The following is a 144,179-nucleotide window of genomic DNA, read 5'->3' as shown; positions in this document are numbered from 1 at the left end:
TCATAACACTAATGTATTAAAAAAAAAAATGATGTTAAAAACTTGTCTTGCCTAGAAAACTTCCCAAACAAATCCCAAGATTTCACAGTCAGTTCAACCAGAATATTCCCCATAAGCGCACCACCCCAACCATGACCCATGGGTATAAATTTGTCTAAACTCGCTTTTAAAGATACATTCTATCACTCAGCACTCATCAAAATCCCAATGGCTGGATCTACACTGTATCTATAATTCCCTATTCATTTCAAAGTACAGTTGATTTTCGACACAGAATCTAGCTTGGCTGCACCGTGGCTGTTCAGGCTGCTTGTTTTTTTGCGCTGTCTGCTTGAATCATTCCGCCTTTACACTGTGGTCATGCCACCTCGTCTCCTCGGAGGGAAGGCCGAGTGTCAGGGGGGAATCCTCTTGTGTCCTCGCCCGATGCTCGTGTACTGAGGCTGAGTGTTGGCGGCTGCTTTCAGGAGACATGCACTCAATTGAAATGGCCTCTCCTCCTCGACTGTCAGCTCCCAGGATAAGCATAGGGGACCAGGGGGGGTGTGGGGGGATGCAGGAGTTTTTTGTGATTCAATCCTATTAGTTTAAGCCAGTCAAGGATTAAAGTAGGTACTTTTAACAACTGGCGGTTAGATGGTGTTGTTCTAAAAAAATAAAAATAAAAAAAATAAAATAATCCTATCGACTTCCTTTAGTTACTGTTTGAAAGCATGATTCATTCTTTGCGTTGTTGTACTCATCCAAAGGAAAATACATACCTTTGACCTCAAATTCATCTGGGACTGAGAGTAGTGACATTTTTTGTTCTTGTCGAATGAGTCAGGCAAACTGCCTGGGGCAGTGTAAAAGGGGTGCCACTCTTTGGGAAGACTTTAGCGAACACTTAAGTGCTGGGAGAACCAAACACCCAGAAGGTGTCTGAGCCTTTTGACAAAAAGAAAATGATGATGTGTTAACACCACTAATATTATATTATACTGTGTTTTAATTAACAGTGGCCATGAGGTTTATTTACTCAAATGGGGACTGGGGGGAGTGGAAGGGTTAGAGGGGATAAAATTTTTTATACATCCATCGTTTCTTTTATCAATATTAAAGCATATTAGCGGGATTTTATGTTTATAGTAAAGTTCAAATAGAATTCAAAACCAATGAATAATATGGAGAAACTACGGCAAACTGGGCAGAATGGACAAATTGCGTAGCGTAAATATGCCTACACAAAATTGTTATGCAATCAAACATCTGCATGTACTGGACGCTCGTTGTTAATCAGGATTAGGGTGGCCACTTCCATAAGGTCAAAAAGGAGGACATATTTCAAAAAATGAATAAGTGTTCCCTTGCTATAAAGCAGTTCACTTTACACGGTCTCGCTGTTTCGCTGATTTTTTAGTGCAATTTTGCATGCTTTTTTTTTTTTTTTTTTTTTTTACAGTAATGTGCCTATTTTATACAATTTATGAAGGTTTGAACATTGAGAATGTTTAAAGAGAGAAATGTGAGAAAATGCCTCAATGAGAAAAGTGTATAAACTGTGTGGTGAGAGGTTTTAAAGACTTAAAACATTTATAATAAATGTAAAACAAAGCTATAACTACTTGGCGGATTTCATTTATTGCGAGAAAAGTAAAGTGAAAGTAGGACTGTCCGGCTTAAATCAGGACGTCTAGCCCCCATATTTAGGATACCGTCTCCACATAAATATCTTCTTTGCTAAAATGTTTGGCCGCTATGCCGTAGTCTCTATAGTGAATCAGCAAGCTGTTTGGGGGCATCACTTAATCTTTGGTGTTTGGTATTGATAGATATTAAAACATTTTTAATTCTTCATTTCATATATTAACCATTGTTACACATTATTAACATTTTAATTCTTTATATTAACCTTGTTGAAATGTTTTGTGTCCTGTGCAGAGCAGATGGTGTTGATTTCGGTATAATCTGACCTTAAGCTGGGACATACTATTTAGTCTAAAAAAGTTCCTTCTCAGCGCTTTGTGCGAAAACACATTTGGTCCTTGAGAACAGAATCTGTTTCGAACACGCACTCCTGACTCTGTTTTCGCCATCGCTCATGGAAAAGTACCCAGAGAGTATGTTTTGTCTACAAATGAAAGAGAGGCGGTCGGTTTTAACTATAAGAAGCCATTGTACACGCGGAAGAGACACATTTCGACGCTCTGAATCCCACCTGTTTAAGTGATGAATTAGAGGCTGTTTGAGTGTCCAGAGATCTCTGTTAGATAAAATCATTTTTGCAAAGGTGTTTTTTCTTGCATTAAATCTGTCTTCAAGTTTTGGAACACGCAAAGAGGACAGATTTATTTTCATTCCTCAACAGTATTCGCTCAGTTATGTTGACTTGCAAACAGGGTTGGGCAATCCAGGTCCATAAAGTACAGTAAAAACCCTGCCACAGATTAGCTTTAGCCACGTGCTTCTCCTCAACTTGCAGGTAAACAAGCGCATCTCCACCTGTTGAATAGAAGCACCTGTAGTTAAAGCCAAACTCTTTCAAGGTTTTTAATTTCTGGACGCTGCTGGTGAATAGCGAAGGGTTTGCTGTGGATACTTTTTGGAAAAGGGCAGAACAAATCATGGTAAACTTTTCAGCTGCCTCAACAGCAGCATTCATGTTAATCTTTTCGGTGTCCTGACAATATTTGGAATCCATTATCTTTTACGTGATGATATAAGTAGTTTGCAAGCCAGCACGAGTGTGTGACTTTCACCTAACAGATGTGCCCAAAGTGCCTTGATTAACGCACCGCGATGCGGCCCTTTATTTTTAGCCCGAGCAGGGGCGGACAATGTGGAAACGCTTTTATTACCCTTCTGCTCAGAGATGAATGGGCGTCAGCAAAGAAGAGATGTGGCGCCTTTCGGCTTCATTTGTCTTTGCCACGTCGAGGCGTGTACGGAGGACAGAGGAGCCGCTCGGTTAGCTCGATCATCATTTGCACAACGGCTCACGAGGCGACGCTAACAAGTTGCTAAGAAGAAAGCAACTCTTTTGTGGATTCAACTCGAATGAAGCATCGAGGATCAAGCAAGTAGCGTGATTCACTTTAGCGAACAATAGCCATCCATTTTTTATAGCTCCTGTCCTCATTAAGGTTGCGGGCAAGCTGGAAACTATCCCAGGTGACTTTGAGCGCACACACTGGACTGGTCGCCAAATAATCGCAGTAGGAATAAGAGTTGCATTTCACACGAATCTGGATTAGTGTTATATAATGAACATTGCAAATGACGTACTTCCTCTTCACGACAAGTAGACATCCATTTCACTGGTGTTTTTTTTTGCTGTACTGTACATCAGGTATGTACTGTATAATGCAGAGAGGCAGATGACCTCAGTTAAAGGCAAAAAAAACCAAAATCATAAAATATGTCCCCGCGTGGGTGACATGATCGTCTCTTGTTATTACGGAAAAATGTAACTTTCATGCGGGTGCTTGTTTGTGTGTGCATGTCTTTGCAGGAGCTGTTCACAGCAGAGTGCAAATTCAAAGAGTCCGTGTTCGAAAACTACTACGTCATCTACTCATCCATGTTGTACCGACAGCAGGAGTCAGGTCGGGCCTGGTTCCTCGGTCTCAATAAAGAGGGTCAAGCCATGAAGGGGAACCGAGTGAAGAAAACCAAACCAGCCGCTCACTTCCTGCCCAAACCATTAGAAGGTACAGGTTGTGTTTAAAGCTACAACATTAGGTCCATCTGAGATCCAAAACTAGGGTGACTAGATTATCTAAATTACACTACAATTTCACTGATGATCAAATATATAAATTCTCGCTAGGAATTATTTATAACAAATTTAATCGCCAGTCAATCTGATGACTAGTGGTTGTGTTATTGTTTTAGCTAATGCTAAATTCTATCAGTTAAACAGTGCTAAACAAACAATGCACTCAACATCATCCAACCTTGTTTACGTGGTCCCGAAACTTTTGGAAGCTGGCTGTTCCTGCCATATAACATTTAAAATATGCTGCCAAAAAAGCTCAATTTCGGTTGTGTCTGACCGGCGACCGCAGCATTTAGGCTAATAGGACTACATTTCAGACGCGGAGGCTGGAAGTAGTTCTAGTCCGGTATGACGAAAACACCTCTGTTAGCGATTAGCTGCGAATGAGAACAACCTCAACTTGAATGTGAAAATAAATAGGAAGGAATGTAACAGTTAGATTCCTTTTTAATTGCTTTGTCATATGAAACGCTATGATGCAAAATCGGGACACCGGGTCGGGGCAAAACAATGGTCCTGGCTAAATCCGCCGGAATTCAGGACACAAGGCTCAAACCCCGGGACTGTCCTGGCTAAACTGTGACGTCTCGTCACTATCCAAAACTAAGTATCTGCTTTTTTGGAAAAATAAATAGATTAGTATCTCGGCTGAGAAAGGATGAACTGTTAACAGAAATTGAGACACAAATTAACAAGCCAAGAAATGATGAATGAAACAATAACCTTTTGTGCTGTTATCAACCTTGGCAGTCATAATGCTCAATTTTAGTTCCCATTGTGGCCGATGAATGGAACAGTCCGCCCATCGGTCAAAATGGTGTCTTCCATCCAGACATTAGGTCGTCCTCCGCATGAGTCAGGAAGTAGACTTGCAACTATTCTCATGTTCTCAATCACATTTAACGCATAAAGGTTGTGGCTAATTGGAGCCTATCCCACTTGACTTTAAGCGTGAGGTGGGGTACAGACTGGACTGGATATCAGACAATCCTAGGGCACATACAGACAAACCACACTCACTGTCACACCAATGGACAATTCAGTTTGTGGGCGCAAAGCAGAGCACTCGGCAAAAAAACATGCAACACTGGGAGAAAATGCATACTCACAGCACAGCGGTTCCAAATGAAATTTGAAGCCAGATCTACTGACTTTGAAACTGACTATTTATCTGTGCTAACCTTAATGGTACCCAATATATTTTGAAGTCTCACAAGATTTGCTGTCGTCTTGTGGGACAGATGACAGTTAAACCTGTATGACTTTCAAAGCATATTTCTCTTATGACAAAAGGTGTCACAACAAGTCATCCAGCCTCTTGATTCTTGTACAACTTCTCTTACGACTATTTTGCCCCTTCAATTTTGTTTGTGTCTAATGTTAGAAGACTATCTTTGTCTTCCGCGTGTTCGTTGTTGTTCGGGTAGAGAGAATGTTGATTTTCTGAATACAGACTGGAGATCGGTGAACAGGTCCTTCGAAGGATTTATTTTACAGAATATTCCGGGCACAAGCAAGTTTACAGACAAATGGCTGCAGTCCTCTCACAAGTGTGTAGTTACAGCGGACTCACAGCATTCTTATACTATCTTGAAAAGCAGTATTCCAAACCCCCAAGTCCCCAGGAAACAGCCTTCAATACACATGACAACAGCCGGAAGTAGATAAGACTTTTTACACTTTTACAGCATATCATCCAATACACATTGACTTCAACCCCAGACATGATGACATGAGCAGAAATTGAGACAGCACTTACAAAGACACATCCACAGATAAAAGTTATAGTGAGGAAATAAGTAAATTAAAAGAGTTATGACAAAATCTATGCAGAAGACCCTCTTCACTTACAACAAACTAACTAACCGAATGCCATCTCTCCTTGCGTCCGCAGTCGCCATGTACCGAGAGCCATCCCTGCACGACGTTGGAGAGACAGTGCCCAAAGTGGAGGTCCCAGCCAGTAAAAGCACAAGTGAGCCTGTGGTGATGAACGGAGGTAAACCTGTAAGCAAGCCTGACAAACCCGCCACATAACCACGCCCCACTTCCCCCCCTTGACTGTTTGCTGTGTGCCGGGGCGATGGCGGAAGGCCTTTTCCCCCTCGCTGGATCCGGGAGAACCTTTCCTCCCTTTCTTCTCTGGCTCCCCCACCTTTGTCTCTGCCTTGTCCTCACCCTTTATTCCAGCTGTCTGGTGGACGGATTCTTCGGTTGAGGCTGGGGAAGGGTACTGGGAGGGTAGTGGGGAATTTCCCTAGTACCGGAGGACAATAACGGACCTCTCTGATCCTGGAATGCCTTTAAAAATTCCTCTGGAACTGTGAGGTTGTGGTGTGAACGTGTGTTTTACAGCCACTTTGCTTGCTGAGGGTTCATACAAAAACAAAAAAACAAAACAAAAAACTTGTTCCTTTCTTTGACGCCCTATTGCAGAGGAAGTCTGTGCACCCGCAGATCTATTTTCTATACCACAGTTCACCAGCTATGTTCTGGGAAAGCGGCTGTATAGATAGAGTAAATATCTGGACAACTGTCCTCTATTTTTTAATGAGTATGTTCCCCTTCCTCTCTTCTCTTTTCTAGAACCAGTCTCACACTTTACACTTTGGCCCTAGAAACACACACAAACGGCCGCGTACTGACACCCAAAAATGTTGTATGTATGTATGTTTTAGTTTAACAGCACCTGCAATTGGTGATGGAGTGCTAGTTACCACCACGGCAACGATCAGTGCAATGGGACTCTCCGTGAACACATTTGCAAAAATGTATGTGGGCGGGAAAAGCGCTGTATGGGAATGGTGTCTACATATCACACAAGTCCCACCAAGCTTCAGTTCAGCAGTCCGCCTTCTCTGCTAAATCTATTTTTCTTGAAGTTTATTTCCAAGCGTGGTCTGTAAGAATATCTCTCGACCTTTTGGGCCACCGTTGCCGACTTCTTGAATTTCTTAGGCTTGAGAATTTTGGCCGAGATAATCTGTATGACAGTGGCAGACAGCCTTTCAGTGGCAGCGTCCACATTTTCAACATTTACCGGCTGCATTTACAAACTAAAGCATGGTTGATCTTGTGTTCTGTCTCTTTTGCAGCAACAATGTAATATGTATTGTAACATTTTCATTGTATAATAAAAAGGTAAGGGGGGAATTACTCAAAAGTTTTTAAACAAGTAGGTTATTATTCAAGAGGAACCGTGTCCTAGCTCAGCATGCAGAGTCCAGTACTGATCATTCTGGCCTATCACGTGCCTGTTTTCAACCTTGATTTTTCCCGGCATGCAAAAACAGGTTCCCAGTCCCCACTGGGCCAAAGGTGCCTCGCCCACCCGGCCACCCAACCATCCATTTACAGGACACGTAGCATCGTTAGCATTGCGAGAATCACCCTGCTCACTCTGAAATGACCAAAGGCTTCCCCCACCAACCAGGAAGATTCTTGGAAAATCCTCTCAAGTAATCACTGCTTTCACTGTGATAGCTTTTTGTTTCCAAACCCTTCTGAGATCGTTGCGTGACCGCCGCCCTGCTCTCTTACTCCTTCGAAAGGTCTTAACTTGATGTCATTTTTGCAAAGGTTTGTCTACCTTCAATTAGTCACGTGCATGTATTTTCAGAGGTGTCGGGATTTACGTAGTGTAGGACTTGACATGGGCATGTTGCAGGCTACGGCACCCTCACAAGCTATTCTGCACTTTCACAATTGTTACTCTGGTCATGACTGTTAGCAGATGATGACCAATCCTTGACATTTGTCTTGCTTGGATCGGGCTTTTCCAACTACTTCTATTTCTTTTAGGTTGAGAAAATCTTTACATTTATCAGAATAAGATACGACCAACCTAGGATATGAGGTATGAATTGCGAGTATGATGTAAGAGCTGGAAATCACTGTAGATGCATTTGGGACTGGATTTGTGTAAATTCTCAGTCATTCAGGTCATGGCAATCCGCCATTAGTGGAAGAAAAGGTAATTGGACCTCTAGAAGAATTCTAGTTGTCTTCTACTACACTTTAAAGACAGCTAGACAAATTTCTTGTGGAACTGGACTCTAATTTAGCGTTGAAAGACGACTAGACAAAGTATTGGTTGTTTAACAACCAATAGGACCTTCAGTTCCCTTGTATTCAACTTGAAGTGGAATGGAATTTCACAACTGTACCAGTTGCCTATCTTTCTATCAGGAATCTAGACTTCTTCTCAGTTGAAGTCAACCCCATTGCCATTTATTCAACTAAAAAAAACTAGACTGCTTCTCGAATTTGACAACTTTGAAACAACCAAGAAGTTACTTGCCTTCTATCCAACTTCTAAGGCAATTTGATTTCTTCTTGATTGATAAAGGTCCAGTTGCCTTCAATTCAACTTCAAAGGCAAACCCGAGGCCAACTTCAATTTTGTAAATGGCTGCAATGTTAAAATGTTTTTGGACCCACTTAGCCACTTTCATTTCTCCAATTTTCCCGATACGGGTCATGTGTGACGTCAACTCCCTTCATCCTGTATGGCGTACTGTACTTGCACGTACTTGTTTATTAGGATCATTCTGTCCCATTTTTTTGCATGGTGGAGAGAAAGGTGTCGACAAACTGCATGTAATGTAGGATGTCTATCACCAACTGTTGGTATGTATCGCTACATATTTTTTTTAAACGACATATATGCAAAGGGTTTGTCGACACTGTACAGTTAGTTTGATGTACATGCATACACACATTGAATATTTATGTGAGAGAGTGCTGTAAATTTACTACGTAATGTGCAATAGAGTGTATTTTTTAACCTGGGAGAGATAACAAACAAAGTATGTTACTGGGAATATGGAGAAGTATTAGGAACACACTGAAAAGAATGGAAAAATAGCAGTACCAAAGTGTAACTTGGACTATTCCCCCACATTATGACTTTATTTTTTCATCTGATATTTTTTCTCTGTGAGAGTTATAGCTGCGCTGTTGTGGGAGTGGTCACAGCTAACTTCAATCATTGCCAGTCCCGCCCAGTGGAATGGTAAAAAAGAAAGAAAGAGTGATTTACTGCATTTAGTGTTCACTGTTCACATATTTATGAATTAACCGTGTCAGACCAGCTGCCTCCTCTGCATTGGCCTCTTAGATTTTATTTTTTCTTTATTTTTTTATCATATAAATTAAAAGTTTGATCTTACTCTCAGGAGTACGACTTATTTTTTTTTTAAACTACGACTATTCCTGTAACATACCTTTTTCTCATAAGGTTTTTTTTTCTCATAAAATTCCAACTCTATTCTCTGTAAATTTACAATTTTATGCTCATTGTAGAATTATTTTGGTTCTTTTCAGTGTGACCTAATACTCATTTGTATTTAAAAAAATAAATAAAAAAACTATGGGGCAAAAAAGTTTTGTGATTGGTCCCCGTTTTCAAGTGCGGCACTTTACGGACAAAAGGGTTGGAAAACATGCTTAAACAATTAGGTAATCACCTTGCCTCTAAGGGCCCTGATCTAAACCCCATCAACTCATAAATGCTTCTCTGAGTGGATGAGGATTCCCACCTGAGTGGACGCTGTTGGGCATGCAAACAGAATATCAGCTATATTTACTTCCATTTCCGGTTTAACATGTCACAATACTTTAGTGCATATAGCGCATGTATGTCCTATCAATTTCCCCCTCTTAAGTCTGAGGAATATCCAGACCTGGAAGTCTGAGTCTCGTTCTTTTAGGGAAGGTTAAAGAAAGAGTCACTGTTGAAATGATTTATTTTTTAAAAACAAATATATAATACTATATACCATTGCAAGTATGCCCATTTGGAGTTATGTCATGTTATAAACCAAATTTGTAACCATGTATGTATGTTTAAGGTCTTATTCGCATTGTTTTCCATGCAAAATCTTGTGTCATGCGGCACATTTAATGTTTTATTATTTGAAAAATAAAAACGCTCAAACAACGCTAACTGTCTGCCTCCAATGCTTCATTTGTGTTCATTTGTCAACCGGCATCATTTTGCATATCAGCCGTATATATGTGTTTTATGTATGTCATTTAAAAACACACACAAACAGATGTGTATGCATCAAAAGATTTGCAGAAAAACAATTTTACACAAAAAAGAAGCTTGTAGCCAGTACAATACAAGAAATAAAACCAAGTCCATGTTTTGCTTCTCCAAGCTTTGGTTCTTCGTTGTCAACGTTCAGGTCTCAGTACTCGGCCCCCACCCAGATTTCGCAAGCGTTCCCGGTCCAGCCGTCCCAGCACTCGCAGGTGCCGCAGTTGCACAGTCCGTTCCCTGCAATGACGTAGAAAGGAAAAGCTGTGAATGACAAGGACTTTTTTAACAAGGTACATCTTTTCACACCAGGACCCTCTCTGGGAGCATCACTTGGACTGTCACAAGTTACATGGGGAAAGAAACCAAATAGGAGTCTCCTTTAGCTACACTTAAAAACAAATTCCATTGTCATTTTTAAAAGTCACCAAAGTCAAATCTTACTAGAAAAATACCTAAAAAGGTACTAGTAGTGCCTAAGGAAAATTATAAATCGAGCTATGTTAAGCTCAGTATAAAATCTTATGAAATTTTGGTTCAGCCGGTGTACCTGTGCAGACAAGGTCGTCATGTTTGTCACACTCTCTGTCATCACACTCGCAGTACTCTCCAGACACCCACCAGTCCTTGGTGGAACAGATGCACTGGCCGCAGTGACAGGACCCTGCAACATGAAACAACATTTGACAGTGAATTCAATTCCATCTTTATTTTGCTCTTGCTAATGCAATCGTCTGATTGCGCTGTTGTTGACGCTTACTCCTCGTTTTGCGATTGCTGACCCTCCCTCCTTGTTTTGTAATTGACTCTTTGACTGCCAAAAACGTTAAATAACGTTTAGTAAAATCCTATGGAGGAGTGCCAAAGACGTTAAAAGACGTTTTTTTCAAAACAGAGGCGACATTAACCATTTTCTATTGTTGATTACTGAAAAACGGAATAAGGTAGAAACAAACTTTTTTTTCTGATGAAAGATTAGAGTCCAATCTTTCATTTGGTAGTATGTGTGTTTCCATAGTCCAAACACATAATTTTCTGTGGACCTTGAAAGATCAGTCAAAAATGCTTAAATCGGCTAGCACCCACGGCATCCCTTTTCTGAAAACGTCTGGTAGTCAAAGAGTTAATATTCGATCACTTAATTTTGAATTTTGCTCTACTTTATGCTCCTTGGGTAGTTTATTAATTGTTGATGTAAAAATGTATGCTAAATTTATCACAACACAAAAAGGTGTGTTGGTAACAAGCCGGTCATATTGCTAGTTATAGAAAATTTTCTTTTTCTTTTCCCTGCAATTTGGCGCCGCCTCCACTAAAATGGCGCTCTAGGCGACCACCTAGTTTGCCTATGCCCTGGGCCGGCCCTAGGCTAGGCTGAGCCGTCCCCCATGTGGGTGGGCAGCCAAGAGCCAAGAGAGCATAAGAGTAGAAACCATTTTGGACAGATTCTTCCGCATTCAGTGTACTCGATCTTTCTGGCATAAATAGTTCAACTGAGAATATGCAGTCTCCTGGTTGTTATTATTAGTATAGCTAGCATTAAAGATAAAATAATCAGAAGTTGAACTTTACTGAAACATGGCTTGCACATGCACTATAATTACAGTGTTACGATTGCTGAATTATAATAAATGATATAACATATTTTAAATGATTGCTAATATTCATATAAGTTACCTTTGCCACTGCAGAGGACTCCATCGGTGGTCTCGCACAGCTCCTTGCTCTGGGTGTCACTTATGTCACATGACCTGGGGAAGCGGCACTGCTTGCCAAACCAGCCCTCTTCACAGATACAGCGTCCGCATGAGCAGTAACCATGACCTGGTAGTAGAGGGAAAACGGACCTTTGATATACAGAAGACATAAAATGAGGCCTGGACAGGAGACAATATTGTTGGTAACCTTTGATTATTATTACATACGGTGAGTAGAATACCGGGTTCACAAAGATATTTCTGAAATCTCAGTATATTAGACCTAAGCTCAATCCGCATACTAAGTTGTTTATGGTCCCATCACAGAGTGTACAACAAAAAAAAAAGTGTGATGACCATAGAACATTAAGTGGTGCTAATATGACTTAAGTGATTTATACATGTGTGTCTGTCCTGACTATAAAAGTTAAGCTGATAAGTCGACTAGTCGAGGAGTCGCCTATTCTACTCGTACGTATTGGTGTTTAAAGCTTGAAAATCGACTCACCATGAATCACTTGTTTTTGGCATCTTGTTCTCGTCTCCAATCGACTAATTTACTAGAGAACTTTCCTTTCCCATCTGCTGCTGTTCTGTCGCTGCTCCACAGCAATAAAATATTTAGCTAACAAGGTGACAGTCATATGTCTGTGCGGGTCTAAGAGGATGAGAATCGTGGCTAGCCGTGCTGGGTTTGGCTATTCCGATCGCTAATACTTTACAGTTGTTAGCTCGTTTAGGTGAGAATGTTAAAATTTCACTTAAGACATGATCCTACAATAATAAAATTAATAAAGCTTTGACACCAGAAATAGTATTTTTTTATTTCTATTATTGTCTGTGGGTAAGGTGAATCGAAATACAAGCTAACAAAACAAGTAACAAAGACGCACATGAAAAACAACATCTTTACATCTGCAGTCAAATGAGACACTCTTTTATTTCAGTCTTGTCGGACATTTTCGTGGCTGACGCCGTGTGCGAGCACCACGTGATGTTCTGAAATTAAAAGCAGCGACCTGTCTCACTTTGTAGCAATGTGCGTCCACGCATGGCTGCCTTAATCAGACAAGGCACAGAGAAAGAGTCATTGACTTGGAGTGATGGAAGAAGCATCTTAGTTCAATTAGCTTCCGCCTTGACTTGCACAGAGTACACATTGTACCACATATACTTAATGCCAACTAGACATCTTATAGGTTTGCTTGAATTTTTATGTCCGTGTTGCTTAATTCCTGGCAAAGAAGCCATAGTTAGTCACCTAAACTTGATTGCAAAATGGCCGTACCAATATTAAAACTATGTGATCTTTGCCAGCCAATCAATATAATATGATAAAAATAACAATTCCAACTACTGCAGTATTTGAGAGCTCAGTCTATAAGGGCTTATGCTTTAGCGTTGGAGTAGCATGGGTTTGAGTCCTACTGCCGACAAAAATGTAAAAATGGCAATTACAGTAGTTGTTGGAGGGATCAGAGTCTGCTTCCTAGCCCCTGTCTAGGTGAGCAAGGCATCATGCCTGTATGTGAGTGATTGAATTTCCCCCTGAAAGACTCTGAGTTGATTCTATAATTGCTCTCTTTTTTTTTAAAACAGCTTATTAGTGACTCAAATATACACAGTTTTTTTTTCAACTTGGGACTATATACTGTACATCTTTATTAGATGTTGAGCCCCAATTAGTCAACACTATTAAACGCCTCCCTTAAATAAACCGTTTCACCATGACGCCATACTTACTATAGAGCAGAAAAAGCCCAATAATTCTGTAATGAAACCACTAGTAAACCAACCCTTACATGCCATTTGGGATCAATAGCTTGAATGATGACTTTAGCCTCCTTCAAATGTGTGAAGGTTCATTCGAAAATATGTTCTATGATTGAAATAGTTTGAAAGTGAGAAAGAACACTGGATCTAAAATTTAGATTTCAACAATTAAGTTGATTTAAAATAGAAACCTGTCAAACCTGAAAATGGACGTTTGGTTCCCAGTCTGTCTCTTTAGATGTTTTTTTCCGGAACAAAGTCACTCACTCGTGATGTGGTCACTCCACAATATTGTGTTTGTCTTTATGTTCCAGGAAGCTGCACTAAGTCTCCCTCATCTCTTGTATTTTTTTATGTAATAACTGGATAATAGTTTTTTCTCTAAATTTTGTGTGCGTGTGCACTCACCCCCGCACACCTCCCCAGAGAGGTCCTCACACTGTCGGTCGTCACACTCGCAATTCTTGCCATGAACTCGACTGTCCCCAGGTGGGTGACAAGTACATTGTCCACACTGGCACTGACCTACAAAAAACACAGACAGAAGATGGTGTATTTACATCTTGGGCTCTTTTGTGTCTAAAGTGTGGGTAGCATGTGTTAAAAAAAAAAAGCATATGTGTTTGCACGTAACACTTGTGTAGCTAAGTTGCAAAGAACAAGTAAAGATGATAGAAATGTTTTGCAAGGATGAAAAGTGTGGTGTACTGAAGATGACCAACACAACACAACACATACGGTTTGTTTTACTTGCGTTCAAAGATAGTTTATGTCAAACCAATTTTTGAATGTTATTATTTTCTGGTTGACTGCTTCTATAAAATGTTTGTGTCATTTGCAAAAACAATAAACTTCAGTGTGTCAGATACTTTACATGAAATAAAAAGCTTAGGGCCCCAGCATTGACCCTTGTGGGACACCGCATAGCCTGACCTGTGTTGCCCAAGTAGCTTTCCAGCCAGCTAGTGTGTTCAATAAATAGATAAAATTAAAAAGTAAACCACACTGCAATTATACGGCCACAAGTCCAGGGAGAAGGAATTTTTAACATCATGGTCACACGTGTCAAAATAATTCAACCAGTGTTAAACATTGAACAAATAAATCACCCTTCCTTCATTTTTATAAAGATAAAAAGACAACCAGTAGCCATTGTTGTGTGTAGCCTACCTCAATATTATGTGCTGCATATATTTTTCTTGTTATGAAATGCCACTAAAATCAACAGGTGGCCCTAAAAATGATGCACGCGGCAGCATAAAAGACAATTCAGTTGTGCTGTGATGCATTTTCATTCGAAGGTCATTCTCAAATCGCTATAGTCGATAATGCCGCGTGATTGGTTGACTTGACATTCAGTAGTTTAGCAGTTGACCAAGTGTACCCAATAAAGGAGCAATAAAGCGTGCAATAGAAGACAGCACATCGTACATATTTAGATTTATGGGTGCACCAGATTTAGCACGCTAGCATCTTTTGTCAAATAGAAATAACTCTACATACCATACATTTTACTCACATTTCTGAAGCTTTATTTGTTGTTTAAAGGCTCCGTCATGTAACTCAGTAAACATTATTGAGTTTTGTAGCGTAAGTAACCATGCACACACAGACCCATAGAGCATGGCATCATCTGTGCAAGGGAGTCAGTTACCCTGGCAACCACTGATGTCATAACACCCTTCCCTTATCGATTATATCCGCCTGTCAAACTATTCACACCTGGAGAGAGAGAGAGAGAGAGAGAGAGAGAGAGAGAGAGAGAGAGAGAGAGAAAGTGTGTGTGTGTGTGTGTGTGTGTGTGTGTGTGTGTGTGTGTGTGTGGTTATGCTTGTCACACTTTCTGATGAAGTCACGTAAGCGTTTTCATGGATAACCCTGCTACTAACCTGCTACTAACTGAGGGTGGTTTAGGGCGCATCAAATTAAATTTAGCAATTTTGAGAGTGTGGCGGCACAAGCTCATTCACTGGCAGCATTGTGCACCTTGCAAGAAACCGAGGTAAGGAAAAAGTGCAGCATTTCAAGGATTCTGATCATGACCTTAATGATGCATTAGTCACAATGCATAGTGCCAATGAACAGAAGAGGAAGTCCACATAGTGAACAACAATGAAGGAAATGCAACATTTGCTACTCTTCTTTACAAGTATCTCTATCTAAAAAAAAAAATGCAGTTTGCTCCCATTGTTGCATAAAAGGGATACTTCTCTACAGACAGATCACACAACTGCTCCACTCACTGTGTCTGAAACAATTGAAGGCTAGCAAAAGCCCTCCAACCTTCCACAATATGACAATGGAAAGAACTGTGTTCTAAATTGTAAAGTGGCAAGCTGAACAAAATTGTACCACCCAATGAAAGTATCATTCAAAGTATAATTACACTGTCAATTATTCATTCTGATACTGTGATTGAGCGTGCAGGCTCAATACTCAAGAGTCTGTTTCTTTGGTGTCTGGTACAGAAGTTTCAGAAGTGGAATGCCATCTGTGAAAGACCCTTGGAACAGTCAATTCCCTGTGACTTGAATGACTAGAATAGGGGATTTAAGTGGAATATGTTTTTTTTAAGCCCAATGGATGCAGGATTGAATTAATGTTGATGATATATACTGTACTGTGAACATTGAATCGATCGCAACTGGACTGCTCTGGTCGTCTTGGAAGACGTTTTCGCCTCTCATCTGAGCAGGTGTCATCAGTCCATGCACCAACACTTGGTCAGGACTGGACTGCACCATCCTCAGTAGCAAAACCAATTATTTTTGCTCCAAGTTGGAGGCACATCCCAGACCACGAATGGTATCATTCTTTTGGAGTACAATACACCAGTACAACAGTTGTTAAGATGCCTGGTAGAGTGGTCTGTGTGTGTCGATAAATCATTGGGTGGAAACGCCCTCATTGATATTCCATTCAGTTGTAGTGGATTTGCTTCTACAGTCACTGGGAACTGTGTTTTAGTTGTGTTTTTTTGGGCGAAATCATTGAGTCTTTTTGAGATAGACAAAAGGACAGCATTGAATGTTGGTTGTAGTTGGGGTCATATGACACCAACTCTGTTTAGAGATTGGTTTTTCCACCTTGGATGGCCTCTCTGTGGGATATCTAGTTGTGGGGGGCATCCATGGTATATGCGGTTAGAGAAAGCCTTCAGACATTTGTCTTCTATGCAGTGGACTCTGGAGATGGGAGGTAGTATGACAGGACATATATCAGGCCAGAGCTTAGCACTTTGTTTTTTTTTGTTTTTTTTTTCCAGTTTTTAAACCCAACAGGCCTGGGTTCACTGTACTGCACCTCAGTGTTCTGCAAATTTCCCACCCAAAAGATCTGGGATCAAATATGGGTTGACGGTTGTATTCCTCAAAGTTCTTTGGTGAATGTTTTTTGTGGAATGTTTAGCCGTGAGATCATCTGAGCCTGGCTGTTGGTGGCTTGGTCAGAATTCAGGTTTTCCACACAACAAACCTCTGTTCAGATACAGGTGACAGCCCTACTGCTCACTTCTACGACATATGTCTTCTGGCCCTTCGATGCCATGGTCAGGGTGCAGAATTTTGGAATACTACTACTCAACTACAAAAAAAAAAAAGTCAAAATAGGATGCTTTGCCCTGAAGCCATATAATAATAATGCATTGGATTTATATAGCACTTTTCTATCTAAGCAGATACTCAAAGACGCTCCACAGTGGTGCCATTATTCATGCGCTCACACATTCACACTGTGGTGGCAGTAAGCTACTTAAGTAGCCACAGCTGCCCTTGGGCATGCTGACGGAAGCATGGCTGCCAGTGTGCGCCTATGGACCCGCCGACCACCACCAAACATTGGCACCTTCCATACACCAGTGTGAGTAGCACTGGAGGCAATGTGTGTGAAGTGCCTTGCCCAAGGACACAACGACACATGACTTGGGGAGCGCGGGATCGAACAGCCGACCGTCTGTTTGCTGAACGACCGTCCGTCTCTACACCGTGAGCCACGGCCGCCACATATCAGCCTAGCTCCTTGGTATGATAGTCACAAAACCGGTTCAAAGACAGGTTGAGGATAGTAATCCTCAGAACTGTGTTAATTGTTTAAACAATAAGTTAGCCAATGACCTTCAGCATTGTTTCAAAGTGAGTGTAGTAGTACCAGCTGGAGACCAGTGAAGTGAGAAGTCATCGGGATGACACATACTGTCAGAGGCGAGGTGTGGAGGGAAATCACATCGAAAATGTCACTCAGAGTCTGCCTCACAGTTATTTCGCATCGCCTCACAAAATAAACTGCAATGACCCCCTTTAACTCTGACCTTTTTCTGCACATCAAATGCCAGACATGAGACTATACGACCGTTCATCACACTTGGCAAGGAATCCCAATGATGAAAGCAGGTGTTTCCTTGAGGAAATACCACATAGTGGAAAGAATGCGCTCGTCTTTTGTGTCTCAAGGAGAAGAATAAAAAAAGCTTTCAGACTGCTGGTTCACATTTCAGGGTTTTTCTCCGCTCAATCTGCCATCTGCACCCGCTTTTCAACAACTCCCATTCTCTGCTGCCTGACTTCCTTTCACTGAATTTCTTGCTTTTTTTTGTAGCTGAAGCCAATGTGATTGCAGTAAAGTCAGTTTTTCCAGCATCCAGGATCCGCTTTTAAACAGCACATTAAAAACACTGAGTGTTATTGTTTTAAATTTTGATTTCCCCCCGACCCCCGCTTAGTATAAACACTGATGAATCTCAACAACACGGGATACAGGTAATTAAATATTTAAAAGATGTCAGCAGCCAATAGAATGAACAGTAATGTCAATTTTAACCAGGAAGCGTTTGGCTTTATTGTTCTAGTTTAAAGCTCCATTTTATTGCAGTTCGTGGAGATAATGGCACTGCTGGAGGTGTTGGAGTTAATTAACTCTGCTGTCAATTGTTCATCTCTTCTGTTTCATTATGTTATAGTGGAGGATTGACTGGGCACATCAAACCAATGTCTGGAACCAATAGAAGCCACATGGCATATAGTAAACGTCCACCAAGGGCAAGCAATCCTGGTTTGGATCAGCACCAAATTATACACCTTTATAGATCACCATCCCTCCATTTTATATAACACTTTTGCTTATTCATGTTGTGGGTAACTGTAACCGTCTGCCACTACTGTATGTGGCTTTAATCAGTACTGACAAAAATTATTGTAATACACAACTTTAAATTGTTGAAGACTTGGACACAAATCTCTTAGCACATATGCTAGCCAAACACAATATGAGTGACATCCAGGAGGGTGTCCACTAAAATATTTGAGTATACCACTAAAGTTCACAAATCCACTTGGCAACATCAGAGACGCTATTACCCATGTTACAAACCATTAGTGGGATTTTGATGCTGTCATAATAACATGCCAGGGTCACCATGGTAACAACTTGGATCTTATTCCCTCTATTAAAAGCCATGAGCAGGATTTTGAAGCTCTCATGTATGTTTATTAAATATTTTGATTTTAGTTGGTATCAAACAAATGCTTTTTTACCGAGCAGTAATAAAGCTAAAATGTGCTAAAAGGCTATAAACAACTTCAACTTGTACTGCTTCCTTGGCACGTTTTTCCTGCCACTTGTTAAACCCCCTGCCATCAATCAACAGGCCACGAAGGTCCACCGAGAAGGACCAAACTGTACATCTGCTGCACTAGCGTGACTTGCCAGTGCCGCACGTCGGCCTTTAGCGGTTTTAGGGGCTGCAAGAAAACGGGCTTCTGCTGTCCAGCAGGGCTGCTAATGAATCATACAGTGTCATAAATCACACATAAATCAACCCACCGCCAGTTCACTGTAACTTTGCCGTTGCTATAGCAAATGCCCCCACTTTTTTTTAGATACTATAAAGGAGGGGGTGTTGAATTTTTTTTGAAAATGAGAACTTAATGTGAAGAGCTACCAGTTTGGTACACAATTCTGAAAAAAATAAATAAATAAATACTTCATTTGTGTTAAGACTTAAGACACTGGTCATGCAAACGATTTCTCACAATGTTTATCAATATTGATAAGATTGACTTTAATTCTAAAGGGAAAATCAACGCCCCCAATTTTTATTTTTATTTTTACAATAATATGTTCTGTGCAGCCCCACTAGTCTAAATATGGCATTCTGGGTAATAATAAATAATAATAATAATGATAATAAATCTTATAAATGTTGCCACTTGCTGTCGACTGAAGATGACATCACAGTTGCTCAGGTCTGAGGTAACAACCAATCACAGTGCAGCTTGAGAAAACAGGTGAGCTGTGATTGGTCGTTGCCTGAGCCCTGAGCAACTGTGGGGTCATCTTCAGTCGACAGTAAGTGGCAAAATGGCCGCCCACTAAGATGGATAATAAAGACTGCATTTTGCTTCATAATTTATAGTCCACAAATGTAATATTAATCAGAGTTTCATGTTTAGACTAGAAAGGTTGCATATAACATATTATTGTGAAGAAATATTTAAGGTTGATTTCCACTTTAAATTGCTGTCCCATCACTGATGATTTTTTTCTTTCTTTTTTTTATAAATAGCCCACAAGGCTACTCGTGTGGTCCTTGGGGTCTACCTGGTGACCCTTGACATTAAGAGACCCAACAGAAAGTGATATAAAAAGTTCTGCTTGTAATGCCCTTTTTTGATTGACAGCTATTTGTTTAATATGCTTTGTTGTGCTTGGATCTATTAAAAAAAAGGCACTAGAAATGACCCACTTTTACGGCGAGAGATGAGAACTCACTGCAGGGGTTACCATGGCAACAGGAGCGCAAGAGGGAAGGAAGCGAGTGTACCTCGGCCAAAGCAGGGCAGTCTGGATGTTCCCCGACACTTCTTCAGACTGCTCTCCAGAGAAATGGAGCAGGAGAGCGGATGCTCACACTTCTTTCCGGACCAGCCATCCTTGCAATCACACCTGCCACAGTGACACTGACCGTGACCTGGAGGAAGGGAGGGGAACTGTATCAAATGTGGCAGAAAAGCCTGGGAAAGTCCTTTAGACTCCAATTCCAGGGGGATTACTTTGAAGGGGGAAACTATTTTGTAGCTTTGATTTCAAAATACACCTTTGTGTCCCACCTAGTTGGCACTGACTGGGTTGATTTGGAAAAAATTGTCACTTGTGCCTCTAGTCTAGCACTTTAGCCTTTTTTTGTGTGTCTTGATTCACCCTTGATTCTCATTTTCAGAAAGGTATTGCAGTACAACTGGACTGAATCCCACTCCAAGCTTATTTTACCTTATTTGCATACAGTCAAGGGGCAAAATTGAGTCCAACGATTGTGCATGTGTAATAACAATGTAATATATCATTATCGTCAGCCCAATGATGTAGCATGTTCACCTGAGCAGAAGTCGTCAGTGTATCGGTCGTAGGTGGCGTGGCAGTTCCGCTCATCGCACTCGCAGGTGTTGCCGTGAATATCCCCCCAGTCGCCAGAGGGATCCACGTCATAACAGCTACACTCTCCGCATACACAGGTGCCTAACGCACACACGCATGCAAACAAACACAGACACGTACACAAAGAAAACTTTTTTTTTTTTTCTAATTGCAGTTCCGCTGAGGTTTCTTTCATTCATCAAATCAATTGGTTGCTCAACCCGGATCCTGAGGCTAGGGCCTTTCTGTCATCAGTTGTGGGAAGTAATGAAGTACAAATACTTTTCTACTGTACTTATATGTCTTTTAACTATCTGTACACTGTAAAAATTATTACATGCAGTTGTTCATTGAAAGTAATAATTTCCATTCAAAACAAGTTATTGCTTTGATTATGAAAAACATTTATTTTGCATTGACAGACATCAAGTTTGATTTCTACGAAACTAAATATACGTCCAAAGGGCCCAAAATATTCCAGTAAAAAATTACCGAATGAACAATACTGAGTTCTCTCAGAAAACAAAATAAAAAACAAAAAACAAATTGCCCAAAATAAAGTTTCCATTTTCAAATTATTATTTTTTATAGGTAAAATACAGGTAATATATTTAGTATGCTATATTGTTGGGTTTTGAGTGAGTGTTTTGAATTTGGTAGTTTGAGGCTCACTGCTTTCAGAAAGCAGTCTTTCATTTCGAATTGTTTTGATATTGATATTGTGCAGCTCAGATCGTGTAGGCCTGTTACCACGTGTGTTTGTCCGGGCTCATTTGCTTGTTAGACAATCTGTGTTTTTGTTGTTGTTGTCTGATGTCTTTCAAAAGACTGCCCATGTGATATTATAATTGGAATCTTCTGCCTTCTCCATCATCTTCTTTCTCCTCTTCTTTCTCCATCCTCACCTCATCTCTAGTTCAAATGTTACATATGGCTCATGTTTTAAGATTAATATTTTGAGCATACTCTGTTGGCCAAATTTCTTTTTTTAGTCAAATAAACTAAACAGTGTGGGCGTGGGTTCAATCCCCGGTCGGGTCATACCAAAAAAAACGATAAAACTATGCCACCCTTCTTAACACTCAGCATTATATGTTGGAAATTGGGGTGTTAGATGACCAAATGATCGCAGAGTGAAAGCCCTTGCTGCTGCTCACCGCTCCTTCTGTGGATGGGTCAAATGCAGAGAACAAATTTCACCACACTTGGATGGGTGTGACAATCAGTGCTACTTCAATCTTTAACTTTAAAAAATGTGAGAAATAACATTTGGTTATGCATAAATTGATTAACTGGTGTCAAAGTGAATGAATGTTAATTCAGTTCAAAGTAAATAAATTAGTTTGGTTCAGTAACTAAAATGTTAGAAAAATAATTAGGATCAAGGCAAAAAAATTAAGGTTGGTTGAAGTGAAGAATTATTGTTTACATCAACATGAAATGATCAATCATTTAGTTTCTGTGAAGTCACATATTTTAGATATGATAACTGGACATAATTATTATTTTTTAAACAAATTTTTACAGTTTACTATACTCGAGTATTTCTTTTTCTAATGACTACTTTTGCTCCCTACATTCGAAAACAGATATATGGAGGAAAGGACCTGAAAGTAAAAATGTGTTTTTGGTACTTAAGTACATTAAAGAACCTGTCCTACTATGGACAAAAATGTAAACATTTGAAAGCGATAGAGCTCTGTTAGAGAGTGCGCCCTTGAGGAAAAAAAGTAAAAAGCAGAATTTGGGTAACCTACTTCTGTATTAGGAGCACCTCTGCTACTTCTTCCGCCTTTTAACAGTGTGTCTCTCTACTGCAAGTTGTCATTAGTTGTACTGTATGTAGTTGAATCACGACATTGGCTCAGCAACATCCAGTAGTAATGATTGCTTGTCAGAGCATGAGCAAGCCCGGGGGAGCATGCCAGCTGGTGAGCCCTAGGCGTGTATTAGCCCCTTTGGTTAGGGTTCAACTCAATGACATGGCCATGCACAGTCGCAGGCCAGAGCCAAATACTGCACCTCTGTTTCCATCACGGTTTGAGCATTCTTCTTCTTAATTTTTTCTCTTATGTACTGCACCACACACCCACAGTCCTCCTATAGAGATAGATGTGAACCTTGCAGTGTATTAATGCATGCATTTAGCCCCAAGCGCCACCAACCCAGCTGCTAGGCGGTTTGACAGCATGCCAGTTAGAGTATTATTAGCTAGGCGATGGAGGAGCTACTCTACTGTCTCCTGTCAGTCAAGCTTTTCACACAGGGGAGATGAAGGTTACTGTGGAGCATAAAGAAAGCCACTTAAAACGATCAAAAATGTATCGTTTTTCATCTGTGTAGGTTGATGGAATCTAGTTTTTATGCAATGCATTTGTTTTATGCTCATGATTACAAATAACTTGTCTGGCATATGTAAATCAGAAATAGTGTAAAATGTCAGCTTTTCATCGGGAGGCGTCTACAGAGACACATAACTGTTTCAAAGCAAACACGGTGAAGCAGCTTTTAGCTGTTACGCTGCACGCAAATGGAATAGTGTCAACAGGAATGAAGTCAGCACCAATACTTTGATTTTGAATGCCTTCAACTGTTTTGTTTGTGAATGCTTTTAAATGTTGTACTTCTGATTGAGTGAAGCAGTGAGTTGCCTTGTGTATGCAATGTGCTATATAAGTAAAGATGCCTTCCCTTGACGACAGTAATTTTGTTTTGTTTTTACACTCTCAAGTGAAATAAAGGAAACTTCTATTTTTAGTGTGCCATTTATTTATTGAAACGGATGACATACCGGTAAATGGTGATTAATGGGGGGTCAGGAGTCGATTGCAGTGTAGGCTGCAATGTGAAGAAATATTGTTCTAAAGTGTAATTGCATTTGATTTCCATCCATCCTTGTAGATGATACTTCCAATTATCCTTCCCAAATACCTTCCCACCCTCTACAATTATCACTCTCCTCCCCGAATAACCTCCAAATTTTCCAGGTTGACATCATCTTGCTTCCTGATGACCTCCTTTACAAACCCCATTATCCCCAATCCGCCCCAATTTATCCTCACTTCCCACAAGTCACCTTCCCAAGCTCCTCCACAAGAACTTACCCATGTTATGAATGACCCTTCCCAAATAATTATCCTGACCCCCATTCGTCCTGATACATCACTGTAGGCTGTACTCTGTTGACCTGTAGGGTTGCAAAATTCTATGAATTTGAATTTGGAAAGTTCCCATGGGAGCTTATGGGAATAAACAAGACTAAACCAGCAGTTAATAAAATTTAAGGTTGGGTTTTTATTAGAGAGTTAAAATATATGTTATAGTTTTGCGTTATTCTGTAAAACAGAACATGGTTTCATGTACAGTTGTACCTTCCACATCCAGCCTAGAAATAAATAAATGTTGCAACCATACCAACCTGACTCTTTTCCTCTTTCCTTTTCATCAATTTTTACACAAAAGTGCTTCAAGCAACCCTAGAAAGTAAAAAAATAAAACAAACTTTGTTCAACATGAACCTAAAATCGAAATCTTCTTGTCATCTCCTCGTTGCTTTTTGCACTGGTAAATTCTGTCCGGCCTTTGCCCTCTGTCTCTACTGCTACATCATGACGGCCTTCTACTTTGTGAACACAGTAAGTGTTGTGTCACTTGTTCACTTAAGCAGAAATGGGAGATGTGCAAAGTGTCTCTGTCTTAATACAGTACAGTAGTGAGCCATTATTAATTTTAGAAATAAAAAAGAAGAACTACTGGAATCGATGGAGGATCACATAAAAAATGGTAGAATTTTCACCAACACTACTTATGTGGATTTTCAAGAAACTTGTTATTTTTAGTGTATTGTTGCAATATTATTCCTGTTGATGCACTTCTCTCATCACCTGCCTCAACAAATCTTTGAATTAGTTCAGAACACCGCCGCAAGGCTTTTGTCTCGATCCCATAGGTTCAGCCACATCACTCCCGTTCTGTCATCTTTGCACTGGCTGCGTGTTAATTTTAGTATATATTACAAAATTTGAACAGACACTTAGACAGCCCTCAAGAATCAGGATCAGGCCCCATACTTGCTTGATCTGGTGTCTGTTTATTGTCCTATTAGGTCACAGCAGGAGGAGGCTCCAGGGATGACCCAGGACACGTTGGAAAGACAATAGCTCCTAGCTGGCAACTGAATGTGAAAGAGCAAATGTTGCTCCTGAATTGTCGAATATATTTCCATTTAACAAGGACCTGCCTCAACTGTACTTTTAAAAGCAGGCATTCCAGTAAGAATGATAGCTATTTCCGTGCCTTGCGCAAGTCTAGTGCAAAGTTCAGTCTCACTTTGTACATGGGTAGAGCTAAACTAGCGAAAAATAAATAAAGTGTATTGTGGTCCGTGATGGAACGCAGCCGACTCCCGACCCATCAAAGCGGCTCCCCTCATTTTATTCTAGATCAGGGAGGTCGAGGCGCACACGGTGCTTGACATTGCAGAAGCAGAAACTGACTAGCTGGGGTTTGTGCATGAGATTGGCGCACGTTAATTGAATTGGGACTAATATAAATTTTTAAAAGTATTTTCTTAATGACATGACTTATTTTTTCACTGTACAGTACTACCATAGGACAGGGATAACTCATTGGATGGGCATCTGTTATATAGTGCTTGTTCACATTAAAAATTATAGTTAATTTAAGTCTGTCATAAATCTAGTAACATTTTCCTAAAATGTCTCATCTGATTAAATAAAAACAAATAAAAAAATCCCAATCACTGTGACTGCCGTGTGGTTTCAAAGCAGATGAACAGACCTCGGTTGCTGCAGATTTTGCCGTCTGGAGATGAGCATCTGCGTTTGCTCTCCCATGGGCTGATGTCACACTGGAATTCACATTTGTCTCCATGCCAACCAGCAGCACAGTAACAGTTTCCACAGTAACACTGACCGTGGCCTGGAAGCACAGTGCAACACGCAACAACCTGATCAGGTCACTCCTTTTGAGGGCTGTACATTGACATTCAAAAATATCAATATTTTTAAAGAGACTTCAAATGATCTTGACTGGGTATCTGCAAATAACAACTTTATTGCTATGATATTATGTTACAATATTTGTCCAGATGGGAGCTTTGGCAAATACCTCCACACACTTCACCAGTCTCCTCATCCAGACACTCGCTGTCGTCGCACTCGCAGAAGGGTCCCGTCACCAGGCCTTTGTTGTCTTCATTGTTGCACATGCAGCTACCACAGTGGCAAGTCCCTTTACAAAAACAATCCTATCAATATTCTATGTACAGGTACAACAAATTTGCACTACATTGTTTCCTGCTCAAAATTTTGGCCGGGGAAGCTATATTTTTCAATTCATAGTCCCATAAAAAAAACTTTGAAAAAAATAAATGAAATAAAATAACATCCAGAATGTGTCAGTATGCAAAGATGGTGGACATACTGCACTGAATACCTTATATTTTTCCCAAAATACTACATTTGCCCCCAAGTAGTAAATTAGCTTGTTACTTTCTTGACAATATTCCTAATAAAAAAGCTTTTTCAATTATTCCCAAATTTTGTCGCGCTAATCCTACTGAATTGTCATCAGAGGATTTGTTAGTAAAAATGGATAATCAATATTCCATTAGGACTGCAATTATAAACGTTTGTCTCAAATTGTCTTGTGAGTCATTTGGAAACAGTCCTCCAATAAATACGACCACATAGGTCGTTTTGAAAAAAAGACTTGTTGTTCATATGATGATCAATTGACGCTTTAAATCTGCCACCTCGACATTCTAGCTTAATGTACCAATAAATGTACCTCTGTTGGAGCATACCACCCCCTGGGGGTTTCTGCACTGCTCCCTGCTCTTCTTTCCGGAAAGGTTACACTCCTCTTGGAATTGGCAGGCCTCACCAAACCAGCCGTCGTCACACTCGCATTTCCCACAGTCGCAGTAGCCGCGATCTGTAAGGAAACACCACACACTGCATGCTGTTTATTAATGTCGAAAGGCTGGGTAAAAATAAACCGCAAAGCACAAGATAACTTTGGGGGGAGTATTGTAAATTTGGAGGAGGGAGTCAAAGAGCTCCCTTAAGTAGCACATCATTAATAGAATGAAGTGTACATTTTATGAGCTGTGCCAAGAGTGAACATATAGATATTATTTTGCAGATTGCTGTTATTTGATGTGCTGGTTTTACTAAAACGGTAGTCACAAAAGTTCCAACCTCTGTAGAACAAAAATGGTCAGGTCCAATCTGCAAATTCCTATCAATTTATATCAGTCTCTCTGAACCAGGAAGTAGACTGCAAGCAAACAAAAAGATGGAAAAATAAACCATGGTGCCCTACTTTCAGTTTTTTTGTTGTTGCTTTTTATACTCAACAAAAATATAAATGCAACACTTTTGTTTTGGCTGCCATTTTTTATGAGATGAACTCAAAGATCTAAAACTTCTCCCTCATAAGAGTCTAAATCTGTGATAGTGAGCACGTCTCTCTTGCCGAGATAATCCATCCCACCTCAATGGTGTGCCATATCAAGAAGATGCTGATTACCATGATTAGTGCACAGGTGTGCCTTAGACTACCCACAATAAAAGGTGCAGTTTTGTTTTATTGGAGACTCAGAGAACTGGCCAGTAGTGACTGGCTTTTTGGGTCCTCAGACAACCACAAATTAAAAAAAACTCCACCTTTCAGAGTGGCCTTTTATTGTGGGCAGTATAAAGCACACCTGTGCACTAATCATGGTATCTAATCAGCATCTTGATATGGTGATATTGTGTATGTGGTAGAAGTTTTAGATCTTTGAGTTCATCTAAAAAAATGGGAGCAAAAACAAAAGTGCCGCGTTTATATTTTTGTTAAACTTTTTTTTTTGTCACTTTGGTGTTCGAGTCACAATGAAACCGTTCTCTTCATTCCAGAATGCAAATGGTAGCATTTGTTAACGAAAACAATAATTTCATTTGACCACTCGAGGCATCATAGAACTGTCCCCAACCACCCTAGAATGCAAATAGTGCCGCCATTTCTGTGTATTCCTAATGTCATTCTACATGAAGAAGAAAGACGCTTGATAACTATCAAATAGAGAAACGAACCACAAATATTTTTTTTCAAATGTTTTTTCTCTATTTGCCACTCAAGCAATAATGGAACCATTCCGCCAGCCCCACTTTGCAAATAGTGGTGTCTACTCTGTATATTACATCCTACGACATTTTCGGTAAATCAACAGACAAACCAACTAAAAACATGGCACTGGGATCGTTTCACTTTTGTTCGACATAATTATTATTTATTTCCGGCACTCAAATCACAATGGAACTGTTCCTCCCAGCGAAGAACGCCAATTGTACAGTTGTGTCATATTATTATCATTCGGCATGAAGCAGAAAATAGCACAATAACTATCAAATAGACAAAGTGGAAGAATGGCAAGGTATAATTATTGAAATTTTTTTCTAGGAGTTTATTTTCTCTATTGGCCGTCATGACAGCATGCAATTGGAACCTAGATAAAGCCTACTTACAGACTAAGGTTTCTTTTCTTGACAAGCTTTTCACTTTTTAAATATCTTACTGTATGTCATTCTGAAGCAGAAAGTAGTCTGCAAATTGAAAAACAGTAAAACAAACTTATAAGCACTCGGCTACAAAGTTAGAGGAATTACTTTTGTTTTCAAGGCTTAAGTATCAATCAAATCATTCCTCCACCCAAGAATGCAACTGGTTGTTCCAGTTGTCAATTCCTAACAACAAAACCACAAATCCTTTTTTTTTTCCTTTCTTTTTTTTTATTGGAGCAATTCTCATTTTTGTCATCCGAGTCACAACCAAAGCTCTATTTCCTAAAAATCACATGGGGAAAAAAAAGGAAAACAGACCAGGGTTGTATTTCACAAAGCAGGTTTAGTGACAACCCTGAGTTAAGAAACCCTGAAATATGGGAAAATCTGCGTCTTCCGTTTCAGAAAGGGAGGTAACTGAAAACAGAGGAAACGAGGTAAGCTCTCGGTCAGTTACCATAGCAAAATTGTTCATGAATCAAACCTGGTCAGGTTTTTCACAATGAACCTCGAGGTTTTCTCTGTCCCCGCCTCCTTTCTGACACACACGACATTTCATTTCCTCATTTATAAATTCCGCTGCGGCGAGTTTTTGCGTAAATACGCCTATAGTCTATAGCTTAAAGTCCACTTTTGTCACGAACATGGTATGTCCTTTTGACAATGACCCTATTGATGAAGGTGCCGCTATATTGCGCAGGGAATTAAATATTCGTTGCGAGATTGTTATCAGACCGCGCATAGATATACTGGCATTTTTCGACACTTTTCTTTTTGAGCGGTACTGTTTCCCATTACAGTCCATCATTTTCATACACAACTTAATCCGTCCTTACATTTGCAACATTACCGGCGCCGTAGTCATGCGCTCACATCACAGCATATATTGTGTGTTGCCCTCCGTTTTTGTCTTATAACTGTTTGAATATTGTTTTTATATTTCATCTTAAGTCAAATGCGCTTCTTGCAGCTAAATGAAATTAATTAAAGAGCTCCAATTCAACAGTTTCCCCTGTAATATTATTGTGATTGCAAAGGACTACATTTAAATTTACGCATTGACCAAAGCAGCAACGTTCAGCTGCACCGGTGTTGCACTTTTTTTTCTTCTAAAGACATGTTCAAATTTGCCATATGATCAAATTAAGATTTTCAGTTGAGAGGGGTAAAAAACAACAGCAACAACTATTCTTCCTTGTTGCCATGGTGACTCGACAAATCGGGGCTTCATTTATGTGTTTTTTTTTTAGCATAGTGGCAACGCCAGGTGAAACTACTCTGTGTTGATATAACTACCTCAAATTATCTGTCTTGGAACCAAAAACGCAGAGTTTTCTCTCTCAGGGTATGTCAACTCGCTGTTCAGGGTTAGTCTCGGTGTTTGTTGAACATGCTTTGTGAAATGGACCCCAGGGTTTGACATTAATGGTGGCTCAACTGGGCCAGCACAAATGTCATGAATAAAAATAATGACATTAACACGTTCTTGCTTTTTTAATATTTAATATTCGAACGTTTTACTTTTATCCATTTAAATTTACCAATCATCAATTATCTTTTTACTGCCTTGTGCACATCCTTTTGTGCATCAGGTTAATCATTCCATAAGGAATGTCTTGAACAAGATATAAACACCAGGGGAAAAAATCTACACATTGCCACCTTCACAGCTATTTCAATAGCGTCGGGCCGAATCCTTGTACCACCACAACAATCAGTTTTCAGGAGATTCCAAAAATGGAGACTGAGACAAAAACGGCATGTTTGTTCAACCATTAACATTGTATTGTCAAAGTGACCAAGTCATTTTCAACACTTTAGATTGGCCAATAATTTGTTCACAAGTGGACTGACCAATAGTAAAGATTTATGAAAAAATTAGAAATTTACCAAAATGGGTCTTATAAGGTTTTAGCCCAACAATAGCAATTTGATTTTATAAAAGAGGGTTATTGTTATTTTATTTATTTGTTTATTTTTAATGCAGCTGCCTTGATTGGCCTCATTCATTGGACTTGCTGCGTGTTATGTATTCCTGTGCATTTTGGCTACCGGGACTAGATGCTACACTATTTCACCCACAGGTACTCGAACCTCCATTAATCGATTTTTCCAGTCTTGGTGGATGGTATGTCAAATGTTAATTATTCAGTTAAACTGCTAAAAGTAATATTAATAGTATTAATAATAATGAAAAAAATATGCTACTTATATTTTCTTAAATGATTAGATAATAAAGACACTAAATATGAAATGATAATTGAAACTTATTGTATTATATCTTGCATAAAGAGGTCCAGTGCCTGTTCTGGCAGGGCCACTACAATATGTCTCATGTGGCTACCCCTCAAAAAGGCATAATGTTGGACCCCGCAGGCGGAATCCCCCGAGACCGACCAGGCAGTGTATTATAAATGTTGCTCTGTTTGCATTTGGAGGCAAGGGGCCCTGCGCATCACACTCAATCATCCTCCCGATTCATTCATCATGTAAATGCAGTGTCCTTTTCAAGGGCTGTCCATCAGTCATTAGCAGATTCGTCCCCCATCTATCCTCATTATCGTGGCGTGCACCTTTGAGAATCTGACAAATGAAAGTAGAGCCCTAAGCAGTTCAATATAAGCATGAAAATTTGCATTTGTACATATAACCACTGACACGTGTCGAGAGTGAGCAATTATTTGATCCCATTGACCAGTAGTTTTCAACAGGGACTCTTCAACAGGTAAACATTACATTGCTGATATTAACAGACTGATTTAAATGAAAAATTACTGTGAAGAACAAACCTTATCTGATAAGACTTTCTTATATACTATTTTAGAAGTGGATGCATTTTGCCAACTCTTTTTGTCCTTTCTTCGTCCTTTCCTTTCTTTTCTGTATGGGGAATCATACCCAGATCGCAAAGGAAATAGCATTTTTCATTCTCTCATTTTTCTTTGTAGGAAAATTCAGTCATTCGGGAATTATTCGTGGCCGTGGGTCAATACTTTATTCAATCACTGGAGCTCAGAGTAAAATTAAATTATACATACCCCTTTTGAATTGCCTACATTGTATACTTTTGCTAATGTGTATGGTTCAAGTGTATGTGTTCATTTCCTCATTCAACATATCCAATCTGCTTTGCCTGCACGATCTGTGAGGTGCATGCACCATCTTTGATTGCTTAGGACACAATTTGTAGGCGATGTCTACATAATCTGTGGTGTGCATTCGTAAAGAGATTGTAAATATCTCTGAAAGATATATGCAATTCTTTGATATTGTGTTCATGGATGGATGGATGATGGCTGGATGGATGGATGATGGATGGATAGATAGATAGATAGATAGATAGATAGATAGATAGATAGATAGATAGATAGATAGATAGATAGATAGATAGATATTTTTCATCAAAATTCTATACAAATGTGAGCGCACACATTGTTGTATGATAATAACCTTTACAGTATGTACATTTGTTTACTTTACATGAGAAGTTAATTATCAACAACTAATAGAACAAGATAAAAAGTGAAATTACAAAGAAAGGTCGATTTAATATCATGAAAAGTATCAAAACGATGATATGTAAGTGTTGCACTTGATTTATTAAATATATAATCTTTTTACAAATTCAAACTATATTTTTTGTCCTAGTGTTATTGCCATAGTTATCAATCAATGATGGCTGACCTATTGAGCAGTTGAGCTGGAGAATGGAGATCGTACAGGGAAGCAGATTGTGTCTCAGATTGTGCCTTGGCAGATATAACAAGCCGAGAAGCCAAATTAGATTAAAATGTGCCGTACTTAATTTGTGAGATTGTTTGAAAGTGGCTTCAACCTTGTGTGTGGTGTGTGGATTTGTTTGTCCTCAACCAGCAGTCTCCCATAAACGGGAGGGTGGCGACTACTTTATCTCCTTGAGAGATTGTGTGTGGAAACATTTGTGTCTTGTTCACACTTTATTGTTCCCAGTAATTCACTCTGTCTTTGAGATGTCGCTTCCCACGCTTTTACACACACACACACAAGGTTATCCAGCCAATCAGGTTTTAAGCAAACCCTGGATACAACCAATTGGGGCCAGAGGTGCTTCTACTAACTGGTGATGTACTGTTACTAATCAAGGAGAGGACGGTGACTCATGCAATCTAACTTAATGACAAAAAATAACTTAAGAAGAATGGCACCCAGAACAGTGCCAGACCTCTATAAAAGTTGAACAATACTAATGTAATGCATGCAACATTATAATATAATTTAATGTAGGATCCATTATAGCGAAATACTAGCTCCTCCTAACACGAGAACACACATGACGTCACACCCACAGGCAGAAGACGGGAAATTTGAACCCGAATCTAGTCGGAAAACTATTGGCCAGACGCTTGTACGAGTACCAATTGCTAAGACTTTAATCTGCTAATTAGAAGACATTTGGCTCATAAATGGTCAAATAAAAAGGCTATTATAAAGATATTTTTGGCAAAATCCTACATAGGGCAGCTTTAATCAAATACTGTATTGCTTTCAATTGACTACATGTTTATTGAAATTAAATTCGATTTTTTTTCTTCTAAATTTGTCTTTGACTATAATTTCATAAATAAAGAACGCATCTGTCGAGGAAGGACGTATCTGTACTCGCTCCTGCAAGATTAACTGAACGAGGAGTGTGCAGACTTAAATCTGGGATTGATATGAATTAATGACCTTCATAATCAATGTACGTATATGACTGATGCGTATAGTAAGAATCGATGGGGACGGGTTACTAATAAGCAATGGCTTCTACCCGTGAGCCCTTCTTTCGGATGTCAGTGTTGCAAATGATATGATGTGATTGATGTAACCTGTAATAATGTGTCCGAAAAGGGAAAAAATGAATGAAACAAATATATATATAAACGAGAAAGGAAAGTGAAGACTTCTGCCAAGGTGGTAGACAAAACAAACAAAAGAAAAAAATAGTAGATCCCGTATTTATTCGGTTGTTAATTAGTATGCCACATCCTGTTTCATAGAGAATGAGAACAAACCTGTTGTTACCCTTGAACCTCATCAAAACTTAATAGTTTCTTCTTTGGCTTTTGTGAAGCACCTTTACAACTATCAGACTAACTAGCTAACTGCATTTTATCCTCCTATGTCAACATAACTGCTGTGAAAAAGCATTTGGCCGTTCAATCATTTTGCATAATACTGTACTGAAAATATTACATATCCACTTAATTTGTTCGATCACACATTTCTGTGACTAATTATCTCTCTTCACCTCAACTTGTGAGTGTGAGAGTGTGAGAGGAAGTCATTGCGTGCTGACAAGGAACTAAAAAAAACTCCAACAGCAAACACCCATATTTGTAAGTACCACCCTATAAAAGACGCACTCTCCTTTTGGCTTTTTATGTTTGAAAACAGACAGGATGTTCTGGTACTTGTCTCAGCAGCGGGAAGTGTTAGTGGCTTGAAGACTTGAGTGGCGTTTTTTTTTTTTTCTTCTCCTAGCAGCCCACACTGGAATCATTAGGTGACTCACCGCATAACGAATGGCTCACTTGCACTTTCTGAAGTAAAAACATATGAATATAAAATATGTGTTTGAAGTAATAGAACAACTCATGTACTAGCTCTAAATAACAAAGAAACAATATAGAGTTGTACTCATTAAGGTTTGTTCAATATTTAGTTTCAGCAACATCAATTTACTTACTCTGCGTTCCACGAGTTTTTATGGAACCTTTTAGTCCCAGGGACTATAGGAGCGCGGACTCTGTATCGGTCCGTCGTGGTGAAGATGGAGCAGAAAGGCAAAGCTCGCAATTTACCGGTTGATCTACGTTCTTACCCTCACCTATGGTCGCGAGCTGTGGGTCGTGACCGAAAGAACAAGATCCCAGATACAAGCGACTGAAGTGAGTTTCCTCCACAGGGAGTCCAGGCTCTCCCTGAGAGATAGGGTGAGAAGCTCGGTTATCCGGGAGGGACTCAAAGTCGAGCCGCTGCTACTCCGCGTTGAAAGGAGCCAGTTGAGGTGGCTCGGCCATCTTGATCGGATGCCTCCTAGTTGTCTCCCTGGAGAGGTGTTCTGAGCATGTCCCACCGGCAGGAAGCCCGGTGTCGACCCAGGACACGCTGGAGAGACTATGTCTATTGACTGGCCAGGGAGCCTGCCAGAGGAGCTGGTTGAAGTGGCTGGGGAAGAGGGAAGTCTGTGCTCCCCTTCTAAAGTTGCTGCCCCCGCAACCTGACCCCGGATAAGTGATAGGAAATGGATGAATGAACTATAGGAGCATTTGCACTGCAGGAACTTTCCCCCTGGACAAACTTTTGGAGGGTTTTTAGGGTACTTAGCTGGGCCAAAAGAGGACCCAGCTAGGGGTTGGTCCTTTAGAGAAGTCTGCAGTGTTGTGTCGGGAAATGCAGCTCAATATTAAATTCAGTGCTGCAGAGCCCGCCTCAAAGGTTCTAGACATCTTTTGTACAACCCCTGCCTCCTTTTCAGGATTTTCTTTTGGTCGTCTCGTGGAAATGTCCTGTGTTTGAAACATGTTACTCACAGACTATTTGGGGTTTCTTGAGGGCCACCAGAGGTCTGTAGACCACACGTTGAAAAACATAGCCAAATGATGGTTCATGGTGGCAAATTATTTCATCGTTTGACATCGTATTGCAAAACGCAACTGCAGTTATGTAATTCTTGTACTGCAGGAAGCATTTGATGTGTACTGCTGCTGACACACTGCCCTTTGAGTTCGATCCTCGCTCGCTCTTGGCAGTAAGGCCTGGAATCTCAGGGGCTCCAGCCAGAAAAAGAGCAGAGGTTGCAACAGCGAGCATTGTTCTGGATCGGAGACCCGTTTGGCTCAGTCTCAGAGGAACTGTACCACTGTACCTCAACCAAGTGTGAGGCCAGAGGTTATGTTTTGATTGCTGTGAGTTAGCATGGATGACGGTAAATTACATAAACTATTTTTGTGAAACTTTTGACTGTTGAGACATAGACCAAGGAAGAACCAAGTTCCTGTCAGTGCCTGATTACAGGGCTGGAGTCCTGCAGGTTTTGGATGTTGATCATATATGAGCTGCGTTGGAACAGGGAAACATCCAAAACCTGCAGGACTCCGGCCCTCGAGGACCGAGTTTGCCCACCCCTGTTCTATGCAGAACTCAATGGTGGAAATAATGAGCTCTATTTTCATGATCGGTGAAATTCCGCAGTCTAACTGTGCGGAGGCAAATGTTGTTACTGCAATTTCGCAGCCAGCATATTTTAAAAAGTGGTGGTTTGTGAGTTGTGGGCGTGAACACAGCCAACTTCCTTCGCCACCAGCCAAAGCGGCTGCTCTCATTCCCTTTAAACTAGTGATAACTGCTGGCATCTTAAATATATCCACGAACCTGATGTATCTATCCCCACTCCCAATGCCCACTTTGCTGCATATATGTCCGCAGAGCTCAGAATCTGTCTATCTGTACCCTCAACCAAATTCATCAATATCACTTTAGACTACCTGCACCATTATTTAGAAGTGGTTCAAGCAGGCATATTCTTTAGACTGACTTTTTGCCACCAAATTGTCATTCGGCTTAGCGTCCCTTCAAGGTTCTCGTTATACTGCAATGACCAACTTGGCTCAAAACGGTCTATAAATTGGCAAACTGAAAACAAGCCTTGCTCCTGCATAGAAGTCAGGATACGCCAGCATTTCTGCATGTGCCGTCTACGCAAAGCAAGCCCATAGCATTTAAAAAAAAAAAAGTATTCTTTGGAAAGGCATGGCTAAACTGCAGCAAGTCCGGCACCTGATGCAGTGTTCGTCGCGGTGACCACTGGAGAGCGCCTTGTTGTCAGCTGTGAGTGCATACACATATAGGGAAAATGGGGGAAGCGCAAGAATAGGAAAATAATATAAGAAGGGAGAGGAACTTGATAGCCAGCATGTGTACTATGGCTTGTTGTCGCAGCATTGAAATTCTCTGCGAATACCCTGTGTGATATATTAAAGCCACCAGAGGCTTTAAGCGGATGTTTTTGCAGATCAAACATATAGTTATGTATCATTAAGAAGCAAAACAAAGTAGCATCCATTTTTCCAGGTCATAGTAGAGCTATTTGATTGGTGACAGTTGAGTGGGGCGTGAATTCTGTGTTTAATGGACACGCCCACAGAATTTTTAGAGTCTCTACTGAGTGCTACTCTAGCCATTGTCAAATTAATACAATTTCAAAATACATACACACGCACACACACATATACTGTATCTATATACTCTATGTATCCACAAACCCAATTCTAATTGGGACATTGTGTAAAGCATAAATAAAAACAATACAGTACAATGATTTACCAATCATGTTCAACCTATCTGATGTTCAACTTATATTCAACTGATTACACTGTTAAGACAAGAAGTTCAAACTGATAAACTTTATTGTTTTTAGCAAATAATCATGAACTCAGAATTTTATGGCTGTGGTGGCAAAAACTGGTTGCAAAAAAACTGAAAAAGTTGAGGAATGGTCATCAAACACCTGTTTAGAATATCCCACAGGTAAACAGGCCAATTGGGAGCATGTGGATGCCATGATTGGGTATAAAAGGGACTTCCCTGGCTTGGGTAACTTATACATCTGTGAAGGCACCATTAATACTGAAAGGTACATACAGGTTTTGGAGAAACATATGCTGCCATCCAAACAACGTCTTTTGGATGGATGCCTCAATGCCAAACCCCATTATGCACGTTACAACATCCTGGCTTTGTGGTGTGGGTACTAGATTGGCCTGCCTGCAGTCCAGACCTGTCTCCCATTGAAAATGTGTTTAAAAAAAAAGAAAAAAAGAAAGGGAAAAAAAGAAGAAAAAAAAGAAAACGTGTGGCACATTATGAAGCTTAAAATACGACAACAGAGACTCCGGACTGTTGAACAACTGAAGCTGTACATCAGACAAGAATGGGAAAGAATTTCACCTACAAAGCTTCAACAATTAGTTTCCTCAGTTTCCAAATGTATATTGAATGTTGTTGAGAGAAAAGGTGATGTAACACAGTGGTTAACTGTCGCAGCTGTTTTGGAACATGTTACAGCCATAAAATTCTAAGTTAATGATTATTTGCTAAAAAACAAACAAACATAAAGTTTATCAGTTTGAACATTATATCTTGTCTTTGTAGTGCATTCAATTAAATATACGATAGGTTGAACATGATTTGCAAATCATTGTATTCTGTTTTTATTTGTTTAGCACAACGTTGCAACTTCAGCGGAATTGGGTTTGTATACTCTTTATACAGTATTTTCCTTTTTTTTTTTCCAGGAGAGCTCAGTATTGTTCATTCGATTTGACATCATCATTGCTCTCCTTTTTAAAAAAAAAAAAAGTTTTTTTTTCTCTTTTTTTCTTTCTTTTTTTTTAAAATATATATACATATATATACATATACACATATATATATATATATATATATATATATATATATATATATATATATATATATATATATATATATTTTTTTTTTGTATGTGGGTGAGCATGTGCATGTGCGTGCGTGCGTGTGCGTGCGTGCGTGTGCGTGCGTGTGTGTATTCATCAGTTCACCTAAAGCCCATTAAAAAAAAAATCCCATACTAATAATATAATATAATAATAAATTGCCAAATGCAGAAACATCAATGTAAGTTATCACGATGTAGTGGCTCTCGCTAGCCGGCTTTTCTAAATAAAGTAAGATGTCATCGGCATATAGATTAATTTTATGTTCTGTTACCCCAGAGTGAATTCCTTGAATCCTTCTTTCCTGGCGTATGGCTAATGCAAGTGGCTCAATAAATATTGCAAATAATAAAGGGGATAGTGGGCATCCCTATCTTGTGCCTCTCTGTAAAGTAAAGCTCTGAGATATAATCCCATTAGTAGTAACTGTAGCTTTAGGAGAGCTTTATACAGTATATTCCTAACACAATAATCTCCTCATCATGGAGATTCAAAGTTGAAGAGAGTAGGAAAGACTTCACGTGGCTATTCAGTGAGCAAGAGGGAGGGGGAGATTTTTTTTTTTTAAGGCAGTGCCACGTTGAGCCTGTGCACCACACGTTATTACAAAAAGATGTTAAATCGCCCCAGTTTCTCTGGTTTGTTCTTAGGTTACCGTGATGAATTTGTAAACAATTTTTGTACAACTGACTTGGGAGAAAAACTGTTCAAGTTCTAAGGAGATGTAAAGATAAAGAGAGGAAGGAGGGGAAAAAAACAAGAATACGACAAGACGTCTTTGCACATTTGGTGAGCAGATGTTGATCAAGGCTACCATAATGTTGCTCTGCCGGTGCATGTTGTCATGAGAACTTGGTCGAATTTTGTACACTAAGTAAGAAACAGGGTCAAACTGTCACATCATAGAACTTTTATGTTTTATGATATATTTATGTAAAGGCAATGTTTAAGTAGCATTAAATATTGAAGCCAATGTTAAAAATTATGTTAACGAACACCACCAATACCAAGATGTAAAAACTAAAAGGCTTCTCCCAACTCAGCGCCTCTTAAGCATACCCATAAATAGACAATTGACAACGGCCATGACCCTAAACATTTTTGTCTGGGTGGGCTATGGATGCTCCCACATTGGTGGATGCCCAGGACCCACCCTCTACACGCCCTTAATCCTAACCACTTAGTTGTTTAAAATGTTAAACCCAAGTTGTTTATATTCGGATATTTATGCTTTTCTTCTACCAGTAAATTATCTCATAATGGAATGCATGGCATCTTATCAGGGAACACACCCTAGCAAAACTGGAAAAAAAAACTTTGTGCGATCTCACTGAAATTGTCTGCTCTCAGACTTTTATTTATTTTACACTGTTTACTGTACATCTAAATCCATCCATACAATATCTTTACCACTTGTCAACATTAGGATAATTGTCTTCTTGCCCACAGATAAAATGAAAAGACACCAACAAACATTCTGACTCCATGGTGAAAGGAAACATTTCCCAAGGGTGAATTCCCGTTCAAGACAAAAAGGAAGCAAAACACACACACACAATGAATTAAAAAAAATGAAAAAAATAATAATAAAAGAGGATTATGCCTGCAGTCCTGTAAAAACATCATGTGATTATTATTATTTTTTGCTAGGAATAAAATGCCAAAGAAACCCTAGTATATATTCATCTTTCTAATCAGCCCGAAATGGAACATGGCTATTTTTGCATGTGAATGAATGCCATACAGTATACATTTCTATTATACCTCCTTCATCTCTGCTTTTACATTATAACAAAAAATACCCCCAAGCACTAGTCTAAAGAAACAGGATAGTATGGAGTTGAGACTGAAAGCAATGAAATGAACAAAAGCTCTGCCTTTGATGGTACACTACACTCAACATCCTGAAGAGAATAACCAATCTTAGAGAGCATTATGGAAAATTCGGCTATCAGATTTAGTCAACAGACAAGGAGGTTGGCTCTGTTCCATTCAATACGCTTTGATAATATTTATGCTGGTCTGCTATGTGGTACTGTGGATCCCCTATTGCCAGATCCTTTGCATGTCAGTGTGTTTTGGTGCGTCAAGGTGTGAAACACCATCCCTCCTCAGATGCCAAGCAGCGCGACGGTGAGTGAAAGCCCATTATCAGAGGCCGAAAAGTCGGGCCTCATCGTTCCAGACTGCTGAACCATAATGAGCTCCTCGCAGCAGCCATGTTGTCTGCCCAAATAAATCACTCGCAAAGCCATCACGTGCAACCACAGCCTGAGCCTCTATTCATATCTCTATTACTGTAGACCTGCTTCCCGTAATGCAACTGCACAAATTTGACCATTCAAACCTGACATCTGGATACAGGCAATTGCACACATATACAGTATAATAAACATATACAGCGAAATACCATGCATCTCACCCAGTTACTGTCCCAGAAATGCTAGAAAAATGCTGCAACTAGTTAAAACTGCACAATAGTACATCCATCCATCTGCTATACCATTTTATGGTTTCATGTGCAGTTGGAGCCTAACCCAGCTGACTTTGGCTCAACAGTAAGCCACATAACACATAAAGACTGACAACCACTCACACTGTTACTAAGTGGGAAATGAAAACCCAGTGCCTGCACCGAAATCAGATGAGTGAACCACTGACTGAATGGTCAGTGACTCCATAATGCATGTGGTCACAAAAGCACAATTGTGCAATGTTTGCACTGTGCCACACTAGTATTGATTGCAACGTGTGTGGCCAATGACAATTATGTGGCGTAATGCACTGAATAGGATTTAAACATACACACATTGGATTCCTATTGGTAAACCTGCGGTGCCCTGCGATTGGCTGGCGACCCTGCCCCTCGCCCCAAAACAGCTGGAATTCTCTACAGCATGCCTGCATTAGTTATTGAGGATAAGCGGTTCGGAGAATGAATGTGTTTGGTCTCTTTCTAGTGATTCAGAGTGGGAATGGTAGGCCCTCTCTAATATTTGTAACATGTTGTGACTATCGCTATGAACCTTAAAGTATCCAGCTAAATTTAACAAAAAATATTATAATAAGTTCACATTGTGTATAGAAGCAAACAGTATTTTCATGTCTAGAAAATACATACACAGTGTATACCTATATATACTTTATACGTTCGGCTTGTTGACAAACCGGCTGAATCTCGGTTATATCCGCAAATATAAATGAACGTTTTTTTGTTGAGATCTAGCTCACATAATTCAACATGCATTTTTGATTGGCTGTTACATCTGGAACGTTGTGACACCAGCCATTAAGTTGTGATTTAAATTTTGAATTGCAGCAAAACTCGTGGTCAATGGTACGCCACTCATGGAAAAACTTTTACAGGTCAGGACCCCACACAGTCAAGTAAAAGGCCTAAAGTCAGCCTCGGTGAACCAGGAAGCAGCCTGCCAACTAACAAGTACAGACTACAAACACAAAGAAATAGTTTTATACTTTTTGTCTTTTTGACACCTTTAGTGAATATCATCTGCTCATGTTGCATATTGTCATGTCATCCACTTTGTGTACGCACCATTACAAATTTTTTCATTGTGTGTGGCACAGACCCAGTCATGGCACTCGCAGCGAGGCCCATAGAATTTCTCTGGATCTGAAGTCTGGCACACGCACACACCGCAGTCGCACTTGCCCCTCCCGCTGCAGATGTTGCCATCGGGCGTCCGACAGCGACGCAGGGAAGACTCAGAGGAGAGTCGGCACACGCCAGTCACCTGGCTAACAAAAAACAAAGAAGAGAAAGGGTCATCATTTCAATCTTGAAAAGAAGAAAGATATGCAGCTACTGTATGTGAACCACTGCACTGCCAGCACATCACATGCTATTTAGTCAGGTGATTCTTTCCCATACCAGTGAAAGTAAACCACTTAACTGCCAGTGACAAGGGATTGAGGTCAGGGGAATCTACCCCACAGCAGTATAACAAGTCAGCTATGTTAAGCACTACACTACACACAACCAAAAATTGACCTTATGCAAGTCCTGCCAACAACAGCCAGAAAAAGGCAAACCATGAAGACCACTACACTACTGTAACCCAGGGTTGAGGTCATGAGTATCTTTCCCACACCAGCTACATGAATGTCAGCTAAGTAAATCACTATACTGTACTGTCAATGACAACAAATCAAGTCATCTGTACCATACCAGCTACACAAATATATGCAAATCATTACTCTGCCACTGACTTAGGTTGAGGTCATAGAAATCTATCCAATGTCACGAGCATGCAAGCCAACAATGTGAACCGCTATACTAACAGTCACCTGAAGTTGAGGTCACAGGTTTCAAGTTATTCCATACCAAACTTGCACAAGTGTGCCTTTGCAGACCTTTGTGTAGGAGGACAAAAAAAAGGTCATTCCCCACCACATTAAAAGAATACAGTTGTCTTGTTAAAATACTGAATTAAGATTCTGAACAATCTACACCTTGAATGATTAACTAATCTGCCTGTCTTTTCGAGTTATTCGCCTTTGGATGTCACAGGCAGCCAACATTGTAATTAACAGGCTTTGTTCTCCTTCAGTTGCCAAGACTACACATCCATCCACTTCACTTTTGTTTTTAGCAGAGCAGGACCTTCATTAATGAATGATTCACACCCACTGTAGCTCTCATGTTGTTATACTTGTTTATAAAAAAATAAAAATAAAAAGTGGAGAAATCAATTGAAAGCCGCTGCTGCTTCCTGTGGTTAATGCGTGTGTGGGTTTGCCAAGAAATGCAACAGTATTGAACAACACAACACCTAGATGACGCAAATTATGAAGTTTGGCCTCAAATCAGTAAACCATTCAGCATGAAAAAGCCTAAAGCATTAGGTGCATCTTTATAACCTTAATGAGATTAATCACAGAACGAAACATATTGTTCAAATATTTATTAATTAATATTTTTGACTGATTTTACAAACAGTCACGCTATAAACGTTGTTAATGACAGTGACATGAATGGTGGTAGAACACACATGGTTCAGTCTAGTTTGTGGGTGCAAAATGATTGCATGAATAAATATAGATGACAAATTACAAAAAATATTGATATGATTACTATTTATTTTAGTTTTTATAAGTAAATTGTATTTGTTGAACTCAAATCATTGGAATACATTTCAACAAAATACAACCCAACAAGTGAAATGACTGTGTTAAATTTGAATTTTTGTCATTAAGGAACGCAATTAAATGTAAAATACTATTTAAGTTGATAAATAAAATGTGTTTTCATTTAAGTGGGAAAAAAATTCATTCACTGAGTCTAATAATATGTTAATGTGGAAACATGTCTGAAATTAACTGAGATATTTTTTTTTAATTCTGCTCCTTTAGATAATAATGATAATAATAATAATAATAATAATAATAATAATAATAATAATAATAATAATAATAATAATAATAATAATAATAATAATAAAGTTGCTAACAAAGACTTGCTCCACTTTTAAAATGAAGACTCAAAAATTTAAAAACACAACAAAAAGTTCAAGTGCAAACAGCATCTTTGCAGGCTCTTCAACATTGCTACGCTGCACGGTGCCTTGTCTTTGTCAGCAAATTCTGCACCTCCTTTCCCCTCAGTACCCTCAACTCATCCCAACATAAACATGAGAATTTTATTTTTTCCATGTGGAATATGAAGTTATGCGGAAACTCACCTCACAGACTGTAGCAATGTGTCCTCCACACTAGAGAGCAGAATTAAAATCAGCGGCACTAGCATGGGCTGCACCCGAACTTCAGTGTGCATGTTTAGATCCCACAGTTAACCTGAAGTTAAAGTAGCTCGAAGGAATTTTCCCACTCTCCCTTCGCTGACAGTTGCAGGAAGAAGAAGAAAATAGGAGGGGAGAGAAACCGAACAGTGGAGAAAAAAAGCAGCAGGCTGGCCTGATCTCTTCTCTTACAAGTGCCTTTCATTAGTTGTGACTCTCAGGCGCAGTCCTGGCCAAGAGTTCTACGGGGAAACCTGCCAAACTGAAAAGTTCACTCACCAGTTTAAGAATGTAATGAGAAGCAGACTGTTATTACTTTTTTTTGTTTCACTTTTTCCCTCCTCTTTCTTTTTCCAGATGATCCTTTTCATGGACTCGGGATCTGCCACCAGTATTTGCTTCACATGGAAGATAGAAGGAAATATATACTGTAAGGCACAAAGACACTTTATTGGATGATGGAGGAAATCAAATGCCCAAAATGTTGTACAAGATGTAAAGTTTTTGGAATCGACTAAAATATGGGGAAAACAAATCTGTCTTAGTCGTCCGTTCATTTGGAGTTTAAACAGTCATCGTGCAAGAAGTCACATGGGACTTTAGCAAATCTCATAAAACCTCAGTTCAGTATTAGCTCTTTTTATATTTCTGTCATGCTACCACATAATGTTACAATAGCATAGAAAAAAATGTGATGATAACCACACAGTCAATTTCAGAATCAGAATCACCTATATTGGCCAAATATATATATTTAAAAAAAACACACACACACACACGCAAGGAATTTGTCTCCGGTAGTTTGAGCCACTTTAATATTACAGCAGCAAGCAGCTATAACAAAACGAACATTTAGGACGTAATACATAAGCACAGAGTGTCGTTAAGCTGTGTAGGAATACCATTAGTGTGGTAGTACCAAACAATGTTGCCACTTGTCAAGCAATATAAAGTGAAAGTGTAAATTATGATACAATGACAAATAGAGTCCTTGATCTCGTTAAAGTTTCCAGTCGTGTGGAATAGTGATGATTAACAGCAGTTATGCAAATTATTATGGTAAACATGCCTCAACAAGGATGTGCAAAATTTTGCAAAGTGCCACTATGGAATTTATGATTCAGTCAACTGTAAAGGGAGTTCATGGCAAGAGCGAAAAAGCTATTAGAATGTCCGTTGCTTTTAGTATGCATAGCTTAATAGCACCTACCTGAGGGAAGGAGCTGGAAGAGGTGGCGATTAGGATTTGGAGAGTCCAAGAGAATTTTGCCTTATCTTTTTTTACAAATATGGTGCTGGTCATAAAAATAGAATATCGAGGAAAAGTCAATTTATTTCAATAATTTGTTGTAGCCCTTTCAAGCCCGCATTTTTTCTGCTGGGCAAAATTTATTTATTTTTGCTAATTTTGACTCTTTTCCCACATAAGAACAACATGGAAATATTTTTGGGGGGTTATCTCATGTTTTTAGTTGTTATAGTAGACACTAGGATAATATGGCTGTAACGTGCAGTAAACTTATAAGCATATATGCAACATTTTTAACATGAACATCATGCAAATCAACTTGCGATTGTGATTGGTTATGTAAGATCCAATCATGAACCAGAAGTGTTGACATCGTTGACATCTAAATTATGCGTTTTATTGGTTTGGACGTGCGAATATGTCCATATGGGAACATCTGTGGGTGTGAAGGGGTTAGAAGGTGAAACTTTACATTAGTTCACCACACACAAAGTGTAATATTTCAAGCCCTAATTTATTTAAATTTTGATGATTATGGCAGAAAGACACAAAAATTTCAATTCCATTGTTTCACAAAATTAGAATATTTCATGTGACCTACAAAAAAGGATCTAAAACACAAAAATGTTGACCTTCTGAAAAGTATGTTCAAGTCATATGCCCTCAGTGCTTTTTTTTGGGCCTCCTTTTGCATTAATTACAGCATCAAGGAGGCGTGGCATGGATACAATCAACCTTTGGCACAGTTCAGGTGTTATTGTAGCCCAAGATGCTTTGATCGGCCTTTAGATCGTCTGCATTTCAAGGTTTCTGTTCCCTTCCTTTTGACATTATAAAATCAGTTTTCAATGGGGCTCAAGTCAGGTCAGTTTGCTGACCAATCAAGTACTGTTATCCCATGGCTATTATTGGTATGATTTTCATCTGAAAAGAGGACTTGGGACCTGCACCTTTTTTTTTTAGCCCAGCACAGACGCTTCTGACATTGTTTTGGTTTCAGGACTAAGGAGTGGCTTAAGTCATGGAAATCTCCAGCTGTAACCCATGCCATACAGACATCTGTATGTGGTGGTTCTTGATACACTGCCACCAGCTGCAGTCCACTCCTTATAGAGCTCCCCCAGATTTCACAATCGTCCTTGCTTGACATCGTCTCCATCCTCGTCACTTATGCACTTTTCATTTGTGTTTCCAATCCATCACCGTGTGAGTGTTTGTTTCCATGTGTAGACCTGTGGTTGACTTCCAACCAGTCCAGCGTGTCGTCTGCTTTTTGCCCATTGTCACCTGAGAGACTCCAGCTCCCCATGATTATGAACAGGTTAAAGGGTATATGAAAAAGGATGGAAAGTTTTGTTTTACCATGGTTACTTCTCTTTACACTTGCTTACCGATTTTCATTCTATTGCCCACTAGGATTAAGGAAAAATATATTTCTCTGTGCACTTGATATCCAAATGCTGAAAACGCTAACAATCAAATTTGATGCTTTTCTGGTAGCATCCAAATCACTTGACCATGAATCATGAACTACCATATACAGTGTCGTGGCCTTTGGGCATTACCATTACCACTGACTGAGTGCTGTGTAGCTTTCCCAATTCAAGGTCCAGCTGTTGTGTGAGTGTCAAATCATTGGGATTCCTGGGATGCTTCAGCGGCCTTTTGGGTGTTATTGCTCTCACATGTGCTTGTTGTACTTTGACAAGGCAAAGTCTATGATTTCCTGATTCAAATAGGCTTTATTTGTTCTTGCTTAAAACTACTTACCATATACAGTGTACTGTTGGTTTATGTGTGTTAATCGGCACTCTATGCAGAATATGTTGAGATTATTGGGTGCCCCTGGGCTAGTAGTAGTAAAGTGAAGTTGGGTTAGAATTGTCAGCAAACGATCTAAAGCCAAACATCACAAAAACACTTTTTAGAAACCACATTTTTAGAAAAGATTGCCTTACAAGATTGTATCATTTATGTCATTTTGCACATCTGTGTTCAACTGCAGGCTTGATGCTAATATATTGCACTCCAATCCATATGTAAATAATCTTTTCAATACAGAACTACAGTGCATAGTGAAATTATTCTTTCTAATTTAATATTCTGGCAAATTGGTGCTGTTGTCAAATCCATCTTTTTTTTTATCTTAGGCAGCTTGCTACAGCATCTCCTTTCTCAGCAGCACTTAGAAACTGTAATTTTTCGTTACATCTTGAAAGGATTACAGTAAGGCACGTAATTTTGGAGTCAACCAGTCTTCTCTCAAGCATCTCCAGTTGGTCTGAAATGCTGCTGCTCACCTCCTAACTAATACTCGTAGGAGGGAGCACCCAACTTCAGTTCTGGCCTCTCTTCATGTCTTCCCATGTAATTTAGAGTTCATTGTAAGATTCTTTTATTAGTCTTCAAATCTCTCAATGGTCTTGCCCCATGCACCTTACATTTCTGAGCTCCTCCACCCCTACACACCTACCTGGCGCCTCAGGTCAGGTACCGAGGACTATGCATAGGCTCACAGGTGCAGGAAAGAGAGAGAAAAAGAGAGAGAGAGAGAGAGAGACAGACAGACAGACAGACGGACAGGCAGATGGACAGACAGAACATTTTGATGTCCTGGCTATATGAAGCGTCAACATTAAAAGTCTTTAACCATCCATCCATCCATTTTCTTGGCCGCTTTTCCTCACTAGGGTCGCGGGGGTGCTGGAGCCTATCCCAGCTGGCTTCGGGCAGTAGGCGGGGTACACCCTGAACTGGTTGCCAGCCAATCGCAGGGCACACAGAGACGAACAACCACACTCACATTCACACCTAGGGACAATTTGGAGAGTTCAATTAACCTGCCATGCATGTTTTTGGAATGTGGGAGGAAACCGGAGTACCCGGTGAAAACCCACGCAAGCACGGGGAGAACATGCAAACTCCACCCAGGAAGGCCGAAGCCCGGACTCGATCTCACGTCCTCTGCACTGGGAGGCGGACGTGCTAACCAGTCAGCCACCGTGCTGCCCCAGTCTTTAACCATTAAATCATTAATTTACAATAAACAAACATACATTTACATGCGTAATAAAGTGACAAACATGACTTGCTTAGTATTTTTGGAAGATTCTGGTAAGTTATTATTTAGCTGATTTGATTACTTTGAATTAGTTCTAGCCATAATTGAAATTGATGGGATTTTGAATATCATCTACTATACATAGCCAGTGGCGACACATCAGTCCAAGCCTCCTCTAATGGCCTAAACAAGAATAGAAGCACTGTCCCACAAGTTGCCACAACTGACTTTTTCCATGAATGTGTAACAGTAACAGTCTATTTTCTTAATTTTATAGTAGTCTTTGTACAGTATGTGGACGTTAGATTTTATTTTATTTTGTGTCCAATCAGACAGCCTCAATGATCACATGCACGTCAAACAAATCTGCCCAGGGCCCTGAGAATCAGTAGTGCTGTTGGCTGATGTAACATAAGCAATATCAATGTAAGTAATGGAACGTTTTTTTTCTTTTTAAATCAGCTTTCAAATTCGTCTCACAGCATGGCCCACAGTAACATCAGCGTTGGTGTGGTAGGTTGGTCCCAGCAAGCCAAGTTTGATTAGCAGAAATTAACAAAATATATCTTCAGCAATTTGCAACCATTAATACATTTATTTATCAGCATCTCTGCTGAGTATGTATTCTATTTAAATGTTTAATGCTTTTGTCATTTTACTTAGATAGATATTAATTCTGAACTACTTTCGATGATGTAGCCTACATTGCAGTTTATATCAATGCAATGTGATTGTACTGGATTAACTAAAATGTAATGTCCCGCAATTTCGTAGATTATGAAAAACTAAAACTAAAACAAACAAACACATAAATTGTGACTGATCACATCGTCATAATCCTCCGGAAAAATACACTCACAAAATCCATACTTAACATAGACAATCATTATAAAATATTGCATTAAAAAGTCGGATTAAGAGTGTGGACTTTGAGGGTCAGGTCCTGTGTTACCATGGTGTTACCATGGAGACGGCGGCGCGCTGCTGATGAGATTGCAGGCTGCGCGCGCGCACATCTCCCACGCGAGCCCCACACGCACACACACAGACTCACCGGAGGAAAACAGCTGATGTCACGGACACGACGCGACACTGTCGATGAGGGCAAAAACCCGCTGTTGTAAGTCATTTATTGCGTGCCCAAATATGACGCGGAATTATTATTTTAACGTTAGACCAGCGCTGCTCTGTGTGTATTAAAAGCGCGAGAAATTCCCACCTGCTAGCTTGTTTGGCACCGGAAGTGGAGCTGTAGCATCCTCCGTAGTAGGCCGTCACCTTTTTTCCCCCTACGTGTATTTGCTAAAATACAACTTGACATGATTGTCAGGCGTTATGAAAGGTATGCTAACTACACTTAGTGGCCCCTTATTTGATATTCGTGTTGTGCTGGACTTGTTTTCAAGGCAATGTAGCGTTAGCTCTGATGCGTTTCCATAGTAACCTTGGCTGTCAGATGTCATTCATCTCTATATGGACACACATTTCCTGATTGGAATCATGATTGTGTGCAGCCTTGTGTCAATAACACAGCAGGAGAGCTTTGCGGATGTTGTGACAATGCATGCTTACTACCTGTGCTAAACGTATTCATTTCTGTTGAGTTGTTATGCAAAGTAAGGTCCTAGGCCCTGTGTATGTTTGCATATGTGTTGGAGTTTTTGTGGACACATGGTGGGGTTGATTTTGAATTCAGCCTGTTGTGTTACATTTTTATGTGTGCAAAGCGCTGCATGCATAAAGCTTGATTGAATTTGTAGTCGTGATATGAAGTTATAACTCATTTTTAAAATTGACATTAAATTCCAAACATTCGGGCATTTTTTATATTTCCCCAATGCAATGCAATGCAAATGCTTCATTATACGGTGAAAACAAATGGTGGATTGTATTGTTTTTGCCTGTGACTCTCATACAAACCAAGCAGATTATTGTAGTAGTCAAACATTTCATCACATTTTGAAATCAAAATAATCCTCACAAATTAAATGACATGGATCCAAAATCCAATGCTTTTCAATGAGCAGAGAGCATCATTTCACCAAGTAGGACCGCCATTTTGACTTGTGACCCTCGGAATTGTCAATTTAGATTTTGGGTTTGGTAAATCTAATAAAATTACATCATTCTGCTTTTTTTCTTGAATGACTAAAGAAAGCCAAAGTTGTACTGCAAGCGTATTATACAGTCCTCTCCAAAAGTATTGGAACGGCAAGGCCAATTCTGTTGCTTTTGTTGTATATTACTGAAAACATTTCAGGTTTCAGATCAAAAGATGAATATGAATATCAGACAAAAGTTCAGTATTCTAGCTTTTGTTTGATGGTATTTAGATTTAGATTTAGATGTGATAAACAACAGGACAGAGTACTTTTTGTCTGAAGATACCCACTTTTCAAGTGAACAAAATTACTGAAACAATAACATTTGGTGGAATAACTCATAAGTGCAATAACTGCATCAAACCTGTGACCCATTGACTTCACCAGACTGTTGCATTCTTCATATGAAATGCTTTTCCAGGCCTTTCAGCTGGTGTTTGTTTCTGGGGGTTTCTCCCTTCAGTCTCCTCTTCAGGAGGTAAAATGCATGCTTTGTTGGGTTAATGTCTTCTGATTGACTTGGTCAGTCTAAGTAAGACCTTCCACAGTCCTTTGTGGTTGGCAGTGTGTTTTTGGTCATTTTCTTCTTGCATGATGAAGCTTCAATTCGCCAGACAAAATGGCTTTAATGTAGACTTCACATTTCATTCTGCTGTGACCATTGTTATGAGTTAAATCATCAATAAAGATTAGTGAGCCAGTTCCAGAAGCAGCCATGCAAGCCCAAGCCAAGCCATGACAAATACCCCGACCGTGCTTTTCAGATTTTTATTATCGTGACTAGCTACTCAACATTAAAAAAACAATAACAGATACAGCTCGTCAAGATGCACAGGATAGGAAAATCCACTTAACTTGTTTTTGTGTAAATGCGGTGATATATACCCCCCCCCCCCCATTTTTTTTTCTTACTTCTGACCGCAAAAACAGGCACTTCACAGACACCTGTTGGCTCTCTGGACCTCCCCCTGGTAAACCTCTACCCTTTAACTCTTTGACTGCCAGACATTTTCAGAAACGGGATGTCGCCAGTGCCAGCCGATTTAAGCATTTTGACTGATCTTTCAAGGTCCACAGAAAATGTTGTGTTTAAACTATGGAAACACACATACTACCAAATGAAAGATTGAACTCTCATCTTTCATCAGAAAAAAAAGTTTGTTTCTACCTTATTCCGTTCTTCTGTAATCAACAATAGAAAATGGTTAGTTTCACCCAAATGCTCTGTTTTGAAACAAAAAGCGGAGAAAAAGAGCTTTTTGTGAAATGATGTTATTTCATGCACTCTAGTGAATTCTACACTTCTTTTTGTCCATGAATGATGCCACAAACACCTAAATAGTGCTTTACTTCTGTAATACACAACCATCAACAATGAAAAAGTGTTTTTGGATTGCAAAATACGTTTATTTCCATTCAACAGTGTAACAATTTGACAAAACAATTTCGCAAACTATTTACAAATGTGTGCAACTGTGGTACTATTTACAATTATGTGGATGTTTCAAATACAGTTTTTCTTTTTGTAACGCTCTCCTGCGTGCAAGGAGAGGGACCAGGATTTGCACAACAGATTACTTTCACTTTCGATTGTCTCTCTCGCGTGCAGACGTTACACTTTCTTGACGGCCTTTTTTTCCGGGGAATAGCAAGTAGCAGACTGTACCCACTCCTCCGATGAATATGCATTGGACTCGGGGCATTCTTCGTCGTCCGATTGAACGTCCGCCTGAGCGTCCGCCTGAGCGTGCTCCGCGTTTTCCGGTGTTAGCATCGCTAGCCCGTGAACCTTTATGACGTCGTCATAGCCGCCGCGTCAGCGCTTCCAACTTCGGCGTCAACCTCGGAGTCACCATCATCATCATCGATGATGATCATCGTCGTCATCAATGTGCTCTTTAGCGTTGGTCGATGCCTTTCGTCTTTGAAAAAAATTCCCAAGTGTGAGCTGCTTGCAACCGGCATTGTTCGCTTTAGCTCCGCCTCACGTCTTCTACTGCCGCGTCAACGCTTCCAACCTCAGAGTCACCATCATCATCATCGATGATGATCATCGTCGTCATCAATGTGCTCTTTAGCGTTGGTCGATGCTTTTCGTCTTTGAAAAAAAATGCTCGAGCGTGAGCTGCTTGCAAACCGGTCGCCATGTTCTCTTCTCTTCCCTTCCCCAGCCATTGTCCCCTCTAGCTCCGCCTCACGTCTTCTACTGACGCCTACCCAATCTTGTCAAAAGAGAGTCATCGCTGCCCTCTAGGGGCCAAAAATAGTCATTAGGCTCACTAGACCTGCTTGAAACTTTCACCACAGCTGGGTAAGGCTTTACTCCACCCGTTTCAAAAAAAAAAAAAATGGGTGGACGTCTTTTAACGTCTTTGGCGCTCCTCTGTAGGTTTTTGCAGAACGTCATTTAACGTATTTGGCAGTAAAAGAGTTAAAAATGAGGTGTTGCTAAAAAACACAAATGTAGCTATCTCTACGGCTGTTTTTCTGTATATTTCAATTCTATGGAAAATTTTCTTTCTATCTTTCATATTGAGCGAGCGCCTAATCGTTTACAGCATGGGGAGACTCATTCCTCCCCTGACGTTGTGTTCAGGTGAAAATGAAGGGGACAGATCGTGGCCCTCATAAATCTGATGGGGACGTTTCCTATTCCTAGTGGCCATCAGAGCTGCTTACCATAGCGCTACAGCTACACTTCACATGTGTTTTTCGTTTGCTCTTTTTTTTTTGGTCTTGTGGTCGGTGGCCCCGGCCGGACCATCGAAGCCCAATGGGGAAAATCCCCGGCTTCCCCGTAGGCCAGCCCACCCCTGGCCATATAAAAACGTAACCAAGAAAAATAATTTTCTTTTCAAGGCAATTGCAAAGTTATCAGATTGAGACTAAATCAAATGACTTAGAGCAATTTCAGTATCTCACAAAGACAACCCAAGTAAATATAACATGCAGCTTTTGAATGGTGATTCTATTTAAAGGTGGGGTCTTAAGTTTTGACCGTTTGTGTTTGTAAACAAACAATTTAAAACAGACTCCTCCCATGGCTCAACCACCACTCTTCTCATCAACATTGCGCCTGCCTTCAGCTACACGCCCCCCGCTCTGTGATTGGCTGGAGGGGTAAACATTTCTGCCCAGAAAGTCCTTCTTATGGCAAAACACAACATGGCAAAATACACACATTAACAGAAGCCCAGAGGTGTTGATTGAGAAGGATTTCATGTGTATGCATCCAGTGTTTATGAATGAGTGAAAACTTAAGACCCAACCATTAAATAAGCGTGGAAGTAGGCCAAACCCATAATGGTCCAGTGTGAAAAACTATTTGCCTCCTGAACCTAAAAACTGATCGTCAAATTAAGTATTTCTTATAACTAAACATGACTTTTGCATCGCTGTGAAGGAATTTTGGTGAACTCTTATTCACAGAATTGCAATTCAGTCATATCGAAAAGTTTTCTAGTATGAACTTCTCATTTACGCAAGAGCTCTTGCACTTGCAACTGATGGCCGGATGCTTACCCAGATCACTGGATTTTCTGGTAGACACTGTTTCATTAATCACAGCAAGCGGTCCAGGTCCTGATTAGTCGTTCCAGACCATTACATTGCCACTGCCATGACTGTTGGCTTTATGTTCTTTTTATCAAACGATGTGTTACTTTTATGTGGGATGTAATGGGTCACAGCCTTCCAGAATGTTTTTGTCTTGTCAATGTACAGAACATTTCTCCCAAAAACTTGGAGATCATTATATATTTTTAGAGTCTTTGTGTTCTTTTTCTCCCCACCCTGGAATTGTTCCATGGATGCCATTTTTGCCTACTTTTTTTTTCTTATGGTAGCGTAATGAACATTGAGATTCACTAAAAATAACCCATTAGTATCCTCTAATGGGCTCTTTTGTGACCTCTTAGATGAGTTGTCTCTTGGAGTAATCCTCGTTTGGGCAACCATTCCCGGGAAGCGTTGTTCCCACTTCCCAGTTCTCTCCATTTGTGGATAATGACTCTCACTGTGTTTGTCTGGAGTCAGAATGCCTTGCAAATGAATTTCTAACAATTTCCAGACTGAAATTTACCCATCACTTTGTATAGTATTTGTTGTTGACTGTCTACTGTTGTAAACTATCTTTTCATGATTCAACAAAGCTTACAGTAATCAGGCCTTAGTGTAGTCTTTGAAATCAAACTCAGCTTTTCAAAAATCATAATTAATCACAGTTAATTAATTTAACCAAGGAACACAATTACCTTTTCAGAAAGGTAGTTTTTTCCCCCGTGTCATTAAATAAAATCGTTTTATCTATATGACACTAAGCATACCATTTTGTCTTGTGCAGCCCTGCGGTAAATTTGAGGCACATTCCTATCAAATTTTGGGAACGTACACAATAAACTGAGCTTTTATGTCAACTTTGGTTTGATAGACAGTTCATGATTTGTTTACTTGTACTCCTATAAGTATTTTCTAGTGTTTTTTGTTATAAAGTGTTACAAAAGTCGAGAAATGAATCCCCCACACACGTCCAGACTTACAATTAATAGCATGCTGCCTGTGTGGAACATGTCTCCCTCACCCAAATGGAAAGTTAATTGCAGTTCTCGCCACTAGTCCTCCCACATAATAGCAGCCAGGCCCTATGATTGTCTTGTCATTCTTTCTCACATCTCTATATGTTAAGTGCAATAATCACATGCTGTAATTTTTTTCTTAATGTGAGTGCAGTTTAAAAGGGAAGACAAACAAGGGTCAGCTTTCACTTTACTGTCATTATGCTGGGATTTGTTTTTGCATTTTTTTTGGTGACATTTGGTTGGTAAAGTTGATAAATTGTCAGTGCACTGAACAACCAAAGCAGATGCTACTGCTGTGTCACAATAAGTTTCCTATTCCTATATGGTTTTTATCACACTTTTTCCTCTTCACAACCCCTGGTAATCTTCTGTAGTTAAGTCACATAAGCATATAAGAAAAAACAACACACACTTATACAGTTAATCCTTAAGATGCTTTTTTCAACATAAGCAAAATTAGCTTTCGTCATCACCAATATTCTCTAAGATTTGTGCGACTTTTGAAGGATAATTTTCTCAAATTGTGGTATTTTCCCAAATTGTGCAGCTTTAGATTGAAACCTTTAAAAAAAAAGAGGCAAATATATAGAATAAAGGCTCCAAAGTAATGAAAAATAGGGTGCACCTTCCAGCTTCAGAACTGTGGCTGAGCTGATAATCAAATATATTTGTGCATACAATATATGCTAGTATCTAGTGAGATGTTGCAGGCTGAAAAACATGTGCTGCAGTGATTAAAAAACAGTTAAAGGTGGGGTATTTAGTTTTGTCCGTTTGTGTTTGTAAACACAACCGTTTGTGCTTGTAAACAACCAATTCAAAACTGACTTCTTCCATGGCTCAACCCCCACTCTTCTCGTCAACATTGCGCTTGCCTTCAGCGACACGCCCCCACTCTGTGATTGGCTGGAGGGGTAAACATAGACTTTCCGCCCACAAACGTCCCTCTCATGGCAAAACACAACAAAATGGCAAAATACAGGCTGGGTTGATGGTGGATGATGATGAAATCACCACCACACATTAACAGAAGCTCAGAGGTGTTGATTGAGAAAGATTACATGTGTATACATCTAGTGTTTAAGAAGTGTTTATTTCTGAGTGAAAACTAAAGACCTCACCTTTAAGTTTTCCTTAAGTGGGGACCAACACACAACACTGAGCAAGGTTTAACGTATTGGACGACCCCACCGTGGTAGCTTTCTAACTCACAAGCTAATAACACTGCTAGCGCACATAATAAACAGTTAACTTTCCCTCACAGGTAAATGCACCACAAAGCGAGGTTGTCGAGTATTAGAGGAACCCACGACTCAGGAAAGTAGCATTTTTTGGGATTGTAGGCATAGCTTGATGGCTAACTGCACACTGTAGTGCTAGAAGTGGGTGGAGCTTTTTTCCATCAAGTAACTCGTAGTTGCGATGGGTAGCTACTGATAACATGACAGCACTCACTAAGTAGTGGGGGAGGGCCGACTGATACCAAAGGCACAATCATGTCCCTGGGATCTGTTTTAGCCATGCTAAAAACATCTGGACAACTGAGAGGTTATAAATAATTGCTCAATTGCAACCATTCAGTACTAAATTGTTTCTTGTCTTTGCACTTGATTTCAGCACTTATCGTCAAATTTGTTTAATGCTTTTTGAATCAAATCACAAAAATGTCTTTAACTGAGGCATGGGAGGCCTGCAATTCTTAAATATTGTCCTTTGTGACCTCCTGAACGAGTCGCCACAGTGCTCTTGTTGGTGTAACTTTTGTAGGCCAGCTGCTTACCACTATTCTATGTTTTTTCCATTTCTGGATAATGTCTCTCATTGTGGTTCGGTGAGTTTTAAAGCTCTAAGAATGGCCTTGTAACCCTTTCCAGGCTGATGGATGTCAATAACTTCATTTCTTATCTGTTCATTAATTTCTTTGGATCAGCCTTTTGAGATCTTTTGTCTGCCTTCATTTTATCAGAAAGGTTCTGTTTGTGATGTCTTTGTTGAGCAGGTCTGGAGATAGTCAGGCTTGGGTATGGTCAGTGAAAACTAACTCAGCTTTCCAAAAAATGTGATTAGCCACAAATTCAGCATTTAGCACAGGGGGCAAGTACTCTTTCCACACAAAACTCAATATCGTTGAATAGTCCCCCCCCTACCCCCCCGCCCCCTTCATAATATAATCACTACATTTTATATAACTGCATTTGTTTACTTGGGTTTCTTTTTCGAATGTGCATGTGTTTTACCTTAAATAGTAAATTGAGGAAACTGCAAAAAAAGTAAGAATATTTTTCATGGCACTGTATGTATTCCTGGAATTAGTTAATGTTGCCACGTTTTAATTTCTTTGTTCAAATAAATATATAAATGTAATTGATATTTAGTAACCTGCGTTGCTAATGTTACAATGAGCATATTAATGAATTAGTTTCCTTTGACTTTTCACAAAACTCCAAAGTACACCGGTTTTGAGGCATCAGTGATGGAATTTCATTGCACTGTATGTTTAATGTCAATGGATCAAACTGTTTTCTGTATTGTACTCCCACTTCTATTTTCTATCATTGTGTCCACTACTGCCGGTTGGCACAGCAAATCCAGGCCCTGAGGACACTCTTGCTTTTTTCATCCCTGCTCTTTCTGGTTGGTCCCTCCACCTCTCCGTGCCCTGGGGATGAACGCACCAATGAGGAGCCTCACAGTGAGTCCCTCCAATTTGCCTTCTCGTCCGCCCCATCTTCCTCCTCCACAATCGGTCACCCATTCACAGAGCGTCTCGCATATATGCCTTGATGTCAGATGTGGTGGGCATTCCTGTCTTTCTGAGCGTAATGTAGATGTGGGTATAGTGTAAATGTACGCCATATAAACCATGATGTTGACTAACTGTTGTGTGTTATTTGCAGGGTATGCCTGATCGCATGTTATGTGCAGTGCTGGAGCAATTTCAGCTTTACTTTTCCCTTTGGTATGTGCGCTTTGTCTCCATTCAGAGTGTCATTTCTTCTTCTTCTGTTCATATGCTCACTGAGCCTGTACACACCTTTTCCACTTTATGCAGCGGATTTAAAAAGTCAACACAACTTTTTCTATCCGCTGTACACACACACACGCTCAAGTAACCAAGACTCACACTTGCTTATACTGCATGATGATGATCATGCGTGATCTCGTCGCCTGGTAAGTTGCTGGACATGTTCCAGTGTGAATACACTTGTCCTGCTGTTGTCCCACGTGTGCTTTGTCATGTAACATGATAGCGTCATGCATCATGTGTTGAACACATTTAGAAATACAACTCTGTTCTGACAGTTCAAGTCCGGGTAATTTTTCTTTACATAAAACAATATCATAATTACCACAATATCTTAAAATGTCTGTGTACTTAAATGTAACATTAAGCTAGCACTTGTATCAATATTGATTACATGAAAACTAAAACAAATACTATCAATGTAGTCATGGATGTTTAGTTAGTGCAGATAATCTGCCTCTGAGCAACACTAAATATGATTGAATAATTAACAATTTAAGGTTAACCTGAATCCACATAATACTGCTTGGACTTGAACACAGATACAGAATGTTGCGGTCTCCCTGGTGTAGCTTTGATCACTATGTGGTCTACCTTCTCTATCTGTCAGATCCACTCTCTGTATAGCACGGCAAGCCCCAGCATGCTTAAGAGGAAACAAAGCTCTAGGGTCGAGACCCAGCCCATGACCGACTTTGGGCCTGATGAGACCCTAGCAGACAGTGCGGACATCTTCTGGATCAACAAACCAGTGAGTGAACTTTTATCAACTTGTCCGCAGTGAAACACAATCTTTTCCATGACCCTGGCTGACTTCCATGTTGTAACAAAAAAAAGGCCCCTTAGGAAATATTCATAAACTGTACAGTACAATAGGCATTGTTTAAATAAAAATGCTTAACTGTCGTAAGGGTATAAAGATGAATTATTTGCTTTATCACAAAACTAAATACTGGTACAACTAAAACACAATAAAAATGACAGTATTTTGGTGACTTTGCTGGATCAATTTCCTTTTTAAATGCAAAACTCAGCAAGCATAAGAAACTATGCAAATTGTCTCTCAACTTCCTGTAGTGGGTGCACACCCTGCTGAGAGCCTGCGCCATCATCAGCGTCATCTCGGTGTGCATGAACACCCCCAAGACATTTGAGCACTACCCGCCCCTGCAGTATGTGACATTCACGCTGGACACGCTGCTCATGTTTCTCTACACGGCCGAGATGATCGCCAAGATGCACATCAGGGGAATTATCAAGGTAGTGACCAGCGCTATGACTTCTATTCAACGCTGATGAACAGATGACTTTTCTTTAATCCTTAGTAGTCTTCATCAAAATTAATAATAAGTTATAATTATTATTATCACATACATTATTTTTAAACATTATTTTAAGTTAGAATTAAATAGGAGCTGAGACAGGCACCAACTAAAGGCCACTACACACTGTGTGATGCTTCCAAAGCGGACGGTCCCAGCCATTGTGTTGAGAGGCTCTCCATTCTGTATCAGTTTTTCTAATCCGTAAAAAGAGAGTGTCAAGGAAGACGCAGGTTCCTACAGAACAAAGACCATAATAAAGAAGGAAGTGTGGATAATTATATTTAAAGGCAGGCGGGGCTTGCTCACATTCACTTGAATGAACCCGGCGAGGTGTGCACCGCTCACGAACATTTTGACCACAAATTTGCTATTTCATCCACAGGCACATAGGGAATTGTAAATATCAAGGCTCGAAATAACTTGTTCAAGAATGAGGTGCAATTTTGTTAATGAGATTTCAATTAAGGAACAATTCACTCATTTTGATTAGCCCAGGGACCTGAAGTAAAGGTTTTTAGTCGCGAACTGCAATGCGAATACGCTTATGTTGAGCCTTGAATATGTATGTTTGTAAAACATAATATACAGTATTTGTACTGTACATACTGTATTTTTATGATTTTGCGGCGGGTAGCTGCATCTCGCTTACTTAAAACCTGGAAATAGATTTTTTCGCCTGTGTGAAAACTTATGTGCATTTTGATTAGCTCTAATTTGCAACATCACCACATCGTGCAATTGCAATACCAATTTAGAATCACTCCAAAACCAGTTGCCAAGAGTAGACCCCACCATATCTTCAAATCTTGTGGCAGAACCCTGCACACTTCGAAACTGTGCAGTGGATTTCCACCGCATTGCTACGTATGTGGCGGTCCTAACACACGATCCTTAGTGTGTTCTAGCGGAAAATGAATGTTTGAATATAAGTATTCAGTGAACCAGTAAAGTTTACTGTTCTAAGGGAGCCAGAAAAGATTCAACCGAAGCATCTAGGAAGGGACAGCTGGTAGCTGTATAAAGTGTGGACAGCTAACTTGGCATGTAAAGCTTAACAAACAAAGAGGCAAATGAGGACACGTTTTGACTCACCAATGGTTGAAAACCGCATTGGAGCCTTTTAAAATCCTTCTTTCATTCTAGAAAAAATATATATGATTGCTCTATAATACTTGACTGTGGCCCCAATGACTCTTTCAAATGTAAATTATAAAACCTATACTGGAATATGTGTGACTGGATGAACAAATAAGTCAATTTCATGCTTTTGTTTGTTATGATGTTCATCTGACACTCTGCTGCTATTTTGCAGTCTTTCTTCCTCATACTCTCCTTCTGCATCCAATGTCCCCTTGACATTTCACTTTGTTTATACCTCGGGGCTTTTGTCATTTTCCTCGGCTTATCATGTCGAAAACCGTTTGCTTCCCCACATGGGTGGAATGCTGAAAATCAGAAGATTTACACATACGTGATTAAGATTTGGTAGGATTTTGGTAAAGAGAAAACCTATTGAGTATATTAACTAAAGACTGCTTATTTTTGGTGATTAGATTAATCTTTTTCTTATCTACATGCTGTAGCTATTACTGTATGGGCATTTGAATAAATGTCCTTGATTGCGTTAAATGACCAATTAATCACTTAATTATATATCTTGTTAAAATAACAAATATTATACCATACATAATAGTTTTTTTGTTTAATAATGTAAAAATGTTTTTGTTAAACATGAGCCCATTCAGTAAAGCAAATGAGAACAGTTAAGTAATGTGGTACGAATGGTTTATATTTTTCATTAGTCCCATCAGGCTCTAGGGTTCCTGAAATTAAAATTTTTGGGATATAGTTCAACATCCAATGGATATCATTGTATTATTTTTCTTTAAGCCAACTTACTATATGCATGGCAGAACATGATTTTTTTTCCAGTGGAAAGGGCAGATGGCATTATACTGAAATATAAACACTCAAGCTTTTCATAAGCTCTGCCGTGTAAAAGATGCAGTATATTCAATAGTTTGGTGCTATTACTTTTTGGGGTGGTATCAAAAGTTTTTACTCTTCAATGACAAGGAGACACACTGTAGTGTTGGCTGGAGAATCTATCCTCCAGCCAAGACTGCAGTATGGTCGCTATGTTCAAGTTTTAACAAGTTCCCCACATATTGTCACTATGTGTTTAAATTTAAACGGAAAGTTCAGGTGCCTGACATTGCCTCCTTATCTCAAATGCGGAAGTGCTGTGGGCATTGAGTTCATTAGCTCAGAGTGATTCAGCAGTGCCTGTACAAGCCACAGGCAAATTAAGATTTTGCCACTATTGTTTCAAGACACTGTTCTCCTAATTAACCCAGTATTGAAGTCATCAATTACTTATTTGTACCAAGTGAATGTGATAAAGTGGTTCACCCGCATGTCCTCCTTGTAGGCTACATGGGTTCAGTACCCACTTAGTGATGATGTGAGCACAGAACACGTCGAGCGGGACAGGAAGACCAACACAGTTTACAATAAAACATTTCAGTTACTTTTCAGAATGAAATACTCTCCAGATCCTATTTCGCAAACATCGTAAAAATGTCATGCTTAACGCTTAATTCACTGCAGCGAACATGGACGAGGAGAGATTTATAATGGAGGTGGCATATATATGACAAGGCACATCCTTTTTATTTGGACACCTAAAAATTTATGCTGCAAGGAACGTCATAGTAGAAGCTGTGGGAGTGAACGGTGAGTTCAATCAAAGGAAGTCCACCTCTCTGCTTCTCTGTTGATCACAGACTAGTTTGTGTGTTTGTCGTGGTTTTTAATGCCACATTATCGCGCGCGATCATGCAAGACACGGCGGGAAGTTGTCGGCAACAGAGCTGCCGGCAGAGGTGCCAAATCCAGATCCAGAAAGTAAAAATTCTGCCACAGTTTGGCTTTAGCCTCAGATGCTAATTAGCTAGCTCCGTAGCTAGCTCCAATGGTGCTCGTTTACCTGCTAGGGAGCTAGCTAGCTCTAAGCTAAGGGCTAAAGCCAAACTGTGGCAGGGTTTTTACTTTCTGGAGCTAGATTTACCACCTCTGGCTGCCGCACCGCAGCTGTGCACAGCCAGTGAGTTTTGTCCCTAAAATTGACGTGTCCGGAGCACACAGTCAAGACGCAGCGTAGCGGAGATGCACACGCATGCGATGTAATCCCGGGTAAGAGGACATCTGTCTATGAAGTTAGGCCGGCTGCAGAGACTGATGAAGATGAGCTCGCATGTTCCCGACATTTGATTTACTTGGAAAAAATCTAGCAAAGTTTTTCCACATCAGAAATTCTACTTAAACTTCTTGTAAATTTTACTTATTTTCTGAGTGCATCAACCTTTACTAGGCTTTTTCAAGTAAATATCATTTCCCATTTCTAGAGTGTAGGTGTTTCCCCCCGGATGAGCAGGAGAGCTGGTAGGATGGTCTTCCGCATGCGCATTTTTCAAAAACTGACAAACGGACATTTGGCTTCTACTTTAGAAGAAGATCCTTGAATACACATTTAAGTGTGCCCTGTGATTGACTGGTGATAAGTAAATGTGTAGTTTGTCATTTACTCTAAATCAGCTGGGATAGTATCAAAGCTCCCCGTGACGCTTAACAGCATAAGTGGTATAGAAAATGAATGGATGGAATCTTTACCAATTCTTTTGTTTGTTTTCATCGGGGAATGTGGTGGCCATTTTAGCTAAAGTTGTGTAATGTGGTATTTAGCCCTGTTCTAACAGTACTGTTTTTTAATTACTTTTTGTCACTATTGCACGTCTGTGTGTTTGTTGATGATGATGTGTTGATGCTGTATAGGCTGGGTGTTAATTCCTGACATGCTCCTGGCTGCTCTTTATAATAGAGCTTGTACCATGTGTGTGTGTGTGTGTGTGCGTGTGTGTGCGAGATACAAAGGAAAGCCGTGGGCTGCTTCTCATCATTAAAAGTGTTACTTTGTACATTCCTGTTTTAACTGTTGATTTGTTCCGTTGCCATTTCCTCCTCCTCTCTGCACAGGGGGATAACTCCTATGTGAAAGATCGCTGGTGCATGTTTGATGGATTCATGGTGTTTTTCATCTGGGTGTCCCTGGTGTTGCAGGTATATTGCGACATTTACTATTTTTACTGCACTTGTATTTTGTACCGCCTCAAATTTGCTTCGACAGCTTTACTTAAGGCATGCTACTATCCGACTCTCTTTGTTTTGAGGTGTTTGAGATAGCGGAACTTGTGGATCAGATGTCTCCATGGGGTATGCTGAGAATCCCCAGAGCGCTCATTATGATTCGGGCCTTCAGGATCTACTTCCGCTTTGAGCTTCCTCGCTCCCGCATCACTAACATTCTTAAGTACAATTGAGCATTTTATTCTTACCAAAATTGATTGTGCATAAAGAACTAGGCCACTAAAATATGTTTATGAATTATTGTTGTTGTTGGCAGGCGCTCTGGGGAGCAGATCTGGAGTGTATCAATCTTCCTGCTGTTTTTTCTCTTGCTTTATGGAATTCTGGGTGTGCAGATGTTTGGAACATTCAACCATCACTGTGTTACCAATGACACACAGAAAGGGTAATTAACACATAACCTCCATCAGTAGATTTATTCCTAACGTTTCTTTAACATTTGTACAAGTCTAACCAGTCAACCAGCATTTAGCATTAAAGCTGTTCTATGTATTTTTCCCCAAAATATCTTTACAGTAGCCTTTTTATTTGAACATTTATGACTCAAAAATCTTCTAATTAGGAGATTAACATTTTAGCTGGTCACAATGGGTACTCCTGCAAGCCTCTGGCCAATAGCTGTCAGACTGGAGTCGGGTTCGAATTTCCCACCCTATGTCTGCAGATGTGACGTCATACGCATTCTTGTGGTGTTCCATTCAGGCTAAATGTCGCCCGGTGATGATAGCCTATTGTAACTATTGTTAGCTAGCCTATTGTTAGCTATCCTATTGTAGCATGCTAGCGGAATGGGAACAGTACTATGGCAAGAGCATTCAAGGCCGTATAAAACCTTTCTTACCCCTATAAATAGAGCTACAGTAATTGGTTATGCCGATTCCAGTCTCTGCACTGTCTTCAGTAATGCATTTTGTGCTTGTAGGACTGCACGCTAAGAAGGGAGTGAGCAGTTACATTTTTCGGTCACACGTGATAGTCGCGATTCCAAATTCAATTTCCTACATAGAGCAGCTTTAATACTTGTAGTTTGCAGTCAACAACTCAGTTGTCTTTGTTGTTTTTACCTACCGTACAATAAAAAAAAAACACATTCTCTTTGGTAGTTGTGATGATAGACATCATCTTCTAGGCATGGAACAACAGCCCCAATATCCATTGAGCCTCATTATTCTGCACTACTGTTTAATTCAAATTAAAGCACAGTTAATTACAGCATGATTAAAATGACATTGGTCATAATGAGGATGTATGTACAACTCCACAGAGATGTGGAATCAGGTAGGCGTAACGCTCCTCTACATATACGCTATTGTATTTACCATTAGCAGTAAGTGCTAAAATTAATTGTATGCCCTACACACTTTGAATGAAGCTCATTCATCCCCACCATCTCCTCATCTATCTTCCTGTTTGTGTGGATGCACCCTGGGGACACGTTGACCATTACATGCAAGAGAGAAACTTCAGGCCTCACTCAGATTTATACCTTGGATAGCAATACGCCGATCTAAAAGCAGCGTTTTTGATGTGATCCCCCTGCCCCCTTCTTGCCTAAATCCAATGTGCGCTTTAGAATATGTCAGAGAGAACAGATGTGTCTTATCTGTTAACTGCTACATGTCCTTGACCCAATGTCAAAAGCTCAGCAGCTTTGCACACACATAGTACATAATGGAAATTGGGAATAATATGCCAGGGGAGACGGATATGAGATGAAAAAGGTGTCGGATTTGTTCACAAAAGGAAGATCTTGTGGATGTCAGGATTTCACCTGCTATTTCACTTCATGCCATTAATTGCACACAAAGGTATTATTATAGGCTTATTTAAAACATAAAAAACCGCAATGTCAGCCCATTTTGGTCAACCTCCATCTAAACAATTTTATTCCACACAGGAAATAAAGGAAATTGAGTTAATCTGTTCCAGAGTCACTGTCGATATCATAAAACCTTTATTAGCTCTACAGTCATCCAGAAGGAAGTTGTACTTAAGGACACAAGTGCAAAATATTACATTTTATTACTGACACAAGAAAAAAGTAAAACACTCACTCTCAAATTGCTCTGAACTTAGTACATATGTACCTCATCCATTTTTATTACGTGCTAAATTAACACAGGTATAAAAAGAAATGAACACTGAATTTATTGTCACGTAAGTTAAAAAAATAAGTTGTGTGAAATAACCATTATTACCTCGATAAAAAGAAGTTTACACTGCAAATAGCTGTCATGCCAGTGCAATTAGTTAACACTGTAATTCAACTCATACAAATACAAAGCATAAAAAGTTAAACTGTATAACACAAAATACATAAAACAATGCATATACCGGTAGTCCCATTCCTGAGCCGTCACCTTCTCGTGGTAGAGGGGTTTGTGTGTCCCAATAATCCTAAGAGCAAAGTTGTGTGGAGCTTTATACCTTGCCAGGAGAACCTCAAGAAAACCTAGGTGAGGGACCAGACAAAGTACGGCTCATAGACCTACTATAATGAATGAAATATTTGTCCCTCAATTTCCCTCGTCACTGGTGCCAGGTGTGGATGTGTTGCTCATTGGCAAACGCCTGGTTCGCACTGCCAGAACAAGCAATGTGGGTCCCCCTTCTCATGGGCTCACCACCTATGGGAGGGGCCTAGAAGGTTGGCCGTGCGGAGAGCTGGATAGTGGTCGAAGACGGGGACCTTGGCATTTCCATCCTTGGCTACAGAAGCTGGCTCTAGGGATGTGAAATGTCACTTCTCTGGAAGGAGACTAAGCTGGTGTGCAAAGCTGAGAGATCCGGCTAGATGTAGTCGGGCTCTCCTTGATGCACAGCTTGGGTTCCAGTACCAGTCCTCTCGAGAGGTGTTGGTCACACGTCCACACGTCCACACGTAGTTGCCCATGGAGGGAGATGCCGAGCATGTGTGGGTATACTTATGGGCCCCGGCTCGGTGCCTGTACATTGGACGTGTGGAGGGAAAGATCCTGACTGTTGTTTGCACCTATGCACTAAATAGCATTTCAGAGTACCTACTCTTCTTATAGATCATAGGTGTCAAACTCCGGTCCTCGAGGGCCGTAGTCCTGCAGGTTTTGGAGGTTTCCCTCTTCCAACACAAGCTGATTCCAATCAGCAGGATCGTTATTAGGCTTATGCAGAGCTTGCTAATGAGCTGATCATATATCAGCTGTGTTGGAGAACGGAAACATCTAAAACCTGAGGGACTGCGGCCCTCCAGGACCGGAGTTTGACACCCATGCTATAGATAGAGTCTTTGGAGAGGATGCCGGAGAGCAGTCCCTTTGGGGACTTCCTCGTGAACAGTGAGACCTGGAAGGGCGTGCTTGAGAGGAACGGCTCCTCTGTCAAAATCCGAGCAGTGTTCTAGGACTTCTGTGCTTGTCATATATTCTCCGATTCAGGAGGAACAGTGTGGTTTTTCGTCCTGGTTGTGGAACAGCAGATCAGATCTCCACCCTCCCCTTGGTCCTCAAGAGTCTATATATGCTTTGTGGACTTGGAGAAGCCGTTCGACCGTGTTCCCCAAGGGAATCATGAGTGGTGCTCCTGGGTACTGGACACCCTAGTACAGGATGTTCAAAACATAAAAAAAAAATCCTTGGAATAAGAAAAAACTAAATATTTGGCGAATGTCTGGCGAACGTTGTAACCTTGAACAAACTCTAATGAGAAATCGACATTTGTTACCTTCACAAACGTTTACTCCTTTGTGCAGTGGTGGGCAAACTCCATCCTTAAGGGCCCGCGTCCTGTAGGTTTTTGAGGTTTCCCTGCTGCAACGCAGCTGATTCCAATCAACAGGATCGTTACCAAGCTTATGCAGAGCTTGCTGATGAGCTGATCGTATATCAGCTGTGTTGGAAAAGGAAAACATCCAAAACCTGCAGGACTCCGGCCCTCGAGGACCGAGTGTGCCCACCCCTGCCTTAGTGGGATGTGTGCTTTAGCGATAAGGTGAGAAGCTCGGTCGTCCAAGAGGGGCTCAGTTGAGCCGCTGCTCTTCCGCATTGAGAGGAGCTAGATGAGGTGACTTGGACATTTTGTTACGATGCCACCTGGAGGCCTCCCTGATAAGGTGTCTCACAGGCACGTCTCACAGGGAGGTGAGCCCGGGGAAGCCCCAGGACACGCTGGAGAGACTATGTCTCCTGGCTGGCATGGGAATGCCTCAGGAACCCTCAGGAGCTATACAAAATTGCAAGGGAAAGAGAAGTCTGGGCTTTCCTGATCAAGCTGCTGCGCTCGCAACCTGACCTAGGATAAGTGCAAGAGAATGAATGATTTGACTGTTAGGAACTGACCAGTAGCAGTTAGCCTATAGCTACTAGCAATCTTCTTACAAATTTTACAATTGTTAAAATTATGTTCTTGATTACACATTTGATTATGCACATTTTCAACAACTCTTTTATGGTTTCATCAATTAAGATGAATGATTCCTCTTCATAGAACTGTGCACTTTTTCCTCATCTGACTGACTGAATTATTATTATTATTATTGACATAATCATATTTTATACCTCCTTTGGAGACTCATCTACAAGTATTATGTATTTTTCAATCAACGAAGGTAACTTATTTGATAAGACACATTGCTATTATTCCACAATGTTTATTTAGCTTTATCTCATTTTGTTGGATGCCCTTTGTGATGGTGCAAAATGTGAATCCATCTTACATTCCCCAGGCCTTTAGATAGATGTCTGGGCAGCCAATTTGAAGCAATTCATTTTCATTAGAGCCTCTCTTAGAATAACACCTGGGGCCCAATTTCATGCCCAGTGCAAGTTTAGCGCAAAGCGCGGTCCAACTGTGCTCATGGGTGGAGTTTTCTTGCCTTTGGCAATTTTATAGACATGTGCAGTTAGAAATGGGCGTTGTTGGAGTTGACACAGCCGACTTGTTTCCTGGCCAATGGAAGCAACACCTCCCATTCGCTTTAAATTCAGCGCAGCAGAGAGCATGCAAGGTCTATATGGCAGAAGCAGAACTGACTAGCTGATGTCAATGCAAGAGATGCTCACAAATTACGTTTATAAGAAACCGTAAGAAGAACTACACTTGCTGATGATGTAAATTGCCTTGAAGTAGGCTCTTGGCTGTCTTCCACCCCCGATTGTGCATCGTGGTACGGCCTGGGGGAGAATTTAGAAAAAATATATAGATGATAACAATAATGTGTTGTAAATATGATGACATCTATCACACACGTCCGCGGAGCTCACAATCTGTCTATCTGCATCTCGATCAAGTCCACCAAAGTTGCGGTACACCAACCTGCACCACAACTCAGACCAGCTTTTAGCTAGTCTAAAGATTAGTCTACTTTCAGTCACCAAATTGTCAGGTTTGACGGGTATGTAAAGGAAAATACTCTGGGCCCACTGGAACACCCAGCTTGGCGCGGTGCGGTCTGCCATATCCCCAAACACAGTCAACTAGACTTACCTGGCACAAAAATCAAGATACGTCAGGTTTTTTTACACCAAACGTATGTGCGCTGTCTACAAAAATAGAGCCCCTGTATTTCACTTTTTTTTTTTTTTTTTTTTTTAAATGCTTGTCAACCCTCATTTTGTTCAGATTTCAAAGCAGTGTTTCTTTTGAGAAATTCACATTTGAGTTACCCGTGAGCTGGAGCCTGTGGTCGTGAGGGACACCCTGGACTAGTCGATAGTCAATAATCACGGAGTTCATACAGTATAGACCCCCAAACATTCACACTCATATTTGCACCTATGGACGAGAGTCTCCAAGTACTTCTCAGAGTACCTGGAGAAAACCCATGGAAGCACAAAGAGAACATAATAACACACAGGAGCCAAGATTCAAATCCTCAGCCTCAGAACTGTGGCTTTATCAATTTGTTGATAATAAAAATTAATAACTAGGGGTGGGAATCTGACATGAATCCGATTTGATATGTCTCTCGATACACAGGTTGCGATTCGATTGAAAAAACATATCTTTCAGAGCAGAACGGTTCGATACGGTTCGAAGTTTGGCAGCGATACAATTTTCGATTTGATACGATTCATTCAATATTAAAAAACAATATTATAGTTGACATTTGTTGCTTGTAGACAATCATAAAACACCCAAAATTCTAACCATTGGTCATTATTAATAACCAATAGTCTTGGAAAATAGGGTCAAGCAGACATTCAGTAATAAAACAAAAAAAATAGCTTGTTATCGCATCAATTATTATTGAAAAATTACTGTAAATCCAGAGGTTGTGTTTCAGTCAAACTATGTTCACAATAAACTGTATTACATTTGTGGTGCATTATGCTTCTTGTCAAATAATATACAATGTGTGCTGTTGTGCTTTTGCAGCGATCCTCTTCATTTTTAAGTTTTCGTGGACTTCTAAAAATAGCATCTAAGTAGGGATCTGACCCGCAGAGCCTTGAGTTTAACATGCGCTTTAAAATAATAAGACGTTTTCAATGAGGATACCATGATAACAGCTGCGTAGTGATGCGTTTACATTTTTATTTTCAAGAGTGTAAATGTTAACATTAAACACTGTAAAGCTTAAAGGTGCTCAATGTAGGCAGTTGAATTTCAAATTATTACTGCCACGTGTAGCCGAAAAATTTAACTGCACAATCCCTTCTTCACGTAGACACTGCGCGCTGATGTCACAGCGGCAGACAGAGGGCGTGAAATTGAACTCTAATCCAGTCTCAGTAGTATTGGCCACAGGCTTGCAGGAGTACCCATTGTGAACATCTGATGTGTTAAAATGCCAATTAGAAGATGTTTGAGTCATACAGTAAATGGTCAAATAAAAAGGTTATTTAAAGATTTTTACGCAAACCGTCAATAAAGCACAACAGCAGCGAAGTAAAATTTTTGGGCTCATTCCGAATTCTATGACCTTAGTGAGTTGCGACATGTTAATTTTTAGGTGCCACTTTACTGAAGTTCTTGACATTCAAAATATGGGATTTCAGCAATTCTGAAAATATACCTTCATTTATCGTCAAAGGGAATAGTGGTGTTGACGGCAAATTTTAACATCGCCACCTAGTAGGAAAACTATTGTATGTACTAGTCAATGTGTTTTTTTTCCACTTGGCATGAGAACATAGTCATCGGGTCATCGTCTCAAACCATATGCCTAGGTTTTTTGTTTTTCATTTGTTTAGCAATGTGACATGGAATAGCTTGGCCATCCCAGACACCCACTGCTCCCCCGATGGTGAGGGCTACCAGTGTCCGCTGGGTTTCAAGTGTATGGACCTGGAAGAACTGGGCCTCAGCAGGCAGGAACTTGGCTACAGTGGCTTCAATGAGCTGGGTAAAGTCATGTTTTATGTTATTTCTCTGAAAAAAAGCAGCAAAAACATAAAAGAAGGACCAAGGAACTGTTCTCATAACCACAATAATTGTCTTTTTTTGTTTTTAGGAACAAGCATCTTTACTGTATATGAGGCTGCCTCTCAGGAGGGTTGGGTGTTCCTCATGTATCGAGCAATTGACAGTTTCCCTCGCTGGCGCTCCTACTTCTATTTTATCACTCTAATTTTCTTTCTGGCGTGGCTTGTGAAGGTCAGAGCTTTTGGTTCCTCTTTCTTTTCTCTATAGCCTGGAATGGAACCTTCATTTGCTTTCAATTGTACCAACAAATGGTTACATTTGTCCTTAAACAGAATGTGTTCATCGCTGTCATCATCGAAACTTTTGCTGAAATCAGAGTTCAATTTCAGCAGATGTGGGGGTCGAGGAGTAGCACCACATCTACGGCGACGACGCAGGTATAGTGATATTTTGGAAGAAATTTTGCTTTTGTCATCTTAACAACAGACTGTAGCCTCCAAGTGTATCCACTGGCTTCCTGATACAGTGGCAATCAACACCAATAGTGATGTAATTCATGCAACATACGTACATACATTCCTCTCAGGAAATACAACTCGGCTAATTGTAATTAAATAATTTGGTAGATGCAGTTCATTTAGGGGCATTCAAGACTTTACTGTACTGCTGAGGTTAGTTGTTAATGTCATTGCTAATCAAAACAGCAGTACTTACCGAGGCATATAAACAGTCTCTTAAATAAATTAAAATGTAACGGTCGGGGACATGTACCGTCAGTGTTATGTTTCAGAGAGCTACCCGACTCAATATTTGGCCAACCTTCCTCTGTTAATGCCGTTTCTGATTTAGATTTTATTATGCAGTATATACTATCCTGACAAATTCATTCAAATAACAAGAAACTCAATGCATCATTGCTTTTTTAACCGAACTGTACCAAATTGAATCGTAATTCTACTGAATGGAATCAAATTGTTCCATTTACAAAATTGGACTGTCCTTGAATCATATCACACCTTAGGCTATACATTTATAGATTGTTTGAAAGTTGTCCTTGGCTTTCATTCTTTTAATTTTAGTTATTGGTTTATTATTTGGGTGGTGGTGTCCTTGTGCTTCAGATGTTCCATGAAGATGCTGCTGGGGGATGGCAGCTTGTTGCCGTGGATGTCAATAAACCACATGGCCGAGCACCTGCCTGCCTCCAGGTGAACCCGCTAACACAATTTATTACCTACTGATGCTGCTGCTAGTAGAATAATGTTTATGCTTCCTTTAAATGCACACAAGCAAATTTAAGATGGGGTTCATGTTGTTCATTTAATGACAATGGCCAATAAGGAAGTGGAAAACAATTATATATAGGAGGATATGTATATATATATATATATATATATATATATATATATATATATATATATGTGTGTGTATATATACAGTATATTTATTTTTAATAATAGCTAGGTTAGAGAAAAGCAGTATATACAGGAAGTCACCACTACCCAGTATTACTTAGCTTCACTCACACCTATATTGAAATGTATTGTTGATGACTATTGGCGTGTCGTGATTTCATTATCGTCTTTAATATAGCACAATTCTGTCCTACCGTGAGTTCATCTGGAATTCTCACCCTTAACTCATTTGCTCCCAAAACGTATAAATACGTTCTATTTTAAATGTTTTAAGTGTCCCAAAGATGAATTTATACGTTTTTTAATGTTTTTTCATGCTAGAGCATATAGAAGGAATCCTCTCATTTGCAGAGAACGGTTGAAGAAATGTTAGTTATTACAAAAATGGCCAGCAGGTGGTAGCAGAGCAAAAGAGATCAACCAGGGCTATGTTGAAAAAAAGCTAATTTATTTACAGTTTTAAACAAATGAAATTTAGCTATATTCTAATGCTAATTGCGGCAAAACGGAAAAAGATGGAATAATAACTTTTTTTCCCTGATGAAAGAAGAGACTGTAATCTTTCTTTTGGCATGTTCCATGTTTTTATAGCAATAGAACACAATATTCTGTGGGCCTTGCAAAAGCAGTAAAAATCCAGTAAAACAGCCGGGAGCGAAAGGGTTTGCTTCAGTGAAAATGGCTAGGGGTAAATGAGTTAACATACATATTTTGTTTGTCCCATAAAATTTTATACTTAGCAGCTGTCTGCTTTTTACTGATCAAATTTGCACGTTTGCAAGAGTCATTTTAGGTTTGTATGTTGATGGAATTGAGATTCAGTCAATATCAACCAAGCAGAGTACTGAAGTTTGAACGACATGTTGATGTGCCCTAAGGATGTTGCTAGAACATCAATGATTTTTAAATGACATCTGCACAAGGCAGCACACTGTTGTTAGCCTTGTGGTCAGTGTGATCCAAACGGCGTTGCTTTTGAGATAAGCTGAACACAGCGTGCAGCTGGACATCTGTTGATAGCGGCGTAGGGCAAAAGGCTGACTTCATGCTGCGAGAGACTGCCGATAGAGTGTATGGCTATGAGAGAGATGGTGAGCATCAACACACAAATGGGTAAGGAAATTAAAAATAGAGGAATGTGGAGGGGGGACTACAGCATGTGGAAAATGCAGTGTGGTGTCCCCTCCAGAGCACCATCATCACTTGGAGGGAGGATTTAGATAGGGATAACCAGAGGGATAAACACAGCTGACTTCCCTCTGAGCCTTCTGCTCCATTAAATGGATCACCCGGAGCAACGCGCTCTCAAGAGAATTTGGTGGGATATCCTGCAAAAAGTGAAGCTGTATATTCAAATGGTCGGGTTTTCAGCATCACTGCGCTTGTGTATCTGCTTGTAGATTCCCCTGCAGCAACGCACTTGAGAACAATGGCGAGTCAAACCACAAAACAATCCACAAATATGGTAGACATCCTGTGCTGTTGAGCACCTGAGGTTGAACTGCTCTATGACAATGATTTGTTAAAAATTTTCAGCAAAGAAAACAATGTCAATTGAATTCATCTCTTCCAGGGTTAACCTCTTTAGGGAATGTTAAAATAAATGTTTTTTTTTTCTGAACTGTCACACAATTTAAAAAAGAAGTGTTTAGTTTTAATAGTAAAAAAAAACAAAATAAAACCTAATTTTAACACTATTATATCATTATAAAAAATTACACTCAATTTTGGTTATTGTTGCCTTAGCCATATTTCTGAGTAGCCAGGCCAAAGTGTACGCTCATTTTGAATGTTGTGCAAATTCTACATCCTTTTCTATGGTCATCACCAGATTTTCCATACCATCTACAAAATATTCCTAAATTCTTAAAACAGGCTCCCCAGACTGTTGCCGGTCCATACTGAAAAAGATTATTGCTGATGGCTGCTTCTGATCTACAACCCAGGCCTAAAATACGAGGGCCATGTGAGAACATGTGTTCAATTTAAGTGCTTTACTTTGGAGGATAAAATAGACATTAGACATGAACCCACCTCAAGAAATGAATCTGACATCCGCAGTTGTAATTTTTTGATAAATGATGGATTTCTACTATTCCCTCAAACCTTGGCCCAACACACCATCTATCGCTTAGCTTTGTCATCCGTAACTGCATTGAAGTGTGCTGAGCAGAAGGGGGGGAGGGGGCGGGGGGGTTGGCGGTCTCAATGTACACATGAAGGCCTCTGATGCACTTGTAGACATTGCTTATCCCATTTGGTAATGTGTGCGCATGCGTGCATGTCTCGATGGGAGGGCAGCAGCAGTTGGAGATAACACACAATTGATTGACCACCTGCTCTTTTTGGAGACAGCAGGAAGTTCTCTTTTGAGGGGTTACAAAGCCAAATAGCCATTGCTAACACAGAGTCTCAATGTGTTTATCTTCCAATCTCAGTTATTTGTCAAGAACTTGAAAATTTATATAAATGTGTGCTGAAATAAACCCAATTTTTTTTTCTTAAAAAAAAAAGTTTAAGTAAAGAATAGACATTGAAATCCATTGCCAAAGGTATACTGTTCCCATTATAAAACCTTTCACAATTTTCTTTCAGGATCAGATATTTAGAAACCTTTATTAACGTTATTGGCAAGTAACATTTCAGCATTCACAACTGTCATCTAATTGTACAATTAAAGCCTATTACTGGACTAAATGATTGAAGCTTTAGATTATCTAAAATCTCAATTATGGTCATGTTTTGGATGACACCACATGTGATGTGATTATTCACAGTAACATATAAAGTATACAGTATATCATCCCACTATTTTCCTGAAGACTTTCCTTGGTTTAACTCGCCCTGGTAGCCTAACCGATAAACCGATTCTACTAATTAGCCCCTGGTGCTCCAGCATGTCATAATTACAATGGTGCATTGGTGGGCTTGCATGAGCAGATATAAATGTATACATTTATGTAATTGCAAACCTTGCCAAATATGAAATAATATTGTTTAAAAACAAAAAGATTTAGCTTGAAATGAATACTCAATGTATTACCCTATCAATAATTATCATCATGGTGATGGACCATACATTGGCTTTGTTCTTCACTTGAAACACCAGAGGTTTTGACTTTTGTTATACATAAATGCTGCAAGGATCATTGTTGGTTTGTTAGCAGTTACTACTTACTTAACTTGTAGATTACAATGTATGCCATATGGCCATGTACTAAAGAAGTACTCATGACTTCGGATTGCATGATCGAGAAAATGTAAATATCGATGATGAAAAAGGAAATGAATCCGTGTTATCAAGAGGGGCAATGAGGAGAAAAAAAATAGCTGGGTGAATTTTTCTTTAAATTGGGACATAAAACACACCGGAAATGAACAAAATGTGACATAGTCGGAGTGTTCGTGAATATGAATGAGACTTTATTTGATCCAGACTGTAATCAGCCGCAGCATACAGTATATACGCTCAAGTATGAAGGGCCAGACAAAAAAAGAAGGCAGAGGTGGCAAAACACAGCGGATATTATTAAGACCCCAAGGTTGTAGTTGTTGTTTGCCACTGCTTAGATGCTGTAGATTGCCAACCCAGAAATGCTTTTACATGAACCACAGCCCTAAATGTCATTTTGATTTCATAACATGTTGTTCACAACCTTCTGCCAAAATACAGTACGAAGCAATTCAAGAGCTGGATTAAATATGCATTTTCTTTACCAAGCTTTTAATTGACTCTGTGAGAGAGTTATAATTTAACACAGTTGAATAGAATACATAAGTAGATGGTGGCAAGACAAAATAATCATATCAGTGTCAAATTTAAATGTGCATATTTAAAACATTGTGCAATGAGACTGGACAGTATGTAGAGAGAATACATTTCAGGTCCTGTACAACCAACATCTCTCTAACACTACACTTTTTGTGTTGTATCAAGATTGAACTGCACTTCCTCAAACTAAAAGTCTCATAATCACTGGCTTTGTTTTTTGACATGAGAGGGTCATGATTTTGAAACAAGAGTACGTTTAGAGATGTTTTGCCATCCCTCAATTGCAACTGTACACATAACATTTTTTGATCAGAAATTTCTCCCATGGTTGTTAACAAAGATGTATTCAAATATTTATCTGTAATAAATATACTGTTAAATGAATACCTCACTTACAGAGACAATCATAACAGAGCCGTATTATCTTTGGAAGGGCAGCCTTTTTCACACAGCTCTTATGTTGGATCCTATTACATTGTGGAGGTGTATCTATCTAATAGTGTCTGATTGGGGTGATTGAAGCGATAGATCAGATGAAACTGAGTCCCTTCAAAGAAAAGTGTTGCAGGTTTTGGTGAGCAGTCATCTAGTGGCTTCATGCTACACGTTTCGCATTTGTCTCGAGTCGAGGCAGAAAAGAGCATTTGCTCTCTTTGGCAATGTGAACGAACAGACGGAGCAGGAAAAAGAAGCCATCAGTCTGTATAAGCCTGCCTCTGTGGTCAAAGCTGCGGGAAATGTTCCAGGTATTGCATATAAACCCTCTAGATGATTCCATTATTAACAGTAAATTACAGCGGGTCACGCTTTATGAACACAACTCTGTAGTGTTGTTGGATCCCAGTTTGTGTCACACTGAGAAGATAGCTGTTGGAATAGTGAATTAATAGATAACTAACGAGTTGAACACAATCCATTGTATGCGGCTTGTTGACTTCCTAATTGTTTTAATCGATTATCAAACCTTCATTAACTTTCCCGGCAAAGTTTTACATGAGGTTTAATATTCTTTTTTTTTTTCTTTCTTTTTTTTTTTTTTTTTACAATTTACTTTTATAGTGGAACCTCGGAGTTTGAACGTCTCGGAACTCGTACAAATCGGACTTCAACCAAAAAATCTGTGTGAAAAATGCCTCGGAGTTTGAACTCATTTTCGGAGTTCGAACACTCAAGCAAAGCGAGCTAAGCCGAACGTACCTTGAAAACGGGTAGCCGAGTGAAGCCGAGAGAAGCTGAGCAATGCCGAATGCTCACCTTGCGGTAGTTGAGACTATAAACTGCTCATTTCCAGTCAGATCGTGAATACTCCCGGAGGTTCTCCATACATTCGCTAGTGCATTTTTATTTTTCCACAACACTTTTCTTCTCCATGGGCCCAAAGAAAGACAACAATGCCAGTGGCAGCAAAGAAAAACATACAGTGCTACGAACCACAATGAAATTAGGAAGGAGATTATCGCGCTGATGTAACTACTGTGACTACTTCTGTAAATACTGGTACGAGGACCCCCCTTAGCTGTTCAACAGCATGCCTGACGTTAAACACCGCACGCAAGGACCGCTTAGTAGTCTAACAATATGCCCAATGTAAAATACACAAACTCAGCAGTAAACTAAAGCAAGCATTAACATAGCATTTATCATTCACTGATGCCATCGCACCACAACAAATAAGGTAAGGTATTTTTTATTGTTTAAAATACTGTACATAGTGTACATGTTTTTTACATAAATAGAAATTAAAATGGAAATTTTCTGTTTTTGGAGCATGGGAACAGATTAATTGCATTTACATTATTTCCTATGGGAAAAAAACGTTTCGGAGGTTGAACAATTCGGACTTTGAACACTTAGCAGGAACGAATTATGTTCAAACTCCGAGGTACCACAGTACTTTTGTCAGAATACCCCAAGGATTAAAAATTCAATGAGACATTTCCCCCTATTTTTCTAGTCTCTCGTAATTTCAGTTTCAATTGACATAAATTGTAATATGCCAGTAACGTTGTTGAAGATTATTCCAAAAATGTGGTAATGATATTTTATTGATTAATTGAGAATTTTCCCATTTGCTGATTAGCTATTTCCTCTATTTGCGCTTTGTCTGGGTCCACTGTTCAAGAAATTGGATGTTCAGATAAATACTTGCCTTGCTATGTTGCATCACATTTTCCCTCACTGGTGCCTACATTAAAAGCATTATTTGTTCAACAGCAGCTTTCGCCAAGATGTGCACAACTTGACAAACCACACTTTTTTTGCATAGAATCGGTGGAGTTTTCAGTCACAGCATAAAAAACTGGGTGCATGTCATGTTGGTCACAGTGTTCAGTGCTACTGTATGAATATTTGCTATATGTCGAAAGCTTGCTAGTGTTCCATTTTGCGCAGTGTGTAGCTTCTTCTTGCAAAATGTCTCACTTTAAACGTGTTAGTGTGTGTTTTTGTCTCGTACTGCACCTGGTGTTTAAAAGTCCCCGCCAGAGGCAAAAAACAAAATAAAAAAGTACATCAATCAAGCGAAAATGGGTTTCACACTAGCAGAATTTCAGCAGAGGAGAAACTATCTTGTCGCATAGCTGTCAGATTTAGATTGATTTTGACATCTCAAGGAATAAGAATTTCTCTCGGAATGGTTCTGTCTTCTTGTTTTGTCTTTTAATTGTCAGATGTTTCGCACACTTGAACAAATAAATGCCTCTTCCCAACTATATACCTTTTCCTATCTGAAAAAAAAAACGAGTTGTAACTGTACATTGTTTAGTCTATTCTTATCACACGTTGCTCCACTCTGTGTTGGGTGTCCATGTTTATGTTCCATTGAGCTACTGTTTGTGAGCTATAAATTAAGCATACGTTTTAAATTCCAGTTAGTTTCACTTGAAAAAGTTTAACATACATAACATTGTTTAATATTGAATATGTGCAATTGCAGTACAACAGGACACAAGCCCATGTTTGATGAGCAATACACCTCTGAGATTAAATACAATGTGTAAATATTTTTACAACATTTTTGGTTATGATGTTATGTTATGGTTATGATGTGAAGAAAGTGATGAGACTGAAGTATTGTGTGAAGAGGTGCACGGGTATTTCACCAGTTGATGGAAGGAAATAAAGGGGGAATGCACGAACAACATAAAAGGGTTGTTCTTTGAGCTTGATGTGCACACTGCACCCCGCCCCCTTAATAAAGGTTGCGATTGCACATTGCTCTCCAGCGAGGAGGCCCAGGTCGTCTTAGCGGGGCGATTCTCCAAAGCTGACATAGAATCTGGCCAGAGTCAGTACTTTGAGAAAAGCAAGTGTTTCATGCGGTCAAGCGGGCCCTTTCTGTCAGTCCTCCTCTATCTCCTCTTTGGCCACCTGCACACACACACACACGCATGCACGCGCACGAACGCACCTACACACATTCATTTCAGGCAAAAGACCCATGGGGGAGAGCGTCTGGCTCCTGGAAATGTCAAACTGCTTTGTCATGTCCAATCTCAGTCAGCCTAACCTCTGTGTGAGTCTATGCTTTCTAAAAAGAAAAACAAATCAACAGAGTAGTGCATTTATGACATAAATACTGTAAATGGCGCATTTAGCAAGGCAAAAGGCATTAAATACTTGATTAATAATGCAAATAAGAGCTGTGCAGTTTTAGCATCAGCTAACTTAAACATCTACTGCGTGTGTGGTGCTCGACATAATTTCCCCACGGAATTAATGTTTGTTGAGTGTGTTCACGAGGGGGGAGTTAGAGTGATGGACTTCCTGTTTGTTTTTTGAGTGATGTGATTTTCAGTAAAGTCTTTTGTGACACTCCCCCAGCGTCTCCTTGGCTTCGGCACCACACTGGTGACCCTGACGTCAGTTCTGAAATCGCAGTAACTGGACCGGACATGGCGACAAATAACGTTCTTCTCAAGCTGCTGGGGTTTTGGGAGACGTCCTCGGCTGCCTGGTTTACGCAGGCGGAAGCTCAGTTCTCGCTGCGCGGTATTACTGATGATGACATGGGCTACTACTATGTTGTTTTGGCGCTAGGAAGTGCTATTGCTGCAAGAGTTGTGTGATTCGTCACGAGGAGTGTGCTGTCGGCCTCAGCAAGCAACGCTGCCGGCGGGACGCATGGCCCACCCTTGTCTTCTGCCAACGACACTCCTATTCGCTCTTATGGCACAAATACAGTAGACTTGTGTTTTGGTGACCGACGTTACTCATGAGACTTTGTCACTCCTTTCCCATCATTGGTGCTGATTTTCTGTGCGCACACGGTCTGCTGGTGGATGTCGAAAGGGGCCGGTTGGTGGAAGCACAAACTTTATTTTCAATACCTTGTATCCGCGAGGAGATGACACTCTCTCCAACTCACTCTCCGGGGGTGACAAGTTCCAGCGCCTCCTCAACGAGTTCCCCAGTTTGACTACGTTCTCCGCTGCCACAACGAAACATGGAGGTGAGCATCATATTGTCAGTGAAGGGGCCCCCATCCATGCTAAGTTCCAGCGCCCTCACAGACTGGCAGTCGCTAAGTCGGATTTTACAAACTTGGAACGCCTGGGGATCATTTTGCCGTCTGATAGCCCATGGGCCTCTCCTCTCCACATGGTGTGTAAGCCGGATGGCGGGTGGCAGCCGTGTGGTGACTACTGCCGCCTTAACAATGCTACCACGCCCGACCGCTACCCTGTTCCCCACAACCAGGATTTCTCTGCGCACCTAGCGGGCAAGCAGTTGTTCTCCCAAGTGGACTTTGTTTGTGGGTACCATCAAGTCCCGGTGCATACCTGAGATATCCCCAAAACGGCTGTGGTGACTCCGTTTGGGCTGTTTGAGTTCCTGAGCACTCCACGAATTTCCGTTTCATCCGCCAGGCGGCCCACATCATGCACCTGCTCTATGAGGCTCTAAGAGGCAAGTCCCCTAACCAGCGTATTGTGTGGACGACCGATGCAGAGGCCGCATTCAACAATATCAAAGCTGTCTTGAGCTGTGCCACAATGTTGGCTCACCCATCACCGGCGGCCTCGGTCACAATTACAACAGATGCCTTGGATCTGGCTGTTGGTGCAGTGCATGAACAATGGGTGGATGGAGCCTGGCAGCCCCATAGCCTTTTTTAGCCGTCGGCTGTCCCTCAGGGAACGTAAATACAGCACTTTTGACAGGGAACCCCGCTGCCTTTTCTTAGCGATCAGCCATTTCTGTTCTTTTGCTGGAAGACCACCCTTTAATGGCGTTTGTGGACCACAAACCCCTGACGTTCTCCATGTCCAAGGTGGGGGAACCGTGGTCCGCTCGTCAGCAACGCCAGCTCTCCTTCATTTCGGAGTTCACCACGGACATCCAGTATGTCGCAAGCAATTCCAACGTGGTTGGGGACTGCCTCTCCAGAGCGGTGGTTGGAACTCTGAGTTACGACTGGAGGAGGTGCCGGTGGGGGAGTCATCAGGTGTTAAGATGTTGTGTAATCTTTTAACTGACCTGCCTCGCCCACTGGTTCCTGTGAACTGGCGTCGGGCTGTTTTCGAAGCGATGCACAACCACTCCTGGGTGGACTCTTGCGTAGCCTGTCAGCGGGCTAAAGTGCATCGCCCCTTTTGAGCTTTTTTATGTTTTTGAAAGGAGGTTTGACCACGTCAACGTCGATCTGGTGGGCCCGCTTCCTCCATCTCATGGGTTCACCTACCTTATAACCATGGTGGACCAGACGACCCGCTGGCCTGAGGCTGTTACTCTCAGACAGCATCTGCCTAGGTAGCCCATGCGTTCATCGCCACGTTGGTTGCATGTTTTGGCACCCCGTCGAACCTCTCCTCTGAGAGGGTCTCAATTCACCTCGGAGCTGTGGAATGCTGTCGCCGATGGTCTGGGGATCAAGCTGCACCGAACCACCGCCTATCACCCTCAAGCCAATAGGTTGTGTGAGCGTTTCCACCGTTTGATGAAGGCAGCCCTACGTGTCGGCCTGACAGATGGCCACTGGGTGGACAGGCTCCCGTGGGTGATGCTCTGACTCAGATGTGCCTACAAGGAGGACCTGCAGGCTTCTTCCACTGAACTTGTTTACGGCCTTCGGGTGCCGGGCGAGTTCATCCTGGATGCCACGGTGCCCTGGTCACCTGTTGGGCAACGCTCCTCCCTGCTGGAGACTTTCAGCACATTCTCTTCGGTCCCTACTTCACAGCGTGGCGCCCACGTTATCCAGATCCGCTCTAACCTGCGCACGGCGGAATTCGTTTATGTGCGCCATGGCGCGCACTGTGGTCCGCTGCGCCCCCCGTATGACGGGCCGTTCAGAGTCCTGCAGCCTGGGGATAAGGATCTTGTCATTGACTTTGGCAGTATGCCTGAGACCCTTGATTGACAGGGTTAAACCTGCCCATGTGGACACTTCTGGGCCTTTGGAATTGGCCTTGGCCCCACGCCGGGATTATCCTCCTGGACCTGCTGCCCTGGCTGCTACTGAGGTCACCTTAACCCCGTCGACACCTTCCGCCCCTCGCTGAGACGGATCCAGGTGCCCCTCCTTTTCCCCAACCCCCTTGTTTCACACCCACCGTGGTCGGGTTGTTGTTCCGCATAGACATGTCGATTTTGACAATGCGTGAATTCGGTGTGTGTGTGGGGGGGGGCTGTGTGCTGCTTGTTGACATAATTCTAACACGGAACTAACATCTGTTGAGTGTGTTCACGAGAGAGGAGTTAGAGTGGCAGACTTCCTGTTTGGTTGTTGAGTGATGTGATGTTCAGTAAAGTCTTTTGTGACACTCCTCCTGCGTCTCTTTGGCTTCAGCACCACAGAAGCTTCCTTTGACAACCAAAACTGTACAACAGCAAGTATTTCATGAAAACACTCCACAAACGGGATTTGTAGGGGTGTAGCAGACATCAGTTTGAACCGTAAACGATTTAAAAGATGCAAGTGCATCGGCTAGAATCAAATCAAATCATTCCACTTTGAAATATATTGTGATACAAATCGAATCATCTTTTACAGGAGAGATACATCTTAGAAGGAAACAGTACATTTACAGTACTGACAAGTTTATTCAAATATAAAATGACAACAAAAAGGTACCCTCTCGAACTGAGCTGTTCCAAAATCGAATCCTTCCACTTTCAAATTGAACCGTCCTGGAATCATTTCGCACCCCACTTATACACAAACTTATCTAATTGTCTTTTATGGAGGGATACACACCCCTAGTGATTAGATAGATGAACTAGCACCGACGAACAAACAAAATTCATGTTTTTATTGCCTTCACCGCGTACGTTTAATTTCAAAATGTTGTCCTGAATGTCAGTGTACAAAAAATGCTTATACATTGGCCCTGAATACTTGCAGTTAGGCAGATTCTTTTTTTATGTACAGTACATTTAATTTAAAAATAATAATATAAATATAAATGTATGTGTTATAATGGGCGGGGGTTCAAGTCAAGTCTTTTTTTATTTATATCACACTTTCAAACAGCCGCAGCTGTCACAAAGCGATGCACTGTAGTGGCTTTCTATGTCCACTTGTAGACTCAGTCACAGTATATGGCTATTGTCACTCACCTTCTCCAAACGGTTAAAAAATGGTTCGTAAAAACAAAGTAAAAGTGAGTGCATGGCTTTAGAATTCTTTGTTTGTCTTCAAAACAATGTGCATGGGAGATGAGTGCTTTGAAGCAGAAGTATGTTCTTTGAAAGACTGTTCTGGCAGGCCACTGAGGGAACTTTATTTTCCAACATGTCGTTATAAAACATGTATTTTCGGTGGTCTACACACTTTAAATATTCATGCAGGAAAATAATGTAGGATGTAATGTTAAAAAGTCAAAACCATCATAAAAGTGGAGATACGATATCATTAGATCACTGTTTCTGCTGTGTAGGTGGATTGGTGGCAGCAGTCCCATTCCCTTGGGCCTATTTGGTCTGCCTAAACATTTCATCTTCCTCTCATCTTTCAAACATTTTGTATTTTTTAGGATGAGCATTCTATCCACTCACAATCTGTTTCCCCTCTTGCCACACACATGGAGTCCATCCAAGGTCGTGATCACATCTGTTAAATTGTTTCCGAACCAACACAGAAAGTTTCGCCCTTTTGTCTAAATAAGTGCTGTGTTTGTGTGTGTGCGTGCGTGCGTGTTTCCTCCATCACTTTTTATTTGTGTCCCGATTGTTTCCATCTTGTAGGCGTTCAATTCCACGGCACGTCCCACGAGAAATAACACACAGTGATTGCCCCTTTCTCCTCTTGTTTCCGCTGGTGTGAATACACACTGATTTTGTTGTCTAGTTGGATGTTGTTTTCAGAAAAGCCTCTTGATTGCTTTGAGTTTTCCAGCAGTCTGCCTGCTGGTTTGCCAATTTTCCAATACACATTGTAGCATATGGATAATATTGTTCCTGTGTGTATTATATATTATTAGCATCGTTTGGTTGGTTTACATGGAAGCCAGAACGTGAACTGAAATGGAACGCAAATTAAAATGACAGTTCTTGCATTTTGCACTTATTTGTTTCCACAGCAACTGATGCGCTCGTCTGTGTTCCACATGTTCATCTTGAGTATGGTTGCCGTTGACGTGATCGTTGCTGCAAGCAATTATTACAAAGGCGAGAACCACCGCAGGCACTATGACGAATTTTACCTCGCAGAGGTAAGATGTGTATTTTCTGCTTACTTGTTATTCTACAAATACAATATTAATCAGAATACTGTGTTTATGCTAGTAGGGGCACATAGAACATTATTGCAAAGAACATTTTGAAAAGCATCAGATACCTGAACACAAATGGTGCTGCAACACATGTAGACAGACCTAATAGCCATGACAAAAATTAAGAGACCACTCTTGTTTCTTCAGTTTGTTCATTTTGAATGCCGAGTACAACTAAAGGTACATTTGGTTGGACCAATATAGCATTGACAACAAAAAACGCTCATAAGAGTTGAATGTAATAGCTGATTGAGACATTTTCCAAAGGCTTTCTTGATAATAACCAAATTCACTTCACATGTTTGTACATAAATAGCTAAGACATTGCACTGTCAAAAACAATGCTTTTCGACATTCTATGTTTTTTTTTTTTTTTGTGAGTTAGTCCCTTGATACATTTTTAGTGGAACCAGACATTAAAATGAACAAGACACAAAAACAAGGCAATCTCTTAATTTTTCTCTCTTGGCTGTATAACAGTCCCCACTGGCATATATTATTTATCCTCTTCAAAGACTGATTAATATTACTGTCGTACTGAAAGGATGGGATTATGCTGAATCTCTAATATTGTGTGTCTCTATGTCGGTATTATGCTGCTCTACTTCTGTGTTTGTTGAATTCTAGGTGGCCTTCACTGTTCTGTTTGACCTGGAAGCTCTGCTAAAGATATGGTGTCTGGGCTTTGCTGGCTACTTTAGCTCTTCCCTGCACAAGTTTGAATTGTTGCTGGTGGTGGGCACTACCCTGCACATCTACCCAGATCTCTACCACTCCCAGTTCACCTATTTTCAGGTTAGAAATCATTCACACACACTCGTATACTGTTTAAGCGGCGATCGTGTTTGTGCATATCTTGAGGATATTCAACTTTTGTTACTTGGACTAGTTGTGTACTGTATGTATCACCAAGCACTGTGTGGTTTTACACAACTAATTTCAAGCCTATAGCCTAAGTGACTAGGTGGATTTACAGGCTTTGCTGTATGTGTGCTGACAATGAAAAGCTCGTGGACAATTGGAAGAGGGGGAGGAAGGAAGGTCTTCTTGATGGGTCTTTAATGAACCCTGACCATACAAGCTGCCCTTGTGGCTCTCTTGTTCCTTCTCAACAGCTGCTGTTCACAATTGCCATGCATATTCTCATGCAATGGTTATGAGAGCTTTTGCCCATTTTAAAATAGCTGCATGAACTTGGTTTACATTTGGCTACTAATCAGTGTTTGGAAAAAAACTACAGCTCCTCACACTTATCACAAATGCCAATTCAAAGCTTCATGTATTTTCTGTCTTAAACCACCAATATGTCCGTGTATGACTTAAAGTACGTCCACCCGTCAAACCAATTTTCCTTACTGGTGCTTAAAGGAGTATTCAAACACCCCAAGATAATATGGTAATTTTTCCCTAAAATGACCTTTAATGAATGTATCATTCATGGTCATTGCAAGTTGTCCACCGATTTAATTCCATGTACTTTACATCACAGATTGACATGATGCCATTTTAGTCACAAATGATTAACATTAAGTCTCTGGCAGCAATAAAACATACTCCCTGGCAATAGCATAAGACAAAATGCTAAGATATATAGTATTTTTACTCTCCAGTTCTTTTCTGTCAAATTGAGTGGTGTTGTATTCACCATACCAAATGCTCTTTCAGTCTTAACAAAATGTCACATGCTTCTCCAGCCTCAGTTATCAGCTTTGACACAGCATAGAATGATTTTTAATCAGCCAATTGAGCCCTCTTCTCTCTGTGTGCTCAGAATTGCAATGACTTCTTTACTGGCGTGAGTCAACAGCTCAGTCAGTCTGATTCATTCAGAAAGGCAAAGCACTGGATGACTCTCGGACCTTTCAAGTGTTGCGGGGTGACGGGGTGTGCTGATTTCCAGCCAATATTGGTTTAAAATGAATCGGATGTCTGTGACAGCGACAATGTGTTACAATACATCATGCAATTACATTTCATGCAAATCATTTCAACGTCTTGCAAGGGGCCAGGAACATTGTTCGAGTACAGGGATGCCATTGTTCGCATTTAATTTATAGCTTGTGATTGATAGCAGGAAAACAGTTTATCTGCCATATTACAGTAATCTCATTCAAAGGGCATACATTTTGAAGAAAAGCTAAAACAAACCCAAGTCTGCAAGTGTGGCCATATTTGGTACTGGAACGCTAAGCTACTGAACAGAAAGTAGCCGGATGCCCCTTGGTTTGGGCGTGAAGTAATTACAATGTAAAGAAAGCCCTGGCTTTGCTTATAATGAGGAGGAGGAAACATGATACAAGTAAAGCATATGTGACTATACTATCATTATATTCTTTAATTTTTTTATTTAAAAAATGCGAAAATCAAGCACATTCCTCATATATTTAGCGTAGAGGAGCTCACCATCCATCATGGCTCCTTCTTTACTATGTCATGGCAACCCATTGCCATTTGTCCTGTTTTTCAGCGCTTAGGAAACGAGGACAACACATTATTTCCTCAATTTTTTTCATGCCGTTTATGCAGCAAGTCTGCCAATCTCTTACTGTTGTCATTCTGAAATCACTCCGCCAACAAGAGGTGGCAGCGTAGCATATAAACAATAAATGTGTTGTGACAGTGCACTACAATGTGATAACTGCACTATGAAAAAGCCTATAAATCAAGTTTTACTACATGTTGTGAACAAGTTCTATGCGCAATTGTGCAGGACTGAAGATATTATTTTATTTGCAGATTAGCATTTCAGCATATTATGATCATTCGTCGATGTTATGTTCAGGCATGTTTATACTCACTCAGTTCTACAGTTTCTAAATGTTTTGCCTAGTTTTAAATTGCATTTTCACATACATTTTATTTTTTTTGCATTGTATTCACATTAAAGACAAATCTTTTCCTCCGAAGGTCCTTCGAGTGGTGCGTTTGATAAAGATCTCCCCAGCATTAGAAGACTTTGTCTATAAAATATTTGGACCGGGAAAAAAATTAGGCAGCCTGGTGGTGTTCACAGCCAGCCTCCTCATCGTCATGTCGGCCATCAGTCTGCAAATGTTCTGCTTTGTGGAAGAGCTGGACCGCTTCACAACTTTCCCTCGGGTAAGGAAAACAACTCGCTCTACCCCTGAGGGGGAAGGCATCCCTCTGAAATCTCCAGGGATACAGAATTGTGATATTTTATCTTGTAAAGTAGGCCCTTATTTTTCAAATTTTAGTCTAGCAAAACTCTGACTTTTAGTTGAAGTAAATATATAATAACTTTAAATATAACTTTAAATATGACTTAATTCTTGTAATCATGACTTTATATCTGTAATCTTAGAAATTTGTTCTCACCATTTATAAGTTTCTCTTGTGAAAGTATGACTTTTTTTTAAATCTCTATATTTTTTTACCTCATTGTTGTCAATTTTTATTGTAGCAAAGTCTTGACTTTTATCTCATATATATTTTCTTTATTTTATTTTTGTAATAGTAGAATTACCTTTATATTAACTTTAAATATTTGACTTAATTCTTGTAATTATGACTTTATTCCTGTAACCTTAGAAATGTATTCTCACAATTTATAAGTTTCTCTCGTCAAAGCATAACTTTCTACCAGTATATATTTTTACTTCAGTGTTGTTTTTGGCCCTTTGTTGTAATTCTAATTATATTTTCTGAGAATGAAGTCTTTCCATATGAAATTATAACTTCATTAAAACGTTTTGGTTTCTTGTAATTAGGATGTTTTTCCTCTTATGTTTCCAAATATATGCCTTTTTTTCTTGTGAAATTGTGACCTTTTTTTTCTTTAATGTTTTTACTTATTCTATCAGTTGTGTCTCAATTTTTTATTTATCTTTTTTGAGGTAAAATAACAATGAAAGCAAATTCAGGAATATGACAATCTTAATTTTTTAAGAGTTTTGTTTTTAATACTCTATATTATTTCACTTATCAAGACTGTTTGCGGATAAACAGAAGCCACTGAAATATTGTCTGTTCTGTGTGGCTCACACCCACACGTTTGTCATGTTAGTATCTCTCCTGTGCTGGCAGACCTGTAGGTTGTATCATTATTTGCCATGATTGGACTGTGGGAGTAAGAATGCGAGTAGCGGGGAGTTGAGGTTGCTATTTGTCGGTGAAGAAGAAAGTGCAGGCGTGCATCAGTGTCCTAGCTTTCTCTGACCTCTACGTGCAGTCGATGATTATGCTTCTAAATCTCACAATGGCAGGGTGGAAAAAGTGGTTAGCAAGATGCATTATATGCATTACATCTTCACCTTGTGTTGCCCTCCAGCCTCTTCACACTCTCACCTTCTACCTTATCTTCCGTCCCTGTAGGCATTCATGTCCATGTTCCAGATCTTGACGCAGGAGGGCTGGGTAGATGTCATGGACCAGACCCTGGTCGCAGTAGGTCACATGTGGGCTCCAGTCGTGGCCATTTACTTTATTCTCTACCATCTGTTTGCTACCCTGGTAAGACTATTAATGTGCTGCTGTAATTTAAAGTTGATAACAAAGTCAAAACAAACAAACAAAAGATTAGAGGTGTCAAAATGAATCAATGATCAAACTGTTTTGATAATGGTTAATCATTCAGAACAATCGTTTACCTTAAAATTGTCCAAATCTTCTGATTTCAGCCTAACGAAAGTAAATATTTTCTGATTTGCGTAGACCTCCATGAAAGCGGACTGATTATCTTTGTGTTTGAACAAAATACACATATATACACTACAGACATATGGAACATCCATTTTTACTTTGACTGGAAAACAGTGATCTACATTCATGGTCCAAGCTTTAACCAGTAACTGGATCATAATCAATTTAAGAGAAAAAATATAGTCAAAATGTATTACTAAATTAATCATTATTTACAGCCACTCTATGAATAACCTGTAGTTGGCATGTAGTTAAACCTGTAGTTAAACCTTAAGTGAGCTCAGAAGTGTAGTATCAAACTTGTAAACCTTCACATTAATCTGAGTTTCAATTTGTTTTCCCTATTAATATTGAAATCCAAAATGCTTTTAAATGTTCCAATAAGTTCCTAACTATAAAAAAGAGTCCACTAAAGCAGACTTGACCAAAAAAAAAATTACATAGGAAAACAAGGGTGACATTTAATTTGAATGAACATTATTTGTAAGCAGCATAAAAGCAAACAAATGGCGAGCAAGCTCCATGAATTGTTTTCTTATCTTTAGGCATTTAATTAGTTACTGCTTCATCACCCTGTTATGCTTCCTCGAGCTTTACAGCCAATCAGTTGGAGACGTGAGAAGTGCTGACATTTTAGTGTTTGTCCTCCTAATATTGGGAAGTGTCCTGATGACTCACAACTCCTCATCCCAGACAGACAGGATGTCTTTGAGGATGGAGCGAGCAGCAAATCGAATTAATTATTTTGAAGGACCCCTAGAAATGGCGACAATGACCCGAAATGGCCACTTCAAACCCAAATAACAGACTTCTGGAATCTGTCTGGCATGACTTCTTGTGCGTTTTTTTACAGGCTCACCGTAGGCTTGGGCCTAAATTACGGAGGCTGATTGTGCTTTTGAAAAAAAAAAAACTCACATTGTAAAATCATGTGTTCATTTTCTCCCTCCACTCCCTTTTTGGCTTTCTAGATTCTGCTCAGTCTTTTTGTGGCAGTTATACTGGACAATCTTGAGCTGGATGAAGACTTGAAAAAACTCAAACAGGTAAGGAGTTTGATCACATTTTTACTTAATGAGCACAAACATAACATACAATATTCTCTTCCCACTGTTCTTTCTGCCATTTCCCATTCACTGCAATATTTTATTTAAGTGCTTCTCTGATGCCAGCTTGGGAAGAGTGACAGGACTGAATAATGTATTCACATGTGGGTAGGGCCTTTCTCGCCCTTTCCTCATCTCCAGATAATTGAGCAAGTGGGCAGAGCTAATTATGCTTATAATGTCAGCACATTTTAAAAATATAGAAAAAAAACTTTGCACACTGTAGACATGTTTTTGTGTGAATGTTGATTAAATCGGTATTTAATGTTATGTGGCGATACACCATTTTGATTGACTGTAACTAAAACATTTTTTCACCATGCAGTTTTAAATTTTAATTTTTATAACAAACTCTACTAGGGCCACATAAGTGGCAATACAATTTACTGCTTTATAAAAGGAAGACATTACATTTATATTTCACACATTTAAGTTAGCATGTTGGTGTGGATTTTGGCAACCATTTGAGTTTTTCCACATGGCAGCTTCAGCTGTTTTAGCACAGTTCTGCCCAATCGCTTTTGTAACACAGGCCAATTTCATGTGAGGATGTATTTTGACAGAGTGTCAAAGCCGTGACTTAACGAGACCTAGATGACTGTCCCGTTGTTATCGTACCCACATTCAGCCGCTCGGCCACAGCCGACATGTACCGCTCAAGTCTAGCTAGCACTTTCCGTAAGAGACAACAAATTTAAGATGGCCACCATGACCTTTGTTGTCCATGCCATGATGGCCACTTCAAAATAAAAGCTTCTCAAGTAATGGTCTTGAACATTGATGTAGTCTTAGTAGTCTTTATTAGTCTTTTATTCTGAAGTTGACCATAGGAATCAACCATTGCAGCTGCTAACTTGATTTTTCCAAGGGCTGCTCTGCTTGAAGTCATTGATGCAATTACAGACGTCCCTTGCTGCAATACATTTGGAACGCAAATGTGCACTGAGGCAATTGAATCTGGCGTATATGACTGTTTTCAGAACACATGCGCACCTGTGCACTGTTTATGTGCACCCCTGGTAATAAACCTTGAAGATGTATACCTCAATATACCACTACAGTATGAGATTAATGCACAATAGTGCATTGCTAGATTATTACTACATATAGCATGTCTATAAATGCATTTAAAATGATTCAGAGCAAGTGGTGGTAAACTACATAAACAAACACATTACTTAATTTAAGTCAATGGATTTTGGCTCTAATGACAGGGAACATTTCGTGTGGTAAATATAATTTATAAAATGGTAGCCATTGGCTGATATGTTTGGATGTTACAGGAAATCTTTCCCTAACATCTTATGTCCTCCTTCTTGCTCCATACATGCTTTGAATATTAGTTGGAAAAAAACTGTCAAACATGTCACCCTGTCTTGGATGTCATTGTACAATGCTCTCACCCGTGACGAGACCTGAAGCATACAATGCATGCGTGTGCGTATGTGTTTATCTATGTGTGCAAGTACGGCACATTGAAATGGAAATTCAAGTGTGCAGTCGAGCTTGAAGCAATAAAGCTTACGTGCACAATTATGCATGCTGCCATTGAGCCATTTATCAGGTCATTTTTCGATATTGTTTGCTAAGGCTAAAGCTAAGTGTTATTATTTTTATAGTTTTATTCTACAGCAGCAAAATATAATCTCCAATAACAGTTATTCATGATCATTATATACAGTACATCCGCCACTGCACTGTGCACAAGCTTCCTATCATCCACGCCAACCCATAGCTATATTCACAACATAAGAACTGAAGAGAAGTTTGGCTGATGCAACTTGTGATTTTCTTTTCTTTTTTTTATTTGTAAGTGTAATAGGTCAGCATCATGCTGTAAGTACATTCCTGCAACCTCAGTAGAAAGGCTATCTCTGTGAGTCATGCCCTATTAAAAATGCACACCTTGGAGGGCCAAAAAGCCTGTTTGGCTGCAGGTATTTGCAGAATCACCTCATGACTCAAGAGCTGAATGCGAAGCAAAGGTTGACTTCGTAAAAGCACCTGCAGAACAGACTGCAAGAAGTACATGCGTGTTGTAAAAGGCACTTAAACAGCTGTTGCTTTTATTTCTGTCTAAACAAGTCAGTCCTTGCCCTGTAGAGTAGCAATATGTCGCACTCCAGCCATGGCAACTCACTCCATGTTGGATTGTACCTATGCTCTCTATTTATTCTCAACATCAAGCTAGGCTTCATTTAACACAAGACAGGAAGCAAAATCCAACCATAGCTTCTACTACTTCTTCTACGCCGCTGCATTAGCAGTCGACGAGGTAGCACAAAGAAGAACGTCTTCCAGGTTAAGACAACACAAGCTCTGAATGCATCCAATCAACACCTTGTTCTGGAAGCGCTTCCATCTGTATTGCCTAACGTGGATCGCCCAGAGCCTCAAGTTTCCAGTGGTCAGTCAGTGGTGTAGCCTATGGTTTACGCGGGTATATGACGTATGCCCACTTATTTTTCAGTCAGTACTGCGTATATACATTTTTAAATCCACCCCTGATGCGCACCGTTTAGTAATATATAGGAGGATTACCCATTTTTTTATTCAAGGATGGTGAATCCATGGCCCAACCTCCTTTGCCACTAATTGGCTAGTACCCCTTGCCTTCGCTGATTAGATTAGCTAACTTTAGGCATGAGGACTGATGAGCCAATCGGCGGCAGAGTTGGTCAGTTCGTCCCGGGGAAACTAATCCTTTAAATACTGTCCTGAGCTGTGACAGTGAACCCGGCGTTTTAGCTCAACGGATGCACTTTGTGCTCATACACCGGAGACTTGCTCACAGTGTGGGTTCAATCCCTGGAGAGGGCGCCACCGGTTAAACACTAGTACATAATCAAGTTTAGTTTTGTAGTAGCTAGGCTGGTAGTTGATTCTAAAGTAAGTTAAAACACAAGAATGAGGACAAATACTTTAAGGTTCGGCCTAAAACATTATTGAGGGCTCATAGTGACTGTTTTTCGGTATTTTTGTTCATTGTTCACTAAATATTCTCTCGTCTCATGATAAATACCAGTACATTTTACGTTAATTCGGGCTTGCTTGTGTTACCAGTAATAATTGCAACCTGCTCGTAACCAAGTCATGATAATTCTATTATTGTGAGCAAGTAGAAATTACGGATTTTTCCTTACATGTCTCTGTTTGTAAAACAGGACGTTTTTCTGGACTAACTAAAAATAAAATGATGAAAATTTAGGTAGCGTATACCCACTTCTACAAGGACCACTACACCACTGGTCAGAGTGGAGCAGAGTGTGCTTAAAGTGTATTTCTGAACGCACTTTTAGGTAAAGAAATCTTCCTCTCTCGTTGCAGTCGGTTAAAAACCGAAACCAAACCTTGTTCTCTGTTGTTTGTCCATAAAGGTTATGGACAAAATCTGTAACATAGGGCAGTCTTGGTGGAGTCCAACCCTCACTGGGAATGAATCCAACTTCCTGCCAACAATGCGGACCAAACTTATTCCTCTCCACATCTCACATCCACCTCTGCGTTCCGCGTTGACGCTTGTCTCTCCTAATCTTCTGCTCCATCAGCCATCCATTCAGCCGCACCAACGTAGACTGTCCAACAGCGCAGACATCTCCAATGTTCAAAATGGGGCTGTGAAAAAAACACAAGCATGACATTCCCCCAATTAAAATCAATGCTGGTTCAAGCATGCTGCCGAAAAGGCGCCAACAGGCACCGATATTCTCCTGCGAAGTCTTATACTTCTAAGACATGTGTTTTGCCAAGTTTAAATGTGTTTTAATGTGCTGTATAGGAGGGATAAAACTAAGAACAAAAAAATATAGTCTCTTCAAATCACGTTTCTTCACATGTGGCTCTGGAGCATATCCCCTGCAATAAACGGCGCTTCAAAGTAGTTATATGTTTATGGTTACTTTTCCTAGCCTTTATGCTTCGTATGACCAAAAAGAAAAAACAAAACAAAAAACACACACATACACAAAAAGTGAGTTAATAATTTAAATGCTCACTGAGATTATTACAGTCTGTCAGAGTGTATGACCAATGTGTAGGTTAGTTGCATGACTCCTTACAGATTCTTTCTAAAATTTTGGACAAAAAAAAATGGATTGTTTGATTTGTAGGAGTTTAGAGGCTCCGGTGACCTACCTGTAGATCATTAGTAAGTCACTTAACTAACAACATCTATCATTATTTGTATTCTGACCAGAGGCCAGCTGACTAGATCCGTAAGTAGTACTGACAGCCCATTTCTCTTGATTTCAGGCATTTCTACAACTTACTTGGGTGGGGTGGGGATTGTGGCAGAGGGACTTTGGCCTCCTGGGTAGTCCCACATTATCAGCTTCCCGTGCCACTTCTAATATGACATGTTGGAAGTGAAATGGCGAGAAGCCGTGCCTGAGAGGTGCCTTCATCACTCTCACGTGTCTGCACAAATAGTGATCCATTATCATTTGGGAGGTGGGAGCAAGTTGTCTAGAACAAACATCATTTGAAACCACATTGTTGTGTGAGACTGAAAGCACACACACACATGCGCACACACGCACACTCATCAGTGTTGATTAGGATAATGCATTTAGCGTGTGAAATTAGGTTTGCTCCAAAGGTTTAATAAAAGGAAGGCAGCAGAGTGGTAGACAGACAGCAGAGGAAACCAGAAGTGACGCGCCGTCACTGCACACCCACACACTTATCAACGTCCTTAATGCTTACAGAAGAAGTGCCACTTGTATAAAATGCTGCCCAATTCAATGTGCGCTGTACTATGAGGATGCTTTTATATGCTGCAGTGACACATCTTATTTTTTCTTGTCACACTGAAGACCATAGTAATTGGCTGTTTGGCATTAGAAATGATGACGTTGGATGTTGTTGCTGTGCCTTTATCTGTATCACGGTTTGGTGGGCTTCAGTGATGGGAAAGGCTGATGTCTCTAACAAATCATTGGCACCTACATGTCCATGAGGCCAGAGGGAGGTGCAAGAGATAGGCGGAAATGTTTACCCTGTGCCAGGAAATATCCGAATTGACGGGGAATTAGGTGTTTACCTCTTAAGGTGCAGTGCTGATTATAATCATGTATGTGTGCTTGTAAGAAAATGTGTAGCAATCACCCACATCCTCAGGCCAAGTAGATAAGTCATAAGAGGAGAAAGTGTTAAAAAATACAAATCAAGCCAAAAAAAAAAAGAATTGCTAAATTGCATCTGTGTGCTTCAGCAATAACAACGGCAAGCAAACATGAATCCTGACACCTGAGTAATAGTGAGAAATGAGTGTGACTAACTGTACGAGAATAACTCTTATTGGTATATCCGTGACAGTGTATTTATTTAATTCATCTACTACTAATACATCTACTAATGTTCTTAAAATGACAAAATGTGCCAAAATGAATCAGGATGGCCACTTCATAAAACATACATGTAATGTATCCAATATAATCATGTTCATTCCTTGAGACACTGCTCAACCAGATTAAGGTACAAATCATTAGGGACCAGTATTTTAAACATAATATACCTGAGAGCTGCCTTCATCATTGAAATACCAGGATAGAAACTTCTGATCCTTTGGAAATCTGGATTAATTTAATCTGGATTATAATTTTTTAAATACTGGGCCCAGGTAATTTATTTTACTGCTCAATACATTTTATTAACTGTTGTATAATTGTCAAAATGTTAAAGTGTCAGAAGTTAACCACTGCCTTAACTCTAAAGTGATCATTGACGCAATGCAATTGTGACTCATGCTGCAAAGGCATGTGTATGTATATATATACTGTATATATTTCTATATACATATATATATATACTGTATATATATATATATATATATATATATATATATATATATAGTCTTTCCTAATGTTGACGACGGGATCTAACAAATGTATCCACACTGAATACACACGCACAAATGTTATGATTGTTAATATCTGAGTCAGAACCCATAACCGACTCCTGCTTCTGGTTTCTTGTGCGTCAGATCCACAATTGACTCACCGTCATGTTGTGTTATTTTCTGGATGGTTGTTTGTTTTATGAGGACTGCATACATGATAAGATCCGGTTTGTACTATATCCGACTACACTGCCATCTAGTGAGAAGTCTCCTCATTGTAGTAGATAGCTCTATGTAGGCATTAATTGTGGTATGATGGTCACCACATTTACACATTTATATTGCTTTGTCATGTCAATCCATAATAAAAAATAAATAAAATAAATAATAAATCTGCCGAGAGTTCCTTAGATTCTAAAGATCTAATGCAATAATCTGGCACAGTGGTAATATTTTATTGCCCAACATTACCCACCCGTGTTGTTGTCCGTGCTGTGACAGAAACATACAGTGGCGGTGTCAAATAATTTGGGCTATTCTAAAACCTAACCTTTCATCTTCCGCATATAAAGCAAACACTTTGTTAAGGTGAATTCAACCTGATCAAATGCACTATGGAGGTGATTGTGTTACCACCTGACTGTTTATTAATTAAACTAAAAGCCTGCCCTCCATTTATGGGATTTAATGGAGCGAAGGCTTATTTAGGGATTTAGCGACAGAGAAGAAAGCCTTAAGTAGACAGAGAGTGGAGCGCAGAAGAAAAGAGCGTTCCCCCTCAGAGGATTTCCGATACAATATGCTCTTATCTCTTGAATGTCACCTTCAGTTTTCAATTGGGAAGCCACCGCAGGCGTCTGAGATGCTCTAACAACATGGCAGTCATTTTTATATACAGTACATAAAAATACCATATCTCATTAGTCTTAAGGCAATTTATACTTGCATCTTAACAAACGGATTTTGTTGTAAATTATCGTCTAGGGGTTGGGGATAATAGAGTCATTGATTCTTAAGAATTTGGTCAATTGTGTAGAATTTTTTGTTGATTGTGTTGTGATACATTTCAGCAAAAATGCTGTGCACTACTTAACAGCAGAGGCGCTCTGAATTCACCCTAAAGAAGAACAACATGTCAACTATGGAAATTTGAATTACATCACCACAGACATCCACTATGGCACTGTTATTTTGCTCAACACAGCACTCATGAAAACGGAAGATCACAGCATTCAGAGGCATATTCTCTCATCCTCAATTATCCTCAATCAATTCAGAGTACAGCTGCAACTCGAGATTATTTTAATAATAAAATATGTCAATTATTTTCGGATGAAAACAAAACATTTAAAAATTTCTATCACTTTTTTTTCAAAAATAGGACATTATTTTAAATCGATAGTGCACAAACATTCACAAAATGGTTGCTGAATGAATATCCCAGAGCTCATAGAGAAATAAATTAAGATTATAATTTTCAAAAACCCCAGAAACATACAATGTCCAATAGGGATGTTACGATAACGGCAATATCTTAATATCGCAATATTAAAACTGCCACAATATTGTCGTCGTCATGTCACAATATTAAAAGCGATATATCTGTTAAAAAATGTTAAGTTGATTTCCATCTCTCCCAGAAAAGAAAAAAAGAGAAGAAAAAAAAGTGGATTTCCATTTGTGCAGTTCTAGCACCCTCTGGTGGTTAGTTTTTTAGTGCAGTTTAATTTTCATACGGCACATTTTGGCCCTTTTTTAATATTAAGTGTTAGAGATTGTATGTTGTTTATTAGAACTGGACAATATATCTATCACAATATTGGCCCATGCAATATGCATATCGCAAAAACATGCAATAAGTGTCATATGGAATTGTATGCTTTTATCTGAATTTGACCAGTGAGATGCAAAATTAAATATGCATTACCAACCAATAGTTGAACATTATCTAGGGTAATTACAATTAAATAACTAATAATATAAAAATAAAAATGTTATTTCTTTAGGTACATGTTATATATAGCAACAATATCTATCGCAATATTCAACAACTATATCACATATTTTTCCAGTATTGTGCAGCCCTATTGTTTATGTACAAAAGCACAATATTGTGCTTTTTTTTTTTTTTTTAGTTGAGCTCTTTTTTTTTTTTTTACAATATCATGACCATTTTTAATATTGCCGTCCTCCCCACAATATTGTTTTTTCCCCACTTTTCCTGAGAGAGCTCAGTATTGTTCATTCGGTAATCTTACCAATTCGACATGTCATCATCATTGCGCTCTTTTTTTTTTCTTTTTTTTTGTATGTGCGTGAGTATGTGCATGTGCGGGTGTATGTGTGCCTGCATGTGTGTACTCATTAATTCACCTAAAACCTATTGAAAATCCCATACTGTTCACCTAAACCGAATACTTCAGAATCCAGCTAGAGTCATGAGGTTGTCAGGAGACCCGAGGAAGGATCAAAGAAAAGAAAGGAAAGTGAAATCCAGCACCGACCAGACATCACCTACTACCCACCGTGTTACCAACCAGAATCTTTCACCAACCCTAGAAACATCTAAATTCCAACAAATTAGGGAGACCTCAAGAGACCAAAGGAAAGACTGAGGAAAGGAAGGAAGGATAGATGAAGCAGAGTGAGATCCACAGACATCAGCTTCCACCGATTCAACGACCAGAGGAAGAAGCAGATTGTGTTTGAATTTCGATAGATGCTGGTGTGGTGGATCTGGCATGCATGAAAACCTCCACCAAAGAGGGGAGCCGGCGACCCTGGCCAGGACACAGCAAGCACAACCCCCGGGCCCCGCAGGGGCCACCTGCCGGAGAGCAAGCCCAGGAGCCAGGAGCGCCCCCCACCCCAACACGGCCCACGCCCCAAGTCCAACGCAGCAGAACGGGGCACGGCAGGCCCGCCAGGCACCCCACCTCCCCACAATATTGTGATCATTATCGTATCGTGAGGTTCATATTGTGATAATATCATATCGCAATGTTTGGATATCGCTACATCCCTAATGTTCAATAGTTTTACAATTGACTATGGACCAACACACACACACCCTCAAACACATCATTCAAATGCATACCATACGATATCTGCCAAATATATTATGTACTTTTTCCTTATTAAAGTGCAAAAATGGCAACAACAAAAAAAATTAAGAGGAGCTCTTACAACAATAAATACATGATGAATAATATTTTTTGTAAAATTTAAAAAAAAAAAAATCCTTCCCTGTCAAATGTAATCTGCTACAAAAAATGCACATCACCAGTGGTTGCATTCTGAAGGGCTGTACATTAGATGCAGATTGTTTTCTGTTCTCTATCGTTCAAGGAGATAATTACATAACACCAACATTTAGCCAAAACCTATTTTATAAGTACCTGTATTTAAAAGAAACATGAGTTTTGTAAATCTTTAGCATAAATGTTTATTGGTAGATTCTGATTAGACATTTTCTAGTAAATACATTTAGCATCAAAGTATTTGTGCTTTCAGTTTGTTAGCATTTTCCTATACTAGAACAGTGGTCACAATGGCTGTTTCTGGAAGTTAAGTCGCAAATATCGGGTGTCTAGCTTTAGCCCTGTCAGCAAGTCCACTTTTTCTTTCATCATTTTGTATTTACCACCAGTGGCTTTGAAATAAATTACACTTCACAACTTTAAGGTGGAGCACAGGAGACATAAAATGAAAGGTATGGAGAGAGAGATTTTTTTCTCTATTCAATACAAATGCACTGACAGTAATCTCAGGATGTTTCTTTTTCTTTTTTTTTCATTTTTGCAACATTATTGTTACTCTGCATGCATGCAAAAGACCAACAATAACGAGCCACACCTCTGATGGCAAAGGCACAGACTTAAACATAATATACATAATACTAGTACAATGTTGTTTTGACTCTTGAAGGTAGCTATTATAGTTTTATGGGCTGCATGTTTCTACAGCGGCTCCACAGCACGCCTCATTAGCCAACTAATGAGAGAAGGAGAGGGTGACCCTGCTCACTCACTCTCAGCTCGCCTTCCCCCTGGGTACTGCAGCTGGATGGGCCCAGAGGCATGGGGGACCCAGCCCAAATGTCTCGAGATAGGTTATTATCTATGACATGGTATACATATTAATGTTAGCCATGATCATAGACAGAGCTGTCAGGGTAAATGCAGATTTATGCGCAGAACTTTTAATGTTCTGAATAGCATAAGGTAATGCTGACTGTATGCTAAGAATTAACTAGGAAATTATTCTAAATTCCACAAAGTAGTTCAATTGGCTCAGTTCGGTCCTCATTTTTTTCTTTTAAAAGTAAGTGTACCTCCGGAGTAGCATTCCAAGGTATTGATGAGGAAACAGAGCATATATTATAAAGTTTGATAAATACCTGGTGTTCCCTTTTTTGTATCTAGTCTTTTATTTGCCAATATAATTTGGCTCATTAATTTTCATGGTGGATGTGACATCAACACGTTGACAGGCCTAATAAGTAAGACGACAGATTGCTTGCCTATAGATGTAAATCTGTAATTCAGACTTGATAACTATCTATATATCTATATATATATATATATATATATATATATATATATATATATATATATATATATATATATATATATATATATATATATATATGTATATGTGTATATATATATGTATATGTACCTTTCACTCAAAATCAGCTGGGATAGGCCCCAGCTTACCTACAACGCTGATGATAAGTACAGTATGTGTACATAAAGAATGGGTGGATTCTTTATTAAATACAGTGTGTGTTGTTTCTTTTGTCAGAAATCCTACCATTTGTGTGAAAATATGTGATTCTAGTAGTTTCAGTTTCTCTGGTTTTTGTTTGTCTAACCTATTGTTCGCAAGGGTTGGTTTCACCAAAATAATTTATATTTTATGCACCGTAGCAAAAGCTCTGGCTGAACTGGTCTAATGTTAATGGTCCACATTATTCTTTCTTTTAGCCTTGGTCAGAAAAGTAGTGGCATTCCTAAGAGGCTTAGCTTCCTTAGCTTAGCCGAGCCTGAAAATGACTTGAATGGAAGAAGAAGCAGTGGCGGGTTCACCTGAGCGACTCCTCGAGGAAAAACACATTAGTCTTGGCTCCATTGTTACATTATACCTCATTCATTCACTGTCACACACTCGAGAATTACATACACTTGAGACAAATAACACAAATATACACACAGCTAGTATTCCAAATACTTAAAATAATCTGTGCTGAAAGTAATACGTTTTCCACTTTGTTCTTATTTATGTGCGTTATATTGATAATGCACACTGACCACACAGAGAGTCCAGTGTCCAGTGTGTTAGCACATACTGTTAATAGTGATCCATGGTGGCTTAATGGTGGTAGCGGGACACCAGGTAAATAACCTTGCACTGCATCAATAAATAAGCAGCTAACAAAGAAAACTATTCTGCTAAAGCTGGCAAACACTTTTCTTCTTTACAATGGACTCTGGACGTTAATTGCTGTAAGGTGAAATAGCACTTCTTCTAGAATCTAAATGGTCTCTGGTATAGTATACTGCACTGTGTTCCTACGGTGAAATTGAATGAAATCCAGCATGCCGCTTGCTTATTTTATCTCCCCTCAGTCAAATGCCCACAGTGGAAATAAACACAAGTACACAAATAATTGGCTCACATCACACTTGTGTAGTTGAATGTCTGTTCCAAACTTGGGACTCTTTTAAAGTTAGGAAGAAAGTAGCAAAAAATGGAAGGAAAGAAATTCCAAGTTGGCACATGGCACAAGAAAAAGGGTGATTGCATAGAATTGTTTGGCTTTAATGGGATGCTTCTTTGTGTCAGACCAATTGATTAGGACCTTGGGGAAGAATAGGGTCCATATTAATTCTTCATTGTTGTCCCCTGGATGTGTGCATCGCTCTCGTGTACGATGCTGCCAATTGTGCAGGCATTTTTTGGGATGAATCAGCACTTTCTGTGTTTCTTCCAGAGTATTGCAGCACCACAGAGAACTTAAGCACACCTTTATTTTCAATCCCATAAAGTTGAAATGAATGTTTATGCTTTAAGAGAAACTAGGAGGTGCATGATCATCAATTATTCGATTAATTGTCCATTAAGATTTGTGTCAAGTTTGTGCAATTTATTGTGGACTTAACTCAGGCGGAGGCACTGTTGATTCAGTGTTAACTAAAAGGCAAACTTGTTTTTTTTCCAGATGTTACACAGCTATTGTTAAAACATCATACACCATCATACATTTTCGCCAAGTTCATCAAGTCCAGACTTGCATCCCAGAAGCAGTCCACAGATCAGCCCTCTTTATCCAAAGCCTTCGCTTGCAGATTTAACGGCCCTTAAATCCACAAGCGAAGATATACCTTCAATAAAAGACGATTCAATATGTATCTCGATATATTTCAATGACTCAATTAGGGTCTTCAATCGTTAATCGTCATTTCCCGTCAACGACGATGCCAACCTTTCGACTAGTACACAATGATGCAAACCTTCGGAGAAATACACGGAATGAGCATTGACTGAAGCAAGTTTACGCGTGTTGTTTGGGGTGAGTTCAGACGATCCCTCGCATTCCGTGTATTTTTGTGAGCCTTCACGTCATAAAGCATCTACAGAATATGCGGAAGCACGTGGCGAAAGGTGGGCATCGTCATCAATGGGAATTGACAATTAACGGAAGTACCCAGCTCTGTTATTTATTTATTATGCAATTTCCATCTGTCAGCTTCTGTATTTGCCTATTTGTTTATGTCCAGAACAGAACATAGAAAGATTTGGTGAGCGAGCATACGCTGGCACATAATCCTTCCATTTCTCCACCACCCAATCAACACTGAGAACTGTACAGTATATGTGAATACGACAGTTAATGGGAAAAAAAATGCCAAGAATGTAACGGCTGTAACTGTTGCCACGCTGCACAGTCATACGACCATCATAAAGGGACATTTACTTTCACGCACAGGCGAAAGGGACTGCAAAACATTAACCAAGCTCAGCTAATTTACCACACAGCGAGTGGCCTGCTCTGAATGATAAGCTGCCGTTCGGCATTGCTTTAAATGCAGTGAGCTGGCGGTCCTAATCGGCAATGCATCAAAGGTTATCTGCAGGCACCCACACAGAGACTACCTGCCAAGGATTTTCAATCAGCCTCCCCCATATGTAATTAAATGGAAATAATTGCTTTCATTTCCCTTTTGTCATTTTATTTTGTCAACCCTTTGCCACAATGCACATTGTTCTGTTGCTGCCTGTTTTGCCTTCTTCATTTTCTCTACCAACCACGCCAAAGTAATCTTTGTTTTCTTTCTTTTGTTGGCTTCTTCCATTATGTTCTCAAAGTAAGTCATATCTCAAGCTAAAAGCGTGCCTTTATGTGCGTGTGCTGTGTTGAAGGTAAGCGTGTTGCTGCCATCATCAGGCAGAAACTTAAAGCTGCACGCTGCTTTCTGTTGGTTTTCCCCTATTAGTAGAATGGGCAAGATGCAAGCCTCAAAATCCTAAATTGTCCCCAAACCCAAGTGTTGTTTTTGTTCCTTTGTGTCAGTTTGAAATAATCCTCTTATCTTTAGCTGTTAATAATCACCATGCAGTTGCCATGCAACTATGTTAAATATCATCAGCCTCTTAGCCTAAGTCATATTTTTACAAAAAAATTACAAATAGTTTTCCTTCAACATCTCCTGTGGATGATGGCCGCATCTGCTAAAATCGGCTACATCCTTATTTAAACAGATTGTTCAATTATACCCCTGAAATGAAAGTATTAATACATATAATATAATGTTGTTCAGTATTTTGTGTTTTCTGAAAAAAATGACTTAGGCAATTGTTTTAGGAGGCTGACGATATAAAGTTTCTCTGATGTTGGGGGGACACCACGATAATTAATTAATTAACTGTCAAACCTCAGCCAAATAATGTTTTATAACCAATACAATTCTGCTTAAAAAAATAATCTCTCAATGGAAAAAAGAAATACTACAAAAACACGAATTATGTTGGTAGGTGTGCGCACCCTGAATCCAAAATGTGAAAAAAGGAACATGTAGCTTCATTTTTCGGCCACAGGTGGCAGTAGCGATTCAAAATTTAATTTTCTATGTTCAGTAACCTTAGGTAAGCAAATTAAATGAATAAATAAAAATAAATTTTCAATGGCACTGCCAGAGACAGAAAATTGTGGGGTGACCTGAGGGGGTTGTGCACAAGATCCCAAATACTGAATGCTATTAAAGCAGAAGTTGAATTATTTTTTAATTTTCTTTTTAACATATATTTATTTCACAATAAATAATTGGCACAAATTTTGGTGGGTCCCCCTTTAACTCATTCACTCCCAGCAATTTTCACTGAAGCAATCCCGTTCGCTCCCGGCTGTTTTACTGGATTTTGACTGATTTTGCAAGGCCCACAGAATATTGTGTTCTATTGCTATAAAAACACAGAACCTACCAAAAGAAAGATTAAAGTCTCTTCTTTCATCAGGAAAAAAAATAAGTATATTTCTATCTGTTTCCATTTTGCAGCAATTAGCATTAGAATATAGCTGAGTTTCATCATTTTTCACAAATTTGTATAGAACTCTGTAAATTTGCTTTTTTCAACATGGTCCTGGTTGATCACTTTTGCTCTGCTGCCACCTGCTGGCCTTTTTTTGTACTAACTACCATTGCTTCAAGCATTCTCCTTAGTTCAGAGGCTGCATCAAAGCCTTTCTGTCTGCTCTAGCATATTAAAAAAACATTTAACAAAAAGGTATAATTACGTCTATGGGACACTTAAAACATTTGAAATAGAACATATTTATACGTTTCTGGGAGCAAATGAGTTAATATTAATCATGGTGTCATATTTTCACGTCAGAAAAAGCTGATATTTTAACACGTTTACTTTCTGTATCAATGTTTTTGTTCCATACATGAACTCTCTGCTCTCCTGGCTCTTCCACTTTGTTTAGCTTAAGCAAAGTGAGGCAAATGCCGATACCAAAGAGAAGCTACCTCTCCGACTCAGGATCTTTGAAAAGTTCCCCAACAGACCTCAGATGGTGAAAATCTCCAAACTGCCGTCGGACTTCACCGTGCCCAGAATCAGGTACACTGTCCCAGTGCCTTTGTTTAAATTGCAGCTAAAGCAAGCTTAAAAGACATTATGGTTGTTTTGGAGTAAGGTGCTCACTCAGTAATGTATCCCAAAAGGGAAAAAAATGAAAATGGTACCTTTTTTTTTTTAAAGCAGAACCACTTCATACATAATCAGCTTTCTAATCAATTTCATCATTAGTAATAGTTATCAGTGCACAGCTGGAACCGTCACTCCCCAGAATTGCTCCCTGAACGCCGCTGTTGCAAATTGTATTGTAAAGACCGATCTATAAACTGCTACTTTGAGCACCACAAACCCCGTTTCACCCCTTAGGCCTTGGTTGTGTGCCTTCATGAGAACAAAAGGGTGTCCCATTTTTTTTTAGACGGCTTGGCCTCACATCAGGAAGCAGTGGCAGCTCCGAGATGTACTGTACTGTAGCCCACCGTGACCTAGCGAGTTGCAGCCTGATATTTGTTTTTATAAAAGCAGCGGTCTCCAAACTTTTTTGTCTCAGTTTTTATGAGAAGACAAATTTTGAAAGGTCAGCATTATGGAAACAAGCAAAGACAGATGATAGCAATTACCCCTCACTGTTTGCTACATTAGCTTCAACGAGCCCTGTCATATGCCGCATTCCAAGAAGTGTTACAACAGTAACGACACAAACATGATGACTAAAATATTAGTTAGTACAGGGGTCTCAAACTCAACTTGCCTTGGGCACTGATACGACAAAAAAAAGGTGAGATCCACACTAGTATTAAACTTTGATGTCAAGTAAGAGGCTGCAAAATATTGTCCTGCAGGCCACAAATGGCCCTCGAGTTTGATTGACACATAGTTGTTGTTGTCTTAATAGTCTGGCTTCACTTTGTGCTTAATAGGGCTTTATTGTCTGGCTTCACTTTGTATCACAGCCCTTGCTCCACTGACACATTTCACTGCCACTTGTATGACTGTATTAAGACTAGTGACGATTAATCTACGTAACCTTGATCCATGACCTCTGCAGTCATGCGTGCGCCAGTCATCACAGACACACAGAAAAACTTTAATGTCTTCATTCCCTTGACATAAGTATTTCATACAAAATAAATGCTTTTTGCTTTGTAAAAAATAAAAGCACAAACAACCACAGGCAATATTTAGAAAAACCGGAGCTACCCAAATGGCTGTATGAGTAGGGCGACCACATTTTCAAGATTTTCTCTGAAAATCAAAAATATACAATAAATTCTCACCAGAAGCTATAACAAATTTAGTCGCTAGTCAATTTGGTGACCGTGGTAGTGTTAAACAATACAAAGCTCACCTTGCATTGGGTCTGACCTGCGACTGCAGCATTAGGCTAGTAGAACTCATTTCCCATGATTCTTAGACACAAAAGCAGGAAGTGAGTTCTAGTTCAAGTATAACAAAACATGCCTGTTAGCGATTAGATGGAGATGATAATGTGAATGTGAAAGTAAATATGAAGCAATAATAATAATATCAAACTGAACAAACAAAAGCAAAGTTAATATAAGCAATAGTTGATATCAAACGCTGGGGTGGGAATATGGCAGTAGTTGTTAATCTCAAGAAAATGAAGGTAATTAAAAGTTTAAAAAATCCTTCTGTTTAAATATCTTTCTGTGTGACCAGAACGTGCACACCTGCGACCTATAGAAAAGTGCAGCCTTCATATCACAACATAATGCACTGTATGTTTTCTTTTGCAGTTTTTTTTTTTGTGTGGAATGTGTCTTATATTGTGGTGCATGCAATAGTCTGGAAATTATGACATGTTAGATGACTTGCCACCATTAGGGTGTATATATGTTCATTATCGTCATTTTTACTTTGTGCCACGTCCTTAAGGGAGAGCTTCATGAAGCAGTTCATCGACAGGCAGCAACAGGATCCCAGCTGTTTGTTCCGCAGACTCCCCTCGGCCTCGTCATCCTCCTGTGACCACTCTAAACGCTCGGCCATTGAAGACAACAAGTATATCGACCAAAAGGTGCAAGTTCATGTTATCTCCCTCATCCACATAGAAATGTGGGCATGAGGGTGATAACTTCTTCCCTTTCACACTATATACTGTACCTTTACAACTACACTTTGGTGATAAAAATGACAATAGTAGAAAAAGAACTATGATGCTTTATTTGTCCGAAGACTACATTCATCACTTGCTCCAACTTAATTGACTTGTTGTTTGCTCTCTTAGCTTCGCAGGTCAATATTTAGCATCCAGGCTCGAAACCTGTTGGAAAAAGAGACAACAATCAATAAAATATTACGGTAAGACGCATTAACATAGTCACTGTGAGCATGGAAGTGAACTTAGTTGGTCTTAAGGGCCCAATTTAATGCAAATGAGCCAGGGCTCACATCCTAAATACTGTTGGGCCAGTGGGGAGTCTGGTTTGTCTGCCCAAGGGCTGGAGCCGCAACGTTACAACTAGAAGAGGCTTTGCAGAATGTCATCTTGCTGGCAAGTATATGTGTTAAAACAGGCTGGATCGCACTAGTGAGTGTGTGTGTGTAATGGTGTGCGGGATCCATGTTGGTCAGTCATAATGGATTTGAAGATATGATCGACATTTGCAGTTAAAGTGGGTGTAAATGATGACATAAAATCCATTGAAACACTGTTTAGTTGGTGACTGCTTCTGTTTCATGCTTTTGCTCACACACACATGCACCACACTCAGGCCCATTCAGACTGTGTCACAGTTGTGAAATAAATAACATAATTTACTGTTTGGCATTGCAGAGCTGGCACCGGGTGTACATTAGCCCGCTGGCACCATGTCCAATCTGTCTGGCCCTCCCTACTTCTCCTCCTCCTGAAATATAGACACTATATTAGCAGTCATAGCACGTTGTGTGTTTTTTGCATCACATCAGCATCAATAGTTGAGCACATGTACGGACGCGTAATAGGAGTCATTTCTGGATTGAAGAGCTAACACTGTGGATGCCCTCTGGAAGCACCACTCTAATGATCACTTTGAACATCATTACTTCATTATGCCTTCATTTCCTCACAGAGTGGTGTATTTATTTGAAATAAAATGGCGAGACACCAAACTACATTACCTAACCGATGTACCTTTTAGTGGTGGAGTAATAAACCTCATCTTCAACAAATAGTTTGATTAATCATCAATCTTCCCAAATCTGGTCATGAAAGATGTTTGTGTTCCTATGTGTTGCAAGGCAGACTTTCTCCAGCACCAGAAACCCCGACTGCAAAAAAAACAAAACACTGAGTGCTTACTGCCACACGGGGACAAACTTGTTAAAACAGACAGCAGAAACGAATGATAATAATTACATGAGTTGATTTTTAAACAATGTGCCTTTCTCATCTCTGATGCAGGGCTTGTACAAGACAGCGGATGCTAAGCGGGTCATTGGAAGGGCAGCCGGCTAAGGAACGTTCCATCCTTAGCGTGCAACATCACATACGCCAAGAGCGCAGGTCTTTGCGACACGGCTCCACCAGTCAGAGGATCAGCCGAGGGAAGTCGCTGGAGACCCTCACCCAGGACGTGAGTATTAGCTTTGTTGAAAGAGCAATTAGCCAAGTGTTACGCACATCCAGTCACAGGGGCATCTGACTCATAACCATTTTTTTTCTTTTTCGTTTATTCGCACATAGACAAAAAGACAATATAAAAACAGTTGTAACATTGAAGTGTGCAGGAGAGATCGGGAAACCCATATCTGGTTTATAAAACTGTCACCTGTTTCCTCACTGACAGCATCAGACCATCTGCTGGATCGAGGTGGGGTTGTTGGTGCCGTGTTCCTCGATCTCAAAAAGGCCTTTGACACTGTCAATAATAAAATCTTGCTGTCAAAACTTTGCTGTTTAAATTTTTCCCCAAATGCAATTAATTGGATTGAGTCTTATCTCTCTGGCTGTTCCCAACATGTCAGAGTCCAGTCATGTAGATCAGAAGCCCTTAATCTCTCCACCGGTATTCCCCAAGGCTCAATTTTAGGGCCCTTGTTGTTCTCACTTTATATAAATGACCTTCCATTCGTCTGTGCTGATGTAGCTGTTCAAGTGTATGCTGATGACACTGTTGTTACTTCTGAGTGGAATCTCACTCGTTAATATCAGAAATCTAAACACATATGTTACATTTAAGCTCAAACTAAAAAAAAAAAAAAATTAATGATCAGAGATGTCAACACTAATGCTTTCTGTATTTGTTTATCCCTTTATGGTTTTAATGTACATTTTAGTAAATGTATTGCTTTTATTATGAAAATGTAATTTTAACTTACTAGTATTTTTGTGAATGTATTGTTATTGTTGTACATTTATTTTTTTGTTTTACTACGGTGACATTTACGATCTGTCCCGGAACTGCAGACGAAAAATAGCCTTTTGGCTAATTCTGGCATATTTACAGAAATGTTTATTATTATGCACTGTCCTTGATACAAATCAATCAATAAATCAAAAAGATCTCACCTCATACATAATATTCATATTCAGTATACATATTAAATACAGAAACAAAAATACAACAGTTGATATCAAATACACTTAATAAACCTAGAGCATTAAAAAAAAGTTATTTATAAGAATTCCAATTAAAAAAAAACTACAATGTATCTATTACCGCAACTCTGGTATTACGCCAATGTGCATTATGGTTTAGTGACTTTCGCTTAGTAAACATGAGTCTAATTTTCAAGTTATTTAATGACATTGACTGAGTGGATATTTGGATATACTGTATTTATTCCATATTTGGGCCCCCTATAACTTATTGAAAACTGACAAGTACGGCACAATGGAAGATATAAGTGATTTGCATTGCATTGAGATTCTGAATGTCTAAGAAAGAAAGGTATCTGTGTAGACTGAACCCGGATTGTTTAGATAAGCATACAGAGTCTATATTCATTTATGTAAAAAAATTTTTGGGGAGATTTAACTGTTTAAAGAGAGGTGTGGAATGAGCTACAGAATAACTATAATTAGCGATCCTGCAGAATCTCTTTTGCAGGATAAAAAGTTTTTGAAGGTGAGAAGGATATGTACTTCCCTATACAATATTGCAATATACAAGATAAGGATATATTTTATTATCATAGAGAAATTTATGGCAATGCTGATTAATTATACTTAAAATAATACCAATAGACTTGGGTATTTTATTACTAATTAGGTGAATATGGCTTTTCCAACTTAAACACTCGTCAATCATGACTCTAAGAAAGTTTGTTTGAAATTGGTTATTTCCTATAGAGAGACCAAAGTTAAGTTTTGGGTATTTGTTTTTGTTTTTATTTGATTATAATAAAATTAGATTTATTCAAATTGAGGGATAATTTGTTCAATATGAACCATTTCAAGATATTATGTAGGTCAACATTTGTACTTTGTACTTTGTATTTGTATCATCTGCAAATAGTGTAGGAAACAAATCATTAATATAAATAAGAAATAGTAGTGGTCCAAGGATAGAGCCTTGAGGTACTCCACATTAACTGTCGAACAAGGGAGGGAAAAAACTATATCAAATTGTAAAACACAGCACAAAAATACTGCTTATACTTTATACTTTTACTGTCATGTGTATGTGTTGAAAGGACCCCCTCAAAAATGAGATGATGCGTCTCAAGGGGATATCCTTTAAAGCAATTTAATTAAATTTAAATTATGATCTCACGAGACATGAATATGAGATCTAGCCAGTCGGCGACTGGGATGAGAAGCTTAAATAGCAGTCTACAACTTTACTCACTGCTCCTTCTTGTCAAGACGTCAGATGTCACAGATCCAAATCAAAGTCTTTTCTTCACAAGAAGCTTGTCAAACTCCACCTTTTGCTAGCTTTAAGGTCTTTAATCATCAAAATATCACTGTTTATGTATGTAATAAAACATGTCAATAAGTAAGCCTGTCTTTACTTTCAAAAGCATTCAAGCACTGTCCGCTATCGTAACGCCCAAAGAGAGGACAGCGAGATCAAGATGATCCAGGAAAAGAAAGAACAAGCAGAAATGAAGCGGTAGTCACACATGTCCAATTTCAAAACATCATAGGCAACAGCTACTGTTTTACCTTGCTGTGCCACTAATGTGCCACTGTTTGTCTTCTCGTTCTCCCCGATCGGGCTGACAGAAAAGTCCAGGAGGAGGAGCTTAGGGAGAACCATCCTTATTTCGATAAGCCTCTCTTCATTGTAGGCCGGGAACACCGCTTCAGGAACTTCTGCCGGATGATCGTCCGAGCTCGCTTCAATGCGTGAGATAACTCTGCTACTTTTGATGAAGTTGAAAGCAATAAACCCTGTGTGAATAATCATTGTGAATTAAACCATTTAGGCTTTAGGTTGCAGTATTTAACAAATTGCAATATAATAGCAGCGTGATTTTACAAACATAAACACCCACATTCCAACTCAGCAGTCACATCAGTTCCAATCAAATCTAAGGCTTGTAAAAGCTAACTTTTGAATGTATTGGACCACATTGAATTATGCAGGTCTACTGAATAAAGTCCCTACTGAGTGTATATACTGTACAGCGTACGAAATGAAATAGCCTGTAGGTTATTTTTCTGCAATTATATAGACAGTCGCATCACATGAATACAAAATACCAAGTCGTTCGATTGCTGTATTGTCACAAATGTGAACATTTTGTTATTTTTATGAATCCGTCTTTAGATCCAAAACTGACCCCATCACAGGAGTGGTGAAGAACACAAAGTACCACCAACTGTAGTAAGTACTAGTAAAAATTTTCTTCATCTTATTTCAGTTCCATTTTACAATGGTTGGAACCATTTTCACTGCATGGGTTGTGTTCAACTTTGGTTCGGCTATGTGATATTTTCGAGCTTCACTACGGCACTATGGAAGATTGTATTAGATAGTGGTTGCGAATATAACATCAAGCCGAGCTGGTAGCATGTGGTTGTATCGTGACTTGAAAAGAATGTGATCCTTTGGTTGCTAATGAGAGGTGTCAGGTGAGCGCAGGCCTCGGAATAAATTAAATCTCCAGGCGCTGTGGCCGAAATGAATTTAATTATTTAAGTTCTGCTTGAAGGCACACACTCCTTTGAGAAATGTCTTGAAAATTCAGTCCAAAATCAGCATAACGAGACACCATCAAGCATAGCAAGGTACACCTGTGCTGTCTGTGCTGTCTATTAGAGCTCATCACACTGAGGTTCCGTCCAGACGAAAGCAAAGCCAGCTTCGTTCCTCAAACAAATCTCGTACCCACAGAAGCATTTCAAGACTTGCGTGTGTCCAAAAGAAGACGCTGAGGACGTTTAACGGCTGTAATGTATATGCCAAGTCTGGAGTGGCGCTGTAGCGCAGCCACAGGGAGTTAACAGAAACCATAAAAGAAGAATCTGCAAAGAAGACGAACACTTTTTTTCCCCCTAACTTTAATGTAATCTACAGAACAAACATGGCTTTGCAGGTATCAAAACAAAATGGAAAAAGACAAACACAGGAGAAGTGACAATGGCGGGTAATTCAAGTACAACACCGCTTGTTGAACTTGGGAATAAAGTAGCAAAATATTTTGCTGCAAAAGCATGAGCAAGCTAAGGAGGCTGTGCAAAACGACTACTCATATTAATATTACTAATATTAACTCATTCACTGCCATTGACGGCTATTAATGTCAGAAATTCATTTGAACTATTTCTATTAGTTTAAATTTTTTCCACTTTTGTTAACAAGAGTATGAAAACCTAGAAAAACAATTAGTATTGTACATTTAGAACAGATATCAAATTTATTTATGATCGTGAGTTAACTATTGAAGTCATGCGATTAATTACAATTTAAAATTAGGAGCGTAGGGGAATTAAAATCCCAATTAATTTCATGACTTCATGAGTTAACTCACGATTAATCGATGAATCACCAATTTTATATCTGTTTTAAATGCACAGTAAAAAAAATTATAGGTTTTCCTACTCTTGTTAACAAAAGTGGAAAAAAAAAGTTAAAATAATAAAAATAGTTTAAATGAAATTTTGACGTCTATAACCGTCAATGGCAGTGAATGAGTTAATCATGGTGTCATATTTTCACATCAGAAAAAGCTGATATTTTAACATATTTACTTTGTAATTGTAATTGTATAGTTCCTTGGGGATTTATATTTTGATATTGTGCCATTATCAAAGATTTCGTATGGAGCCAGGTGTTATCATGACACACTAAAATTGCACTTCATTGCAAAAAAGCAACCATGTGGTACAGGATATTTAAACATTTCTAAGTATTTTCATTGAATTTCTTAATGGTTATGTTACTAAATGTGTGTTTGCATTTATGCCTGCAGTGACCTTTTGGGCCTTGTGACCTATTTGGACTGGGTGATGATCATCGTGACCATCTGCACATGCATCTCAATGATGTTTGAGTCACCCTTCACCAGGGTCATGCACGTTCCCACTCTGCAGGTAAGCAAAGCGTCAGTGTCCTTCATCCAGCATGTCTAAACAACAACAAAAAATAATCTCACATCCTGTCCTCTGTTTCAGATCGGGGAGTACGTCTTTGTCATCTTCATGAGCATTGAGCTGAATCTGAAGATCATGGCAGACGGTCTTTTCTTCACTCCCACAGCGGTTATCAGGGACTTTGGAGGTGTGATGGACATCTTCATTTACCTTGTAAGGAAAACTTACCACCACAGTGTTTTCTGTGTATGCTTGAATTGCCTTTATTGAGTGACTTTCTCTGCTGTCTTTCTACCACTGTAGGTGAGTCTCATATTTCTGTGCTGGCTGCCACATGACGTCCCTCCCGAGTCTGGCGCTCAGCTGCTGATGATGCTGCGCTGCCTGCGACCGCTCAGGATCTTCAAGCTGGTGCCGCAGATGAGGAAGGTGGTGCGGGAGGTCCTCAAAGGCTTCAAGGAGATTTTCCTGGTGAGCAGATAGGAGCAAATATATTTCAGAAGTTAGTAGATATGGAAGTAGTTTTGTTCATAAAATCTATATCCTAAGGACACCTTTATTAAGATTTCTAATAATGATATCTTAATTTTTAACTCAATTATTCAAAGGCTCAAATAATGCCACATTCTTGACCAGTTGTGTCAAGCTGGCTAACAAGAAAAATAAATACTTAAATGTGATTTTTTTTTATATATATATTTTTTTTACTGAGTGTAGTCGATAAAATTTTGTTACCTGCAAGCTGCAATCATTGTAAAAACAAAATAAATAAATCCATGCTTACTTTGTTTGAAATATCAAAGATATGATCGGCGATCACAAAACATCTTTAACTCATTCACTACCATTGAAATGTACACTGATAATAATTGACAAAAGTCACAAGTATGTGCCCTACGGCCTGTCCAATGCCTGCCTCACTCCAGCTCACCTGCGACCTTAATGAGGACGAGCGCTATGGAAAATTTATTGACAATTTTTTTCATATATTTTTTGTTATTCTGGTTTTGTCTAAAAACATATTGTGCAGGTGTACCTAATGTTGTGATTAGTGAAGGTTCAAGGTGACTATATCATCCAAAATGTTTTTATCTCAGTACATATTCATGTCATGTCTTGTATCTAATAACTTTGATTGGTTGATTATTTTCTGTTTTGCAGGTTTCTATCCTACTCCTCACTCTAATGCTGGTATTCGCCAGCTTTGGAGTACAACTGTTTGCTGGAAAGCTGGCCAAGTGCAATGACCCCCATGTTCTCAAACAGGTATGGCAAGAAGCATGGTAATGCCCTCACCACTTTTACCACCCCTGCAGGAGATGGAAGCTAACCTAGAATAACGTTTTTTTTTTTGCATACATTCAATAACATAACTGTGTTTATTGTGTTGGTCACAGGATGAGTGTCACGGTATATTCAGGATTAATGTCAGCGTGTCCAAAAACCTCAACCTGAAACTGAAACCTGGAGAGAAGAAGCCAGGATTTTGGGTACCGAGAGTCTGGTAACATGACCTTTATATTTGCAACACCTCTTGCTTTATTTGAGTTCAGTTTGTTAATAATGTAGTTATATAATTATGCCGCGTTCCAGGGCCAACCCTCGCAACTTCAATTTTGACAATGTGGGAAACGCAATGTTGGCGCTGTTTGAAGTGCTGTCGCTGAAAGGTTGGGTAGAAGTCCGAGATGTCATTATTCACCGTGTTGGACCGGTATACAATGCTCTGTATATTTTGACTCCTTTTTACTTAGTTGTAACAACTGATTGAGTGGCTATCTTCTCTGTGGGCAGATCCACGGCATCTACATCCACGTCTTTGTGTTCCTGGGGTGCATGATTGGACTCACTCTGTTTGTTGGCGTTGTCATTGCCAACTTCAACGAGAACAAAGTATGAGCTAAGTCACTTGGATCAGTGGGTTTTATTTTGTTCAAGGAGTATTAGAGCCATGGAAAAAAATACTATATACTAGAAGAACAATTAAATAATATAGTGATGTACTGTAAATTTAACTGAAAAAGGTCATTTTAAGCCTCCATTTTGAGAAAAGATTCACGAGAATAGTGGCATTGTCCATTGTTTTCAAACTATTCATAACATTATACCTTCTACAGAAAAATAACAACATGAACTTTATTGTCAGAACATTACTTTTTTTCTTTTTGAGTGTTGAGTTGTAAATAAAAATTACATCTTTATTCTGTAATATTACAAATTTATTTTTCAAACTTTTTTTCTGATTGTATTACTTCATCATAATATTCCAACCTTTTTCTGGAAAATTACGTTTTTCCTGATTAATTATGCATTTATTCTAATACATTTTAAACCTATTTTGTAATATAACAACTTTACTATTGTGACAATTTTTTTGTGACAAATAACTTTATTCTAATGTATAGCTTTTTCCCCACCAAAATTGCGCTTTTGTTCTCCTAACGTTGTCTTTTCTTTTCTTTTTAATATTACCTTATTTTTATCACATGATTTTCCCCCCATCTAATATTAGGAATTTCTTTTCATCATATTTGTGCAGCAAAATTACGACTGTCAGAATATAAAGCTTTTGCTAAAAAAAATACAAATTATTGCTTTATTTCCTGTTTAAAAAAATTAATAAAAAACAAAACTGACATCATACTTGTAGCTTTTTCTCCTTTTCATTGTGGCCCTAATTCTGATCATTATTTAATGTGTAGTTTTGCTTAGACTGGTATGAAAGGTTTTGCACTTGTTTTTCTTCTGACTTCTAGGGCACTGCTTTGCTGACTGTGGATCAGAGGCGATGGGAGGATTTAAAAAGTCGCCTCAAAATAGCTCAACCTCTCCACCTACCTCCTCGTCCAGGTTTGCATATGCATATTTATTAAACATTTACACCTACAACACTATAAATTACTTTGGAGGAAGTTCAATCTTAAAGCCACGGTTTTCTGGGTGCATATCAACTGCAGCATACACTGCAGGGAGTGCAGATCATAAATAATTGCTTTTTTGCAAGTAAACTTACTCAAGGCGGGGTTAGATGGAGGTGAATGCTGAAGTTGTGTCAAGGCAGGCTAATGTTCTCTGAGGGCTTGTTGTTCAGTCTCATCCTGCACCATGGCAACCAAATGAGGACAGACAACAGTTTTTGGCTTAGTGTAAAAAGAGACACAAGGGTGCAAAGGGATCAAATACTGTCTCATGATCACCTCTGCTGCCTTTTACTACCACCTTAACACCTCTAAACGTACATCATTTAACAATGACTCAATTAAAGTGCATTTAAATCTGCTCTTATTGAATGGAAACTTAAGAGCTGCTGAAACACACACGCTACTGACACCAGCTGAATCAGTCTGTTTTTCATGCTCATCCAAAGGCCCATTAGCACTACTCATCCACTCACACTTCTGCACACACTCCTGCTGGCACAATATCACTGCACTGAGCTTGCCCCATGCTCTGATGGTCGTAATTGAAGTGGTTATAAATTAGCTCGGATTTACCAAGCACGGTTTTTAAATACAGAGCTGTGGTGATTGCAGTTTTAAATCAATCTTAAAAGTGTAACAGAACCCTTAAAATATGATGGAGATTGCAACTTCCTGGCCTGTTTAGCAAGTTGTTCCCTACTGCTTTAACACATGCAGGAGTCCTTGACTGCCATCCACAGGACACTACAGATACTCTACATGTATTCGGTATTAAGACCATTGCTTCTTTACATGTTCAATCATTCCAACTTTAATACTGTTATTATTACAAAAATAAATAAATGTTTAAAGTAAACCTGATATTCCTAACAGAGAATGGGGGTTTCCGGGCCAAGATGTATGACATCACTCAACATCCTTTCTTCAAACGTGGCATTGCTGTGCTGGTGTTAGCTCAGTCAGTGTTGCTCTCAGTCAAGGTACATACAATCTTGCATAGACCGCCTTAATTATTATACTACTTTACATAAACTAACATGACCCTTCCATTTTTAAGTGGGATGTAGACGACCAAGTAACATTTCCCCTCGCCACCATGTCAGTGGTCTTCACTTTTATATTTGTACTGGAGGTGAGCCTGCTCGGTTGCATCCATTTCAAGTTGGTATTTACTGTTTAGATAATAGTCACTCGTGATCACTTCCTTTTTTGTTGCCTAGGTAACCATGAAGCTGATAGCCATGTCTCCAGCCGGTTACTGGCAGAGTCGACGGAATCGTTACGACCTGCTGGTGACGTCGCTCGGCGTCATTTGGATTGTGCTTCACTTTGCTCTCCTGGTTAGAACCACTGTTTTTATGCTATGAAGCCACAGTTACATGCATTTTAAAAACCTATTACGTTGTTATTTTCTGTTTAGAATGCGTATACCTACATGATGGGCACATGTGTGATTGTCTTCAGATTCTTCACAATATGTGGGAAGCACGTAAGTGTTATCAACCTGTTTTATTTTAATTGGAAAAATATTTATTTATATTTCAGGGAAAGTCCTCATGTTGATAATCTTCTAATACCATAACCCCCCCCCCCCCTAGTGTTTATTAAGGGCTGAATTATTTTAAATAAACAGCACAGATCTCTGTCAAATCTGATCATATGAATGCAGTATTAGAAACTGTAATGCAAACGCAAGTTTTATCACGATCTGATCCAGATTACCGTACTAATTGGGCTGAAAACAAAATCTTACACAAAAACTTAGTTTAACATGTTAATTAAATTTATATATCGTCCTTTCCTGCTTCTAAGGAAGGCAGCAGTCGTCGCCGAAACTAGTCAAAGCACTAGTGGTAAAGCACAACCTTTCCCAAAAATTTGGGACACTATACAAATTGTGAATAAAAACTGAATGCAATTAAGTGGAAGTGCCAAATTTTAATATTTTATTCAGAATAAAACATAGAGAACAGGTCAAAAGTTTAAACTGAGAAAATGTATAATTTAAAGGGAAAACTATGTTGATTTTAAGTTCCATGGTGTCAACAAATCTCAAAAAAGTTGGGACATGGCCATTTTCACCACTGTGAGGCATTCTCTCTACTTCTTACAACAGTCTGCAAACATCTGGAGATCGAGGAGACAAGTTTCTCAAGTATAGAAATAGGAATGCTGACCCATTCTTGTCTAACACGCGTCTCTCTAACTGTTCAACTGTCTTGGGATTTCTTTATTGCAGCTTCCCCTTTATGATGCGCCAAATGTGCTCTATAAGTGAAAGAAGTGGACTGCAGGCTGGCCATTTCAATACCCGGATCCTTTTCCTACGCAGCCATGATGTAATTGGTGCTGCATTATTGTGTTGACAAATGCAAGATCTTCTGTGAAAGTGATGATGCCTGGATGGGAGCATATGTTGTTCTCCAATCTGAATATACCTTTCTGCATTGACGATGCCTTGCCAGATGTGGAAGCTGCTCATGCCACACGCACTCATGCAGCCTTATACCATCACAGATGCTGGCTTATAAACTGAGTGCTGATAACAACTTGGGTTGTCCTTGTCCTCTTTAGTCAGTATGATATAGCGCCCCAGTTTTCCACAAAGAACTTCGAATCGTGATTGGTCTGACCACAAAACAGGTTTCCACTTTGCTACACTCCATTTTAAATTACCCCTGGCCCAGAGAAACGCCTGCGCTTCGTGGTCTGCTTTAGAAATGGCTTCTTCTTCTTTATACTGACGAGTTTCATCTGGCAACGGCGGCTGGCACGGCGGATTGTGTTCACCCACAATGTTTTCTGGAAGTATTGTTTAGCCCTTTCTGTGATTTCCCTTACAGTAAGCATTCCTGTTTGCGGTGCAGTGACGTTTAAGGGCCCGAAGATTATGGGCATCCAGTATGATTTTTCGGCCTTGACCCTTACACACAGAGATTGTTCCAGATTCTCTGAATCTTTGGATGGTGTTATGCACTGTAGATGATGATTACTTCAACCTTTTTGCAATTATTTGCTGGTAAACACCTTTCTGATATTTCTCCACTATCTTTCTGCCCAACATTGGTCGAATTGGTGATTTTCTACCCATCTTTGCTTCTGAGAGACACTGCCACTCCGAGAAGCTCTTTTTATACTCCAATCAAGTTGCCAAGTGCAATTGACTTTTCCAGCCTCTTATTGCTACAATTTCTCAGTTTAAACTTTTGACCTGTGATCTATGTTCTATTCTGAACAAAATATTGAAAATTGGCACTTACACATAATTGCATACAGTTTTTATTCACAATTGGTAGTGTCCCAACTTTTTTGGAATTTGATTTGTAGATTTGTAGACAAGATAAATTTTTGGTATTTTTATTTTTATTTTCCTCAAGGCTATTAAAAAAGCAGCATAAATAAAACAAGAAAGAAAATAAAAGGCTCTAGGCGGATACATTTTAGTTCCTAGTTCCTACGCTGATTGTGCAGTCTGGAGAGAAACCGCTCAATTCTCTCTTGAAATTTGCCAAAGTTCTTGCAGTGAGCTTTTAAAATTGCTATGGAATGGTTAATAGAGCTATTTTTAGGTTTGTCTTAAGCAGTTTACGGTAATTACATTTTACATAATGCACTATTTAAGTGTAAATGTGGGAGAGTGTTGCATTGGGTGAAATATAACCTTTCAAAATACGTTTTTATAAGCTATGTTCTAAAGAAAACTTATTTATACAGCAAACTAGTTGAGACTAAAATAAATAACAGTACTCATCTGCTGCACCCAAGGACTGTGCTAAAAGCCAGTATATTCCATAAGTTGATTAATCAGTTACCAAGAATTGTAAACCATCAATTACAGTAATCTATTGTTATGCATGAATGTTTCCAGGTGACCCTGAAGATGCTGTTGTTGACCGTGGTCGTCAGCATGTACAAAAGCTTCTTCATCATCGTGGGGATGTTCCTTCTTCTCCTCTGTTACGCCTTTGCTGGCGTTGTTCTCTTTGGCACTGTCAAATATGGAGAGAATATCAACCGGTAAGGTTTGACTTGAATAAAACAACTAGAGTAAGTCTAGTTATTCTGAGTTTTGGTCTGTCTTGCCACCACCTTGCAGACACGCCAACTTCTCCACGGCAGGCCAAGCTATCACTGTCCTCTTCCGCATAGTCACCGGGGAGGACTGGAATAAAATCATGCATGACTGCATGGTAAGTAAGCAAAAAGAGAGGAAGCTCAATGGCACTGACATGGACTGTTTGACATTACATTGACTATCATTCTCCACTTTAACCTGTTTATATAAAAAATTTCAGTCCACAACATTAGTCACAGCTGCAATAATATCTTATATAACGTTACCAGTATATTACAATTCCTGCCAAATGAAAATGCAGATTAAAACAAAAAGTTTTTTAAAAAAAGAAAATTTTTGATCAATCCCCGAAATCATCAGGAATCAAGGCAGACTGGGCAGAACAAATAAGTGGCCTAATTTCCAACAATATAAACATGGATGCACACAACATTGCAGAGCGGTCATAGAATCTAATGGAACACTAATTGTCCCCATAGCATACGATCAAGTTTCATCGTACTGCACAAGGAAGGCTACGTTCACCACTGCAGGTCAATTTAGATTTTTTTTCTTGCCCATATGTGACATGTATCTGATTTTTTAACGCAATATATACAGTACAATTCCGTTTTGTTTAGCTTTTGTCTGAATTTGACCCAGGCCACTCGTATGTATACAGTAATTTCTGGACTATAAGGCGCACCTGACTATAAGCCGTGCTAGCTAAATTTGGGGAATACTGGAGTTTGTTACACATATAAGCCGCATCCGACTGTAAGCCGCAGGTGTTTTAATGTTACCGCAACCGGTTCCCGCTACTTTCTTTTCCATAATGAGGCCGCAAATTGTCTCGCTCTCGTTCTGTCTCTCCTACTGTATTTGGGCTCACTTGGTTTGTTTTGCTCTGCCAGACGCTCTTGCACTTCCTTTATAGTGCGCCCCCTTGTGATATGATGGATAAGACGCACCTTTGTATTAGCCGCAGGGTCGAATGCAAGTGAAAAAAGTAGCGGCTTATAGTCCAGAAATTACTGTATATTAGTTATGACTGCAGTATGGACGCTCAGATCGCGCTCATCCGACCTATACAGTATCAAAAGCCAACTATACTTACGTTGCGAGGGTGCGGGAAACAGGCTCAGGGCAGATTACTCACGGTTATCTTAGAGTAACAGTGTTGTTATTTTAACATTCATTCAATCCCACTTAAAACATAAAGCATAAAGTGGACATTTTATGATGCTAGTAATTATTCAGCCACGCAGAGGGTTCATTTGTGATGCGTATCAATGACGTGACATTATCTTTAGTAGGCATCTCCATAAAATCACAACATTGAGGAGTGATCATCTCATTTCCCTAAAATATTCCTGCCTTATCCTGCACCCCTACTCGGTCAGTCTCCTCGTTGGTTGTGTTTGGTGGGAGGCTCTGACCAGGAGCGAAAAGCTAGGAAGTTGCAAATACAAAAATGAGATGAGGCTCTATACACGGGCCATATTTACTTCTATAAACACTGTGACGTGCCCTTTTGTGTAGTGCACGCGTTTACTCCATTTTGTTTTGTGTGCATGTGTGTCACTTCACTGAGAAATTCCATATTCATAATAAAAATGATTTAAAATTATTTTTTGTTATGTAAAAAACTACATAAAAAGATTAGACTTAACACCAACAAAAAAATCAAAATTGGGCAATATGTACTGCAGTGTGAATGTAGCGTAAGACACTTTAAATCATCTGAGAGTTTGATGACTGCTGTTTTGGTTAGCAACAGAGGTCAAATGGGTTTGACTGAGGTATTGTGGTTACATTACTAAAAAGTGAGGTGTTTATTTGAGGAAGGCTTAAGTCAAGTGACTATTTGTTGCACAATTAGAGTGATGAACGATATTTCATTTCGAAAAGATGCTGTTTTACCTTCATTCTAGTTTGGTGTTATCCTCATCTATGATGCCTTTAGAATTGTATGTGTGCATATTTTTTTCTTCAGGTGCAAGCTCCATTCTGCACCCCAGATAAGCACCGCTATTGGGAGACTGACTGCGGCAACTATGCCGGAGCCCTCATCTACTTCTGCTCTTTCTACGTCATCATAGCCTACATCATGCTTAACCTTCTTGTTGGTTAGTGCATGTATCTGTTTTGTACTGTGTGCCTCACCTCTCATTTGCAAAAGAACGCAATCTATTCCCTGGCACTGGGTGACTGTCAAGTTTATTATTTCAAAACGCATTTTCTCATAAAAAGTAATTAATTCATTGCAGGCTCCAACTGCCACATTGTTACAACCTTTGTTAACGATGCAGGCATTGTTTAAAAAAAAAACAACAACATTTTAACATCATGAATGATATGTCATAAAAATTTGAAAATAAGTTTGCCGTTTTGTAGTAAAACTAAAATAAAGTAATGCTACTTGCCAGACACAGAATAGAGACATAGCAGGAAGGCATTTGCAGAACAACACCGCCACCTAATGGCATGCATTGCTGCAATTAATAAAGCAATCCTCCCCCCTATGGTTTATGTCAGACTTTGCCATCAGTGATACTTTACTGTGTCAGTGTTGTAAAAAGAAAACAAGATCTCCATGTTAATCATTTTGATGCTCTAAGCTAAAGTCTCACAAGGTTTGTTGATGTCGCGCATGATTATGGTTTGAACCATTTCATATTTTTCCTGTTTTTGAGTCCCAGTTGTATGGTCATCATAACACACAATTTTTTTTATTTTTTTGGTTGATCAACGCCATTCCACGGATTTCACTGTAGGGAGAAACTCAAGCCTTAAGCTTATTGTGTTTGTGTTTGTGTTGTGTTTATTTATTTACTTATTCAGTTACTCACTAGTTTTATTTTTTGACTGTGAGGCAGTTTACAACGTATTTTTCAAACTGTGCCATATAAACACGTTTATTAATATATATATTTTTTTTTTATGAAGTACAATAATAATGCATCATATTTATATAGCGCTTTTCTAAACATTCAAAGACGCATTAAAATGGACTGGATGCATTAGTCATGCACTCACACATTCACACTATGGAAGCGGTAAACTACTTTAGTAGCCACAGCTGCCCTGGGGCAGGCTTAGGGAAGCATGGCTGCCAGTGTGCACATACGGCCTCTCCAACCACCAAACATTTGCACCAATGTGAGTAGCACTGGAGGCAATGTGTGTGAAGTGCCTTGCCCAAGGACACAACCACACATGACTTAGGGTGGGGGGGGGGGGTCAAACAGCCGACCTTCTGGTTACTGAACGACCGTCTCTACACCTTGAACCATGGCCGCCACAAGCAAAGAATATTAGAGTTATAAGTGTTTTATTCTGAATTCCTTTCCATTTTAACGCTTCAGTGCCAGCAAACGGGAGGAGGGAGCAATGTAAAATGATGACATGGCAAGATAAAGGAATACAGAGTTGAAGCACACAGCATGTATTCCTGTGGTTTAATGGACTGTGTTTATCATTCTGCCCCCTCTGGCTTGCAAGCAAGACACAGATGGCACTGACAGTTATTATTGGACTACAAGAGCTGTTGATCTGCTCTGCTACTTTCACAAAGGAGCAATCATATCATGACGGATAATGATAAACAAAAATGGAAGCAATGGCAAGGCTTAATAAGCAGTCACTGTAGGAATTGAATCTTTCAAAGTGTAATATTTGTATCCTTGCGATGCAGCCATCATCGTGGAGAACTTCTCCCTGTTCTACTCCACCGAGGAGGACCAGCTGCTGAGCTACAATGACCTGAGACACTTCCAAATCATCTGGAACATGGTAGACGACAAGCGGGAGGTGAGCAATTACACAGCACAGGGACTAACAATTGAAGAATAGGCTACATGTCTTGTTAGTCAGCCCCTGCTTTGCTATCACAACTCCCACTCTTCTCTGAAAACTTGGTATGAGTATTTTAGAGTGTGTCTGAGTAATATTTTTCTTCATTCTCCTACAGGGAGTGATCCCAACATCCAGGGTGAAGTTCTTGCTGCGACTGCTCAGGGGTAGGCTGGAGGTAGACTTAGACAAAGACAAGTTGCTCTTTAAGCACATGTGCTACGAGATGGAGCGACTACACAGCGGAGGAGATGTCACCTTCCACGATGTGCTCAGGTGACCATGACAATACTGTATAAAGTACACATGCACAACAAACCATTTGTAAACATTTGGAAATTGACTTTTAAATTATTCATTTCATTACATTAATATATATTTTTTCAAATTAATTGATCATATTTGTTAAAACATAAGAATTAAAGCATATGCATGTATTTCGCTATACTAAGCCAAGTATTATAATTGTTTTTTTTTGGACAAATGTTAACAAACAGTTCCTTATGCTTACACTTTGGGGTACATCATTGGAAACCATATTTGTAGATTGAATTAATTAAAAAAAGAGATGTTTCAATTAAAACTGCAAGTAAAAAAAAATACAGTAGTGCAGTAGTTGTTAAGAAGTATTTTGTCTCTATTACAAACCACTGTAACATTACGTGCAGTTTGAAAATTAACACTGGTTAACTGTAGGAACATTTAGAACTGTAGGCTACCTAAATAATGGTTCAATTAAAATTAGAGATGTTTTGATACCACTTTTTTTCAGACTGTACTCAAGCTGTTAAGTAGTCACCAATACAAATACCAAGTACTTATAGCACTAGTACTTTTGATTCATAACATTTACAACAACAAAAAAGACAGATAATTAAAAAAAAATAAAAAATAAATAAATAATAAAAAAAATAAAATAAAAAAAATGACATATATATCCTAATATAGCAAGTTAGCAACATTCCTCAAAATTGTATGAAATCTTCTTGTTCCTGGTCGTAAAATGGTCACAAGAAGACAATATTGATACTGGTATTGTCCTCTGTCGGGAGTAGCAATACCTTGAACTAAGGCTGGGTATTGGACTGATACCAATACTGGTGTTGGTACTCGCCCATCCCCTATTAAAATGCATTGCTAATAAATTTGTCAAAATTAAGCTGAATAAATGTTTGAGCAAACAGTTCTGAAAATAAAAAATAAAAATAAAATTTTAAAAATAAAAACTGTTTTCTACATGGTAGGTAAATATGGTTGTTTGCAACACAAACACAAACACAAAGAACATTACAAGTATAACATATAAGTTGAAGTAAAAAAGAAAAACTAGAATAGGAAGAAAGAAAATAGTTTATATGTTCAATACAACAGAACTGTATTTAATAAATATACTGTGTTGGATTAAAAAAAAAAATAAAAAAAAAGTAAGCCACAGTAACATTATTCACAATTTAAACATTTATTGGGAATATTCCAGCACTTGACTACTGCGCTTTGGTATAAAATTCTAGCCAACCCAACTATTTCTGGCTATCATCGTCTGTTAAACATTCTGTTCGATTTTTCAAAACACAATATGCTAGGCACGCTACACTCTCAAAACAAAATAAAGAAGTTAAAGTTTAAGGGAAGAAGATGTACTACTGCACTACTGTGCAAACAAACAAAAAACTGACATTTGACATGATATTTTCAGTAATATCTTGAAAACACGTCACTCAAAACTAGAAATGATTTATACTGAAAAGAAAAACAAACATCAGTGAGGAAGGTTCACAATAGTAGTAAGTAAGCCTGTCATAATCATGTATTTTGTGTGTCTGCCATTGTGTGTGTTGGTAGCATGCTGTCCTACCGCTCCGTGGACATTCGCAAGTCTCTCCAGCTGGAGGAGCTGTTGGCCAGGGAACAGCTGGAGTACACCATTGAGGAGGAGGTCGCCAAGCAGACCATACGCATGTGGCTCAAGAAGTGCCTCAAACGCATACGTGCGGTGAGTTCTCCCCACGCGGCCGCCGCAGCCGCGGCCACGGCATGTGTATGACGCTTTGTCCTCACTGTGTTTGCAGAAGCAGCAGCAGTCGTGTAGCATCATCCACAGCCTGAGAGAAAGCCAGCAGCAGGAGCTGAGTCGCTTCCTCAACCCCCCCAGCATCGAGACCACGGTACCGAGCGAAGACCACAACGCCAACAACCCAGACAACCCCTCGCAGCCTGAGGTAAAAGGCTGCTCGCTGGCATCCCAGCTTGACACGTCACACCAGCATCGGCAGGTGTACGCCGAACAAAGGATCTGTCCTCTTTGTTTAGATGAGTGGCCTCCAGCAGCTGCTCAGTCCCACCTTGTCCGACAGAGGAGGCTACAGGCAGGACTCCTCCGACCTGGGCAAGCCGCAGAGGAAACTGGGACAGTGGCGGCTGCCTGCAGGTGTGTGTGCGGGCGCCTCATTTGTCTTCACAGAATGCAAGCTCTTAGTGGGACATAGAGAATGCAATTTATCCTGGCATGTCAGCACTAAACGCTTGTTACAATAACAGAACAGGCTCACACTCAGAGAGTGATCCATTTTGCGACACACAAATCTTTTTTTTTTTTTTTTATACTGGCCCAAATTTGGATTTTCATTACAACTCTAAAATGTATACATTTCGTCACAGATTACAGATTAGGGATTCCATTCATTTAAATTCAGTTCATCAATAAATAAAACTGTGGTAGGGAACTCTGGTCCCCGAGAGCTGCTGTCCTGCCTGTTTTCCATGTCTCCCTCCATCAACACACCTGATTGATGAACAAGATTGTTATCAGGCTTTTACAGATCTTGCTGATTAGCTGATCAATTGAGTCAGCTGTGTTTGAGGAGGGAGACATGGAAAACGGACAGGACAGTGACTCTCCAGGACCAGGGTTTGCTATCCCTGAAATAAGCACGGACAAAAAAGACAAAACATAAAGAAATTCTGAATAATAATTTAAAAAAAGTCTACAACAATGTTGACAATAATTCACCTATCCATTTCAATGCCTGCTATTTTTGGATGAGAGGCAGATTAAGACCTGGGGCCTCATTTATCAAGCGTCCGTACGCACATGCTTTAAGTGTGGATAAAGTACAAACATTCCCATGCTAAGTATGAGATTTAACCATTTGGACTTGTGTGTGAAACTACAGAGTACATTCTGTAGAGTAAATTTGACTCTATTTAGAGTTTTAGAATAGCCTAATATTTACACTTGGAAGAGAGTAAAAACTTTTTTTTTAAATAAAATAAAATAGAAGTCACTGAAGGTTTGAGGAACGAACTCACAACCGTCAGCTTGGGAGACTGCCACAATACCACCTGAGTTATACCCCTCCTACTATTTGCTTATATCCAAGAGGAGACCAAAACATAATTTTTGTTCTCTTGGAGTTAGGAAGATTCCAGCTGGCGTGAGCGATATACTAACACACAGCAAGAGTTCCGTGGCTCAGGGATTAGATCGGCTGTCTCCCAAGATGAAGGTTGTGAATTTGTTTCCCACCCCTTGAGTGACTTTTATTTTTATTTTTTTATTTTTTTCAATTCTAAATTTTACTCTCTTTCAAGTGTAAATATTACTGTAAAATAAATTATTTTTGGTCCCACTCTAAATAGAATCAAATTTACCCTACAGAATTTACTGTGTACAAATAGAACGCACTCAGCTTTCATTCTTTAATGTATTCTTTAGCTGAATCGTTGGATCAGGATGGAATTACAATATTTCCCTAACCACATGCAGTTTCGATACAAACATTACCAGCAAGCTTAAATCAAACAAAGCTCCCCAAACATTCTGAATTTCAGTAATACAAATTAATTTAGAATCTGTTTTTTGCACAGTTTGATGAATGAGGCCCCAGGGCTAGTCATGAGTCAATCGCCGTGTACAATCAAGTTCACACTAGGGTGGTTCCAATCAGGGTTTTATGATGCTGAATCCAATATCGATAATCCCTGAGTGAGATTGACAAATACCAATACTGATTTTATGGATCAACTGCACATTATTTTCCGTGTTGGACCCGCTCACTAACAATTATTTTATTGATCAAGTAATCTGTTATTTTATTGATTAATTGATTCATCATATTTTTCCCTAAAAAAAACATATCCAAATTTTACAAAAACAGGACATTATTTCAAATTGACAGTGCAAAAAATGCACAAAACGTTTTTCTGATTCAGTTACTGGTTTGTCCTGTAACGTGCAGGCTGGTCTTTAGTTGGCAGCAGGATGCAAAGTACAAGCTATGGGTGATTGCTTTTTGTGATTGGCAATGAAAGGCATTGATCGACAATGCCGAATCGCCGATCACCTACTTTTCCACGGAAATCCGCCAAGCACGATTGGAGCACCACTAGTTCACACATATGGAAAATTCAGAGTCTTTAATTATCATGAACATGCATGTTTTTGGAATGTGGGAGGAAGCCGAGTGCCCAAGCTGTTATGAACCCGAGACCTCTTGCCTCTGATCACTGTTCCACCATGCTGCCTCAATCATTTATCAGAATTCTAATACTAATATGTTATATGTATTGATAACATATTTTTCTTGTTGCGCGTACATACGTTATATCGGAAACAATATCAGGATACATGATGGTATACGTTACATAGTTGTGGTCAGTTTATTATTTAAACTGCACTTCAAGAGGTGTTCCTAATGTTTTTTCCCTATTATAAACTCTACCTACAATAATAAAACTATACCTATTAAATAATAGTAAACATTATTTTCTTTGTAAAGGTAGGATTTTTTCTTTTTTTTTGAATCTGATTAGATTGTGTACCTAAAGTCATGACCAGTGAGTATTTTCTCATCTGGGTGTGCGTGTGTGTGTGTGTCAGGTCGCACCAGCGTCAAGTCTATCGTGTGCAAGATGAACCCTGTCAACGACGAGGCCTCCTCGGGGTCAGAGGTGAAAAAGTGGTGGACCCGTCAACTGACAGTGGAGAGCGACGAGAGTGGCGACGACCTCATCGACATTTAGGTGCATCCCAAAACTCTGCATACTTTTTTTATTTCGTTTTACATTTAATGAGATGGGATACTTATCTGTTGACTCCTCACTGGATCAATGAAGATGTTATTTTTAATCTAGAGAAAGTATTTTGGCCAAACAGTGGCGTCAAGCTGATACCTCTGGGACACGTATTTCCTGTCCTCTACGAGTGTTGCTTTGTAGGCACATCTGGCAAGTGTGAGCGGCGAGGACACGCTGGATCGATGAAGGAAAAGCTGCTCTTGTTTGTGTATTCAGCTGCAAGGCTCTTTTCATGTCCCTTGTACTTTATTTATCACATGAATATGGACTTTCTTATGGTCACTTTATACACTTCTGATTGGTCGGGAGAGCATATATAGCCGTGATGGGAATAAGAGCAATGTGTTTAAATAAGTACGTAAAGCAGAAAATCCTTGTGATTTCTCAGTGTATTCCTGGGCTGTATTTACTGTTCCTTTGCAGCTTTACTCACATTGCTATTATTCTGTAGCGTTCACTGAAGAAAATAATAAATTTATAACTGAATGTAATTAAATCTCTACAAATCTTCTAATTAAAGGCTTATTCTGCGTAGGCATTAATGAGAAGAAGTGTCCTTTTTTATATATATGTTTTGTAGTGTAATCACATGACTTTGGAATTCTTTACCTCCTTCAAGCTGGGGGATCTTTTAAATATCATTTAGCGCCACCTGCAGGACTCGGCAGTGCCGCTTAGTGGAAGTCAGCATTGCACAGTGTTGAGCAACAAGTGGTAAGTTGATCATGTCTTTTGAGTCTGGTATCATGATCATTTAGTTGGATTTTCAGAAATGCACTAAAAAAAAAACTCAAAGACTAACACTTTCCCAAATGAAGAATTGAGTCTTATGTGTTGTATATTGGAGATGACATCTTCAACTACCATTACATGAGACTCTGACATGCAATCATGCTATGTTGTTTTCCTGTTTATGTCCCAAATAAGTACTTTCTAACTTGCATTGCATTCAATTAGCGTGCATTATACTTTGATGATGAAGAAATATTCATCCAACTACAGCACTGTACATCTGAGACGGTGATTCTATGCAAGGAATGCAGTTTGTTGCTGTGACAGGACCCGCATAAAGATGCACACAAATATGATGATGGACTTCCTCACATGAGCCAGATGATGATAAGCAAAGCAAGGTAAATCATGTTTAATAGACTTGGTCAAGTATGAACCTGCTGGTTAGGAATTCTTACCTCCACACTGCTGTGTGTCATTTGATTTGAACTGAATTATGATTAGAATTAATTATGCTAAAATTGCACTTAAAGGAGTCACCATGTGCATTTATTTTCACAATTTAAAGCGGTCCCTATTAGTGTTGTTCGATACCGTTTTTTATTATCTGATACCCAGTTTTGCAGTAGATGCCGTACCGATACCTAGGTTTTTTTTCCAACATGAAAAAGCTGTCCTGCCATTGGTTTAGAGCATTCAAGGGCCAATAGAATATCTTGGCTCGGTATGCCATGAACACGTCACACATGAGTGAATGTTGTGCACAAGCAAGACACAAGATGCCTCTCCCTTTACCGGTATCGGAACAACACTAGTTCCTATGTGACTTGTCTGTGACAGTAAAATGACCTCTGCAGAACGACTTACTCAGTGACACTTTTTCACAATAGGAAAATAAAAAAACATTTGTTTAATTTCACACTTGATGGGTGGCTTGGCACTCCAGAGGCCAGCATATTTATATACCAACAATAAAAAGTCAATTTCACACGTCTCTTTTTAAGTTGTTTCTCACCGAGAAAATTATTGATGCAGCGAGCGCCTGCTGGCCTACAAATCTTTAACACCACCCTGTACTGCAGGGGTTGGCAACATCCGGCCCATGGGCCAAGATTGGCCTGCCGGCAATTATATCTGACCCGCTAGATGGTGTTGATGAAAAAAAACTAATAAGGTAATAATAACAATGGTCAAGGTATGAAAAGTTCCTTTCTATCATGTGGCCTTGTTTTGCTGCAAAATAATGTGCCGTCCTGTTTAAACTGTAATTTTGTTTGATGATGTTATGTTGAAGCACTTCACTTCTGGGTTTATGTTATGCGGCCAATTGAGTGCCTGTATTTACAAAACAGGCACACGATTGGCTCACAGAAGGAACAATGATGATTGACTGACTGGCACATGTAAGTTTACTCCTGCAAGCTGCGTAAACAAAAGGCAGTCATTTACGCTGGGAGCTACATTAATCTCTGGATTTAAAAAAATAATAATTTGAGAGAAGTTGAAATTAACGTAAATTGAAGCATACATCTATTATGGACACTTAACATACTCCCCCTCCCCCGCATGTGTTGCATGGAATCTAAGAGGACACAAACATACTGTACACCAAATTTTCCTTTTTTGGGGGGTCAAATTGTTTTCAATCATTCAGGTTTGGTTTCCGAACCAGTTGACCACTGTGCTAACATACATAGAAGCAAGCATTTCCCCCTTAACAAGGACCCTTGTTAGAAACATAATTAGTCCATTAAAGGGGACAGGCTCTTGGTTTGTCCATTCAAAAGCCTCGTAATTTCTCATGGTGAGCGTACGGGCCCTTGCTTGATAATGAACATGAGGGAGCGCAGCAGAGAATCAGCTGCCGGTGGGACGCCCAGTCGCTCTATAGAAATCCTGACTTTTGGTGGCACATTCCAGGCCCTCCATGAGTGAGTTCTCTCAGCGACATATGGTCCTGTAGGGAAACAGTGTGACATCAGTCCTCGTGCTAATCAACTGTCTTTAATTTGCCCCTTTCTGCTCGGCCTTTTCTTCTACGCTGCCGTCGCCTCTTAAGCTCCACTAAGCTCACAACCGACTCATCAAAGCGCCACTCTTCTCTTCTCTTCTCATTTGAGCCCTGCGTGGTGTAACATTTGTGTCTTTTAATTGCCTCCGCGAAAGACGCCGCCTCATGTTGTTTTTCACCCACGCCCTTCCACCCGTCACTTTCCATCATGCATGTCCGCAGCTTACTTAAGGCACTTTGGTAATTGGCCAGGAAGTTCTTAAGTGCGGTGTCTGTCTGAGAGTGGAGATTACCTATAATTAAAGTCCACCATTGGCTGTGCAGGCTCGTTCCCCTCCTGGTGAGATGTTACTTTAAGAGCTTCACTATCACTTTGACTCTGCACATATTTTCTCATTGCACTGACTTACAAAGCTACAACTCCAGATATCAAATTCTTGAAGGGTTGAAATCAGTCATTAATACCGTATTTCATCCGATATTGGCCTCCTAATACACACCATGCCTGAGTTAAAAGGCTTTGATACTCAGCTATTGGCCTAATAGACAGCTCGTCGCTATTAATCACCAAGTGTATCGTCCATTATTAATAGAAATAAGCATTGATACCATAGTTTTTCAATTATTGGATTTCTCTCCAATACACAAGCCTTGACCATAAAGCATTAATGAAGTCCATCCATACATACATTTTCTGAACCGCTTATTCCTCGTATTTCCTCAAATAGTGGCCTGTGCTCCAATAGACACTCTGTCTCAGGTAATGGCCTACTACATCACCTCATTATTCACTGTTCATTTCCTCAAGTAGTGAGCTCTGCTCTGTCCATTCATTGTCAAAGATGCATTAATGCTTAGCTCCTTTACAGTATATGATGTGCCCCAATTAAATGTGTCATCCACCCTTTACAAATGTAGCATTGTATTTAATCAAATAGATGTAATCACCTGGTGTGTTGACTACTACGGGGATGGCGTGGCTCAGTGGTAGAGGGGTTGTCTCCCAACCCATAGGTTGTGGGTTTGATCCCATGCCATTGTGATCACGCCGAAGTATCCTTGATCAAGATACTGAGCCCTCAGTTGCTCCTGATGCTGCGTCATCAGTAGGTGAATGAGTAGTCGAATGTAAAGCAATTTGAGGCCTTGTAAGGTGGAAAAGCGCTATATAAATGAAGTACCATTTACTATTCACAAATTAAGCTTTAATGCCATATTTCCTCAAATCTTTGCCCCCACTAAAATGGACAAAACCTCCCAATTAATCTAAGTCTCTATGTGTATTTTCTGTATCGCTTGTCCTCATTAAGCCCTTTTCACACTGCACTTGCTCAGTGTGAAACAGTCGTGAGACAAAGCGAAATGACCGGGTTGCCGGTGTGCCTATATTTAGAAGTGTTGTCCTAAGAGTCTACCAGGAAGTAAAAACGAAGATTTTGTCTCTTATTACAGCACCTCAACCAGATGCATCTTTCATTGTTTTTAAAGAGGAGAAAAACTAATAGCTCAGTGCGAACTTGGATAGTTTAATCATTCCGTAAATTGTAAATAACGTAATAACCACTCTGCCAGCTCCTCTCCAATTGGAGGTACTTGTTCACGACACCGCCACTCTCGGTTTGAATATTTTCCAATATTGCCACTGTGTCAGAAGTCCTCTTACCCTACTGATTCGCTGCGGCCGCCCAGCAACGCTCAATTCTGTTGTATCTGCCCCTCACCACATGCCAATGGGCTTGATGACTGTGCCTTGCTAAATACAGTGTGAAAACGGCTTAAGGGTTGCGGGTGAGCTGGAGCCAATCTCAGCTGACTTTGGGCGAGACTCTGTTACACTATTGAAATGGTCACTGTAGCCAGTCGCAGGGCGCATGCGACAAACAACCATTTGCACTCACATTCACACCTACGGAGAATTTAGTCTTCAATTAACTTTACATGCATGCTTTTGGAATGTGGGAGGAAGGCCACTGTGCTGCAGCAGTAATACCATATTTCCTCAAATACACAATACTGTAATTGATGTTGTACCCTAATTAATCACCAGATGCAGACAAGGCATCAGTAAAACCTGACCTTTACAAAGTTTTTATCATTGTCATATTGTATGACAATCATGAGAAGTTGAATAATAATATATGTATAAAATGGATTATTATATTGCTTTATGAATTATTTAGGAATAATGTCGTTCTTAGCTTTATAGATAAAGTGGGAATCAGCCGCTTGTATCGCATGTCAACATCCCTGCCAGGTCCGGGCCTGATCCCGTCCATGCGTTTCCCAACAGATGGAATACTACAATAATTTGGAAAAGTAGCTAATTATTTTAGCAGCAGGTGGGAAAAGCAATTAACAACTGGCATAATGTGTTGATTAAAATCCATTCTGCTCTAAAATGAAAGTAGAGAAGCTCGCTTGTTTTCCATTCTATCGCTTGGCGTTCATCCACTGGCCGCAGCTGTCACTCCCCGAAGACCAAAGTGTCACTTTTTGACCTTGCGCTTTTGGCTTTCTTTTGTGTGAGGTCGCTGCACAAGCATCACCTTTATTTTGACACTTTTTCCTGTAATTAAAATCTACAGTGTATATTAATTTGTAATGTAATTTACTGAAATTAGCAGCTTCACAGCCATTAGGGTGCTCGTAAAAACTCTCAAATGCACTACTGAAATCCTCACCCACACACATAACAGAAATCCTTTTAAACACGTATGATTATTGTTCTACATAGCAAATCCAACGTTCAAAATTCTTGAGACTAAAAAGTTGTATGCTATTAAAAATGATAAAACTCAATTTAAGATGTTCAGTAGAATAATTAACATCCACAATATTATCATTTATCATAATAATTTTGGGGAAAAATACATTGTTCTAAAAATTGTGTAATTGTGACAGGCTTAGGTGAGTGACCCACATTGATCAGATAGGATGGAAATAGCTGCAGATGATAATATAAACGATTGTCAACTTCTTGAACCGACACTGGCACACGGCATTAAAGCACCAATACTTAAGCAACCTTGTGGAATTGCGATTCAAATAATTTTATGATGGCCAGGTTGTTAGTTGATCATTTAACAATCAATGTCGGATAAAGACAGAGAGAAATGAGTGACACTATATAAAATTCCAGTGTTAAATGTGCTGCTGTGGAAAATTTGGATGCACCAAAGAAAAAAGTTGGCGCGCTAAAGCAACCATTGTAAAAAGTTAGTCTAGCACCCTGCCTTTTAGTTTTATTTGTGTTTTTGACAGGAAAAAAAGGCTTTCTCTCCTCATTGTTGGAACAAAAAAAACCAACAAATTCAAGTCATCTCCAAAATGTAATTAAAAATCCTCTTTCATGCTTGACATGTACCCCCAGGTTTAGACCACCGTGTCCTGTGCAAATGCCATCTCCCCAAAAAGTCATTTTCGATTCGTGCGCCAGTCGATTGCCACCCCACTGAACACGGAACACCGAATTTAGACAGCGCACTTTGTCTCCTGTGCAGCAAAATCTCATTTTCACTAAATACCTAATCAGTCCTATTCAAGTGACTCTGGTTGCCTGCTTCCCTACTTGTACACCTGGCTCCTTTAATTACAGGGCCACCGGAGCTTTGTCTGATCTTGCAGGCGAGCTTGAAATATGGGTCGAAATTTCACCCAGAAATCATACGTGCTTAAACCAATTCAATTACCCAGCGATCAAAGCACAAAAGCCTGTAATTGCAGTGAAAGGTTACCTAAGACTTCATGCGCACATGGAGGGTATTATTAGCACGAAATAATGCATACCTGCAGGGGGTGCTGTGCTCAAACAATTAAATTTCCCCGCAGAGAGCAATCTTACAGATCACTGAGGAAGCGTTTTTAATGTGACTATGTATAGCCCTTGGTGAGACATTACCTTATAATTTTGTGTTTTTAATTCTGCTATTATGCTAAATTGTGCATGCATATGGTCGTTTGTGAGTGAGGGAGCAGAAAATGGATGTGACATTACAGAGGAAATCACATAATAAAAGGTAATGGCAGAAGAAAGTGGCTTTATGAGCACTAGGGGAAAATATGTCAAAATGAGAATGTGACATGTTTAGAAGTTTCAAAACAAGCAAGTAGGTTAGCGAAGATGAGAAGCTAAGATTTGACAAAAGGATTATGTAAAAAGGAGAAAAAAATAAAAATTAAAAAAAAAAAAAAAGGATTATGTAAAACAGTTTTTTTAAGGAAGAAAAAATAAAAAAAGCTGTTACAATTTAATACCTGTATGTGATCAAAACTACCATGAACCGAAACAACGTACTCCCCAAAATAAAGTATTTAAATCCAACTACATTCTTATTCGAAACATCCTTTACTCCTTTGCAGCTAAAGCTAACCAACCAATGTTATAGACAGTCCTAAACCAGGTCACAAATTGCTGGATAAATAGTGAAAAATGTGTTGCTAATGCTAGCGGCTAGACCTGAGACTTGGTCCTTAGACCCTCGTCCTGAATTAACAGTACAAAGATTATAATCACAAAATCTAGTCTAGCATGTCATAATTTTCGGTGCCCCTTTGTCAAATTTCGAACAACACAATCACAAAATACAGAAACATGCACGTGATGTATAAATTATAGTTGTCCTGAGACAAAATGTAAACTGAAGCTGTCGTAAAAGCAATTCCTAAATAATATTTATAATAACGAGCTGTTGAGCTTAAGTACCCCCCCTCCCCATATTTCCATTAACAGGAATATTAATAATATCAGTTTTTCTTTTCTCTTACATAGTTAAGTTTGTTTTTAACCAATTAGCATAGCAGCCATGTACTCTTGACCAAAAGCGAAAACTAATATTAATTTACAACCTTGATACTTGCAAGCCTGTTACTTAGAGTAATCTAAAATAAATTACCGGTATTATTAACAATAAATGTCATGTTCTTAATGAAATGTTAAGGATTTATTCAGCAATATTTTGAAAAAAGTATTTTTTAGGTGCTTGAATATATATGGGTTACGACAAACACAGCAAAAAATATTGTATGACAAATAAAATATGTCATGAAAAGTGCACTGTTGATTGTTGGTTGTGTTGGACAATGTGGTTCATTACTTGTTTTTCTTAAAAACATAAATTTTGCAATAGATGGTCCATTTTTTTGCTGTTGCCTGCTGTAAAATTGTCCTCAAATTCTGAAACATGTATTAAATCATTGGTGTCCAAAGTCGGTCCTCGAGGGCCGGAGTCCTGCAGGTTTTGGATGTTTCTGTTCTCCAACACACCCAAAGCTCATCAGCAAGGTCTGCATAAGCCTGATAACGATCCTGTTCATTGGAACAGGTGTGTTGGAGCAGGGAAAGAAACATCCACAACCTACAGGAATTTTGTTTTCGATGACCAAGTTTGGACACTACTGTATTAAATGATTGCATATTGATTTAACCTTATGACCAATTACTTGGACCACCAGCTTCTGTCTCTGTGCTGGCTGATTAAATAATTTGCTGTGATGCTGTCATGGCAAATATCCAAAATCATCGTCTTTTTTTTTTCCAAATCAGATCTTCACTGTCTGGAAAAAAGAATGTGAGTCGAACCGAACACAACATCACACAAACCACGAAGGACGACGTGATTCTGTCTTGCGTTGACTTTTTCATTGTATTTGATTCTGTTTGTGCGTATCGTATGTGTGATCTGGGTTTCTTGATCAATAATGTGCGACAGGTGACAAGCGCGAGGTTACATTCGTTAAACAAACTTGATTGTACTACGGCGTCTCTTTTCGCATCCCAGTTGGCTGCATAAAACAGACAAGAGAAAGAAAATTGCAATTGTCAGCTTGCACCTGAGCTGTCACAAACCATCAAATCGGGCTGTCTTTGGGGAATTTGTCTGCCGTGCCATTCTCTCTCTTCAGTAATGTCAGTCCATTGCCACTCTTGTTAGTGGTGTGCCATACTGAAAATGTTGGCACTGATCAAAGTATATCTGCCTAATTCCCTCTCATTCATCCATGCACAGTGAAGGACTAACAGTACACGCTGCAGAGGAAACTCATTTTGGCCGCTTGTATCTGTGATCTTGTTCTTTTGGTCTCTGCCCACAGCTGGTAAGAGTGGGAACGTTGATCGACTAAATCGAGCACTTTTTGTCTTAACTCCTTCTTGACCACGACAGACAGATGCACAATCTGCATCCATGCAGACACGGCACTAATCTGCACGTTGATCTCTCTGAAAAAAGTAATTGAAACTTTAGTGGTTGGGTCGAAAAATATTTAATAAAAAATATAGGTCTAGTTCAGTTTTGCATGATGGGAAGAAACTTATTTTGAGACCCGCATATGCTAGATTAGGTAAGATTTGGTTTTCAACGTGACCAGAAAAATAAATATCCTTTTTTTAATTTATTTTTTATAAAAGGGACATTTCAGACAGAATCTGCCACTAGGTTACATATTCATATTTACATATTCTTTGTGCTCTGTTTGGATTGAAGTTCTCTTCTTTATACAGCTGTACTGTCTCGCTCATGTGATACCGAACAGAGTAAAGCTCTTCTAACGTACCCTGCACTCACTCTGTATGAAAGAGTTGCATGGTAATGCAAAATTAGCGGTTTCCAGCATGCCCATATTTGGAAGTGCTGATATAGCAGCCTATATAGGAAGTAAAAACTGTGATTTTGCTGCTTGTTATAGCTGAAGAGGGTCTTCTGCCCAGATTTAGTCATAACTGTTTTAATTTATTTATTTCCCAGTATAACTTTTATCTGTGGATGTGTCTTTGTGAGTGATGTCGCAATTTCTGCCAAGTGTCTGTAATCAATGATGTTTTTAAAGTCTTATCGTCATGACTGGGACCGAATCTATTTCCACAACAATTGGCCATTGTCTGTGGTTGAAGTGCCTGTAATCAATGATGTTTTTAAAGTCTTATCTCATTGGTGGGGGGCTTTGTGGTACCGCCCTTCAAGATAGTATAAAAATGTTGTGAGTCCGCTGTAACGACACACTTGCGAGAAGCTGCAGCGATGTTCTGTAAACTCGCTTGTGTCCGGAATATTCTGTAAAATAAAACCTTCGAAGGAACTGTTCAGCGATCTCCAGCCTGCATTCGGATAACCAACATTCTCACTACCTGAAAGAAAACGAACATGCGAAGAAAAAGATTATTTTCTTCAACATAGCGCACCTCGAAAATATGTATTGTTCATTGTTGCAAAAGATAGCCGCAGAGAAAAACTAATGACTCAGCGGGAACTTGGATATTTTAATCATGCCGTTAATTGTAAATAAGTCTGCCAAAATTATACTAAATCGCTCTCCAATTGGAGACACTTGTGTGACGTCACGGCGCTGCTGCTCTCGAATAGAACATTTTCCATATTGAGGCGCCTTTGCTGCGCCGTTCCGTGCCGCCAAGCAATGCTCCGTTCTGTGGTTCCAGCCCCTGACTACATGCACGATGAATGGGTTTGACAACGGTGTGCTGCGCCCTACTAAATGCAGTGTGAAAAGAGCTTAAGCCCCAAGCGAGAGAAAAAAAGTCATAAAAAACAAAGTTTTGTCATTGGAGAGCTTCTTTAGAAAAGGCCAAGTGATGAGACAGAAGAAGAAAAAGAAGACTATTTTTATGAGACAATATAGGCAGTCCTACTTAAAATACAAGTTTATCGCTATAGGCGACTCTCATGCACCAAAAAAAAAAGATCTAATACCGTGCTTCCTTTTCTAACATCCTATTTTTTGCAAAGTGTGATTTTCTGCAATGGCTGCGACGTAAAACATTTGCAGAGTAGACTGGTTATAAGATACAGTTGTGCTCATAAGTTTGGTATGTAAACTCGTGAACACAACTGTATTGAGAAAGTCTTAATGCCCATAAAATCCAAAATACTGAGGCAATTTTATTGATATTTTCAGAGGTTAAAGTGGACAAAGACTTGTACTTGAAAGTTTACGTGGGGTATGTAATCTTTTGATCACAACTGCAAATGTAGAAAAGCTAAATGTTGATTTAAGTCTTAAGTTTTGACCGTTTGTGTCTTCTCATCAACATTGCACCCGCCTTCAGCGACACGCCCACCGCTCTGTGATTGGCTGGAGGGGCAAACATGGACTCTCCGCCCAGAAACATCCCTCTTATGGCAAAACACAACAAAATGGCAAAATACAGGCGGGGGGTGGTGGTTGATGACAAAATCTGCTCCGCACGTTAACAGAAGCCCAGATGTGTTGATTGAGAAGGATTTCATGTGTATACATCCAGTGTTTATGAATGAGTGAAAACTTAGACCCCACCTTTAATGACATAAAAATGCTGTGAACCGTCACCAAAATTCTCATACACCTCTCTATTCATGTCAACTTCAACCTCTGAAAATGTCATTACAATTGCCACAGTAATTTGAATTTCATGGGCAGAAAGCCTTTTTCTTACCATACAATGCAGTCATAAGTTTTCATACCCCGAAGGTATGTAAACTTTCAAGCACAACTGTAAGTAGAGATGTGAGTTTCGTTCACGGTTCAAAGCATTTGTGTGTCAATAAGTGACATTTAGCATTTTGTACATTCTAAGTTGTGCTCATAAGTTTACATACCGGGTACATAAATTTATGAGCGCAACTGTTCCACGGCAAGTGTCATTGTCTTCCATTATCCCAAGGAGGGACTAACTCGATGAAGAAAAACAAGTGTAGGGCTCCTACTAATTACAATAACTATATTCAATGTAATGGGCAATTTTATTTTTAGTTTGTTTGTATTTGTTTCTACGCGAGCCTGACAAAATATGGCTTTGAGTTTGGGGACTGCTGATCCACATACTGGAATCCCACAATCATGCCACTTAAACACCATGACATAAGTACTTGACACAGCTCCAAATTCAACCACTTGTAGGGAAATTTGAACTACAAAGCAATGTTGGTCCAGCCATTAAAAGAACATCACACCAAGAAATAAAAGACATCGACTCCTTTATCACATATGTTAAGTGGGTTTACCAACATAAAAAGGGTGACGTTAACAGATATTTCCGTCTTGTACACACAGCAATGACTGTCACTGCGGGCTGATTAACTCTGTCTTTCTCTCTCACACACACACACACACGCTTTGGAACACTAATGACTCATAAAGCTCTCCCTGCCACCTCAACTTGACAAATGGCAAATGTCAGCGGCATATTCTCCCGGTAGGCATAATTTTATTAAGTGCAAATATCACTGCGCTCCTTAGGAGACACTCAAAGGTTAGAGCAGCAGCTGTAGCGGGTTTCATGTGTGTTAGCTGGGCTCCCTCGAGTTGATGGACACAAGCAGTCAAGCATGTGGAGGGACGCGCTTAACTAAATGCAATAAGCAAAGATCATGTTTATTTAAAAGCCTCAGACAAAAAGCTAAGGTAAGGACTGGTGGCGTATAGATCTTGTTTTTTTTTTACCCCGTTTATTGGCCGTGGTAATTTGTTGACGCACTCATCCATGCAGTCTTTATGTTTAATGCAGACTTCCAGAGGGGAAAGAAGGCTCGGGTGGTGTTTTTTTTTTCCTCTCTCGGAAGTAGAATGACAGGCCATGTGTGTGTGGGGGGGGGGGGGGGTTGCCCAGAGAGATTAGCCTACACCGCTCAGTGTGAGAGCTGGGGGTTGGTGAACATAAACAATTAAATCGGGGCCTCAGATGCTTTTGGGGACGTCTTATTGGTGTTCGATACAGCTGCCTGAATGATTGACACTTCTTCTTAGTCACTTTTGCTACATCAGACAAACGTCCAACATGCCTGTGCTCCTCAGAGAAATATTAGTCGATTTTGGACAGAATCATGCGGAAGGACATGTGGTATGTCTTTAAACGTTACAGCCATGTTATCAGATCAACTCAAGGAAATATGACAATCTGTCTCTCATCACGTTTGGTAGCAAAACAATGTACAGTTGTTTTGCGGATGAGTCCAGTAAATTTTTATACTGACATATTTTAATGACTATGCAGATGGTAGCATAGCTTTGAAAAAACATCAATGAATAATGAATGCTTGTCACTTATGCGTGCGGCCTGTGCACATTGTTTAAACATAATTACCTTTTAAAAGAGCAAAAAGAAATGCAAAACCAACCATTTGCAGCTCAGGGATATGACTTAGAAATAGGTAGATTGATTTGAATAGATGGTGGAAAAAACATCTCTTATAAATTATTATTATTATTATTGCTAATAATATTAATGAGGCGGCACAGTGGTTGATTGGTTAGCACGTCCGTCTCCCAGTCCAGAGGACGTGAGATCGAGTCCAGGCTTCGGCCTACTTGGGTAGAGTTTGCATGTTCTCCCCTTGCTTGCGTGGGTTTTCTGCGGGTGCTCTGGTTTCCTCCCACATTCCAAAGACATGCATGGCAGGTTTATTGAACACTCTAAAATTGTCCATAGGTGTGATTGTGAGTGTGGATGGTTCTTTGTCTCTGTGTGCCCTGTGATTGGCTGGCAACCAGTTCAGGGTGTACCCCTCCTACTGCCCGAAGCCAGCTGGGATAGGCTCCAGTGCCCCCCACTACCCTTGTGAGGACAAGTGGTTAAGAAAATGGATGGATGGATAAAAATAATGGTGATAATAATAATTGTATACAAGGGAAATCTAGAAAGCAGTATAAAGGAGCATCACTGTTCCTAAAGAGCTGGAAATGTACTATGATACATTAAATGAAGTAGGTCTATACAATCAGAACATGTAGTTAGCCTTGTAGCTTCACGTTATTAGCATAAGATTAGCATTTTAGTTAACAAGCTAATAGCTGCATACCATTATTTTACGAATCATTCAACTCACTTTCCAAAACTGGCCAAGTATATTAACAATTTATGTTCTGCCCAGTGATTGGACAAAATTGGAGAAAAGCATTCTAAACAAGACTAAAACAAACTTTTTTTGAAGGGGGGTAGACGCAACTAATACCTGACAACAGGGGCAACAAGTCACCGTCAATCAGTTGTCGCGCCCTGAATGTCTGGGACTTGACATGAGTTGCATTGTGACAGCCGTCATCCTAATCCGAGAGGCAAACCTACACTGGTCCGAGCCCTGAAAGGTCCGAACACGTGTGGGCAAACACATCTCCCTCTGTGATGCCCGTTTACGTAAAGGTTTTTACCTCTGCTGTTTCTATTTTAGGACATCCGAAACGTCAAGCTCCCTCTCTATGTTGCCAAAGGCTATTGACCTCGAGTGAAGATGAGGTTCTACATCTTTGCAGCAAGTCTCACCTTGAGATTTCATGATGAATAAGTGTCACAAGTCACTCTGTTTTAAATGGAATGGTACTTCTGAAAAGTTGACTGTTGGATGATATTTGGTGGTTGCTGGGGGTCTTCTTGGATCAGGTTGTGTCTTTTTAAGTATGCAAATATGTATACAGTGTCTGCCCACCAGGGTTAATATAGTTTTGGAATTTTCATTTTAGTTAGTTTTTATTGTGTTTTTAATTTTGTTAGTTTTAATTAGATTTCAGGGTGGTTCTGTTAGTTTTTTTATTAGTTTTAGTCATTAAAAAAATGCTTGGTTTTAGTTAGATTCAGTATTAATTTTAGTTTTTCTTTTTCTTTTTATGTGTATTATTTGTGCGCAATATTTAATAAACGCCATGACGGGCGAGCCGAGCCATTGGAGCCAAAAGTCAAGCAGACAAATTTGTCGCCTAGGAGCGACGTCATCTGAAGGTGCTTTTCTATTGGCTTCTGCTAGATGACATCACTTTTGTGTGACACACTTTCAAACGTCTTTACTCAGGTTAATATTGAAATAAATCTACTTAAAATCACATAAAAAATCATCCCCAAAGGCTCATGTATTAAATTAATTACCAAAGACTAAAACAAAGGACATTTTTGCTATAATTAGATAGTTTTAGTTAGTTTTGTGAACATAAAATGTAGTTGAAGTTTTTGTTTTTTAAAAAGCATTTTTTTTCCCGTTAAGTAAATTGTTTTTTGAATTTTAGTTTTTTTTTTGTTAGTTTTCAATAACGAAAATAACCTTGCTGCCCATCCATCAAATGTGAAATTAAACAACTGAGGTGAAGTTC

The 144,179-nt window shown here is 39.5% G+C and overlaps 3 protein-coding genes and 1 long non-coding RNA gene across 9 annotated transcripts in view; 2 read left to right on the top strand and 2 right to left on the bottom strand.

Moving 5' to 3' along the window:
- fgf14 (fibroblast growth factor 14) overlaps positions 1-9,704 on the top strand; it is a 96,214-nt gene extending 86,510 nt beyond the window's left edge. For both annotated transcript variants that reach the window (XM_077580220.1, XM_077580221.1), the window contains exons 4-5: positions 3,491-3,689; positions 5,652-9,704. In XM_077580220.1, the coding sequence (XP_077436346.1) occupies positions 3,491-3,689; positions 5,652-5,794 (342 nt within the window). In that variant the 3' untranslated portion in view covers positions 5,795-9,704. The remainder of the gene's footprint in view (positions 1-3,490; positions 3,690-5,651) is intronic.
- Positions 9,487-43,597, bottom strand: itgbl1 (integrin, beta-like 1). The gene is made up of 11 exons (XM_077580219.1): positions 43,445-43,597; positions 41,299-41,501; positions 26,489-26,635; positions 25,808-25,930; positions 25,478-25,618; positions 20,639-20,779; positions 20,088-20,234; positions 13,679-13,795; positions 11,478-11,624; positions 10,351-10,464; positions 9,487-10,040 (listed from the first exon to the last, which is right to left on the bottom strand). Exons 1-11 carry the CDS (start codon positions 43,534-43,536, stop codon positions 9,952-9,954), a joined length of 1,461 nt encoding a protein of 486 aa, XP_077436345.1. The 5' UTR covers positions 43,537-43,597; the 3' UTR covers positions 9,487-9,951.
- Positions 43,598-48,806: 5,209 nt separating this feature from the next.
- On the top strand, positions 48,807-129,908 carry nalcn (sodium leak channel, non-selective). Of its 5 annotated transcripts, none has more exons than XM_077580518.1 (45): positions 48,877-48,931; positions 57,074-57,182; positions 57,388-57,449; positions 58,126-58,266; positions 58,593-58,775; positions 62,876-62,959; positions 63,070-63,209; positions 63,303-63,431; positions 70,216-70,367; positions 70,476-70,618; positions 70,720-70,824; positions 71,509-71,595; positions 84,097-84,228; positions 84,916-85,083; positions 87,196-87,387; positions 88,621-88,758; positions 89,919-89,993; positions 104,888-105,018; positions 106,873-107,014; positions 107,225-107,298; positions 108,383-108,554; positions 110,947-111,038; positions 111,152-111,274; positions 111,699-111,755; positions 113,344-113,464; positions 113,546-113,677; positions 113,768-113,935; positions 114,626-114,730; positions 114,862-114,968; positions 115,058-115,178; positions 115,259-115,357; positions 116,221-116,314; positions 117,259-117,365; positions 117,443-117,517; positions 117,606-117,725; positions 117,806-117,874; positions 120,254-120,402; positions 120,482-120,575; positions 122,436-122,568; positions 124,137-124,252; positions 124,413-124,570; positions 126,137-126,287; positions 126,364-126,513; positions 126,605-126,722; positions 129,174-129,908. In XM_077580518.1, the coding sequence occupies exons 3-45, from the start codon at positions 57,408-57,410 to the stop codon at positions 129,314-129,316; spliced, it is 5,232 nt and encodes a 1,743-aa protein (XP_077436644.1). In that variant the 5' UTR covers positions 48,877-48,931; positions 57,074-57,182; positions 57,388-57,407; the 3' UTR covers positions 129,317-129,908. The 5 variants fall into 5 exon arrangements, 4 of the variants coding, with proteins under 4 accessions (XP_077436645.1, XP_077436644.1, XP_077436643.1 ...); XM_077580517.1 differs by having other exon boundaries at positions 104,882-105,018; XM_077580519.1 differs by lacking the exon at positions 57,388-57,449 and having other exon boundaries at positions 48,807-48,931; positions 104,882-105,018.
- On the bottom strand, positions 107,140-111,124 carry LOC144060729 (uncharacterized). The gene is made up of 6 exons (XR_013295996.1): positions 111,092-111,124; positions 108,750-108,839; positions 108,338-108,565; positions 108,113-108,249; positions 107,759-107,846; positions 107,140-107,260 (listed from the first exon to the last, which is right to left on the bottom strand). It is a non-coding gene; the product is annotated as an uncharacterized LOC144060729 (long non-coding RNA).
- Positions 129,909-144,179: the final 14,271 nt, after the last annotated feature.

The sequence above is a fragment of the Vanacampus margaritifer genome, chromosome 11 (genome assembly GCF_051991255.1).
Source record: "Vanacampus margaritifer isolate UIUO_Vmar chromosome 11, RoL_Vmar_1.0, whole genome shotgun sequence".
Lineage (NCBI taxonomy): Eukaryota > Metazoa > Chordata > Actinopteri > Syngnathiformes > Syngnathidae > Vanacampus > Vanacampus margaritifer.
The sequence above is the reverse complement of the archived record's forward strand: the minus strand, read 5'-3'. Positions and strand labels throughout refer to the sequence as shown.

Coding starts and splice junctions, on each gene's coding strand:
- itgbl1 (XM_077580219.1), bottom strand. CDS start 43,536: ATGCACACTGAAGTTCGGGTGCAGCCCATGCTAGTGCCGCTGATTTTA. Junction 25,619..25,807: donor GACTGGTGAAGTGTGTGGAG/GTATTTGCCAAA, acceptor CTGTGCTTCCAG/GCCACGGTCAGTGTTACTGT. Junction 10,465..11,477: donor AGTCCTCTGCAGTGGCAAAG/GTAACTTATATG, acceptor TTCATGTTGCAG/GGTCCTGTCACTGCGGCCAG.
- nalcn (XM_077580517.1), top strand. CDS start 57,408: ATGTGCAGTGCTGGAGCAATTTCAGCTTTACTTTTCCCTTTG. Junction 115,358..116,220: donor CCAACTTCAACGAGAACAAA/GTATGAGCTAAG, acceptor TCTGACTTCTAG/GGCACTGCTTTGCTGACTGT. Junction 120,576..122,435: donor AAATCATGCATGACTGCATG/GTAAGTAAGCAA, acceptor TTTTTTCTTCAG/GTGCAAGCTCCATTCTGCAC.